This window comes from Geotrypetes seraphini, chromosome 4 (genome assembly GCF_902459505.1).
Source record: "Geotrypetes seraphini chromosome 4, aGeoSer1.1, whole genome shotgun sequence".
Classification (NCBI taxonomy): domain Eukaryota; kingdom Metazoa; phylum Chordata; class Amphibia; order Gymnophiona; family Dermophiidae; genus Geotrypetes; species Geotrypetes seraphini.
This window is the reverse complement of record NC_047087.1, coordinates 87,370,754-87,514,932: the sequence shown is the minus strand read 5'-3', so window position 1 is coordinate 87,514,932 and position 144,179 is coordinate 87,370,754. Positions and strand designations below refer to the sequence as shown.

The following is a 144,179-nucleotide window of genomic DNA, read 5'->3' as shown; positions in this document are numbered from 1 at the left end:
CAGGGCCCCCCTCTCCTGAAGGCCTGTCTTCCCTTAAAGGTCTGCATCCCACCCCTCAAGGCCTGTCCCCCCCCTTGAAGGCCTGCCTGCCTGCTCCCCTTGAAGGCCTGCCCCCGCTGAAGGCCTGTCCCCCCCTTGAAGGCCTGCACCCACCCTGAAGGCCTGCACCCCCCGAAGGCCTGTCCCCCCCTTTGAAGGCCTGCTTGCCTGTTCCCCTTGAAGGCCTGTCCCCCCCCTTGAAGGCCTGCACCCCCCCCGATGGCCTGCACCCCCCTCGAAGGCCTGTCCCCCCCTTGAAGGCCTGTCCCCCCCTTGAAGGCCTGCCTGTCCCCCCTGAAGGCCTGTCTCCCCCCCTCCACAAGGTCTGCCTGCCCGCCCCACCCTGAAGGCCTGCTGCCCCCCCCCCCACTACCTCAAAGGATCGCTCGCTCCCACCACCACCACCACGAAGCACTGCTCATTCCCCCGGCCTCCCCGCTTTATTTCCCTGGGGAAACAGCCTGCAGCAAGATCGCGCAATGTCAACGATCTTTGCTTGCTTCGGCTGTTTCCTCCGGCGCGGTCCCACCCCTACTCTGACGTCAGAGGAGGGGCGGGACCATGACGGAGGAAACAGCCGAAGCAGACAAAGATCGCTGGCATCGCGATCTTGCTGCAGGCTGTTTCCAGACGTGACACCTGGTGCAGGGGGGGGAAGAACCGGACCGGACCGGGAGCACTCTCTCAGGGCTTGGCACCCGGGGCGGACCGCCCCCCCCCCCTTGGTACGCCACTGAAACAAGCGATACATTAACACCAGCAAGTATATGTCATGCTGTCCCTGGAAAGCAGGAGTAATAAACTTATTTTAAGAGAGATAAAAATGTTATGTTTACTATCAAAGAGTGTACAGATCTGTACATGTCTCTGTGGTCAGGCATTTCAATGTGTCTGTTTTTAGTCAACCTATAATTAAGGTGGTTTTGTTTTCTTTGCAGATTCAGGCATTTCAGTTTTGATTCGGTGCAAATGGCAGCCTCCCAAATAAACCAGTATAGCAATTTCTAAGAACTCAAATTGTTGGATGAATTACTTTGCTGAGAAAAGGTTCATATGGTTAGAGAGCTCCAGTAGCAAGACTTCAGTGCAAAGAGGCAACACCAACAGCCCAGCTGGATCATGCTGCACTTTGACTCTGTGTTCTACTGCTTTCTTCTTCCTTCATTGTGGTGATAATGTCAGATTAAGTAATACCTATGTTTACCTCATAAACACTTTATCAAAGGCTGAGGAATCATACACCTGGCAAAGAATAATGAGAAGGAAGCTTAAAGAAACCCCCCCCCAACCCCCCCGAAATATGCAAAGAGTCAACTCTTTCGCTGTGATGATCAAGGTCAGGGAACAGTAGATCCTAGCATCCAAGAATTGACATCATAGTCAAGAATCAGGAACTACTAACCATAAATCAGTACCGTTTTACTCAAAATAACAACTTGTCCAATTCTCTTTCTCCTTCTGTTGGCTTTATTAATCTTCATGAAAGAATTTTGAAGAAGTTATTAAGGGAACAAAAATGGAGTTTAGGAAGTGAAAACCCGCCAATCTGTAAGGAGTGATAATAGTACAGATACACAGGCATCTAATAAATAAACTGAGTGTCCTCAGGATGGGCCCCATAGTCAGGAGTTGGTTGAGTGGAAGGCAACAGGGGGTAATGGTCAATGGAGATTGCTCTGAGGAAAGGGATGTTACCAGTGGTGTGACTCAACATTCAGTTCTTGGGCCTGTTATTTTTAACATTTTTGCAAGCGATATTGCTGAAAGGCTGTCTGGTAAGATTTGCCTCTTTGCGGATGATACTAAAATCTGCACTAGAGTAGTGTGACAAACCCGTAGCCAGCTTTGTCCCTGTAATGGATAAAAGCAGAGCACGGTCCCTGGTCAGGAGAGCTGAACAGGTTAAAAGTAAGGATTGAATTGGCAGACAGTGAGGTAGAGCAGGAAGGGTTTAAACCTAAGAATATACAGCAGAGAATGCCATATCAGAATAAGTTCATCAGAAAGCCTGAGAGGACTTTTACTGAGAAGTGGAGACCTAGTCCTGCAAGATATGCACATTATCAGCCTAGGAGAAACCAGAGTTATTTCCCTAGGATTTCCTGCCCAACTCCCCTGCTCCTAGGAGAGAGGGGTGGAGCTATGACACACATAAAAGCAGAGCCCTGAATCACAAAGAAGAGAGCAGGAACAGAGGGGAAGCTGAGGAACCAAGGCAAAGGCACGACCAGCAGCAGTGCAAACAGGCAGATGAGGAGAGAAGTCTCCCTCCTCAACCCCACAGTAGTGAGGATGTGGAGATGGCAGAGGACTTCCCAAGCTTGAGCCCAGCTGCTGGAAAAGAGAAGGCAATGGACACTGCTGAAGTGTGTCCAGAAGCTGACCATCACCCAGAGGGAATAGAAGTTAGTCCATAAGCTGAAGGGAAGCCGAGTATCTGTCTCACTAAGCTGCGTTTGAGTGCTGGCTCTCTGCAACCAGAGCCCAGGTGTCACTGATTAGGGAGAGAAGGAAAACCTCTCATTCTGGGACTGCCCAAATTTTTGTTTGCTTAAGGAACTGTATTGTTGTTAGTGTGAAGCCTCTGTGTGAAAGCCTCAGTAAAGCTCACAGCTTATCTAATACCCTGCTGTGCTCTGGAAGCTCAGCTGATGCTAATGAGCCTAGGAGTCTGCTCTGAAAACTATACACGTTACACAGCTAGGTTAGCTGAAAAGCCTGGAACTTTATTTCTAAAGTTTGCTACTTCATTTATCTGCTTTGTGATGCAGTTTGTGTTCATTGTTTGGAAGTTTATTTTCATGGCATTTCTGGGGTTTTTTTTGAACCCTGATGAAGAGGACTATCTTTAAAGCAGAGAAAGTCCAGGGAACTGCAATTGTATGCCATACTTGAACTTTAAGCCATTCTGACAATTCTGACAGCTGTAGGATATTTTTTGTTTTATGCTTAATTTTTGCATTCCATAAGGGTGGCTGAAAGTATTCAGACCCCCTGTTCAATAAAGCCTAAGTATGTGAATTTAAACAAACCTGAATCGTGTCTCCTTTTTTGGCAAAGTATCTCAATGTGGCCTGGCAGACTAGGCAGGTGCCTAGGTCTGTTTAACCTGAAAAGCCTTCCTCTTTCCTGGGGAAGCCACGCCGATAGGTCAGGATTCGGCACAGCTAAGCCGCCTGCCGGTCAGAGCAGGGGATAGCTGTGTGACAGTAGACACCCCTGATGATGTGGATAACATGAAGAAGGACCTAGTAAAGCTTGAAGAATGGTGTGAAATTTTGGTGATAAGATTTAATGTTAAGAAATGCAAAGTCATGCATTTGGGCTGCAAAATCCTGAGGGAACGGTACAGTTTAGGGGGTTAAGAACTTTCGTGAACAAAAGAGGAGCATGACCCCATTTTCTACCAATTTGTGTCTTGCAGGCACTTCGGGATCCACAAGGATCTTGAGTCCTTGAGGTGTCGGTATAGGCAGGTGTGGAGGGAGAACCATGGCCTCATCCTACATCTGGGACAGCACCTCAGAGCTCAGTGTAAGTACCCCCCACACAGTAACACTACAACTGCCCTGGTACCCCATCATGTCCTAGATATGATATTCCTACCTCTTCTCTGTACCTACAACCCCCAGGACCTCAATGAGATGAAATGGGAAGGATTATGGGAGGTTATCCATCAGTCTCTCCCACATTCATATATTGTTCATTGCTGCAGCTGGGGACAAAAAAATAAACATGAGTATCTGAAGGGACACGTATCATGTACCTTGGTAGTTTTCCTTAGGCTATGTTTTGAAGCTGTAAGAAAACCAGACCCTGTTTGTTTTTCCTTCTCTGAAATAATGCAAGGACATTTATGTTTGAAAAGATATGTTCTTATCTTGTTGTGAAGTGAATTCAATTGTTTTTATAAGCCGTATTTGCAAACAGCTTTAGATAAGAGGCTCTGCTGGCCAAGGCTCTTCTGACCCTTTGGACTCCAGTCTTGAGATAGAAAAATGCTGATTTCTTTAAAGTTTCATGTGACCTGTGTCCATATATGGTTTGTGTTTACATCACATGCTGACACATGCTGACAACACTGATTCATGTAAAATGATATAAAAGAGATGTAAAGCTGACAATAAATTGGACATGTTTCGGAGATCATTTCTTGCCTCTACAATATGTCCCCAGATGTATCTGGCTTCCAAATGACAGAGAAAGTATGGGGCAGGAATTGGGACCTAAATCCTTTTCAGTATCGAACCCCCAAACCCTGGCACTGTAACACCTTAGGCCAAACTGCTACACCACACAATCAGCTGTCAGAAGGGAAAGGGATGAAGGACAGTACAATGACAATGGGCACTCACTATATCCCTGGCCCCTCAAACTGATAACCCTTCCCCCCCAATCCACACTCATTGCATACACCACAGTTAGCTCCACAGGTTAGGATGCTGCTTTGCAAGACTTACCTAAAAGTCCAAACCCAGCAGCTTAGTACATATTCACAGCACAGGTTCTCCCCTAAAACCACTCTCTCTCTCTCTCTCTCTCCCTCTCCCATGAACCCCCACCCATATTCATATGTGTTCCTCCTCCCCCCTTGTACCCCCAAAGATTCTTTATCAGTAAGGGCCTATATTACCAACCATTAGCATGACTCCCACATAAAGACTAGATGTGACAAAGGTCACATCCCCTAACCTCAAACCACAATCATACCATCTTCGGGAGGGGGGGGACTGTTGGGGCAACACTCTACAGCCTTGTCCACATACAATGGTCCCATCCACCCTCTGTAACACATTGCCAGGCTACCCGTCAGGGTTCTAGTCATCTCATTGGTGCCACCCCTCAGACCTGACTCCCTGGTGCCAGAAAAAAACAAACATATACCTGTGCCATTCCCTGGCTCCTGATCCTCAGCAGCACTACTATGCAACCCATGTATGATGTGATCAACCTAATTCTATGTCTGTACCATACACAGGCCAACATCAGCAGGTGAAGGAAAAAGGTCAGCAGGTGGAGGAGGAAGGCCAGCAGACCTAGGGACTGAAGGACAGGGAGTAGCAGGAGGTGGTCCTAGAACAGCAGAAGGTGGGCCAGGAGGTGACCTAAGAGGCAGAGGAGGTACCCCAGAAGGTGGAGGTGGACCAGGGGGCTTGGAATGTGTCACTCCAGGGCACAGAGGTGGAAGAGGACCCCTGGAGGGGGATGAGGAGGAGGAGAAGGTAGAGAAACCTTGGGGCCCACCTGCCTAGTCCCAAGGCCCTGAAGATGTGCCAGCACCCCCACCTCCCTATATGCTGCTCCTGTAGCAAGAGCTGTAGGAGTTGCAGGAGCACAGGTTGGTCCTGGACCAAATACTAGTTTGTCCTATGGTGGCTGCTAAGAAATCAAATCGAATGTTACGAATTATCAGGAAAGGAATGGAAAACAAAGATGAAGATGTTATAATGTCCTTGTATTGCTCTATGGTACAACAGCACCTCAAATACTGTGTGCAATTCTGGCCACCATATCTCAAAAAAGATATAGTGGAATTAGAAAAGATACAGAGAAGGGTGATGAAAATGATAAAAGGGATAGGAAGACTTCCCTACGAGGAAAGGCTAAAGTGTCTAGGGCTCATCAGTTTGGAGAAGAGACACCTAACAAAAATCCACACGCAACTCAAATTGTGTTAATTCAAATAAATGGTGTAATAATTAATAGTTAATTGAAAAATATTTAAAAAAATTAATCAATTAAGAGTTCCATATGGAACTCAGAGCAGCACCTAGCAATGCCTAAGTCCAGATGCCATCTGACACCTAACTATGCCTACCTGAAAAGTAGATGTGGATAGGGGTGCAGAATAGGCGTATAGACTTAGGCATTGCTTGGAGTCCGAATTAGGCACCAATAAAACCTGGCCTAATATACTGCTACCTCACTCTAGAATACTTAGCAGCAGCTAAGTCTGCTTGGGTACCGATAGGCATGATTCTGTAAGCAGTGTCTAGTGGTTGATTGACAACTGCATGGATTGCTGCATATAATATAGGTGCACTTAGGTGCCGTTTATAGAATCTGGCCCAATATCAAGAAATTAAAAAAAAATGAACTGACAGAGGATGCGGTAAAAGCAGTTAGCAGGCATAATTTTTCCATAACGCAGCTTGCAAAATTCAATGCAAACTGCCTTATTCAGTTTTCATACTAATTAGATGCTTTGTATGTATTTGCATGCTTTAAATCTCTTTATTATGTAACATGCATTAAGGAATGTATCATGTATTATTCCTTTAATGGTATACATTAGATACTTTCTCCATATATCTCCTGAAAAGTCAACCCAATTATTTTTTTCTTGCACAACATACAGATTAACCAACATTCAAAAATAGCAAATTAAGGGGCCCTTGTACTAAAGCTCGGCATGTGCTAATGAATATTAGCGTATGCTAAGTGCCACATGGACTACAGGCATAAAATAGGACATGCAGCATTTAGAGTGCACTAACACCCATTAGCACATGCTATACTTTAGTAAAAAGGGCCCCCTAAGTACTTTGCATCATCAAGGTGTCTTCATAAGTTTCCATTAAAAAAAACTCCAGCAACACTTTGATTTGGGTGGACTAATGGCTAGAGCAGCAGGATAAGATCCAGGGAAGTCAGATTCAAATCCCACTGCTGCTCCTTGTGACCTTGGGCAAGACATTTAACCCTAAATAATCTCAGGCAGTGGTATAGCGAAAGTGGGAGGTACCCGGGGAGGTGGTATATCCGCCCCCTCCTCTCTGCCCCCATTCCTTCTGTGCCAACCCCCCGCTCCTTCTGTGCCCCCATGCCATACTTGTGACCTCCCTTCCCACCCCTGTACCTTTTTAAGTCTTTGCCAGTATGAGCAGCTTTTCTGGCCTGCTGCTCGCACTGGCATTGGTTTTCCCTCTGATTCCACTTCTTGGACCTGCAACCTGGAAGTGATTTCAGAAGGAGCCAGAGGGAGCCAGGCCGACGCAAGTAACAGGCTAGAGTAGTTGCTCGTGCTGGTGACGATTTTAAAGAGGTATGGGGGTGGGGAAGGGATGGCACAAGCATGGCATGTGTGTGTGTGGGGGGGGGGGGGGGAGACGGAGAGGTTCTAGCTCCCCCACCATGATGGCACCCAGGACAGTCTGTCCTCCCTTACTAAGCCATTGATCTTAACTACAAACTTGGATTATACACTCTCTAGGGACATGAAAATCCTGAATGTAGTTTACTTTGAGCTACTACTGAAAAGGTATGAGCTACATTTAAAATTCCTTCCCTTCCAAGACATATGGAGGAACTAACAAAGTATATATGAAATCACGCTTTGTTTGCTCTCAGGAATGACTGTGGTAAACACCCTTACATGACTCATAATTGAATCATTTTCTATTACCCTAGTCAATAAACAATCCCATTACTGTATTTCATATCAACATAAACCTCAGGAGTATATAGATGTTTTTCAAATTCTAAATGAAAAATTGGGCATTTTTCAAGGTATTTGGAAACCTTTACGAAGCTGAGAAAATTCAGCTCCAGAAGGAGATGGATGATCTACAACAATTAGTAACTAGGATAAGACACAAACAGAACCAAGATGGCAATGCAGAAAGCTACCCAGGCAGAAGCAGGTGATTAATGAGTGTTCTGTGAGCACTTACTGGCTGCATATTGCAGAAAGGAGTTCACCATTACAGTTAACTTGCATGATAGACAGAGATACAAACTATGGCCCAGATTCTCTACAGGGCGCCGATATAGGTGGCCACCAATTGAGTGTCAATTACACGACGGCGCCCTATAAAGAATTGCACCTCTATGAAAGATAGGTGCCGGAAATGTAAGCCCGGGTTTTCCGGGCCATTTCTGGCACCTATCTTTGTTGTGAATCATGCCTATATAGGCCCTAATACCACTTCCCGCGTTAGCCACGCTCATAGTGGCATTAAGCACCATAAAGCTCCTTCGGTAAGTGCTTTAATTTTACCGTATTTTGATTAACTTAGGCACCAGTAGGGTGCCTACCAGCGCCTAAGTTCACTGTTTATAGAATATCCCCCAATATTAAAATGAAAGGTAATGAGGCCATTAGGTACTCCTCTCACAATGCACAGTAGTAAACAGGGGTTTATGTCATATGCCCTGCATGAGAAACTTTTTGCCAAGTCTGGGGCAGTGTAAAAGGGCTGGTTGACAGAATTTAATGCCTTGGTTTTCTTTTTTCTGCAACCAGATCAGTTTCTGTAATTTTAAAAGACAGAACTGAAATTGCTCTATGCACATATCTGAAGAAAAATGAAAGTGCTAACACACACCTGTGCATGAACCAGAATTTTGTTCTGTGTATAAATATTATCCTTGAAAAATTTTTTTGTGCAAGCAACTTTTGCAAGGCTAATATTTATGCACAGAGCTAGAGAATGACACGGGGACAAATTTTCCCATCCTGTCCCCACGAGTTCTTTTCCTGTCCCTGTACCATTCCTGCAAGTTTCATCCTTATCTGCACAAGATTCAAACACTTTAAAATCATAAGTGCTCGAGGCTTGTGCTAAAACAGAGCTTACAGGAATGGGACAGGGACAAAACTCACAGGGACGGGACAGGGAAATTGAGCTTATTTTATTATTTATTGTAAAAATTTCTATACCGTTTAAAACTAAACGGTTTATATAATTTACATACATAATTTTAAAACATGAAATAAACATACAAACAATCCTCAGAAATCATGTCTACAAAATACCATAGCTTGCCCCCCCCCCTGAAGACGGCACCTGGGGCAATCTGCATCCCTGTCCCCCCTTACTATTCAACTGCACAGAACAACATTCCGGTTCATATACAGATGTGTGGTGGTACTTTCATTTTTGTTTATTATACAATTTGGGGGATCCACACCTAATTAGAAATATAGAAACATAGAAAATGATGGCAGAAAAGGGCCACGGCCCATCTAGTCTGCCCACACTAATGGCCCACCCCCTAACTACCTCCATGAAAAGATCCCACATGCCAATCCCATCTTTTCTTAAAATCTGGCATGCTGCTGGCCTCAGTTACCTGTTGTGGAAGATTATTCCAGCAATCAACCACCCTTTCGGTGAAGAAATATTTTATGGTGTCGCCATGAAATTTCCCACCCCTGATTTTCAACGGATGCCCTCTTGCTGCCGTGGGTCCTTTAAGGAAAGAGATCTTCTTCCACCTCGATACGGCCCGTGACATATTTGAACATCTCGATCATGTCTCTCCTCTCTCTGCGTTCCTCGAGTAAGTACAGCTGCAACTTATCCAGTCGTTCCTCATATGGGAGATTCTTGAGTCCTGAGACCATCCTGGTGGCCATTCACTGAACCGACTCAACTCTCCGCACATCTTTTTGATAAAGCGGCCTCCAGAATTGTACACAGTATTCCAGATGGGTTCTCACCATGGATCTGACCTCAGGCTTACGGCTGACGAAACTTCTGCGGATACAGCCCATGATTTGTCTAGCCCTGGATGAAGCTTTCTCCACTTGATTGGCAGTCTTCATGTCTTCGCTAATGATCACCCCCAAGTCACGTTCTGCTACAGTCCTTGCTAGGATCTCACCATTTAGGGTGTAAGTATGCATGGATTTTTGCCGCCATGGGTGCATGACCTTGCATTTTTTGGCATTGAAACTTAGTTGCCAAGTCTTTGACCAATACTCCAGCAGGAGTAGGTCCTGCGTCATACTGTCGGGCATTGAGCTTTTGTCGGGCATTGTGCTTTCATCTGTTGTATGGTTGCCTACTATGTTGCATAGTTTGGTGTCATCAGCGAATAATGTAATTTTACCTCGAAGCCCCTCAGCCAAGTCTCTTACGAAGATGTTAAATAGGATTGGGCCCAAGACCGAGCCCTGCGGCACTGCGCTGATCACCTCCATCGTATCGGAGAGGGTACCGTTTGCCACTACCCTCTGAAGTCTACCTGTAAGCCAGTCCCTAACCCATGTGGTTAATGTTTCACCCAGTCCCATCGAACCCATCTTGTTCAATAACCTGCGGTGTGGGACGCTATCAAACGCTTTGCTGAAGTCCAAGTACACGACGTCCAAGGACTCCCCTATATCCAGCTTTCTTGTTATCCAGTCAAAGAAGCTGATCAGATTTGATTGGCAGGACCTTCCCTTCGTAAAACCATGTTGATGGGGATCTCGTAGATTCTCCTCGTTCAGGATCGTATCCAATTGGCGTTTGATTAGTGTTTCCATAAGTTTACTCACTATCGATGTGAGACTCACTGGTCTATAATTCTCAGCCTCCGTCCTGCATCCCTTTTTTGTGGAGTGGAATGACATTAGCCGTTTTCCAATCCAACGGGACTCTTCCTGTACTTAGGGAAAGATTGAAGAGCGCGGATAACGGTTCCACCAGGACGTCACTCAACTCCCTGAGCACCCTGGGGTGTAGTTTGTCCGGTCCCATAGCTTTGTTCACCTTGAGTCTTGATAGCTCCTCGTAGACACTGCTGGGCGTAAACTCAAAATTTTGAAACGGGTCTTCCGAGTTTTCCCTTGTCAGCAGCTGAGGGCCGGATCCTGGCACTTCGCAAGTGAAGACTGAGCAGAAGTATTCATTTAAAAGTTTGGCTTTGTCGGAGTCCGATTCTACATAGTTCCCGTCGGGTTTCCTAAGGCGTACTATCCCATCTGTGTTTCTTTTTCTGTCACTAATATACCTGAAGAAGGATTTATCGCCCTTCTTGATGTTCTTCGCAAGGTTCTCCTCCATTCGGAGTTTGGCCTCCCTGACTGCCGTATTGACCGCTTTTGACTTGGCCAGATAGTCTTCCTTGGATTCTCGCTTCCCTGATTGTTTGTAGAGGATGAACGCTCTTTTCTTCTTTTTTATGAGGTCTGAGATCTCCGCAGAGAACCACTGTGGTCTATTGTTTCTTCGCCATTTACTTACTGATTTGACGTAGCGGTTGGTTGCTTCGTGTATGGTTGATTTCAGAGTTGACCATATTACCTCTATATTATCTGTTTCGGCATGGTTTTGCAGCGCCCGATGGACGAAATCTCCCATGCTTTCGAAGTTTGTGCCCTTAAAGTTGAGGACCTTGGTTGATGTGCTTGACTTAGTGAAACCTTTCCTGAGGTTGAACCATATCATGTTGTGGTCACTAGAGGCCAACATATCGCCTACCGAGACCTCTGTGATACTTTCTCCGTTGGTGAGTATTAGGTCTAGTATCGCCCGATCCCTAGTGGGCTATAATACCATTTGTCTGAGTCTTGCTCCCTTTATAGAGGTTAATAGCTTCCTGCTGCCGCTGGTCATAGCGGAAAGTTTGTTCCAATCCACATCAGGCATATTGAAGTCTCCTAATAATACTGGGTCTCCATGCAAAGTGATATTCTCAATGTATTTGACTAATTTTATATCCATGTCCTCCTGTTGTCTTGGAGGTCTGTATACTACACCAAGATACAGGCATTTGTCCTTCCCCCTAGCCAAATTCACCCAGAGGGATTCCCCGGTGTACTTGACATCTGCGATTTTGGTAACTTTGATGTCCTCTTTAGTGTATGGTGCTATCCCTCCTCCCATTTTGCCCTCTCTGTCCCGACGAAGTAAGTTGTATCCCGGTATAGCCATATCCCATCCATGGGAGTCCGTGAACCAAGTCTCGGATATTGCCACCACATCTAGATCGGCATTCCTCATTTCCATCTCTAATTCCAGAATCTTATTGCCCAAACTGTGGGCATTAATGTACATAGCCCTCCATACCTTATGTTTGCTATGTCTCTGTGTAGATATTCCTGCTTGAGCTAATTGGACTCCTATAATACTGTTTGCAATGTGTGCACTTACCTCTGATTTGGAAATGCCTCTGATTTGGAACCTCGGACTCAGAAACGGATTGGCAACTTACACATAAAGATTTATACCAGGTTTCAGTAGGTATAAGTCCTCATGCCCAAAGTTGGGCAAGGATCCTGAAACTACACGCATTATTTTTTAAATGGTGTCCAACTTGGAACGCCATTTATAGAGTAATGCTCAGTGTGCATTTTCTTTTGGTGCCCTATTTTCCTTTATCTGATCATGCATGCCATTCTATTTCATGTAAGTGAAAGCAGAAGTCTGAGCTCCTCCCACATGCCTGAAAAGCTGCTCCACTGGGACTTTTAAATTCAGTGCAGCAGTGACACAAACCTTCTAGTGCATGGCTAAAGGAGCACACCAGAAGCATGCCCCTTTGTGTGCTCTTTGGTGCATGCAAAGGGCATGCCAATCTACTCAAATATTAGAAGCATGGAGGCAATTCTATAATGAAGCACCCCTATTTAGGTTTCCCAATGCTGCTAAGAGAATGCCTATTCCATATTAACATCCGGGCACCCAGACTGCATGATAGAATACTAATGTAACATAGATCTAGCACATCTTACATTTAAGTGTCTGCAGTTACACTACCCATAGAGCTGACAAAACTGTGGGTGCCTAAATATGGCAGGGGGGACATGTAACTTACAGTATTCTGTAATTATGTAAATAGGAGGCATACCTATATCCTGCCCTTGTGAATGCCCCATTTGCATTTAAATGCTATTGTACTTACATATCCCCTAAACTTAGGTGCTTGACTTTCCTATTAATGCATGGGAATTGCAAAAAATGAACGAAGAAGCACTCGTACCACCTCCTATTTAGGAAGTGCTAAGTGCTCCCATGTTAAGTCCATGTTATCCAGTTAACATGCTAATATGAATGCACTAGCTGAACAATGCTTCTAAGCCTATTCACCACCTGTGACATGCCCCTCCCAAAAATATATAAAATAATAATAATAATAATAATGCTGATTAGTGCACAAACTGGCTTATTACCACAATGGCTTCAATGCATTTTGCAGGAAACTTTCTGTTGTGTACTAACTGCTTAGTAAAAGGGCCCCTAAATTAGATGAAGAAATAAAAGAATCACTAACAACAGAGGAAGTTTCCAACAGGAAAGTGGCAGAACTGGAGGGGGAGAATAGATTAAAAGAACATTTGTTGGCGTTATATTTGCACACGAAATTGAAGTGTCTCAATAAACTGAAAGGAAAAATAATCAAGAGGTGTGACAGGTATGTGATCCACAAACAATATGACTACTCCTCCACCTTTCCTCCTCCCCCTTTCTGAGAAAGCAACAATAAGGAAAGCCTGGAAGGGAGGCCTGTGCCCTGTATAAATTTAGAAACCTCTGAATCAGCAAGCCATGTGTTAGGGAGGTATAGACTATCAAGGCAATTGTCCTGGATGAGATCCTTAATATACTTATTTGGTTTTGCTATAAATAGCATGAACTTTGATAAGACCTATAAGAAGTGAAGAGTAGTGAAGTGTTTATGATAGCACAGTCAGTTGTTGAGGAGAAACAAAGATCAAATTGAATTTCCAAGGTGGTATGTTTAAACAATGTCTGCGTCGGGGATGTAGGGGGGATTTTATAAATGACATTCAAAAATAGGTGCTAGGAAAAATCCATGCCAAGTGCTATTATATAAAGGGCACTCCATGCTAAGCGCTCTTTATAGAATAGCAAATAAGATTTGATTCTATTAATGGCATTTACCCTAGGTACTGGTAGGCAGCAAGATTGGTGGCACCTAGCCAAGTTCTCCAGACTTTTCAGTCAATATCACTCATTCTTTTTGATTTTTTAAAAATGTTTTAAAGTTTGTACTGGATCCATAGTAGCCTCAGTACATGCTTTAAAATTAAGCATTGTAGTTTTGTAGATGACAGCAGATAAAAGCCTTGTGGGCCCATCCAGTCTGCCCAGTTATTCTGGTTTACACTTCTAAAGATACGTCTCAGTTGCGAACCAAACAGACTGATTGTAGGATATCATTCTTTATTCACGTCAATTTTTCTTATCTTCCAATAATTGATCAAAAGTTATGCTTAAAAGGCCCAGTTTTATCCTTAGTAGCAAAACAAAACCATGTGTAAGCAAATTTAGCATTTGCAAGCCAGGAATAAGTTGCTCTAATACATCAGGCCTTGGTTTGCTAGAAATCAGAAGAGACAAAGCACCCCCTGCTGGCAAATATAAGAATAAACTTCTATTAACATGACATTTCAACACAGCTTTTTAGAGACAGCCATTAACAAAGTATTGCCTAGAATACCATAAAATATATTCAATATTTCTGTTGCCTTTTTGGGAGATTAACTGATTGATTTTTCTGTTTTGGAGTCTACTCTTAGCATCAAACTAAAAATTGCCCCTTAATCTTAATTGAATATGAAATGCAATTAAAATGAATTTCTTATAGGACAGATATAGATGGAAATGTTCTAAATGTTTTATATGTGCAAACACGGTACAAATTTAATACATAAAACCATTTCTGAATAATGCCTGATATCTTTACAGGCAAAAGTGCATGAGTAGTGTAATGGTGCGTGCTTTTACCCACTTTGAATTGTACTAGTGATCTTGTTTCACTGTTGAGAAAAGGGAGTGAAGAAAACATAATAGAGAATTACGCTATCCACATGAATGCTTTTTATTCTCTATCATTTACCATTATACTAGCATCATATACAATACAATATGTTAGTGTGAGATGATAAAAATTGTGATTTATGTTTTATTAAAATTTGATATACCGCTCCAGTTTTCAATAGTTCTAAGCGGTTAAAAAATTATAAACAATTAAAACAAGAAAGGAACTCCATAAAATAAAAGGAAAGATTCGGACGTAGACAAAGCTGAACTACTCAACAACTACTTCAGCTCAGTCTTCACCTGCGAAGCATCGGGATCCGGTCCTCGGCTACAGATAATGGGGAATTTGGAGGACCCATTCCGGGACACAGAAACTACTGCGAGCGAAGTCTACCAAGAACTGTCAAAATTGAAAGTAAACAAAGTTATGGGCCCGGATGATCTACACCCTAGAGCACTTTGAGAACTGAGTGATGTCCTGGCAGAGCCGTTAGCTGTACTCTTCAATCTTTCCCTAAGCAAGGGAAAAGTTCCCCAAGACTGGAAAACTGCCAATATTATCCCGCTGAAAATTATAGACCAGTGAGTCTCACATCGATAGTGAGTAAACTCATGGAGAAATTGATCAAGAACAGATTGGACACATTTTTGGATGATGAAAGATTAAGGGATCCCCATCAGCATGCCAATCCAATCTGATAAGCTTCTTTGACTGGGTAACAAAAAAGCTGGATGAGGGTGAGTCCCTGGATGTCGTGTATTTAGACTTTAGCAAGGCTTTTGATAGTGTTCAAGTTTTTAAGTTTTATTAGGATTTTATATACCGCCTATCAAGGTTATCTAAGCGGTTTTACAATCAGGTACTCAAGCATTTTCCCTCTCTGTCCCGGTGGGCTCACAATCTAGCTAATGTACCTGTTCCACACCGTAGGTTATTAAACAAGATGAACTCATTAGGACTAGGAAAAACACTGACAGCATGGGTACAAGACTGGCTTAGCGGCAGACTTCAAAGAGTGATGGTGAACTGTATTCCCTCAAAATCATCAAAAGTGACCAGCGGAGTGCCACAGGGTTCGGTCTTGGGCCCGCTGCTATTTAATATCTTTGTTATGGATCTAACTCAGGAACTTCGAGGCAGAATTACATTATTTGCTGATGATGCTAAACTATGCAACATTGTGGGCACAGCAACAGAACCTAATGGCGCAACCAGGCCCAACACCATGGAGCAGGACTTGCTTTTGTTGGAACAATGGTCCAGTACTTGGCAACTAAATTTTAATGCCAAAAAAATGTAAAGTGATGCATCTTGGGAGCGGAAACCCATGCAGAACATACACCTTGAACGGTATAAACTTAGCAAGAACCACTGCAGAAAGGGACTTGGGAGTTCTCATCCAGGAAGATATGAAAGCTGCCAATCAGGTGGAGAAAGCTTCAGCAAAGGCAAGACAAATGCTGGGTTGCATCAAAAGGAGCTTTATCAGCCGAAAGCCTGAAGTCATACTACCGTTGTACAGATCCATGGTGAGACCTCACCTGAAGTACTGTGTCCAGTTTTGGAGGCCACATTATCAAAAGGATGTGAAGAGAATGGAGTCGATCCAGAGAATGGCCACTAGAATGGTCTCAGGACTTAAAGACATCCCATATGAGGAACGTCTGACCAACTACGCTTATATTCTCTCGAGGAGCATAGAGAAAGGGGGGACATGATAGAAACATTCAAATACATCACGGGTCGGATTGAGGTGGAGGAAGAAATCTTTTTTCTTACAGGTCCCACAGTGACAAGAGGGCATCCTGCTAAAACTTAAGGGGGGATTTCATAGTGACACCAGGAAATACTTCTTCACCGAACGGATGATTGATCAATGGAATAAACTTCCACGCCAGGTGGGTGAGGCCAATAGTGTACCTGACTTCAAAAGTCGATGGGACAAACATGTGGGAGTGTTTATGTTTATGTTTATTTATTCATTTGATGAATCGCTTATCCATAATTTACTAAGTGATTTACAATAAGATACATAAGCATTTTAAAAACATATTAATAATATCAAGTAAAAGATAAAAAACAGACTCATAAACAGACAAATACAAAGACACATAATGATAAAAGGGGAAAAGTTACATAATAGATGTTTCGAGAAGAAAAAAGGGAACATTCAAGGAAAAAACATAAGGAGGGATGACTTAACTACAGTAATAAAAGTATTTATTTTAAAGATTAAAAGCATCTTTAAAAAGGAAAGTTTTTAATTTATTTTTAAAAAGACTGAGTTCCTTTTCATTTCTTATGTATTGTGGCAAAGAGTTCCAAGTCTGGGGGGCCACAATTGAAAACATGTCATGACGTCTGGTACCTACCACTTTTAAAGAAGGGACTGCCAGTAATCCTTGTGCTAAAGAACGAAGAGAACGTGATAAATTGTGTGGGATAAGCATTCGATTTATAAATGATGGTTCATTTGTGGATAGAGTTTTAAATACTAGCAACAGAATTTTATATGTAATGCGATGAGTAATAGGGAGCCAATGCGACTTGATCATATAAGGAGTTACATGGTCATACTTTTTACCATTGTATAAAAGTTTAACTGCAATATTTTGAATTATTTGTAAACGTTTTTTTTCTTTTTGTGTAATATTAATTAATAATGCATTACAATAGTCAAGCTTTGTTATAATCAGTGAATGTAATAGAATATTTAAAGATTTAGGTTCAAGAAATTTAGAAATTGAACGGATCATTCGCAATCTATAGAGGCAAGATTTGACAGTGTTGCTAATATGTTCATGATAGGAAAAATTTTCATCGAAAGATGCATGAAAGAGGGGTACACCAGGGAGGGAGGGTTCTTGAGTGGGCAGACTTGTTGGGCCGTCGGCCCTCTTCTGCCGTCATACTTTATGTTTCTATGACCTAATCTACACGTGGGTATCTATAAGAACAGTTTCCAATTGTTTCTGGTGAAACTTGCTGTCTGTCAAGCTATCACAAATTAATAAATATGATCGTTGGCAGATATCTCATTGCCAAAAGCTTGGGAAAAAAATAACTTTTAAGTAATCTTTTCAATGTCATGAAGTTGGATTTTAATCACAAATAATTTGATAATTGATTCCATAAACTAGGAACTAAACAAAAAAATGCTTTAGATCTAGCATTTTCCCCACTTTACCTTTTTCGCCCTTGGTATCACTAGCCTGTTATCTTGTACCGATCTAAGTATTTGAGAAGGAAAACGTGGTATAATCAATGAATTCAAGTAGGTTGGTTCTTGATGATATAATACTTTGTGCATAAGTGTAAGTAATTTGTATTTTATTGTGTATTCAATAGGAAGCCAAAGATATTGTAAAAAAAAAAAAAAGGTCAAACATGATCAAATTTATGTTTGAGACCTAACAATTTTAAAGCTGTGTTTTTTGTATATAATATGAGGGGCGATTTTCAAACTGCCTGTGTTGGATGAATTCTGTGAATACTTTGTGTGTTTTACCCGCATAAATGACTGAATTATCCTTGTACCCTTCAAAATATGAAATATCAGTTGGTCGATATTCAGTAGGAGTTAATTGGGCAGAAGCGGCTCCTGCTTGGTTAACTCTTGCTGACTGAATTTGGGGGAGATATTCACAGCACTTAACCAGAGAGTGCCACTGAATGTCATCACAGACTGCACAGCAGAGTCTGGTTAGTATCGGGGTAAAGCAAAAGTGGAGCCCGGAGTTATCCAGGCACTTCCAATATTCAGTGTAGGTGCCTAAAAACTATGTGGGCAGGTTGGACTCAGTGCCATATTAAAAGGGGTGGTGGGGGGGGGGGGAACATCTCAAACACCATCTCCATCTTAGTGGGGGTGCTGGCACCTCTCCTCCTTTCTGCCCCCTGCTCCTTCCCACTCCTCCCCCGCTGCATGTGCGTCTTCAATTCCCCAACACCGTACCTCTAGCTCTTCCCGACGAGTAGCAGCTCCAACCTGCTGCTTGCGCCAGCCTCAGCACTCCCCTCTGGGTCCCACAACTGGGAAGTGACATCAGAGAGAGAGACAACATTGGTGTGGGCAGCAAGTTAGAGATGCTGCTTTTGCAAGGGAGCTAAACAGTTATGGAGAAAGGGAAGGGGAGTGCACGTGGCAGAGAAGAGGGCAAGGGGGAAGTACCACTGCCCAGGCACCTCCCACCCTCGATACACCTCATACATAGCAGTCCTAACCTCTCTAGATCTGACCCAGTAAGGCTATTCTTATGTTCCTATACTATGAAATGTGGGTCATTTATAAGTTGTCTGATCTGTGGACCATCGAAAATTCCTGCCTTTAGTTTTTCATGATAAGTCTAGATAACATATGCGCTATGGGGCTCATAATCAAAAGAATAAAACGTCTAAAAAGTGACCTAAATGGCTACTTGGACGATCAAAAAGCCTGATCGTCCAAGTAGCCATAATCAAAGCTGGTTTTAGACGTATCTAAAACCAGCTTAAGCCTTTCCCATGCCTCTAAACGCACAGAGAGAAAAGAGGCATTTTTAGAGGAGGGGAAAGGGCGGGCGGTGGGCCGACCTAGACCTAGGCGTGCAGCAGGTATAACCAAAACTTTAGGCAGGTTGCCTAGTCGGCACTTATACGTTTTGACTTAGACCATGTCAAAACAGGTATAAGTGCCGAAAAGGGGCCGCTGAGCTGATCATGGCTGCTGCGATCAGCTCAGCAGCCCCAGCAACCTGCCTACCCCCTACTGCAACGTTCGCTGCAGGAGAGATGGCTCATCTCTCCTGCTAGCGATGGTGATCGCCCACCCCCCTCTGAACCGTGGCACTTCAGGGTGAGCATCACGGCAGGGCATCTCCCAACCCGGCCCATGTGCTTAAGGACCCGCCCATATGAGGAGCTTAAAGCTCCCGGGCCTATTCTGGTTGGCCCAGGCGCCTCAGGCTCCACCTGTGGGCAGGGTTTGAGCCGCCTGGGCCAATCCGGCCCCATTCCGGAGCCAGCTGGCCTGCCGGACGGGCGGGCTTGGCACCTGTCCGTCCGGCCAATGTTTTGAGGTACGGGGAAGGGGGGTGGGGGAGTCATGGGGTCGGCGGGGGTCACAGGTTGGCGGGGGGGGGGTGTCGATCGGGGGTTCGGGGGGCGGTCGTTGGGGAGGTTTGTGTCGAGGGCAGGAGGGCCTGGGATCCCTCCTGCCCGTATTTTAGTGGGGGGTGGGGGTTAGAGGTGATAGCGGGCCAGGAGGGCTTGGGCTCTCTCCTGGCCTGATTTTGTGGTGGGGGTAGGGAGGGAGATCGCCAGGCCAGGAGGGCTTGGGCTCCCTCCTGGCCCCAACGGATTCGGCCTGGGGGGAGTTTGGGGATCGCGGGGCAGGAGGGCTTGGGCTCCCTCCTGCCCCGATGTCGTCGGGGAAGGTCAGGGTTCCCGGGGCAGGAGGGCTTAGGCTCCCTCCTGCCTCAATGTCATCGGGAAGGTTCGGGGTGCTGCGGGGCAAAAGGGCTTGGGCTCTCTCTTGCTCCGATCATTGTCGGCGGGGCCAGATTCTGTAACCGGTGTTGTTTTTGACAGACACCAGTTACAGAATCCAGCTTTTAGGCGAAGGACTGGCTCCTCCTTCGCCTAAAAGCCCTTGTTTTGGACGTTTGGGGCTTAGGCTTTTTTAGGCTGATTATAGGGTATAAATTTTGAGATAGTGGTGGTCTGGGCGTTTAAACAGCTGAACATAGAGGCAGGCCATTATAAAAAAAAAACCTGCTTTTGGATGTTTTTTTTGATAATGGACATTTTCCCTGCTTCTACTTTCAATGTTTAAGGCCTTAGGCCAAAAGGGGACTTAGACATTTTTTTTAATTATGCCCCTCCACATATTCAATGCACAAAACATCTTTAGTCAAAAGCTTTTACAAATTGTTTCATCAGGCCTAGCTTTATATGTGGTTGTGGCAGCGGCAGTATGATTCCCTTTCGTGTTACCAAAGGTTCATTGATTACATTTTGTCCTCCAACCACCATATATTCCTTCAGAAGCCAATCTTTTTTTTTTTTTGCCCAATGATCATGTTTGGCTCTAATATCCCAAAGGCATAAAAAGCAAGGATACTTTGTATAGGAACCATATCTAAGAAACTAGAGCTGATGTGGTCTATCCAATGCAATTTTCTGAATCAATGCCCCAAATAACCCCAGGACCAGGTCAGAAAACCTAAGGTACCAATAATTTTTTTTTTTTTTTTTTAGTTGGCCTGTGTTATCATCTGAGCAACATTGCTTTGATGCAAACCTGGCAATATGGAGTTCTCAGAGGAGACCCAATCCTTCATGTTCTTGAAACAATCAATTTCTTGTCATTTGACATGCATTAAAAAAAAAATGAGTGTACCATAGCATATGATAATCTGATGGAAATAAATATTACAACATAGTGAATAAGTCTCAAACTACACAAAGATATGTTCTTGTAAAAGAAAATAAAGACAGGTATAAAATCCTTGCTAGCTTTGAGATAAAGGTAGAGGCTCCAGCACAGAGCTCATAAAACCAGTGCATCACAGCCATGCCAGGAAATAAGATCCTGATGAGCATTTCTTCAAGTTTGGAAGTAACGGGAGTAGAGAGATGCTAGGGTCAGCATGCAAAATTTCTCTCTTACTAAGAATTTGTTGAGGATCCTGAGATCCAAAATCAGCCTCAGATCGCCCGTCTTTTTCGGAACAAAGAAGTAACGGGAGTAAAACCCCTTGTTTCATTGAGCCAGGGGAAACTGGCTCGGTGGCTCGAAGCCGAAGGAGGGCTTGGGCTTCCTGAAGAAGGAGGGCGGTCTGGGCGAGATTGGAAGGATACTCTCTTGGAGGGTGTTCCGGAGGAACGCTTTGGAAGTGAAGAGAGTATCCCTCTCTGATGATGGAGAGGACCCAGTGGTTGGAAGTGATCGACGTCCATTGTTGTAAGAAATGATGGAGACGACCCCCGATGGGAAGGGGGTTGGAGGATGGCAGAGTGACTGAGGCTATGCTCTTTTTGGGGCAGTCAAAAGGGCTGAGGAGCCTTGGGTACCGTAGAGGGTTGGGGCTTCTGCTGTTTGGAAGGAAACTGTCGCTTAGCTGGTTGACAAGTAGTGGGGGCCTGCTTCGGTTGGAAACGCCTCTGGTAGATCTGCGTGGGGCATGTAGGTTGAGCAGGAGCCTGCTTGGGCTTCAGTTGGAGGCGAAAGATTTTTCGTGCTCTGACAGCCTTTTGGTGGCGGCCTCGATGGATTCATCAAAGAGGTCATTTCCAGCGCAAGGCACATTGGCTAACCGGTCTTGGAGGTTAGGATCCATGTCTACTGTCCGAAGCCAGGCGAGGAGGCGCATGGCTACCGACATAGCAGTCGTTCGAGTCGTCACATCGAAGGCATCATAGGACGACTGGAGCAGGTAGAGGCGCAGCTGGGGAAGCGATGACCTCCTGGAATTCAAAGTGCATCTGAGTGTCCAGGTAGGGCATAAACTTGGGGAGAACGGAGAGGAAGAACTCAAAATAGGTGATGAAATGGAAGTTATAGTTGAGGATTCTGGACATCGCCATGGTGCTTTGGTAGATGCGTCATCCGAATTTATCCATAGTTCTCCTCTCTCACCCCGGGGGTACCGTGGCGTACACCTGGGAAGGATGAGACCTCTTCAGGGAGGACTCGACCAGCAGGGATTGGTGAGACAATTGAGTGTTGTCGAACCCTTTATGGTGGATGGTCTTATACCTGGAATCCAATTTGCTCAGAATGGCTGGAATGGTATAAGGGGTCTCCAGGTTTTGTATGAAGGTTTGGTCCAAAAGCTTATGGAGAGGAAGCTTGAGGGACTCAGCTGGATGTTGAGGTAGGTGCATGGTCTCGAGATATTCCTTGGAGAATTTCAAGCCCGTGTCCAACTGAATTTCCAGGTCCTCCGCCATCTGGCGGAGGAATGAGGAGGAGAGCTGGTCTGCAGTGGCCCTGCCTCAAGGAGGACTCGAGGATGACGAGGCCGCCTCCTTGTGGAAGAAAGGATCCCTCGCGGACGGGGATCTGGAGGAGGTAAAGGACATCCCCATATCCTCAAGGACCGAGTGCATCGGTCTCGACGGAGTCGGGGGAGACAGCTGAAGGAACGGCTGTTTGCAGCGAGGCGAGTCATGTATGGATGAGTGCCTCGATAGGTGATGAGAGCAATGTCTCGAGGTCGGCCTCGAGGATCGAGGCGATTTAGCCTCGGCTGCAGCTGTCGAAGCCCCCAGGGAGTGGATGGGGCTGGAGGCAGTTGAGCGAAGCTGTGAAGGCTGAGGTGAGGAACCTCGATGCACTCGTAAAGGCTGTTTCAGGCTTTGAGTGCATGGGTTCCAATGGAGGCACGGCCATCCTGGGTGCCAGACCAGACACTCGCAGAGACTCTGCTCCCTGTCAAAAGTGTCCCTCAGACTGAGGCATCGAAGGCGGCTCGACCTTGCGGGAGTCCGCTGTATGCCCAAGCTGGATTTGTGAGAGAAGCCTCTGCTCCATGCCACCAATGAGCTGAGCGAAGCGCTTCTCTAACAAGGTCTGGAGCGAAGCCGGTAAGGAGGTATCCGTGTCTGCAACGGGGCCTCCTGCATGGGCTTCGTATTCCCTTGAGGTAGTGTGAGAGTGCTTCGACTTTGGGTCCTTAGGCACTTTTATCACTACCGGGAGAATGGGCTGCTGCGCTATCTGACCTGAAGAGACAGAGGAAGGCACCGCAGCAGGCGTCGAGGCCAGAGCCGGGACATACGAAGCAGGTTTGATGAGGCTCGTGGTGGGAGTCGTCGAAGAGTTTCAGTTGAAGTCGAGGTCGAGGCGCCCTTGGAAGTCGAGGGTTCTTGCTAAGACTCCATGGCAAAATATTGGTCCCATAGGCTGCAACGCCGTCTAAACGCACGTGGCTTGAGTGTTGAGCAAGGCTGGCACGATTTCGGGAGGTGGTGAGGCCCAAGACACCAGAGGTAGCGTCGATGAGGGTCCAAGAGTGAAATCGCACGCTGGCACTCGCAACACTTCTTAAAACCGGTCGAAGACCGTGACATAGGCCTAAATATAGCCGCCGCAAGGTCGAAGTCTTGGGTCCGCGGCCACGTGGCCTGCCCGATCGAGCGGACGGAAGTAAGAATTTTTTTTTTTTTAAACTATAAAATAATAAAAACAACGATTCGGTTAAAAAGGGACCACAAAACGCGGTCAAGAAAAGGCAAAAGGTAAGATACTTGCGCAGAGAGTCAAAGATGGACTTCTCGGCTCCGCAGAAAAGTAAGAACTGAGGAGACACGCCCGGAACTGGGCGGAGAAGGCACTCGCGCACGCACCGTGTGGACGACTCGAAACTTTGTTTCTTCAAACAAGTTTGCTTGTGAGGCGTCCGCATCGGGGCTCCGTCGATGACGTCACCCACTTGTGAGAATACCTGCCTGCTTGTCCTGGGATAACTATTATTCAGTAGAAAAAATTTAGTTTGTTCAATCAAATCCTGTCTGGACATTGGACTTCTATCTATGAATGAATGCTCTGCTTGATTGAACAAACTAAATTTTTTCTACTGAATAATAGTCTAAGTACAATGAAAGTAAATAGCAAAAATGTTTGAGTAGATAATTAAGGAAATCTTTTTCATATTGCTTGCTTATGAACTGGGAAAAAAAAGACTGTTCATGCAAATGTCTCCAAACTGCTTAATGCAATTTTTTTTTTAATACTTTGTGAAATTTATTGTGTTGTTGATGCCTGCTGGCATCCTTGCAGACGAGCAGTTTGCAGTTTTTTCCAGGCACTGGGAATGTGCATCTGGTTTTTGCTTTTTGTCAGGAAATATGTATGCAAACTTGTATGAAAATGTTTTGTTTCTATTTTAGGGTACTGCTTAACTAAAAGTTGGACAAAATAACTGCTGAAAATAAAGACTCTACTTGTGCATCAAGTTCAGTTGGGCAACAACATTCCATAATATGGTCTGTATTTGATCATTTGGATAATGGAAATGGCAGATGCAAGCTTTGCAAAGTAGCTGTTAAACACAGTGGTGGCACCCGTAATCTGTGGTAGCATGTCGAAAGACATCATAAAGCAAAATATCTTGAGCTACAATCCAGCGACACCACTAGAAAATCTAGTGACACCACTAGAAAATCCAGCGACACAGCTAGAAAAGCTTCTGTACCAGTCAAAGGTTTGGTTTCATCCTTCTTCCAAAAGCCACTGCTGCCAGCAGATAAAAAAAGGATTGATAATGCACTTTGTTATGTCATTGTCAAAGACATGCAGCCATTTAGCATTGTAAAGGATGAAGGCTTTCTTCATTATTCACAATCTTTGAATGGAAGCTATACAGTACCATCAAGGCAAACTTTAGATCGAATGATTGATGCTAAATATGAAGAAGTTTCCGCCCATGTTTTGGATAAGCTTCACCATCTTAAGTATGTAAGCATCACAACAGACCTCTGGACAAGCAGAACCATGGAGGCTTATATTACCATCACAGCTACATGGCATATCTAAAGGCTTTCAACCAGTCAATGTTGTGCTGGAAACGCATCACATGCCAGAGCGACATACGGGTGACAATATTGCTGATACAGTTGAAAATGCTATGAAAACGTGGAAGCTAGAAGGCATAATTTTTGCTGTTGTCACCGATAATGCTGCCTCAATGAAAAAAAGCAGTGGGTAAACTTATTCGAAAAGGTGTCTGCATGGTCCACTTCAACTGTTTTGGACATACACTTCAGTTGTGTGTCGAAGATGGACTATGTTCTCAGCAAGCTATCACAGATGCCATTCACAAATTCCGTGATATTGTTGGCACTTTTCATCATAGTACAATACTCACAGAAAGTTTGAAGACGGCTAAAGAGACTCTGGGAATGCCTGTAAAGAAACTCGTTGGTGATGTAAAAACTAGATGGAACAGTACTTGCCTCATGTTACGAAGTGTGATTGAGTTACAGCAACCTATCAGCTTATGTTTATGTAACAGTAAAGCCACAAAGAAATCAGCACCTTTGGAATGTGACTATGATTTAGCATGCAAGCTTGTAGATATATTGGAAGCTATTGAAGAAACAACTACAATTGCATCTGGTGAGCAATATGTTACTGTGTCTGTTGTTCATCCGATGGTTGAACACCTGATAAATTCCATTGGTGAGTCTGGCAATGAATCAAGCAAATCAGATGTAAGAGCTGATGATGATGGGGATGAGGGAGAGGGATGTAGTGATGATAATGAGTCAAGAAATGTCAAGATCATGTTCTTTCACAGATGAACTGAAAAAGAGTTTATTGCAAAGATTTTGAGACATTTTATACAATAATAACTCTTACAGATTAAGCAGCTTTCTGGACCCAAGATTCAAGGCTACATATGGTGAGGTAACAGATATAACTACATTTGTTATACAAGAGATCCTGAAGATGCAAATACCAAGCATCCCACCAGCAACACTAACTGAACCAGAAAGTACTCCTGTGGTACCTGAACAACTTCACTCGCAGGATACAGATTTACCTCGTCAGAGACAGAAGCGCAGCTATTGGGAAACAGTTAAAAATACTAATGTGGCTGCCATTAAATCTAGACTTCCATCGATGTCAGACAATAGTGAAACCAGCCTCAGATGCAATGCAGAGCTTGCATGCTATAAACTTGAAGAACCCTTGGAAGCTGATGGTGATGTGTTTACATACTGGCCTGACAGACAAGAGAAGCTACCTTTACTAAGCCAGCTTGCTCAGAAGTTTCTATGTTCGCCAGCAACTTCTGTTCCTTCAGAAAGAATATTCTCTGCAGCAGGTCAAATAATTGCTGCTCGGCAAAGTTGTCTGAAGCCAGCCAAAGCTGACAAACTGATATTTCTAAATAAGAACTGGCAAATGTAATTTATTTAATTCTGTAATTTATTTAATTAATGTTTCTAACTAATTATAAAGCTATGTTATAGTTTGGATGTTCCTATTTTTGATTATGATATTGCCTTGGTTAAATAAAATATTTAAACTTAAAAAGCTGTGTCATTAACAGTGAATCGAATCGAAAAATCGATTCAACAGGGTGAATCGAATCAAATTATTTTTCTCTGAATTGGGCAGCACTAGTAGATACATGGAAAACATTACGTTATGTCAGTAATTTAACACCTATTCCAATACATAAATCAACAAATCAGACTATATGGCTAAACTCCAAGATTCAAATTGGCGGATTTAAGGTCATCTGGACGCATTGGATGAATGCAGGAATACGTATTTTAGATGATGTTATATCTAATGGTAGGCTGCTTGAATTTTCACAGTTGCAACACAAATTTGGCCTTAATAAATCACAAAAGTTTTAGATGGTTGCAACTGAAGCAGGTCATTCAGGAGGGGTTCCCTGAATGGAAAAATCTTAAAAATCAATATAGTTTAGAATTCTTATGCTTTCAGGTGGACTTCCTGGGTCATCAGGCCGCACAGTGGCATAAATTGATAGCTGGATTTATGAATAAAAAACCAAAAACTGGTCTCAGGGACATTTGGAGCATTGAGATTAAGCATCAAATTACTGCATCTCAATGGCCTCAAATTTGGTCTTGGAGGATGAGATGTACAATGTCGGCATCTATGAGACAAACGTGTTTTTTTCTTTTACATAGAGCATTATGGACCCCAGTTCATTTACAAAAGTTAGATAGCTCTAAATCTAATAGATGTTGGCATTGTAATCTCAAAGCAGGGACTTTAGATCATTTATTGTTCTATTGTCCATTTATTTTGGCCTTTTGGAAATCAATTTTGGGCCAAATAAATAGTTTATTGGAAAATCCGGTTGCCTTATCATATGATACTGTATTATTTGGCATGTCAATGAGAGCTAAGAGCCAAATATCATCTAAGAACAATAAGCTTTTACTAATCATGACAGGCGTGGCCGTACAACAAATAACAAGTAATTGGAAAAATTGGAGGAGACTTAACTATAGTTTTTGGTGGAATTCGTTGTGTCACATATATAAAATGGAAAAAACAATAGCTATACAGAAAGGGTTGTTTAAAAAATTTCAAGAGGTGTGGGGGCCATTAACAAATTATTGCAATGAATAGATTTTGTATAAGTTTAAGCTAGGGGAGTTTTTATTAAAGGGAACGAAAATAGGAAAGCATTTATTAAAGTTATAAATAATTAATATTTAAAATGAAGGGGGTGGGAGGGAAGGGGATAAAATATATAATTTGAAAAAAAAATGCAAAATAAAAGTTGAATTCTTTTTCAATTTCACTGGTTTTTCAAGTTCGACCTCAAAATCCCTCAGAGTCCCAAAGCAGTTCAAGCAAGACAGATGAGGTGAGCCAGCAACATCGAGGGGGCAATCCTCGGCACCAAAGCTGCGAATTGTGAACGCTGCCACTGCCGGAAGATCATGACGCTGGCCTTTGGAGCTCTCTCTTATGGGCTGCACCCAGGGCGGGCTGCTCCCCTTGCCCGCCCTTTGGTACATCACTGCCCCTGAATCCAATATGTAATCAGACACTGTTGAGGGAGCAGCATCTTGCAGCCAGCCAGCCTACATGCTGGTTGATTCTCTCTGCCGTTCCCCTTAGCATCTAATACTTTCACCCTCCCCAATCATCATTTTTTCAATCCCCCCGGCATCTTAACTTTAGATTTGTTGGAAAGGTTGTCCATTGGTGGCAGCAATTCACAGAGCGGCCCTGCCGTCACCCCCAACACTTCTCTCCACTGTGAATTGCCCTCTCTACTTCCTGTTTCTGCTGGGGTGGGCCGCAGTGGAGAGAAAGCACCAGGGCTGGCAGCAGGGCTGCTCTGTGAATCACTGCCACCAATAGGCAACCTTTGCGACAAATCTAAAGGTAGACGGGGTGGGTAGGGTGAAAGGATTAGATGCCAAAGGAAGCGGCAGAGACCCAACCAGCATGTAGGCTTGCCAGAAGCAAGATGCCACTCCCTCAACACTGCCACCTGAGGCCACTGCCTCAGTTGGCCTCATTATAGGGCCACCCCTGGTTGGATACTTAAATATGATCTCACTATGACTCATTATCAACATGTATCTGCTGGGCAGAAAATATTGAAATTAAATTTGAGAGCAAGAAGCAAGAATTTCCCCATCAACAAAACATATCGGCATTCAAATAATAAAGCCCACAATTTAGCAAATATTTTATTTTTAGAATCACTGTTACTTTTCCTTTTTTAGCAGCAACCCCCCCCCCCCCTACAATTCTAGGGTTTCTAGATGAGAACATGAGTAGGGGAAGACCGCAAACACTTAAGCTTCACAGACAATCTAAGGTCTGAGTTATAATAGCAAATCAGTTATTATGCGTCAAGGGATGTATTGGATCCTCCCAGACTCATGGAAAAGTTCCCAGATTGGTTGACGTTGGAATGTCAACTCATGTTTCCTCTGAGATTAAGCCATGTTCTCAGTATCAAAATGCCTAGGTTATATAAAGAAAATAGAATATTAGTAGATACATGGAAAACCTTAAGATATGTTAATAACTTAACACCTATTTCAATACTTAAATCAACGTATCAGACCCTATGGCTAAACTCCAAGATTCAAATTGGCGGATTTAAGGTCATCTGGAAATATTGGATGAAGGCAGGTAAACGCACTTTAGATGATGTTATTTCTAATGGTAAGCTGCTTGACTTTTCACAATTGCAACACAAATATGGTCTTAATAAATCACAAAATTATAAGTGGTTGCAATTGAAGCAGGCCATTCAGGTAGGGTTCCCTGAATGGAAAAATCTTAGTAATCAGTATACTTTGCCGTTCTTGTGTTTTCAGGTGGATTTTCTGGGACACCAGGCTGCTCAGTGGTACAAATTAATATCTGGATTTATGAATAAGAAACCAAAGACAGGTCTTCGGGCCACTTGGAGCATTGAGATTAAGCATCAAATTACTGCATCTCAATGGCCACGAATTTGGTCTTGGAGGATGAGATGTACAGTGTCTGCATCTATGAGACAAACTTGTTTTTTTCTGTTACATAGAGCATTTTGGACCCCAGTTCATTTACAAAAGCTAAATAGCTCTAAGTCATCTTGAAGGTGGGACATTAGATCATTTATTATTCTATTGTCCATTGATTCTTGCTTTTTGGAAATCAATATGGGGGTCAAATAAATTGTATGTTGGAAAATCCAGTGGCATTATCATATGATACTGTGCTGTTTGGCATGTCAATGAGGGCTAAGAGCCAAATATCATCTAAGAATAATAGGCTTCTACTTATTATGACAGGGGTTGCCATACAACAGATCATGAGAAATTGGAAAAATTAGGATCGATTGAATTATAGCTTTTGGTGGAACTCCCTATGTCATATATTTAAAATGGAAAGAGTAATTGCCATGCAGCAGGAGAATTTTAGGAAATTTCAGGATATTTGGGGACCATTAACAAAATATTGTTTTCCCCCTTAAATATGCACATCCAAGGTGGGGGGAGGGGGGGGGGTATTTTGGTTTTCTTATGAGTGCAAATAATGTGGAGGGGGGTTATTATATGTCTTCTTAAGTTTGATGAAAGTCATTGAATATGGGGGTGGGAGGGTTATGGGATCTGAATTCAATTTTAATAGGATATTAAGTGATGTATTTAAATATATATTGATGTTATATGTTGTTGCACTTATTGTAAGTTTTAAAAATGAATAAAGAATATTAAAAAAAAGTCTTTGCACTGTTATAGCATTTAAATTATAAAGAAAAACTCAATGGCTTCTACTACAGGCAGTCACCGCGTAACGAACATCTGATTTACGTCAGACTCAGTTACAAATAGGGGTCAGGGTACTCCCTTCTATGTCCCAACGTGCCTCTCCCTTTCTCCATTCTGTGTCCCAAGCTCATGCCTCCCTCCTGCAGGTCTTTACCTTTTCAGGCTGGCTCCCTCCTCTTCCTTCCTTCCAGTCACACTTGTTTCTCTTCACAAAGCCGCACACTGTCTATGGCCGACATCAGAGAGAAGGCTTCCAGTCAGCCATGGGCAGCGTGTAGAAACCGCTACCCGTGGCTTTGTGAAGAGAAACAAGTGTGGCTGGAAGAAGGAAGCTGGCCAGAAAACATAAAACACCCGTAGGAGGGAGGAGAGTTGGGAAAAAAGATGGAAGGAAGAGGGAGGGATACAGAATGGAGGGAGGGGGAAGGAAGGAGGGTCACAGGAGGGGAGCATCAACAACTTGGGACAGGAGGGGGTGAGGGAAGCATGAACTTGGGCCAAGAAGGAAAAATGGAGGGAGTAAGGGCAAGAGATGCTGATGTGGGGGAGTGAATAGAAAGGGAGACTTGTTGGGCTTGGGTGTCTGAGTGAGAGGGAAAGAGATGGTGCACATGGGGAAATGAAGAAAGAATTGTTAGGCAAAGGGAGGGAGAGGGAATTATTGGACACGGTGGTGGAAGAGGAGTGAGGTAGAGATGCATGGGGAAGAGAGATGGGAGGAAGAAATGTTGGGATGTGGTGGTGGAGAGGGAACTGTGGGACAGAAGGAAAGGATCCCCTTCCAGAATGCAGTATGGTGAAGAACAAAAGTAAATGTCCTATCTTTTCTATTTAAACTACAGTACTTTATTTTGAGGACTGTTTCTTTAATGTTTTTATAGAGTATGTACTGTACAGGAGAACAAATCCATACAAATTCAGCTTAAGAAAAGTTTTAAAAACGGAACTCGTTCTTAACCCGGGGACTGCCTGTACATTCCAGGATAAAATTTACAAAATGTTTATAGATTTTTATAACAAATATTCTTTTGATATTTAGACTACAAAAGACTATTTCATTTTTCAAAACTTGATATTCTAAACTCTGCATTTTGATTCATCACTACAGCAGTTTTTGTACATTGTGCATCTTTTTAGCTAATGATTAAAATAAAACTATGTTGGTTTTACTTTAGCCGTAGCTTAGCACATTCAGTGTCGTCGTCCTTGATTTCATGCTTGGCGGTGCCCTTACTATACATCGATATGAGCCGGTATCGGTTGGCTTTAACTTCAAGATCTTCATTGAAGCATCACCAGATTTGGGATCTTTAGAGGTGAAGTATGCTCGATTTTTCCATTGTCCTTGCTGATCATAAATCTGATCATCAGAAAACATAAGTATCTGAAAGAAAAACAGTAAAACAAAAAGATTTTCCCTTTATTTAGGCAACTTGTAAACTTGATACAGATGAAGCAACCTGACTGATTAACAGCCAGTTTCCATTGTACCCACTAGCAAGTATTTGCAGAATGTACTAATTAAAGCAGTCTGTCCACTTGAAACAGCCTTTTTGAAATCAATCTGGTTCATCAAGCAAAACCAATGAATTATATATTTGTATAAAATATGTAGGACTTATGACAAGTGACTGTACACTTACCAGATATTTGGGAAATAAGGTTATTCCACAAAATGCAGAGTCTTCTATATGTTTATAATTCCATATTCTGCAGTAGAGCTTTAGATGCTGCCTGCTCTATCCTGGCTCCTTCAAGCAGGATGAATAGCCTGTCTAGCTTCCACAACTCTTTAGTCTCCAAGTACCTCATGGGGGTTCAGTGAATATCCAACAAATCGTAGAATCTTAAAATCTGCTCCACAATCTTTTCTGAAAGGAGGGTAACAGGAAGAACTGGTTCACTTGAAACAGAGAAACCACCGACAGAAAGTGATGTCACTGGTGAATGGTCACAGATTTTCCACCAGAAGCTCCAAATAATTAAAAAGACCCCTCTAGAATAAGCTCTCGTAGAGTCAGAGTTGGTCTAGCAGCAAAAGCACTGCAAATCCATGCCTGTGGGCTGCCGACAAGCAGGATTGCAAGACTTCAGTTTCAAGGGAAAAAGTACCACACAGCAATCACTATGGCACCAGTAGAAAGGGAGCCAGTCCTGAGGCAGGCAGTAAATGGTATAGTGATTCTGAATTGCAGCAAGTTTTCAGAAAGTCTGACCTGCAGGTATAGGGATCGGAACAGGGGGCGGGGGGGGGGTGTTGAGAGGATGACTACCACCCCCCAATAAATTTTGTGGTAGGGCCTCAGTGCTCCCACTGGGTTCCAAAGTCTCCCTTCACCTCAAAAACTACAAAGAGGATGTTGGCACAGCAGTGATTCTCCAGCATTGCTGACATCCTCCTCTGCACTTTTCTTCTGCCGCAGTCCACCGTCTGTTATATTTACTGTCTATGTGGGATATAACCTATAGGCCTGAACTGGTCTAGCAGCATAAGGAGAAAGTGTCTTGCCTGATAATTTTCTTTCCTTCAGGCCTATCAGAGCAATCAAACCAAGTGGGTGTTGTGTTCAATGACTGCAGCCATAGAATATTCAGTATTTCGAATAGCCAAGCAGTCATGCGCATGACCATACATTCGATCAATATTGAAACCTTAAACCATCGTGTCTCATTTAACCAGTAACTTCATCAATAAAGGAGACAAAATTATGACATACAGGTATTTCATTGAGTCAGGAGATATGTGAAATAGAGTTCTAGAGAAGACTGAATAAAAAATCAAAGGGATCTGTCAAAAAAGAAACAAAAATCATAATTTTTATTATAGAGATTTATGTCAAATTTTACTTAATATATTAGATGGCGATTAAAATTTTTTCTATTAATGTCAATGGTCTAAATCACCCAGTTAAAAGGAAAAAAATGTTAGGTTTTCTTCATAAACAGAACGCGGATATTTACTTCATGCAAGAGACACATCTTACAGAGATTGAATCTAATAAACTAATTGGGGGTTGGGTATCCAAATGTTTTTTTGCTCCTGCTATAGGGAAAAAAGCGGGAGTAGCTATACTTATAAATAAGAAATGTATTGCTGATTTTAAGTTAATAAAATTTGATCCTATAGGAAGATGGGTGCATATTAAAATGGTTCTGGGAAATACAACCCTGGATTTATTTAATTTATATGCTCCTAATTCGAATCAAATGGAGTTTTTCAAACAAATTCAACAGATATTATTACCACTGGCTGCTTCTAATTTAGTAGTAGCTGGAGATTTCAGTGCTGTTATGGATCCTATTTTGGATAAGAAACCAAGTAAAATTATGAAGTCGTTAGGTTTAGATAATTTGATACAATCTTGTGATTTAGTTGATATATGGCGTATTCTTCATTTTAATGATCAAGAATATTCTTTTTGTTCTCAGGTCCATAAATCCTTTTCAAGAATTAATTATATATTTGTTTCTAATAATATAGCACAACGAGTGCTGAAAGCAGTTATTGATCCTATTATAATTTCAGATCATGCTGGTGTGTGGATTGATCTGCAGAATGATATATCAGTATATTCTAAATCAATTTGGAGATTTGATAATGCTTTGCTTGCATATGCGAACTTTATAGAAGATCTTAAAGTGAAGATGACTGAATTTTTTCAAATTAATAATTCAGGGAATATAAATATTGAAATTTTATGGGATGCTTGTAAAGCAACAATGAGAGGAAATATTATATCATATTCAGCATTTATGAAAAAACAACTTAAAAAACAATTTATGGATTTTGAGGAAGAAATTAAAATATTAGAACATAAATTAATTATTAAATGGGAACATGTTATATTGCAGAAATTATTAAAAGCAAAAGCTAAATATAATGAGATCTCTTCTCAATTTGTGAGGAAAGATATGTTCTATCGGCAAGTTCAGTATCATGGAAATTCAAATAAGGCTGGAAGATTGTTAGCAAATTTTCTTAAAGCAAAAAAAAGAAAATCTAAGATTATTGCAATTAAAGATACAAGGGGCAATACACACACTAACATTAAGGATATTTTAAAACAATTTCTTGATTTTTATAAGGGTCTATATTCTTCGGATACTTATGAAAATAAAGAACAGGAAGGATTAGAGTTTTTGAATTCATTTGTTGGACCAAATATTCCGGATCTTATAAAAAGAAGTCTAGAAGAACATATATCTTTAAAAGAAATAGAATCAGCATTGAAGGCTCTTAGAGTTGGATCCGCTCCAGGTGGAGATGGTTATACTGTTGAATTCTATAAAGCATTTCAAAATATTATATTACCATATCTATTAAATTTATATCAGTATCAGATAAACAATGGAAATATATCAGGTACTATGGCTGATTCTGTCATTATTGTCTTACCAAAACCAAACAGGGATCCGACATTGGTTTCAAATTACAGGCCCATCTCTTTGTTGAACGTAGATGGTAAATTGCTTGCTAAAGTATTAGCATTAAGATTGGCAAAAGCTCTTCCTTTTATTATTGATGTACACCAAACAGGATTTGTTGCTAAAAGACACTCTTCACATAACACCAGATTGGCATTTCATTCTTTAAATTTAGCAAAAAATATGAATGACCCACCTTTTCTAATATCGTTAGATGCAGAAAAAGCATTTGATAGAGTGGAATGGAGTTTTATGTATCAAGCTTTAGAGTGGTTTGGTATAGGACCTGGTTTTATTAAAATGATTCAAACATTGTATAGCTCTCCTGGAACAAGATTAAATATAAATAATAACTTATTAGATAGATTTAACTTGCTAAGAGGGGTTAGACAAGGATGTCCTTTATCTCCCTTACTTTTCGACATTGTTCTTGAACCCTTATTAATTGCAATCAATCAAACTAAGGGAATAAAAGGAATCACATTTTCTAATTGGGAATTTAAATTATCTGCGTATGCAGATGACATTCTATTGTATTTAAGAGAACCGGGGGATACCATTCCATGTTTACTTAATTTACTAGAGAAATTTGGAAAATTTTCTGGGTATAAAATCAATTGGGGAAAATCTGAAGTTCTTCCAATTAATGTCCATTGTACCAAAGGATTATTTGACTCATATTCATTTAAATGGAAAGAGGAAGGTTTAAAATACTTAGGTATTCTTATAAAAAATACAATTGATGACACAGTAAAAGAGAATGAAAAACTTTTATTGAGAAAAATAACAGAAATGTGCGAGCAATGGAATCCTTTACATCTTTCTTGGTGGGGAAGAGTCCAAACAATTAAAATGATGATATTGCCTGTGGTTTGTTATCAAATGAGTATGATTCCAATATTTTTTCAGGGGTCATTTTATAAAAAGTTAAACAGTGTTCTTACAAAATTTGTTTGGTTTGGGAAAAGACCCAGAATCGCTTTAACATCATTACAAAAAACAATTAAGGAGGGAGGGGTAAATTTTCCAAATTTTTATAGGTACCATCAAGCCTATATTTTAAGACAGGGTATGTATTGGATCCTCCCAGATCTCATGGAGAATGTACCTGACTGGTTATACTTAGAATGGCGGCTCCTGTTCCCATTACATCTTGAACATCTAATTAGTATAACAATGCCTAGGAGATATAAAGATAACAGAATTATACTAGATACATGGAAAACACTAAGATTTATTAGCAATATATCACCAGATCCATTGGCTAAGTCATTAAATCAATCCATTTGGGTAAATTCCAGGATCAAAATTGGTGGATTCAAAATAGTATGGAAGCAATGGATAATTGCAGGTATATGGTCTTTGAATGATGTTATAGTAAATGGATCACTGCTTAGTTTTTCACAATTGCAACAGAAATTTGGATTGAACAAGACACAATATTTTAAATGGATGCAATTGAAGCAGGCTATTCAGGAAGGGTTCCCTGAATGGAAAAATCTTAACACTCAGTATAGTTTGCAGATCCTTTGCTTTCAGGCGGATTTTTTAGGACACCAAGCCGCAAAATGGTATAAGTTTTTATATGGATTTTTAAACAAAAAAAAGAGAACAGGACTTAGGGACATTTGGAGTATTGAGATAGGACAGACAATTTCTGCATCTCAATGGCAAAAATTTTGGTCCTGGAGGATATGTACTACAAGGTCAGCATCTATGAGTCAAACATGGATGTTTTTGTTACACAGAGTTTTATGGACCCCTACACGGTTACAAAAAGTAGATAGTACTAAATCTAATAGATGCTGGAATTGTAAGATAGAAGTGGGGACATTAGATCATTTAATATTCTTTTGTCCCTGTATAAATGCTTTCTGGAAAATAATTTGGCCCCAAATTAATAATTTATTAGAAAATCATGTTGGACTCTCATACGATACAATATTATTTGGAACAGCAATGAGAACTCAAAGTCCGATTTCTGCAAACAATAATAAACTTTTATTAATATTGACAGGGGTCGCCATACAGCAAATTACTCAAAACTGGAAAGATTACACTAAGTTAAATTACACTTTTTGGTGGAACTCAATTTGTCATATCTACAAAATGGAAAAAGTGATGGCGTTACAACAGGGGTATATTCATAAGTTTAATAAAATCTGGGGACCATTGGCTAATTTCTCTAATGATCAGATATCATAGCACATGGATAGAACATATAGGGGGGTTGGGGAGGGTAAACCATTGTAAGGGTATTTTGATATAAAATTCTGTTAAAAGGGGTTTCTTTACTTTACAATATAAGAGTACTTGTTTGATATTTCAAGTGTTCTTTAAAAATTGTATGTATTACATATATTTCACTTGATGTAAGATATAAAAAAGAATAAAGAATTAAAAAAAAAAAAAAAGAAACAAAAGTCAAACAATGAGGTGGAGTTTCTGGACTGGACTGGTAGGACTAACGGAAACCAAAAATACTTACCTGTAGCAGGTGTTCTCAAAGGAAAGCAGGTATATATTCTCAAATGTCATCCATGGAACCCGGTATGGACACATGCCAAGTGTAGTCACTTTAAAAATTTTAGACAGTGCCTGTACCGTGTGCGTGTCAGTGTCTTCCCACCAGTTGGCTTACAGGACCTGCAGTTCAGTATCAAAGCTAAGAAGCCAATTAGGGGAGGCAGGCAGATTGTAAGAATATATACCTGCTGTCCTCAAAGAACACCTGCTACATGTTAAGTAAGCATCTTTGCTTTTTTCCCTGAGAACAAGCAGGTATAATCTTCCACATATGGGACTCCCAAGCTGACAGGATCATGACACTAGAGAAATAGGGATAAAATCCAAAAAGGGTTAGCAGGAAAGTTGGCACTCAGGAAATAGAAAGATTCTGCAGAACTGCTTGTCCAAACCAATTATTTCTTCTGGAGTTTTGCTCTAAACAGTAGTGTGACAATATGGCTTGAGGACCGTGACTGCTTTGCAGATGTCCTTAACAGATTTAGAGTGGAAATGGGTTACTGAAGCTGCCATAACCCTTAGATTATGAGCTATAACACAACCCTATAGTGTCAGCCCAGTCTGAGTAAATGCTTAGGAGTCCATTAGTCAAGTAGAGATGGTTCTCTTGGTAACAAGTATTCTTATAAGGTTTAGTCCAATCCAAGTAGTATGTCGGGGGGTGGGGGAGGGGGAGGAAATTGGGACTTGTATACTGCTTTTTTGTAGTTATAAAACTACACAAAGGGGTTCATAATAAAAAAAAAACCCCGTCTAAAAAGTGTCCTAAATGGCTACTTGGACGATCAAAAAGCCTGATCGTCCAAGTACCCATAACCAAAGCTGGTTTTTAGAAGTATCTAAAAACAGCTTAGGCCTTTCCCTTGCCTCTAGACGCACAGAGAGAAAAGAGGCGTGTTTAGAGGAGGGGAAAGGATGGGCAGTGGGCGAGAGGTGGGTCGACCTACACCTAGGCGTACAACAGGTATAACCAAAACATTTACAGGTTGCCTAGTCGGCACTTAGAACTTTTTGACTTAGACGAAGTCAAACCAGGTCTAAGTGCCGAAAAAGGGGCCGCTGAGCTGATGGCCGCTGGCGCCATCAGTTTAGCGGCCCGGCAACCTACCCACCGCAACCATCGTGGCAGGAGAGATGCTTCATCTCCCCTACCACGATGCCATCACTCCTCTCCCCGAACTGCCGCGATCGGTGGAGGGGAGGATGGGGGTTTGTGGTATTCACTCCATAAGATGCACTCTTATTTCCACCCACATTTTTTTGGGGGAAAAAAGTCTTATGGAGCGAAAAGTACAGTACTTTTAAAACCAATAGGAGGAAATATTTTTTTCACTCAGAATAGTTAAGCTCTGGAACGCATTGCCAGAGGCTGTGGTAACAGCAGATGGCGTAGCTGGTTTTAAGTAAGGTTTGGACAATTTCCTGGAGGAAAAGTCCATAATCTGTTATTAAGACATGGGGGAAGCCACTGCTTGCCCTGGATTGGTAGCATGGAATGTTGCTACTCTTTGGGTTTTTGGCAGGTACTAGTGACCTGGATTGGCCACCATGAGAAGAGGCTACTGGGCTTGATGGACCTAGGAAGGCAATTCTTAGTTCTTTACCTTTTCAGGCTGGCTCCCTCCTTCCTCACAGCCACACTTGTTTCTCTTCACAAAGCCGCACACTGTGAAAAACTAGAAGCAGTGCTGAAGTATGGCTGCTAGGGTAGGGCACTGATGAACTGTCCAGTTCACATCTTGCTGAGAGGCTGGATAAACTGGGGCTCTTCTCTCTGGAAAAGAGGAGACTCAGGGGGGATATGATAGAGACCTTCAAAATACTTAGGGGCATAGAGAGGGTGGACAGGGACAGGTTCTTCAGACTAAAAGGGACGACAGGTACGAACTGAAGGGAGATAGGTTCAAATCAAATGCAAGGAAGTTTTTCTTCACCCAAAGGGTCGTGGACAAATGGAATGCGCTCCCGGAGGAAGTGATCCGGCAGAGTACAGTACAAGGATTCAAACAGGGATTGGACAGATTCCTGAGGGAAAAGGGGATCGTGGGGTACTGAGGGAGGTGCTGGGGTGTTGCATAAGTATAGACAGCTCACCAGGTCGTGCAGGTGCAAGGCTGGAGGGTTAGGACATTGATGGGAAGATAGGACTTCGATGAGAAACCTAGGGGGCAAGGGGGCCCCTTCTGGTGATTAAGGCAGGTCATGACCTGTTGGGCCGCCGCGGGGGCGGACTGCTGGGCGGGATGGACCTCTGGTCTGACCCGGCAGAGGCACTGCTTATGTTCTTATGTTCCAACCAATGGAGATTTTCTTTGATCGATGATGTACTTACACACTGACAAAAAGGCTGCTTTCAAAGAGGCAGTTCATGTGGCCATGTTCAAGGTCTTGGAAATTTGGCAGCGTGTTCCCCAAGTGTTTCATATAGTAGGTTCTTTAGGTCACTGTTTCTCAACACGCGGTACAAGTACCCCTGGGGATACACAGCCTGGCTGGCGGCAGCGGGGGATCCCTGCCTGCCTCCCCGCTGAAGCCACAGGGGGATCCCCTCCCTGCCTGCCCACCGCCCCACCCTCAGCCCGAAGCCATGCCTGACACCTCACTGGAGTCAACACACTCTATCGCCCCACCCCCAAAAACTCAACGCAGGGACAGGCCAGGGCGCATGCACCAACTCACACTCACAAGCCTTCCCAACACCATCAATTCTGATGTCGGAGAGAAGGTACCAGGCCAGCCAATTACTGCCTGGCTGGCCCGGAACCTTCTCTCTGATGTGAGAATTGACGTCAGGGAGAAGGCTTGTGGGCCGGCCATCTGCAGTGTGTAAGTCGCTGAACGAGCCGTGGATCTCTCAAGACAGATGGCCAGTGAGAGAGAGAGGGAGCCATATTGCTAATAGGGGTGGAAGAGAGAGGAAGAAAAGCTGAACTCATGGAGAGAGCACAGATACAGGTGCACGTACTTCTACAACCATAATATTGCTGGGAAACACTATCTCAAAAGCTGCTGTGCAGGTTACAGCTTCTGCCTCTGTGTAGACAGAAAATGTTACAATAGGAGGCCAGCAGGTTAGGATAAATTCAGGAAGAGTTGTCAAGGCATCTCTGACCTGCTGAAATAGAGGAAATATTGAGTGTAACACTGAACACCATGGTTTAGGTCAGGGGTGCCCAACACGTCGATCGCGATCGACCAGTAGCTCAGGAAGGCAACGCGAGTCGATCGCGGAGCCCATCCCGGGCTCCGTGATAGACTCGTTTTGCCGTCCTGATCTACTGGGCCGATCAGCCTTCCTCTCCAGTGTTCTCTCTAGGGCCTATTAGCTGGGCAGTCCGCCCAGCTGTCATCTGCTGCTGCCGCCGCCGCTGAACATTAAAAAAACCAAAAAAAAAACCGGCTTGGAGATTTCAGCCCTTAGCGAACTTATGCTCCGTGGCTCTAACGTGTGCGTGCCGGCTTCCCTTCTTTTCCCTCCGAAACCGGAAGTTATGTCGGGGGGGCGGGGAGAAGGGAAGCCGGCATGCACATGTTGAGAGCCCTGAAGCAAGCGTTCGCTACAGGCTAAGGCGGGAGACAGGTTAATGAAGCATTTCCTCTTCTTGCTGCCGGGTCCTACCTACTTTCTGTTTCCGCGAAGGCAGGACCCGGCAGCATTTCCCCCAACAGCTCGATCGCGATGCTGCGTCGGCTTTCGGGCCTATTATTGGTGGGGGTTTGGGGCCTGTTATTGGTGGCGGTTTGGGTCCTGGTCCCCGATGGCTATGGCTTGGGGGAGGGCAGGGAGAAAGAAAGAAAAAGGGCAGGCAGGGAGACAGAAGGAAAGAAGAGAAACAGAAAAAAAAGAAAGGGTGGCAAAGAGAAAGAAAGGGCAGGGAGAGAGGAAGGAAAAGTTGGGGGAGGGAATGAGGTCTAGAGGAGAGGAAGCATACAGGCTAAAGAAGGGAAGAAAGATTGGATACACAGTCAGAAGAAGAAAGTGCAACCAGAGACTCATGAAATCACCAGACAAGGTAGGAAAAATGATTTTATTTTAAATTTAGTGATCAAAATGTGTCTGAATTTATATCTGCTGTCTATATTTTACATTAAGGTCCCCTTTTACTAAACCGCAATAGAGTTTTTTAAGCGCAGGGAGCCTATGAGCGTCGAGAGCAGTGCTGGGCATTCAGCGCAGATCCCTGCGCTCTAAAAACTGCTATCGTGGTTTAGTAAAAAGGGAGGGGGGTATATTTGTCTATTTTTGTATGGTTGTTACTGAGGTGCATAGAGTCATCTGCTTTGACTTCTTTGAAAAACCCTGGAATAGGAATGATAATTAACATTTTCTATGCGTACAGTGTGCGTTGTGTTTTTTTAAAATTTTATTGTTGGTGGATCATTTTGACTTGGTCATTTTAAAAGTACCTCGCAAGCCCAAAAAGTGTGGGCACCCCTGGTTTAGGTTCTCTCTCTCTACCTGTTGGTAGATGGGCAAAACCCACAATTACTAAATTGATCCATTGCTATGCTAAGGAAATTCCTATTTGGAACAAAACTTAGTATTAGCAAAACTAAATTTTGCCTTTAGGAATAAACATTACAGAAAGCTGTCATAACTTACTGATTGTTCACCACCACCAGGTAGCAAAAAGATCCAATCAATATCAATCTTATTTAGATCATCAGATGAAAGGGTGAATAGGCACCTCAAAATAATTTGCTTCATTTCAAATTTTTCAATCGTTTCATCAGCTGGTTGTAACTCTAGTGCTCCTGCTGGACCTATAAAATAAGAAACTTCTTGTGGGTTTCTTTCTTTTTTTTTTTTTAAGTAATTCAGTAATAAAAAAATCTATTCATATAACACATTATCTCAGTCTCCAAAGCAACCACATTAGAAAACCATACACTTAACTTTCCTCATCAAAAGAAACCTCTTCACCTTCCCAGAGTTCACAACATCAATACATTACTCCCCAGGGCTGGCTCAATGATATCCAACACCCTAGTAAAAACTTTCAGCCATGCCCCCCACCACAGATGGTCAGCATCTCCTGTTCCTATCCCCACATTGGTTCCTCTCTCTCATATATTTCCCCCCCTCCCCAATCCCCTAAGTTCACATCTTTCTCCTTCTGGGTCTGCAGCCCTTCTCCCTACCCAGGTAATAACTCAGCATAGTGGTAGAGAGCCTTTTAAGTAGAGACCCATACTCTAATATGGCAGAGTCCTGCCCACTCCAGACTTCCTGTCAAAATGGGATGATGGCAGCACTTGAGCTAGGGCCTGTACTGAAAGATGTACTACCACTGCCTTCTTGCTAAACTGGAGTTGGATCCCCATTCCCAAATTTTGCTGCCCTAGACAGACATTGAAGTCTGTCTAATGGCAGGGCTAGCCTCGTCTCTCATGCCTATCTGATATCTGTTCATACTGTCACAATTTATAGACAACTCTCACTAAAAGCCTCCTATACTGGGTTCCACATCTTCAAGTTTTCCTTCCCTTTGATTTTATAGGAGGAGCTCCACTTTCATTGCATATTAAATATTGGAAAAAATAGCAAGAGGCGGCACTGGAGACGTCACAACCAGCATGGGAACACAAGTCTTTTTATTGTAATAAAGCCATTAAAATGTAAACAAAATCCCAACTAGGACCCAGTTTCGGCGACAGCGTCACCTTCTTCAGGGGACAATATTTATCTTCTGGGCTCCTGATGGGCAGTAGGAAAGATTCTTTCAACTTCAAGACCCTATGTCAAAGATATACAAACTCGGTCCTCGTTTTTGAAAAGCTGACTGAAGTGCAACCCTCAAGGACTGAGGGAAGGGGAACTGAAGAGAAAGCACAGTTACTTACTGTAATGGGTGTTATCCAGGGACAGCAAGCAGATATTCTCACATGTGGGCGATGTCATCCATGGAACCCCAGTATGGACAGCTTTAAAAGTGCATCGCCATTTAAGAACTTAAGTTCGCAAACTGCCCGCACCGCACATGCGCGAGTGCCTTCCAGCCCGATGTAGGCTTGCGGTACTTCAGTTCCGTAAGCAAGCTAAGAAGCCCAGGGGAGGTGGGTGGGTTGTGAGAATATCTGCCTGCTGTCCCTGGATAACATCTGTTACGGTAAGTAACTGTGCTTTATCCCAGGACAAGCAGGCAGCATATTCTCACATTTGGCACTCACTAGCTTACTAGAATGGGATGGCGGGAGTGTTGGCCATTAAGGAAATAAATTATGTCACGTTGCAGGGGGATTGCGAAGATCTGCAATGTGACATAATCAAGCTCGAGGATTGGGCATCGACATGGCAGATGAGGTTCAACGTGGATAAGTGTAAAGTGATGCATGTCGGTAACAAAAATCTCATGCACGAATACAGAATTTCCGGGGCGGTACTTGGAGATACCTCCCAGGAAAGGGACTTGGGAGTTCTGATCGACAAGTCGATGAAGCCGTCCACACAATGTGCGGTGGCGGCAAAAAGGGCAAACAGAATGCTAGGAATGATAAAGAAGGGGATCACGAACAGATCAGAGAAGGTTATCATGCCGCTGTACCGGGCCATGGCATGCCCTCACCTGGAGTACTGCGTCCAGCACTGGTCGCCGTACATGAAGAAGGACACGGTACTACTCGAAAGGGTCTAGAGAAGAGCGACTAAGATGGTTAAGGGGCTGGAGGAGCTGCCATACAGCGAAAGATTAGAGAAACTGGGCCTCTTCTCCCTCGAACAGAGGAGATTGAGAGGGGACATGATCGAAACATTCAAGGTATTGAAGGGGATAGACTTAGTAGATAAGTACAGGTTGTTCACCCTCTCCAAGGTAGGGAGATCAAGAGGGCACTCTCTAATGTTGAAAGGGGATAGATTCCGTACAAATGTAAGGAAGTTCTTCTTCACCCAGAGAGTGATAGAAAGCTGGAACGCTCTTCCAGAGGCTGTTATAGGGGAAAACACCCTCCAAGGATTCAAGACAAAGTTAGACAAGTTTCTGATGAACAAGAACGTGCGCTGGTAGGGCTAGTCTCAGTTAGGGTGCTGGTCTTAGACCAGAGGGCCGCCGCAAGAGCGGACTGCTGGGCATGATGGACCACTGGTCTGACCCAGCAGTGGCAATTATTATGTTCTTAAATTTTGTAATACTGCTTGGCCAAAGTGATCATCCCATCTAGAATAAGATTCCAGACAGTAGTGAGATGTAAATGTATGAACTGAGGACAAAGTAGCAGCTTTATAGATTTCATCAATAGAAGTGAACATAAAAAAGCATCTGAAACTGCTATAGCTCAGACTTTGTGGGCTGTGACACGATTCCCCAGTTGAAGCCCAGCCTGAGCATAAAACAGAAGGCGATACAAGCCGTCAACCAGGTAGAAATAGTTCTTTTGGATACAGGACGTCCCAACTTATTAGGATCGAATGAGACGAAGAGTTGAGGAGATGTCCTATGAGGTTGAGTATGTTGTAAGTAGTAGGCCAAAGCTTGGTTTACAGTCCGAAGTATGAAGAGCCGTTTTTCCAAGGTGATAATGAGGCTTGGAAAAAAAAACACTGGAAGCACAATGGATTGATCGAGATGGAATTTAGTGACTACCTTTGGAAGGAATATTGGATGAGTGTGAAGCACCACTTTCTCATGATGAAACGCTGAATGGTGGATCCATCATCAGTGCCTGAAGTTCACTTACTCTTCGAGCAGATGTAAGAGATAAGAAAAACCACTTTCCAAGTGAGATATTAAGATGAGCCAAGGATATTGGCTCGTTCAAAAGGAGACTTCATTAGTCTAGCAAGGACCACATTAAGAGTCCAAACTACTGGAGGTGGTTTGAGAGGAGGTTTGACGTTGAAAAGTCCTTTCATTAATCTGGATACAAGAGGATGAGCAGTGAGAGGTTTCCCATCAACTAGTCTATGAAATGCATTGATAGCACCGAGATGAACTCTAATCGAAGTGGTCTTGAGGCCTAAATTAGATAAATGTAGAAGGTAATCCAATACTGAAGATACAGAGGTGGATTTAGCATCATCATGATGAAGAGTACACCATGAGGAAAACCACTTTCATTTCTACTGATAACATGGTGTGCTTAGACTGTTTTCTTGATGCTTCTAAACTAAGTCTGACAGGCTGGGAAAGATGAAAGTCAGCCGATGTCAGCCCGAAAGGTACCAAGCTGTCAGGTGCAACAACTGAAGATTGGGATGCAGAAAAAATCCATGACTGTGTGAGAAGAGATGGACAAATCTGAAGAGGGATTGGTTCCTTGATACTGAGTTGAAGTAGAAGAGAAAACTAGGGTTGTCTGGGCTATTGAGGAGCTATGAACATCATGGTGGCCTCCTCCTGTTTGAGCTTTACAAGCGTCTTTGAGGATGAGAGGGATTGGAGGCAACGTATAGATAAACTTGTATGTCCAATTCAGTAGAAAAGCATCTGCTTCTAGCCGTTGGGGAAGAGTTCTGCATGGAGTAAAACTGGGGCAGCTTGTGGCTGAAGGGGGATGCAAACAAGTCTGAGGAGTCCCTCACTGAGAGAAGATGTGATGCAGAACTGCAAAGTTGAGCGTCCACTCGTATGGCTGAAGAAACCTCCAAGAGAATTATTTTCTCCTTGAATGCATATTGCTTTCAGGAATATGTTGTGAGCAATCGCCCAGGTCCAAATCTTTTGGGCCTCCTGACAAAGGCAGAGAGAGCTCATGCTGCCTTACTGTTTATGTAATAAATTACAACCTGATTGTCCGTGCGGATAAGAAGGACATGGTTGGTGACAATATGCTGAAAAGCTTTGAGAGCATTGTAGATCGCTCTGAGTTCCAACAGATTGATATAGCAAAGGCGGTCTTGGGCAGATCAGTGACCTTGAGTGCGAAGATCGTCCAGATGAGTCCCACAAGCATAGGTGGATGAGTCCATTGTCAGAACCTTCTGATGTGGAGGTGTCTGGAACAATAACCCTTTGGAAAGATTAGAAGAGTTCATCCACCACTGCAGAGATTGTCAAAGTGAAGGAGTGATGGTAATGTGTTAAGATAGTGGGTCGAGAGCTTGAGATCACTGAGATGCGAGAGTCCACTGAGGCAGCATGAGTCCACTGAGGCAGCATGAAATGAAGTCTCGTAAATGGAGTAACTTGCACCGCCGAAGCCATGTGACCCAGTAGTACCATCATTTTCCTGGCCGAGAGTGATAATAATAATAATTTTATTCTTATATACCGCCAAAGCCATAGAAGTTCGAGGCGGTTTACAGCAAAAGCGCTGGACAATCAGCAAAGAGGTTACAGTCAAATTCAGCGAAGAGGTTACAATCAAAGTCAGCAATACAATCTTACATAATGAAGGAATATGAAAGCTGTGTAGTTCTTTAGGGTTACTGGTTGAGTAAGCAGAGCTGAGAAGATTCTTAGTTAACAAATTGATTGAACAAGCTCGTTTTTACCTGTTTTTTTAAATTGAAGTAGGATGATGAGAGCGCGAAAATGTTACTGGTAGGTAGGTGAGAAGTCTTAGTGCAAAGCCGAATCAAATTTTTTAGTCTTTGCTGAGGGAGAAACACTCAGAGTTGAATGGAGTCTAGCAGAGCTCTGATAAATTGCAGATTCTGAGAGGGCTGAAGTTGGGATTTGGGAAAATTGATTTCGAAACCCAACTGCTGAAGGAAGAGCATTGCTGCAATCACTCCTTGAGAGGTTTGATCTTTGATCCGCCAATCGTCCAGATGGGGTCTCGAGTCTGAAATGCCCTTGCCACTACCACCAGACACTTGGTGAATACTCTGGGAGAGGATGCAAGGCCAAAAGAGAGAACCTTGTATTGATAATGGTACTGTGTCACCTGAAATCTGAGGAATTTCCTGGAGGTCGGATTCACTGGAATGTGAGGATAAGCCTCTTTCAGATCTAGAGAGCATAGTCTATGAGAGGATGTTGCCAGAGACAACATCCAAAACTTTTCCTTCACTAGAAATCTGTTGAGGCCCCTGAGGTCTAAGATTGGACGCAGACCTCCCGTCTTCTTTGGGATGAGAAAATACTGGGAGCAAAACTCCCAGTTTCTCTGCGCAGGTGGAACCTCCTCTATAGCATTGAGAAGGAGGGATTCTATCTCCTGAAGAAGAGAAGTCTGCTGAGGGTTGAAAGAAGACTTTCTTGGCGGATGATCTGGAGGCATATTAATGGATGTGAAGAGAGTATCACTCTTGAATGACTTTTAGTACCCAGAGGTCTGTGGTTATCAGTTTCCAACGGGGATAATACAACTAGAGCTAACCTCTGATTGATTGAGGAAGAGGCTGAGAAATAGGAACAGCAGCTATGCTCTCTAGAAGCCCATCAAAAAGACTGAGCAGGCTTTTGAGGAGCTGCTGATTGAGATTTCTAAGGGTGCTGCTGTTTTTGATTTTTCTGCTGCGGTCTAGAAAGAGCAGCTGATTTTGAAGAAAAACTCTTTTGATATGAAGACTTAAGATTTAGAAGTTGAAGGCTTAGGCTTGGATTTAACCAAAGCATCCCAATATTTCTCATGATCAGTAAGCTTTTGTGTGGCATTTTCAATAGAGTCACCAAACAGCTCACCTCCCAAACAGGGAACGTTCGCTAATCTGTCCTGAAGGTTGATTTCCATATCCGAGACTTGTAGCCATGCAAGATGTCTCATTTCAAGTGACATAGCTGATGCTCTAGAACAGTGATCTCAAACTCGCAGCTTGGGGGCCACATGCGGCCTGCCAGGTATTATTTTGAAGCCCTCGGTATGTTTATCATAATCACAAAAGTAAAATACAACAGTTTCTTAATCATATGTCTCTTTAGCTATAAATTATTATTATTAAGACTTAGCCAAAAGGAAAGATTTATAAACTATAAAGAGTTTTACCTCATGCAAAATTGTCATCCGCTATAATAAAACCCTTAGCGTGCATGCGCAGTTGAAACTTCGTGCAGCCGTGATCCCTGATCTGTGGCTCCGTGTCACATGCGCAATAGGAGCCTTCGGCGGTTTGTGATGCGAGCGGCAGTTTCCCCAGCAACATTCCTGCCCTGATCTCAAATGCCAGCTGACTTCTGACGATGCCTCTCCTTCTCACCTCAGGACCAGCAGCCGCGGGGCATTTGCTAGGCCGGCCCACTTCAATAATGCGAAGTGGACCGGCCTAGGAAAAGGCCCGAGGCTGCCCAGCCTAGCGGATGCTGGACAGTGAGCAGATAAGGGAGAAGGGATACTACTGGACAGGGGGGAGGTAAAAGGAACAGAAAAGGGCTACTGCTGGACAGGGGGTGCAGGGAAGGGGTGCTGCTGGACATGGTGGAGGTAAAAGTAAGGGAGAAGGGAAGCAGACAGGGGGCAGAGAGAAAGAAAGAAAAAAAAGAAAGACAGACAGAAAGAAAGAAAGACAGAAAGCACCCGTTAATGTAACGGGCTAAAACACTAGTCTAATATCTAATATAATAAAAGCCTAAGCCGCGCATGAGCACTCCCTTCGAATGTTCCTTTTTCCGTGCGCTGTAGGGCACTGCAGATAGGAGTGCGCATGCATGCGAAACACTCTTTCCCCTCCCTCGAGGCGGATGTCGGACGCGGCGGCTGTAGGCTGTGCTGTTCTTCGGTCTGCCCTGCTCCTTGCCTTCCGATGCAGTCGGGGATCTTGAGAGGAGCCGCCGCGTCTTTCAACTTAAAAATATACTAAGGCAAGGAGCAGGGCAGACCGATCTTCAAAATGGCCGCAACTCCTGCACAGAACGCAGAACTAAAGGTCGTCGGCGTCGGCATACCCGAACCCCCATTCAGCCTCCCATCCGACCCTACCTTCGGCTCCCTTAGTCCCTTGCCATCACGCCTCTTCTCTTCCCGCCCCATGGTCCCGACAAACATCCTGACTCCAGCAGGGGCCGCAGCACTATAAACACGCTGCTTCGCGGCCTGCTACTGCCCTGATTTGCTCTGCCCGACACGGCAGAGCAAATCAGGCCAGTATAAGGCCGTGAAGCAGCGTGTTTACAGTGCTGCGGCCCCTGCTGGAGTCAGGACATTTGTCGGGACCGCGGGAAGGGGGCGGCAAGGGCTAAGGGAGCCGGCCACACCGCGGGATGGGAGGGAAAGGGGGCTGCTTTGGGGGAGCAGTGTGCTGTGAGGCAGACAGCTTTGCTTGGGGGGGAGACAGAAGGGGGGCCACGGAGACAGAGTCAGGGAGGAACTGGAGGGGGAGAGGGAAAGGTGGCTGCTTTGGGGGAGGGGTATGCTGCGAGGCAGACAGCTTTGCTTGGGGGGAAGACAGAAGGGGGGCCACGGAGACACAGTCAGGGAGGAATTGGAGGGGGAGAGGGAAAGGGGGCTGCTTTGGGGGAGGGGTATGCTGTGAGGCAGACAGCTTTGCTTGGGGGGGGAGACAGAAGGAGGGCCACGGAGACACAGTCAGGGAAGAACTGGAGGAGGAGAGGGAAAGGGGGCTGCTTTGGGGGAGGGGTATGCTGCGAGGCAGACAGCTTTGCTTGGGGGGGTGGGAAGACAGAAGGGGGGCCATGGAGACACAGTCAGGGAGGAACTGGAGGGGGAGAGAGAAAGGGGGGCTGCTTTGGGGGAGGGGTGTACTGGGAGGCAGACAGCTTTGCTTGGTGGGGAGACAGAAGGGGGGACACGGAGAGACAGACAGGGAGGAACTGGAGGGGGAGAGGGAAAGGGGGCTGCTTTGGGGGAGGGGTGTGCTGGAAGCAGACAGCTTTGCTTGTGGGGGAGACAGAAGGGGGACACGGAGAGACAGACAGGGAGGAACTGGAGGGGGAGAGGGAAAGGGGGCTGCTTTGGGGGAGGGATGTGCTGGGAGGCAGACAGCTTTTCTTGGGGGGAAGACAGAAGAGGGGCCATGGAGAGACAGTCAGGGAGGAACTGGAGGCGGAGAGGGAAAGGAGGCTGCTTGGGGGGGAGGGGTGTGTTGGGAGGCAGACAGCTTTGCTTGGGGGAGGGAAGACAGAAGGGGGCCACAGAGAGACAGTCAGGGAGGAACTGAAGGGGGAGAGGGAAAGGGGGATGTTTTCTAGCACCCGTTAATGTAACGGGCTTTAACACTAGTTTGTTTAATAAGACATTAACTATTTTTTTCTGAGGCCCTCCAAGTACCTACAAATCCAAAATGTGGTCCTGCAAAGGATTTGAGTTTGAGACCACTGCTCTGGAATATAATTTATATGCATCATAAGCAGATCTTACCATGCATCTTCTAGTTAGGGCAAGGGTGCGAGAGATATGATAAAATTCCTGCAAAGGTTGTGGAGAAATGTATCTATCAAAAGAAGGCAATTTCTTAACAAGGTGATTTATATAGCAGGAAATATAGAAATTATAATTTAGATTTCTATTCGCTAGCATGGAATTTTGGTACAGGCGACACCCAAATTTGTCCATAGTGCACCCTTCATACCCTGGTGGCACCGAGGCATAGACTTTTCATGGAGTAGATTTTTTTCAAAGTTCAAGGGGTAAATGGACAATATTCGGACTGGAAGAGCATCACCAGTGGGGTGCCGCAGGGCTTGCTTCATGGACCCGTGCTCTTTAACATCTTTATAAACGATCTGGACATTGGTACGCCGAGTGAGGTGATTAAATTTGTGGATGATACACAGAGTAGTGAAGACACAGTGGGATTGCGAAGATCTGCAACGTGACATAATCAAGCTCGAGAATTGGGCATCGACATGGCAAATGAGGTTCAACGTGGATAAGTGTAAAGTAATGCATGTCGGTAACAAAAATCTCATGCACGAATACAGGATGTCCGGGCGGTACTTGGAGAGACCTCCCAGGAAAGAGACTTGGGAGTTATGATCGACAAGTCGATGAAGCCATCTGCGCAATGTGCGGCGGCGAAAAGGGCAAACAGAATGCTAGGAATGATTAAAAGGGGGGATCATGAACAGATCGGAGAAGGTTATCATGCCGCTGTACCGGGCCATGGTGCGCCCTCACCTGCAGTACTGCATCCAGCACTGGTTGCCATACATGAAGGACACGGTACTACTCGAAAGAGTCCAGAGAAGAGCGACTAAAATGGTTAAGGGGCTGGAGGAGTTGCCGTACAGTGAAAGATTGGAAAACTGGGCCTCTTCTCCCTTGAAAAGAGGAGACAGAGAGGACATGATTGAAACATTCAAAATACTGAAGGGAACAGACTTAGCAGATAAAGACATATTGTTCACCCTCTCCAAGGTAGGGAGAACGAGAGGACACTCTCTAAAGTTGAAAAAGGAAAGATTCCATACAAACGTAAGGAAGTTCTTGTTCACCCAGAGAGTGGTAGAAAACTGGAATGCTCTTCTAGAGGCTGTTATAGGGGAAAACACCCTCCAGGGATTCAAGACAAAGTTGGACAAGTTCCTGTTAAACTGGAACGTACGCAGGTAAGGCTGGACTCATTTAGAGCACTGGTCTTTAACCTGGGGGCCACCGCTTGAGAAGACTGCTGGGCACGATGGACCACTGGTCTGACCCAGCAGCGGCAATTCTTATGTTCATGCCCAACTAGTGCTGAAGCTGTGGTTTGTCAAAACCTGGAGAAGAAATTATTTTCTATAGAGTAAAATTTTCAGGGAGCCACTGTAATGGTTAGGGGCGTTTCCCAGTTCTTGTGTAGAGTCTCTGAGTATACCATGCAAAGGTAGTCCGAGAAGTTCTTTAGGAGGCTCATCATAATCTAAGGCCTCCAAGTATTCAGCGCAGTAAGCAGACACCAGGAAATTCTTTTTCACTGAAAGAGTGGTTGATCGTTGGAATAGTCTTCCACTACAGGTGATTGAGGCCAGCAGCGTGCCTGATTTTAAGGCCAAATGGGATCGGCACATGGGATCTATTCACAGGGCAAAGGTAGGGGAGGGACATTAAGGTGGGCAGACTAGATGGGCCGTGGGCCCTTATCTGCCGTCTATTTCTATGTTTCTATGTTTCTATGTAATCAGCTTGTAGCTTGACTAGTAACTCCTTGCCCAACTGGTAAAAAAAAAAAAATCTCTCAGTTGGAGATTTAGCCCTTGGTGGAGACACTTGTGGAGACTTTTCCGAGGTAGTATTGTAAGCCTTCATTGTAGATTCAGGTAAGTCTTCAGCTAAATCAGACTAAATCAGAGTCATAAAAGGGCTTTGGTAAAGGAGTGCGTCGAGCAGATCGATGCTTGCATCGAGCTTGGTGTTGATCTGACAACGAGGATGATGTCTGCCGTGACACTCTTTTACGTTTGGAAGACTGTGAAGGAGAGTGATATTTCCTTTTGGAAGCTCCTAAAAAGGAACAATGCTTACTGGATTTCGAGCGTCGAAATGAGGAGGAAGAATGGCGATGCTTCGATGAACTGGAGCAGGGCTTCGATGGAGAACTGGGCCTTTGATGATGTGGTCTACACTTTAGGCGTGAAACACTGATGCCTCTCTGGAGAGCCAGTGACGGTACCACAGAACTGGTTGCCTTATGCTCAGGCTGGACCGGCACCAAGAGAGTCAATGTTGGCGTTAAAGAACTAAACGTATCACTCACTTGGAAAAGCGCATTGAGCTTCTTGCGGAATGAAAGCACTGGTACCTTTGGCCTTTCTGCTAGTACCATTGGCAGTGGCGTACCTAGGGTATGTGGCACCCGGGGCCCATCATTTTTTTGACACCCCCCCCCCCCCCTCATGTAAAATTTTTTTTTTTTTTTTTTTTTTGCAATAACCATGAAATGGAATAAATGGTCAGAATAGAAACAGGCAGTGAAAATTTTCTTTTATTGAACCTCATTTATGTAACCATTATTCCAAACATAACATAACATAAATTATGTCTGAATTGTCATGACATCAGAAGTACATATGGAGTAGTTGCAGGTGATGCTTGGGACAGTTCTGATTATGTTAGTTTGGTTTTATGTGTTTTTTTGAATAGAAGGGTTTTTTATTTCTTTTTTTAAGGTTTTTGTAGTTTGTGGTCGAGGTCAATAGGTTGTAGAGTTGGGGGTCAAGTGTTGCAGCTCGAATGGCTAGGAGGTTGTCGAACAGTTTTTTTTCTTTTGACGTTTTTTGGTTGGAGGGTGTGTGAATGGTGCGTGAGTTCTCCTATGTCTGTTTGAAGTGGATTGAATTATTTAGCTGAAGAAATTAGTTACCCCCCCCATTCCACACACATTAATTCTCTTCCATTTTTGTTCCCATTATAAAAAAACACTGATAGTTCCCAGGAAAAAAAATACATTAAAATAAGAAGTGAAAACAAAGGCCCCTACAGATGAGAACATAACATAAGAATAGCCTAACTGGGTCACACCAATGGTCCATCATGCCCAGTAGCCCATTCTCATGGTAGCCAATAGTGCTGCCCAATTCAGAGAAAAATATTTCATTCGATTCGATTCACCCTGTTGAATCGATTTTTCGATTAGATTCACTGTTAATGACACCGCTTTTTAAGTTTAAACAAAGTATAACAATAAATTTCACAACAACAATAATTTCACAAAGTACTTAAAAAAAAAAAAAATCACATTTTTCCATTAAAGCAGTTCTGGAGACATTTGCTTGAACAGTCTTTTTTCCCAGTCCATAAGCAAGCAATATGAAAAAGATTTCCTTAATTATCTACTCAAACATTTTTGCTATTTACTTTCATTGTACCTAGACTATTATTCAGTAGAAAAAATTTAGTTTGTTCAATCAAGCAGAACATTCACTCATAGAAGTCCAATGTCCACACAGGATTTGATTGAACAAACCAAATTTTTTCTACTGAATAATAGTTTAGGTATACTGAATAGCAAAAATGTTAAAGCCACACAGAAAAGCAGTAAAAGTCAATAGGTTCTCCAAGTGGGAACAACCTGATGTCTCAGCACTTGAGGAAAAGACCACGTAATAATGTTTATAAGATAAATCATATAAATGATTATACTGAAGCAGGGTGTCCTCAGCGTGAGAGGTAAGCGAGAGGAGAGAATTCTCCAGTGCTTTACACAATAAGGCTCCTCTGCTGCAGTGCACACCATCATAGGACACCTCAGGTGTGCTCAAATTAATCAATGTGATAAATTAAACAGTGATAAACAATTGGTCAATCACAAGAGTGCAAGATCAAACAGGTTGTTCCCACTCAGAGAACCTATTGACTTTACTGCTTTTCTGTGTGAGTAGATAATTAAGCAAATTTCTGATAGCCTACAGAACTGATTCTCACCTTCCATCCCCAGCCCCCAAGACTTACCAGACCCCCCCTGCCGATGCATTTACTTACTGCCTGAACTGGATATTAAATCGTGGGGAAGAGAGGAGAAATGCGGGGAAAGAGCCAGCCAAAACTAGTATTTGTTGCTGCTGAGTGCACCAATCCAGGGCAAGCAGACGCTTCCCCCATGTCTTAATAACAGACAATGGACTTTTCCTCCAGGAATTTGTCCAAACCTTTCTTAAAACCAGCTACGCTATCTACTTTTAACATAACTTCTGGCCACTTCATTTTTAAGCTTAGATCTTTCCTTCCAAACAGAGACCTTGCTAGATGTCAAATACAGCACAAGGTAACTTCACATGGACTTAACTGTGCAGGAAATGAATCTCCTCATACACCCACCATATAGTGCAAAAATGTGCAAAGGTCTGTTTTTTTCTTTCGATCACTACATAGCCTAATGCCACACAAGCAGCGCTGTTACAAACATATTCTGAAGGTCAATGCTAAGGTTGACAAAGTTTCCTTCCTTGGACCAGAAGGAGATACTGACAAACCACTGGAAGAGATTCTAAAACAACTACCCAGAAATAACACCCAAAGACCCACTCAGTGTGTGAACCAGTTGAGTGGGAGTGGACTAACTGGGGGTGGAAATGGGCCCAGAGTTTGCTCAGCAGAATTTCCCAGACTACCTCTTCCTCTCAACACACTGACATGCTACCACCACCACCAACACTAGGAACACCTCACCGAGTATGCCAGCAATGCTTATAAACTTTATAAAACACATTATTATATTTTCTTATAAAGCATATATTTTAACTGAACTCAGCCTTGCCATTCACAAAAATAGAAAAGTTCCCATTTCAAGCTGTCTCATGTACACTTTTCAAATCTAACATATTGTAATCACAAAACAGAAAATAAATTTATTTTTTTCTACCTTTTGTTCTCTGATCAATATTCAAATCTTGTTGGTCCCAGGCTCTTGTTGTCTTGCTTGCCAGGGTCTCCTTTCTCCGTGCTAACCATCCGTCTGCCATCTCTGTTCTCCCCTTCCGTTTCCCTTCCCTCTCCCGGAGATCTGGCATCTTTCCTTTTTTTTGTCTCCATCCACAGATTCACCTTTTCTCAACTCCCCACCACCCCAGGATCCACCATCTCTCCCTTTCTGTTCCCAACTATCCTCCTATCCAGTATCTCTATCCCCCCCTCCACACCATCTCCTGTTTCCAAGTTCTCTCCCTTTCTGTTCTTTCCCTCCCTAAATCCCATTATGCACCATCTCTCTCCCACTCCTCTGTTTTTAGACCCATTATTTCTAACCCCCAAAGTCTGGCATATGCACGTATCTTTGAACCCCCCCTTCCCTCTCTCCCTCTGTGTACTTTTACACCAGGACCCCCCTCCCCCGAAGGTCTGTCCCCCCTCCGAAGGGCTACACCCCACCCCTGAAGACCTGCACCCCCCCGAAGGACTTTACCTCCCACCCGAAGGTCTGTCCCCCTCTGAAGGCCTAAACCCCACCCCTGAAGGCCTGCACCCTCCCCGAAGGATTGTACCCCCCACCCGAAGGTCTGTCCCCCCCTGAAGGCCTGCACCCATCCCGAAGGCCTGCACCCACCCCGAATGCCTGCACCCACCCCGAAGGCCTGCACCCACCCCGAAGGCCTGCACCCCCGAAGGCTTGTCCCCCCCCTTGAAGGCCTGACCCCCCCTTGAAGGCCTGCCTGCTTGTCCCCCCTTGAAGGCCTATCCCCCCTTAAAGGTCTGCCTGTCCCACCCCCTTGTAGGCCTGTCCCCCCCTTAAAGGTCTGCCTGTCCCACCCCCTTGTAGGCCTGTCCCCCCCCTTGAAGGCCTGACCCCCCCTTGAAGGCCTGCCTGCTTGTCCCCCCTTGAAGGCCTGTCCCCCCTTAAAGGTCTGCCTGTCCCACCCCCTTGTAGGCCTGTCCCCCCTTAAAGGTCTGCCTGTCCCACCCCCTTGTAGGCCTGTCCCCGCCTTGAAGGCCTGACCCCCCCTTGAAGGCCTGCCTGCTTGTCCCCCCTTGAAGGCCTGTCCCCCCCCTTGAAGGTTGGCACCCCCCCAAAGGCCTGCACCCCCTTGAAGGCCTGTCCCACCCCCTTGTAGGCCTGTCCCCCCCTTGAAGGCCTGCCTGCTTGTCCCCCCTTGAAGGCCTGTCCCCCCCCTTGAAGGTTGGCACCCCCCCAAAGGCCTGCACCCCCTTGAAGGCCTGTCCCACCCCCTTGTAGGCCTGTCCCCCCCTTGAAGGCCTGCCTGCCTGTCCCCCCCTTGAAGGCCTGTCCCCTCCCTTGAAGGCCTGCACCCCCTTGAAGGTCTGCACCCCCCCCCCCGAAGGTCTGCACCCCCCGAAGGCCTGTCCCCCCACTTGAAGGCCTGCTGCCTGTCCCCCCCTTGAAGGCCTGCACCCCCTTGAAGGTCGGCACCCCCCCTGAAGGCATGCACCCCCCCTGAAGGCCTGTCCCCCCTTGAAGGCCCTGTCCCCCCCCCTTGTAGGCCTGCCCCCCCTTGTAGGCCTGTCCCCCCCTTGAAGGCCTGCCTGCCTGTCCCCCCCCTTGAAGGCCTGCACCCCCTTGAAGGTCTGCACCCCCCCCCGAAGACCTGCACCCCCCCTTGAAAGTCTGCCTGCCCGCACGCCCGCCCCACCCTGAAGGCCTGATGCCCCGACCCACCCCGAAGGACCATTCGCCCCCCTGGCCTCCCCGCACTACCTATGAAGCAGCCGCAGCAGGATCGCGACGTCAGCTATCTTTGCGCTGCTTAGGAGCTGCTTCCTGCGCCGCGGTCCCGCCCCCCTCCTCTGACGTCAGAGGAGGGACGGGACCGCGGCGCAGGAAGCAGCGCCCAAGCAGCTGAGGGATTGCTGACGTCGCGATCCTGCTGCGGGCTGCTTCATAGGTGTGCTGGAAGGTCAGTGGGGCGAGCGGTCCTTCGGGCGTGGGGGGGGGACTGAGCGGCAAGGCCGGGAACACCCCCTCAGGGCTGGTACCCGGGGCGGCCCGCCCCCCCCCGCCTCCCCCTAGGTACGCCACTGACCATTGGTGCCACATCTTTCCTCAGAGAGGGTGACCTCGAAGAGGATGCACACCTCGATGTAGCAGAGTTGTCGCTTAGTCGGCATCGAGGGATTCGATGCAAGAGTGACCTGCGAGACCTGTTGGGAAGCTGGCAGTTCTTAGCTGGCTTACCAGATGGAGCGATGTCTCCCGACGCCGGTGTCGATGTCTTCAAAGTCAAAGGCTGTGACATCTTCTCCATTTCCATACCAGTGCCGAACAATTTTTCTTGCTGAAGTCTCTGACTCTTGATGGAATGTTTCTGCAGGGTAGAACACCGAGCACAAGAATCTACATGGTATTCTGGGCCAAGGCATTGCAAACACCAATTATGGGAGTCAGTGATGGAATTAACTTTTGGCACCTGCAGCACTTTTTAAAACCAGATAAAGGCCGGGACATCGACGGAAAAAGTGCCTCAGCGAAATTGAACTCATTGGCTAAGGAAAATGAAACAGCCTCGCCAGCAAGGAGAAAAGAGGGGTGGGGGAAGAAAGAAGTTTCCTCGCTCTCTTTTTTTTAAAAGAAAATATAAGTACTCTTAAAGAGAATATAAAAATAGAAGAAAAGATGTGTGAGCAGAAAGGCAAACGGCAAAAAAACCCTCAACAACGTTCAGAGACATGACTTCTTAGCTCCGAAGAAAAACTAAGAACTGAGATATTGCGAGCCCACGTTGGGCAGGAAGGCATTCATGCATGCACGGTGCTGGCAGTTCACAAACTTTAAGTTCTTAAAGTGGCGATGCACTTTTAAAGCTGTCCATTCCGGGGCTTTGTGGATGACATCACCCACATGTGAGAATATGCTGCCTACTTGTCCTGGGATAAAGGGAAGATATGCACATGGATGAAGTGGAATGGAAGGAAACAGAGAGAGGAGATGCACATGGCTGGAAGGGAAAAGAAGTTGGGAAAAGATGTATGTGGATGGAGGAAGGGAGGGGCATGAACTTGGGAAACAAAAGGGAGAATTGTTGGGCATGAATGTGTGAGCGAGTGAGAGGGAAAGAGATGGTGCACATAGGAAAAGGAAGAAAGAGAGGAGTGAGGTAGAAATGCTTGGGGTAGAGAAGGATAAGAGGGATAAATGTTGAATTTGATTGTGGAGAGGGAACAGTGAGACAGATTGAAAGGGATGCAAGGGGGAAGAATGTTGGATATAGTGGTGGAGGGAATGGAGGGAGAGATGTGGCATGTGCTAGAGAAGGGGTGATAGAAGGAGAAATGTTGGGCATGGGCTGGTGGGCATTGGTGAAAAATGATGCACATGATCCGGGGAATGAGAGACAGAGAAATGTTGGATATGGCAGTAGAGGGGATGGGACAGATGCACTCTGGATCTCTCTCTCTCTCTTTCCCTACTCCCTTTGCAGCAAGGAGGGACTAAGAGAAAGATAGATGGACAGTGAGAGAGAGAGAGGGAGACATGTTGCCAATGGGGGTGGAGGAGAGAGGAAGAAAAGTTGGACTCATGGAGGGACAGAGAGATATGTTGGTTGGGGAAGGGAATGAGGTCCAGAGAAGAGGAAGTGTGCAAGAGGCAGAAAGAAAGAAATGTTGGATGCACAGTCAGAAGGAAGTGCAACCAGAGCCTCATGAAATCACCAGATAACAAAGGTAAGGAGAATTATTTTATTTTCAATGTAGTGATCAAAATCAACTTAAATGTATCAGAGCAACGTATGGCTTATATTATCCTGCAAACGTGAGGGTTACTCATGAAAACCGAACGATTAAATATGAGGACCCAAATAAACTAAAGAATTACATCTATCAATAATATGAACCAATGACTGTATAGATCCATGGTGAGACTGCACCTGGAGTACTGTGTGCAATTCTGGAGGCCGCATTACCGCAAGGATGTGCTGAGACTGGAATCGGTCCAGAGAATGGCCACCAGGATGGTCTCAGGACTCAAGGAGCTCCCATACGAGGAGCGGTTAGGGAAGTTGCAGCTCTACTCACTCGAGGAACGTAGAGAGAGGGGAGATATGATTGAGACATTCAAGTATCTCACGGGCCGCATCGAGGTAGAAGAGGTTATCTTCTTTTTCAAGGGTCCCGCGACAACAAGGGGGCATCCGTGGAAAATCAGGGGCAGGAAACTGCACGGTGACACTAGGAAGTTCTTCTTCACTGAAAGGGTAGTTGATCGCTGGAATAATCTTCCAATCCAGATTATTGAGGCCAGCAGCGTGCCAGATTTTAAGGCCAGATGGGATAGACATGTGGGATCTATCCGCAAAGATAAATAGGGAGGGAACAAATGACTTGACCAACAACTCCACACTTGCAGCACAGAAAGCTTTTTGCGAGCTTGGTGAGGGCTTGAAAACTTTTGTAAAGACTTTAGCTTTTTCTGAAATACTGCCTGCATATGGAAAGGGAGAGCAAAGAGTGAAACACACAGAGGACTTTAATAGATGGCTCAAAGCCTGGTGTCATCAAGAAGGCTTCAGCTACATAGGAGGATGGGGAAATACATGGAAGTACAAGAAGCTATATTGCACTGATGGGCTACATATTACTACAGCAGGAAAAAGAAACCTTGCAGAGAAATTTAGACAATATGTTTCTAGGCACTGAAACTAGAAGATGGGGGTGGTGTATGTAAGAAGGACAATTATAGAGACCACCCCCGGCAAAAGAAAAGATGTGATAGTAGTAAAGATTGCAACATAAACAATATCAGCAACTCATTTCTTAGCATTGCAACGGAAAGTGAAACAAAACAAAAATCTATACGAAAAAGGAGATTACCGCTGAAAAATAGCTGGAAAGCGATGACCACAAATGCTCACAGTCTAAACAACAAAGTTCATGATCTGCAAGCCCTGATGTTAGAGGCAGATCTAGATATTGTCGCTATCACAGAGACATGGTTCAATGAATCACATGGATGGGATGCAAACATACTGGGATATACCGGTAATCTTTTTAGGAAGGACAGAGATGGTCAAAAAGGTGGAGGAGTAGCTCTCTATGTAAAGATCAATATCCAAGTGACCGAAATGCAAGGGACCTGGGGAGAGGAAGAAGCGATATGGATCGCTCTGAAAAGAGAAGATGGAACTTCTATCTACGTGGGTGTAGTCTACAGACCTCTGACTCAATCGCAGCAAATTGATAAGGATCTGATTGTGGATATCCAAAAGTTTGGAAGGAAAGAGGAGGTTCTGCTGTTGGGAGATTTCAACCTGCCAGATGCGGACTGGAATGTTCCGTCTGCGGAATCGGAAAGAAGTAAGGCGATTGTGGATGCCTTTCAAGAGGCTCTGCTCAGACAAATGGTGACGGAACCCACGAGGGAAAAAGCGATATTGGATCTGGTCCTCACAAATGGAGAGAGTATCTCTAATGCTCGAGTGGGTGCTCACCTGGGAAGTAGCAATCATTAAACACATTTTTTTGCTACTTCAGCTTGTTTGCGGTATTATTTGCTCACAAGTTTAAAGACAATAGACTGTTTTCAGTCCAATTCTTTATATGACCCCTGAGGAAGGCTTGTTCGCCGAAACACGGACCGTGTGGAGTCCGGTTGGATTTTTATCACTGTATTTTTTATCATTGTACTTTTTTAATTGAATTTTCGTGGTTTTATATGTCAGTGTTCAATAAATTATCTCCAGAACATCTGTATCCACAGTTTTAGTTTTCATTGGTGGATTGTTTTCACTGTGGATCATTGGGTCTCCCCATTTTTCTTTGTTATGCCTTTAAGGCTACCAAACACCTAAATAAAGACTTTCTTATCTTAGAACAAAGTATTAAAAATTTAGAGCTACAATTGAAGTCAAATTGGGATCCAAATACTTTTCAGGCCCTTTTAAAAGAAAAATTTAGGTATAATGAAATTTCTTCTCAGTTGGCTAGAAAACAGTTGGTGTCTCATAAGGCTTTGTATTATGGAAATTCGAATAAGGCGGAAAGATTATTGGCTAAGGGGTTCATAATCAAAAGAAAAAAAAAGTCTAAAAAGTGTCCTAAATGGCTACTTGGACGATCAAAAAACCTAATCGTCCAAGTACCCATAACCAAAGCTGGTTTTAGACATGTCTAAAACCAGCTTAGGCCTTTTCCCTGCCACTAAACGCACAGAGAGAAAAGAGGCGTTTTTAGAGGTGGGGAAAGGGTGGGCGGTGGGCCGACCTACACCTAGGCGTGCAGCAGGTATAACCAAAACCTTAGGCAGGTTGCCTAGTCGGCACTTATACGTTTTTGACTTAGACCAAGTCAAAACAGGTCTAAGTGCCGAAAAAGGGGCTGCTGAGCTGATTGTGGCTGCTGTCTCATCTCCCCTACCGCAATGCCATCACTCCTCTACCCGAACTGCCATGGGTTGCGGCAGTTCAGGTAGAGGAGTGATGGCATCGCGGTAGGGGAGATAAGGCATCTCTCCTGCCGCGATCCATCACCCTCCCCCCGGCAGAAAGGGGTAATCCTTCCCCCCTCCCCTGAAACAATGAGTGAAAAAGGCACATGCAAAGAAAAAGAAAGGAGGTGTATGTATCCCTTATTCCTTTCATTCTTCTTCCCTCACACCCTCGGACGAGGAAATGAAGCACTTCCACTTCCAAAGAGCTGAAAAAATTGTAGTTTCTCCAGAAGCGTCTGATAGTGCTGCTACATATGTTTTAATACGTTTGCCCTTAAGATACTGAGCCAAGGAGCGGCCACATCTATTATTTTCAAGATAATAAGAAGCGTTTTATAAAAGTAGGTGTTTGCTTGCCATTCGGCTCATGAGCAGACTATGTTGTAATCGGAGAGATTGGAGCTGAGTTAAGATAGAGAAGTCATTGGAGATCTGGATATGATCCTATTCCAGTTTCTTAATGGTAATTTCCAGGTCATGCAGCACCTTCAATTTCTGTTTTTTAAGGTAAGCAGAGGATATAATACGGCCCCGGATGAAAGCTTTGAAAGAGTCCCATAAGGTAATCTAACCAGTATCCTCAGGTTTGTTCATCTGAAAGAATTCATCAATGGCAGAGTTTATATGTGGAATAAATTCTGGTTCTTGGAAGAGGGAACTATTAAGTCTCCAGTTCTTATGAGGCAAAGTGGCAGAGAGACCACTGAATTTCATCTCTAATGTCACATGGTCAGATATTCCAATTTCTTTAATTTGAGAAGAGGCGAGGTAAGTAGACAGTGATGCACTGATCAGGAAGTCTATGCGGGAGTATGCGGAATACGGTGCTGAAAAAAAGGAAAATTCTTGTGTGCGGGGGTGTTGTATTAGTCAAGGATCAATAAGGTCGAATTGCTGGATCAGGTCATGGAATTTATACCAGGACCTAGATTTCTTGTAAGATGCATGATATTTCCTATCCATGACGGGGTCAATTATCATATTGAAGTCTCCACCTAATATAATAGGATGATCTAGCGACAAAGCAATTTGTTCAGAGATGTCATCATAGAAGGTCGGATCGTCGATGTTAGGAGCAAATAAGTTAAGGCAGGTGATAGTTTTGCCATTAAACTTAATAGATGTGTTGATCCATCTGCCATTAACATCTGTGCAGTGTGACAGTAGTTCAATGTCAGGTCTATTTCGAATTATAGTTAATATTCCATTATGTTTGTCTGCAGCAGCTGAGAATAACACTGGGAAGGCCCAAGGAAAAGAGAGAGTAATGGAGTCAGTAGCAGAGAGGTGGGATTCCTGCAAGAATAGTACATCAGGTTGTAATCTATACACATAATCCCATATTTTTTTGTTTCTTCAGAGGGTTGTTCAGTCCCTTAACATTTAAGGAACAGAAGGTCAAAGCCATATAAAGCCTATTATCAGATCCATAGAATTATTCAAAAAATGAGTGTATACACCATATTTGAGAGTAGCATAGAGAAAATTCCAATACATATAGATGGAGCATAGTACAATAGAAGGAGAGAGGTAAAAGAGTGCAGAGAAAGAGATATATAGATTCATAGTGGTGAGAGAGATAGCATAAGCCAGTATTAAGTGTCAGCAATGGTACCTGCCTAGTCAAGTGCAAGTCAGGAAATATCAGACAAGAGGCAAATGGAGAAGAAAAGATGGGATAGAGAGCCGGCAAGGGCAGCATAGAGCTGAGCCAAAACCATCCAGCCTATTCTAGTAAGTAGTATTTGGTAGGTAATATAGTAGAAACACAGATGGAATCTGAACAGGAGTGCTGTTAAGAGGCAGCATAAAGCGTAAGAGTAAAGTCTAAGGAACTGTCATAGTAAATAATTATCAAACTGCCATAGTAAATAATTATCAAATTATCAAGGGTACTTTGAAAACATTTCCGGAAGTAAACATGGCATAAAACATAACAAGAAATACAACGAGCATATAATGTAATCAACAGTTGCACTAATACAGAAAAAAGACTGTAATGCATCTTGTATAAATGGAAACTGTAAACGGAGAGAACTCAGTCAAAGAGGTTTCACTCTAATATATAGAGATATGAAGGTATATATTAGACACTGATCGAAATCCAACACAGCAATAGTAAATCAGGTTAGACAGAGATATCAGGTTTTATCTATGTTACTTGGCGCCAGGTGCTCCAGATAATCAGCCAATTCTATGGGATTCACAAAGTTTTTTGTGCAGTTGTTATGTGTGACCGCATTGTGGCAGAGTAGAAGAGGCCGAATTTCGCTCTAATCGCTTTAAGTTTGGGTCGGTATTCAAGAAGCAATTTTCTGCGCTTGGCTGTCTGTTTGGCCAGGTCCGGAACAATCATCAAGGAGGCACTGTCAAATTTGAAAGGATGTTTAATCTTGGCTTGCCTCATAATTTCCATAACTTGAGCGTAACAGAGGAGCCTCACCACGATGGGCCTAGGATAACGAGCGCTGGAATCGACCACGTGTGTCAGCACACGGTGGGCTCGGTCTATCTCTAAATCGTGTTTGAGATTCAGTTCCAGAAGTTTAGGAAGCATTGTCATAAGGAAGGCAATAACATCGCGTCCCTCCGGTATCCCAAGGATACAAAAATTATTTTGACGGGACCTATTCTGCGCGTCCTCAAGTTCCTGTTCAAGTATCTCCATATTTTTAATCTGGCGCTGTAAGGATTTAATGTTCATTCCATTGGTTTCCACACGTTGTTCAGCAATGTCGACTCTCGATCTAAATACCGCCATTTCAGTGGACAGTGATGTGAGATCAGTTTTCAGATCTTCGGTGTTTTGTACGGCGGTTTGAATGAGGTCGCGCATGTTTTTCAGCTCCTCCATCACAGTTTGTAAGGCCTCGGTTTCACCTTCAGGTTTATTCAAAGCAGTTTTCTGCGGCAATATAGGCTCAACATTCTTTCTTTTTCCAGCTTTGCTAGTAGCCATAATGAAGTGTAGCGATTCGTAATTGATTCTTTTCAGTGGCTGGACGGCGGAGCTCAGAAACTAAGCAGCCATTGCATCAATACTATCAATCTTTGTATTCTTCAGAAATCCTTGCTTCCTCTGTGTTACCAGACTTCTTGAAGACTCTTCCCCGGATCACCCTATCTGACTCTCATATCAAGTCTCTTTCACAACATCTCTCGCAGGAGGAAGTATCTTCGGCTATCAGAGCACTTGCACATGATAAATCTCCTGGACCTGATCGTCTAACATCAGAATTCTACCAAACCTTTCTGCCTCATATCTTACCCCACATCCACTCCTTTTTCGTGGCCCTGATTGACTTTGGATGTGGTCGTGGAACTTTCACGGAAGCAACGATCATAGCCCTTCCTAAAGAAGGTAAGGAGTTTCAAGTTTATTAGGATTTTATATACCGCCTATAAAGGTTATCTAAGCGGGTTTTTACAATCAGGTACTCAAGCATTTTCCCTCTCTGTCCCGGTGGGCTCACAATCTATCTAACGTACCTGGGTCTATGGAGGATTAAGTGACTTGCCCAGGGTCACAAGGAGCAGCGTGGGGTTTGAACCCACAACCCCAGGGTGCCAAGGCTGTAGCGCCAACCACTGCGCCACACACTCCTCCTAGGACACCACTGATGTAAGGAATTACAGACCATTATCGTTGATAAATTCGGATGCCAAGATCTTTGCTAAAGCCATAGCCCTGCAACTCCAACCTGTGCTTGATACCATAGCCCCAGACCAGACGGGATTCAAGACCGGCCGTCTCTCCAGCGACAATACCAGACTTTTTGCAAATATCATCCAACAATCTCTACCTTCTTCTCTGCCTTTGGTGGCAATAGGATTGGATGCGGAAAAGGCATTTGATCGGATAGAATGGTCATACATGTTCCATGTACTACATTGATATGGATTCCCTTCATATTTTCATTCTCTCATCAGGATTTTATATTCCAATCCCTCTACTAAACTATGCATTAATGACACATACTCTGCAGCTTTCAGCCCGGCTAGAGGCACACGACAAGGCTGTCCGTTATCTCCGCTCCTATTTAATCTTGCGCTGGAACCCCTACTCACTGCTATTCGCACTGACAAGAATATTACTGGATTCAGACTGGATTCATTTGAAGTTATCTGCTTTCGCGGATGATGTTTTGATCTACATCTCACCATCTTCTCTTACCCGAGTACTTGATGTAATCCGACGATACTTTGTCATCTCAGGGTACAAACTCAACCTCTCCAAATCTGAAATTATGCCATTGAATTGCCCGGAAGTAGGTGATGACATCAAAATGCTTGGATTCAAATGGACAAACGACAAGATTAAATACCTCGGGGTCCTTATCAATACTTCAATGGATGACACCATTTCTTCTAACGTTGTATTTATCATAAACAAAATCAAACGTGCACTAGCCAGGTGGACACCATTACAGCTCTCTTGGTGGGGACGCCTCGATACCATAAAAATGATGGTAGTACCAATGATAACATATGTGATGGAAATGATCCCTTGCCTCTTTCAGAAACACTTCTATAAGAAACTTGAACCCCTACTGGCTGACTTCCTTTGGAATCATAAAACTCTGCGCATAAGCCTACAAAAGCTTAAATGCACCAGGAAACAAGGTGGAGTTTCCTTTCCTAGTTTATATGACTATCACTTGGCCAGTGGTATACCTAGCATATGTGACACCCGGGGCCCATCATTTTTTGGCACCCCCCCATCTGTATGAAAAATATGATTTTTAGTAACAAGTCACATGTCACAGGAAAAGGCAGCATCTTACACACTGCAATGAGTAGTACAACATCAATACACCCATTGTAAAACTAAACAAGCCAGACTAGTACAGATCAATCCTACATTGTCAATCCTAACAGAAAACCATGTCTTTCGAACACACAGAACACAGAAAACACCTTCGCCTAGTATGGAATATATCATCACAAACTAACCCCTCCCCCTTTTACAAAACTGTAGTGTGGATTTTAGCCATGGTGGTAACAGCTCTGACGCTCATAGAATTCTGAGCTTCAGAGCTGCTACCCCCATGGCTGGTGCTAAAAAACGCTCCACTGTTTTGTAAAAGGGGGGATAAAATAGAAATACATAGACAAAGGTTAAATTGAACCAGCAAGAAGCTGGACTCTGCATACAATGCAACACCACAGAAACAGTGATACATGTCTCCTAAAGCAGTGTTTTTTCAACCTTTTTACACTCGTAGACCGGCAGAAATAAAAGAATTATTTTGTGGACCGGCAAACTACTAGGACTAAAATTAAAAAATCCCGTTTCCGCCCCATCTCTGCGAGTTCGGTCCCCGCAAACCATCTGATCCCATCTGCACAAGCCGCAGTTATGATTTTATATTGAATGTATTTTATTAAAGTATAAAAAGAAACAATATTCTGAACAATTGTGATTTTATAAATACAAATATACAGAGCACGAACCAACAAAACCCCTGTCTCCCCTCCTCTTCACATATATCCCCTCTACTATCAAGAAAACTGAACAAGCCAAGTTATTATAGAAATATGCTAACAGAATACTGCAGTCCACAGCTATGTCTCTAGCAGGATATATATTTCAAATATGATATATTCTAATGACAAAATAGAAATAAAATTATTTTTTTCTACCTTTTGTTGTCTCTGGTTTCTGCTTTCATCTTCTTTTCACTCTTTTCCTTCCAGAGTCTGCCCTGTCTCTTCAATCCAGCATCTGCGCGTTCCATCCACTGTCTGCCCTCTCCCCCTTCCATATGTATCTGACTTCTTTCTATGCCCCTCTCTCCTGTCCATCCAGCCTGTGCCTCCTCTCTCCTTTTTACATCATTCATTCCAGCTTCACTGCTTTCTTCATTTTTATCTCTCTTACTCCAGATCTAGCATCTTTATCCCTCTCTCATTTCTCAGCTGACCCCATTTCCAGCATCAATCTCTCTCTACTTTCTCATTCCTCTCTCTCCCCTTTCCCTCATCTGATCTCTCCATTCCACCCTGACCCCCCTTCCCCTCCTGTAATCTCCCTGCCAGCTGTTTCCTTCCTTTTTTTCTTTCTCCCTTCCCTCCTTCCTTTTTTCCTTCTCCCTTCCCTCCTCCTCCTACCCAACATTAACTCTCTTCCCATCCCTTTCCCTCCTCCCCTCCCAGCAGCATCTCTCCTTCTACCTCCCTCCAAGTCCAGAAGCAGCTCTCCCTTTATCCAGCAGCTTCCCAGCCTCCTACAGTGGCTTCCAGCAGCTCTCAGTACTTGCCTGCAGGAAATTGCCGGTGAATCACTGACCTGGCAAGTAGGAGAGCTGGTGGGAGGGGAGACAACCACTGTGAAGGCTCCCCTCTGTGACCATCTCCCTCCACCTGCACCTGTATCTGCACTTCTCTCCGTTCCACTTGTACCTTCCCCGTGGCCCTCTTCAGCAACTCGGCAGGGGTGTCAATCAAGACAGACTGCCGACGTCGGGACCTTCACTCTCTGAGTCCCGCCTATTTTGTTTCAACTTCCTGTTTCCTAACAGGCGAGACTCACAGAGGGAAGGCCCTGACGTCGGCAGCCTGTCTTGATCGTCCGAGGCTGGGAGGAACAGCAGTCAGCAGGAACCGTAGTTGGGAGGAACTACAGTCGGCAGGAAATTTAACTACCGACTTGATCTCGCTGGCCCTGCGCGGACCGGCAGAAATTTTCTGCGGACCATCACCGGTCCGCGGACCGGCAGTTGAAGAACAGTGTCCTAAAGCAATAAATAAATAGAAAATTTTTGTTCTACCTTTGTCTTCTCTGGTTTCTGCTTTCCTCATCTTCTCATTCAATTCCTTCCATCCACTGTCTGTCTTCTCTCTGCATCTTCCATTTGTTCTGTTACTCTGCCTCTTCCTTTCTCCCCCCTTCCAAATTGGTCTGGCACCCATCTTCTTCCCTCCTCTCCCCCCATAGTCTGGCATCTCTGACTTCTTCTCTTCCAGCATCTTCTCCTCACTCTCTGTTCCCTATTTCTCTTCAGCGTCTTCTCCCCACTCTGTCATCCCCATTTCCCTTCAGCGTCTTTTCCCCCTGTCTTCCCCATGTGCTTTCAGCGTCCTTCTCCCACCTGTTTTCCCCATGTGCTTTCAGCGTCCTTCTCCCACCTGTCTTCCCCATGTGCATTCAGCATCCTTCTCCCCCTCTGTCTTCCCCATTTCCCTTCAGCGTCCTTCTCTCCCCCTCTGTCTTCCCCATGTGCTTTCAGCGTCCTTCTCCCCCCTCTGTCTTCCCCATGTGCTTTCAGCGTCCTTCTCCCCCATTTCCCTTCAGCGTCCTTCTCCCACCTCTGTCTTCCCCATGTGCTTTCAGCGTCCTTCTCCCCCTCTGTCTTCCCCATTTCCCTTCAGCGTCCTTCTTCCACATCTGTTTTTCCCATGTGCTTTCAGCGTCCTTCTCCCCCCCTCTGTTTTACCCATTTCCCTTCAGCGTCTTTTCCTCTCCACCCCTCTCTCTCTCCCTCCTTATTGCCGCCCTCCTTCGTGGCGCTTTCACACCCCCCTTATCTTCATGGCGCTTTTAACCCCCCCCCCAGGTCTGGTCCGGTCCAACAAACCTCCCTGGCCTGTGGCCGGTGGTCTAAATTTTCTTCTTACGGCAGCCGCAATGTTGTAGTTGCATATGGGCTGCCGTAAAGGTTGTTTCTGATGCAACTTCCGGTTGTGTCAGAGACGACCTTTACGGCAGCCCATATGCAAAGCGCCACGAAGGAGGGCGGCAGTGAGAAGGGAGAGAGCGCGATAGAGACCGAGCCAGCTGTGCACACCCCCTAAGACTGCACTTGGGGCAGACCGCTCCCCCCCCCCTTTGGTACGCCACTGCACGTGGCTTTCCTGATGCGTCAAGGAGCCAAATGGAATTACATCTCCACCTATGACCATCTTCCACCCTGGCTGATGTTGGAATCCAAACTATGTTCTGTACCATTGAATCATTTCTATATGATGACACCCCAGACTCCTATCCTATCAAATCCAATTATATCTTCTACTCTACAAGCGATACGTGAAGTGGAGTCTTTCTCTGATATCAAATGGGAGTCTTCATCGCTGGCTCCTCTATGGAATAATTCCAGAATCAAGATACAAAACAATCCGGTGTCGTGGAAGCTTTGGCAGAATTGTAATATTTGGACTGTGAACCAACTATATGATAGAAAACAATAGTTCACATATGCTGATATATGTTGGACACATAATTTACCACCATCGCAGTTTTTTCGATGGCTCCATCTTACCCACGCTGTCAGGAAGGACCTTCTATCTATGTTCTCTTGTACTGGTTACCCCATACTTCTCTCTTACTGTGATAAGATTTCCTTCAAACGACATGAAGCATCTTTTTGGTATAAAGTTATACAATTCTGCAAATATTCTCTTGACAAACATTTGAGAGAGATGTGGCAAGCAGAAACGAATTTGACTCTGGATGAAGAAAACTGGAATTCCATATGGCTTACCTGTAGCAAGGTCCTTCACTCGTCCTCTTTATTGCAAACTGTCTTTTTCACGCGTCATAAAGATTATTGGACTCCACAACGTCTGGCAAAAATTGGATCTACTTACCAAAACTCCTGTTGGTCTTGCAAGGTGGTTCACTTCGTCATATGTTTTTTGACTGCCCTCTTCTAGGGAAGTTTTGGAAGCGGGTATGGCAGACTATTTCTGAGATTTTGTCGATTAAACAACCTCTCTCATATGTTATAATTATTTTTGGATCTGAGGCAATATCTCACTCTCTTACTTATTGTGAATCACTGCTATTGCGTGGACTCTTGGTCTTGGCCCTGAAAGTTATATTATCTAACTGGAAAAATCTATCTGCTGCCACATATTCAGCATGGTGGGTTAATGTCTCTACAATTGTAAAATACCAACGAGAAGTCTGGATCCCTTAGAACATTCAATGAGGTATGGGACCCTCTCTTGTCCTATTGCTCTGACTGTTCCATATGATTTTGACCCTTGACATTACCTGGGTCATTGTATTACTGATATATATCTAGGTATATTAATTGAGTTACACCATCTAGCTTCTTCTCCTTCAGATGTACTATATGCATATAGCTCTGTATCTGTTAATTTTCATATTACCTGCCTATTTATATTGATTCTTTCTTTTTGCTATCTGGACGCTGGCTTTATATTTATTGTATATTATTGAAGTTTTCCCTGTTTTCCTTGTTCTCTTCTCTTCCGTATTGCATTCCCAAAATACCAATAAAAATATTGAACACAAAGAGCAGAAAAAAAGAGAACAGGGCCTCGCCCCACAGTGGCTCGAGGCACTTCCCATCCCCGTCCCCCACCACCACTCACTTCGGCAGAGCAGCAACGCCAGAGCCACAGAGATCCAGGTAGACGCATCCATAGCGAGCACACTCCGCGCGGACACAAAACCAACAGCTGGGAACGCAGCGCCTCGCGCACCGACGCCGATAAACACAGGCGACTACAATCACCCCCACCGCTGCCGACTCGCACAACGGTCAGTGCCTCAGCAAGCTCGTGCCAGCCAGCAGGTGAACGTCTACCGCTGCATTTGTAGTGTCCCGCTCCGCCTCTCCGTCTCTGCTTTAACCAATCACCTTATCATCTCTCTCTTGCCGAAGACGCTCCCAAAGCTAAATTAACCCCCCTTCCCCGTCTCAACATAAAGAGCTTTCATATAAAGGGAACGGGCCTGGGACTCGCACAAGGATAAAATCTGGTAATAAAAAAGGAGGTACATAAAATTTATCTCTTCCTGCGAAGTAATATTTGTAAGGTTGCCTCCTTTAAAGGAGTTATCAACTTTCTCCTCGGTAAAATTACTTAAATGCATTTGTTGCTAAAATATTAATTTTTTTCTGTTGCCTTTCCTAAAATTATCTGATTATAATGAGATATTTAAATTATTGACAATACCGATTTATCATAAACGGATCTATCTGTTCCCTTTTGAAAGGTATTAGTTCTCCTCTTTGTGCATGAAGCAAAAAGCCAAACCTTATCTTGTTGTGATGGCTTTGAAAAACAGATTTCAAGCCTTATCTTTTATTATTATTAGAAAACATTTTAACAATCCTGAAGTGATATCCTAAAATTTCTTTGAGCTCTGTAAACTGTGAAGCGGATTATTTTCCCCTGCTCTATTCTAGTTAGTCCAAATTTTTGCCACCTCTGGTAGGTTTTATGAATTATTCCTGGAAGAAAATCTTTATTGTATGGATGAGTATTAATCTTGTATATTTCCATCCTCTCAACAACTGGAACCCTAAATTCTTCTCAGATTTTCATGGATAATTTACTGAATAGGCAAAGGCCCCTTTTTATCAAGCCGCGGTAGATTGTTTTAGTGCTGACTGGCAAGGTAAATGCGTCGGTGCTTATTCAATTCTTAGGAGCATCACATCATTTGCTTCGCCAGCCAGTGCTAAAATGCTTGTCTGCGGCTTAATAAAAGTGATTATTTTCTTGCTACTAGGGGGTCCTTTTACTAAAACTGTAGCAAAGGTGGCCTTAGCACGCCACACCATTTCCCCCCACCACACTAAGGCCACTTGAGCAGTGGTCAAAAAATGGCTAATAACCTGTCTCTGGAGGCAACATGGATTCACTAGAGGCAGGTTTTGTCAGACAAATCTGATCAATTCTTTGACTGGATGACCAGAGAACTGGATAGAGGAAGCGTTAGATGTGTTGTATTTAGATTTTAGCAAAGCCTTTGACAGTGTTCCACACAGACGTCTAATAAATAAACGGAGTGCCCTTGGGATGGGTCAAGAACTAATTGAGTGGAAGGCGACAGAGGATAGTGGGCAATGGAGATTGCTCTGAGACAAGGGATGTTACCAGTGGTGTGCCTGCTCTTTTTAACATTTTTGTAATACAAAGCCCGAGAGCTAGTCTTAATGGGCAACGCTAATGCGGAGCTGGGAAGCCCACGGGTTGCCCGTCGGATAGGTGAGTGGGAGGGGGGTTAGTTAAGGAGGGTTGGGAAATTGCAGTGGGGAGGTCTTTCCTGCCGTGGGATTGCCTTCCAATTGGGCAGGTCGCAGCCAGAGGGAATGGTGGGTAGGTAAATAAAAGGGAGGGCTCTCGGAGGACCCTAATGGTTTCTGGTCCTCCGAGGCGGCTTTCGGTGGTGTCGGATTGGTGCGGGGACTTGCAGCCTACTGCGTGCCGGTGATTTTTCTTCTCCCGTGCGGTGCGTGATCGGCAGAGTGTGTCGGAGGTAAGAGTCGGGCCGGAGTATGGCGTGCGCACCCACCAGTGACCCTGCGGATCCTGCGGAGTTGTCCCTCCTGGCTGGCGATTCGCTCGACGAAGATGAGGAGGCGCCGGTGAGTGGAGCTGTGGGAGGGGAGATTGTTGCCTCCTAGGCGCTTGCGTTCGGCCGCTAAACTGCGATAGCGCTGGAGGTTGTGGGGGAGGTGCCGGCTGTGAGCTGCAGTGCGGGGTCGGCCCGCAGATGCAGACTGCCTGGAGTCCGTGGGAGGAGTCGTGGTGCGCCTGTGGCTGGAGGTAGGGCTGGGGGACTCCAGCTGTTCAGGTCTTGCCTGCAGCTGGTGTATCTATAGCTGCAAATCAGGACGAGGGGGTGGTTGGTGCTAGACTGGAGACAGGCCAGCAAGGGGTGTTGGCTTCTTCTCCTGTTGGGGGAAGTGGGTTTGGATGAGGGGTGGTAGAGGCGCAGGTCCATCCTTCGACCTCAGGGGAGAGTTGTGGGTTGCAGGCGGGTCCTGCGGGCTGGTGGTCTCGTTGGGCAGCAGGGCGGTGGGGAACCCCTTGGGGCTATGGTTCTGTCTCTGTTCCCCGGAGCTGTTCCGCCTCCCCCATGGGGTATGAGCACCAGTATGGCGAGTGGACAGGGGGGTTTTGAGGGGGCTGGGGACCACGGGGGGGGGGGGCTGTTCCACGGGACTAACTTACCCTCATGCTGTGCAGGTTGCTGGCCCCTGTCTGGATTTTTCCCACAGGACCTCGCCGCTGGACGTGAGTATGTAGCTGGGTCGTCTGCTGTTGGCGTGTCTCGTGGAGGATTGGACAGAGTCCCGCAGATCGGAGTTGAGGAGCCTGTGCGGGCGGATCACCAGCATCCTGCTATGGTGGTTGCTGCGGATGGCGCCGCTCCTGGTGTGGACGGCAGCAGACAGAGACCTGAAGGTGACCGGACTACAGGTAACATGGCCTAAGGGCTGGGGCTAGTGGCAAGGGGGAAGAGGAAGGAGAAAGGTAGAAGGGGCCGTCGGGGTAGGGATTCTTCTTCGTCCTCTTCATCTTCTTTAACATCTTCTTCCTCTTCTACGTCGTCTTCCTCTTCGGGGTCACCTCGGCGGGAGGCGGGTGAGAGGCCATTGCAAGAGGGCGATGACGGGGAGCTCCGGCGTTTGTGGCACTATCAGAGCTGTGGGAGAAGGTTCCACGGTCTCTTCGGCACTAGATTAAGAAGCGTACATGCGTCAACATTTTTAAGCTTATGGAGGGCAGGGTACGTGGGCGGAAGAAGAAGAGTAAGAAAGAGGGGGGGAAGCCTAAAGCGGGTGCGGTGTCTCACAATGTTTTAAACTGGACGTGGGCTTTTTGCAGTTAGCAAGTGTCTGGGGGCGGGGCACCCCCAGGATTACAGCCTCTTGCTAGCCTATGCTGACTCCATTCTAGATGTGTGTCAGTGGTTAGGCTCCCCGGTCATCGCCCTCCTGCAATGGCCTCTCATCCGCCTCCCGCCGAGGTGACCCCGAAGAGGAAGACGATGATGGGCGTGGCTCAGCAAGGAGGGACTCTGACGTGAATTTGCATTTCACTATTAGCTGTTTCAAGGAAAGTCCCCATTTAGATCAGACCACCACACTCTCTGTGCTGTTCTAACGTGTGGGAACTTTCCTTGAAACAGCTAATAGCGAAACGCAAATTCATGCGGAGTCCCTCCTTGCTACTAATTAAGATAAGTGCAGTTGGCATAATATCAATCCTTTAAGATACATGATTAAGTTAGACTGATGAGGAGGCTTGCTACAAAAAACTTGAATTGTACATGAAATAGATAATTAAAGTGTAGCCCTGAGGTCAATTGAAGAATGGAAGACTGTGAAAAAATCTTTAATTTATAAATGAATGATGAAGTTATTTATTGAAGCAAGTTGTAAGAAGAATAAAGGGGAAAGAAAGAATTGAATAATACGAGTTTTGATGAGTGTTGCACTATTTGGAGAATCACACCTAAGTGTAGACAGATGCTGAAAATCAACTGAAAAATCAGTAGAGCACAACCCCAAACACAAGTTTTGTGATCCCATTTGAATTCAGGACCCACAGTTTGGAAAGTTATTTAGTAAAGATTCTTGGCAAATGGTCTCATACCCAGAGTTTGAAATAGGAACACAATCTTTATAAACAAGCGATACATTAACACCAGCAGGTATATGTCATGCTGTCCCTGGAAAGCTGGAGTAATAAACTTATTTTAAGAGAGATAAAAATGTTATGTTTACTGTCAAAGAGTGCACAGATCTGTACATGTCTCTGTGGTCAGGCATTTCAATGTGTCTGTTTTTAGTCAACCTATAATTAAGGTGGTTTTGTTTTCTTTGCAGATTCATGCATTTCAGTTTTGATTCAGTGCAAATGGCAGCCTCCCAAATAAACCAGTATAGTAATTTCTTAGAACTCAAATTGTTGGATGAATTATTTTGCTGAGAAAAGGTTCATATGGTTAGAGAGCTCCAGTGGCAAGACTTCAGTGCAAAGAGGCAACACCAACAGCTGGGTCATGCTGCACTTTGACTCTGTGTTCTACTGCTTTCTTCTTCCTTCATTGTGGTGATAATGTCAGATTGAGTAATACCTATGTTTACCTCATAAACACTTTATCAAAGGCTGAGGAATCATACACCTGGCAAAGAATAATGAGAAGAAAGCTTAAAGAACCCCCCCTCCCCCCAAAATATGGAAAGAGTCAACTCTTTCGCTGTGATGATCAAGGTCAGGGAACAGTAGATCCTAGCATCCAAGAATTGACATCATAGTCAAGAATCAGGAACTACTAACCATAAATCAGTACCGTTTTCCTCAAAATATCAACTTGTCCAATTCTCTTTCTCCTTTATTAATCTTGGAATAATTTTGAAGAAGTTATTAAGGGAACAAAAATGGAGTTTAGGAAGTGTAAACCCACCAATCTGTAAGGAGTGATAATAGTGCAGATACACAGGCATCTAATAAATAAACTGAGTGTCCTCAGGATTGGCCCCATAGTAATGTACTGGGTCAGGAGTTGGTTGAGTGAAAGGCAACAGGGGGTAATGGTCAATGGAGATTGCTCTGAGGAAAGGGATGTTACCAGTGGTGTGCCTCAACATTCAGTTCTTGGGCCTGTTATTTTTAACATTTTTGCAAGCGATATTGCAAAAGGCTGTTTGGTAAGATTTGCCTCTTTGCGGATGATACCAAAATCTGCAGTAGAGTAGACATCCTTGATGATGTGGATAACATGAAGAAGGTGAAACTTGAAGAATGGTGCAGTGTTCTCCCTAGGGCCTTTTAGCCAGGCGGTCTGCCCAGGTAATTTAGATGACCGCCCAGCTATCATCTGCTCCTGAATTTTGTTGCTGCCGCCGCTGCTCAACATTGAAAAAAATCCGGCTTGGAGAACTTATGCTCCGGGGCTCTAACGTGTGCGTGCCTGCTTACCTTTTCTTCCCTCGGTGGGGAGAGAAGGGAAGCCGGCACGCACATGTTAGAGCCCCGTTCGCGGGCTAAGACGGGAGACAGGTCAGTGAAGCTTGCAATTTGCTCTTCTTGCTGCCAAGTCCTGCGTACTTTCTGTTTCCATGAAGGCAGGACCCGGCAGCATTTCTCCCAATAGGTTGATCTTGGGCCGATCAGCCTTCCTCTCACCGATGTCAATTCTGCCGTTGGAGAGGAAGTTCTGGCCAGTGGAACTTCCTCTCCGACGGCAGAATTGACGTCGGGGATAGGAATGCTTGTCGGCCCGAAGCAGGGAGAACTTGGGCGAAGGCGGCGGGCGACTTTGGGGGCCTGTTATACGATGGCAGCGGCAGTGGCAGCGGCTTGGGGGAGGGCAGCGAGGGAGAAAGAAAGAAAGAGGGCAGGCAGGGAGACAGAAGGAAAGAAGAGAAACAGAAAAAAAGAAAGGGGGCATGAAGAGAAAAAGAAAGAGAGGGGAGGGAGAGAGGAAGAAAAAGTTGGGGGGGGAATGAGGTCAGAAGGAGAGGAAGCATACAGGCTGAAAGAAGGGAAGAAAGATTGGATGCACAGTCAGAAGAAGAAAGTGTAACCAGAGACTCATGAAATCACCAGACAAGGTAGGAAAAATGATTTTATTTTAAATTTAGTGATCAAAATGTGTCTGAATTTATATCTGCTGTCTATATTTTACACTATGGTCCCCTTTTACTAAATCGCAATAGAGGTTTTTAGCACAGGGAACCTATGAGCGTCGAGAGCAACGCTGGGCATTCAGCACAGCTCCCTGCGCTAAAAACTGCTATCGTGGTTTAATAAAAGGGGAGGGGGGTATTTGTCTGTTTTTGTATGGTTGTTAGTGAGGTGACAGTGCATAGAGTCATCTGCGTTGACCTCTTTGAAAAAACCCCGGAATAGGAATGATAATTAACATTTTCTCTGCGTACAGTGTGCTTTGTGATTTTTTTAAAATTTTATTGTTGGTAGATCATTTTGACTTGGTCATTTTAAAAGTAGCTCGCAAGCCCAAAAAGTATGAGCACCCTTGCTCTAGAACATCGCTCCTTAGTTTTATCAAGTGCTGCAGTGAGGGGCCAGCACTTTACATCTTATCACCTCATTCTTTTTTCTCCTCATGTACAGCACGGTTCTTTATTCTAAGCAGCACTGGCACTAACAGTACTACGGGTGCCTTATGCTACTTTCACTACCACTTGCAGTCAGGTTTGGCATTTTATCATAGTTTTGGTTTTTTATTTAGTTTTTCACCAGTATTTTCATTTATTTATTAAAGCAGTATTTTTTTAACAGCCGATGCCCCTCCCCTATCAGTGTGCATTCAATCCACTGCTGATACTTTTTTGGCGCCTCTTTCAACGGATCAAATAACATAGCCCCACTGTCACATGTTCACATTTATTCTGCGTACGAATTATCTCATCAGTGCAGAGACCTTTTCGGTAAGTCCATTTTACTCTCCCTTTTTTACTTTCCTGAGTGCTGTGGTTTTATTCTTCGGTTTTAATAGAAGCTCATTTGAACAATAATTTAGATCTTTCCCAGGTTTCACTTTTCATCTACCCGGTCGGCTTGTCTTTGAGCTACTATCGGCTTATGTTTTCAAGATACACTCTGTATTATCAGCTGTTCATTTCCCATACGTTTACTTTTGCCCTGTTTAGGTCTATATAGTCTAGGCATACTGTTTGTAACCAGCCATCATTTTAAGTATGTATATGCCCTATTTTAGAGGGGGGGGGGTTCTTCTAGCATGTTATTTCATTAATTCTGAGTTCAGTGTTACAATATGTTGTTCTTGGTTTTTAGTTTACACATTATTTATTCTTATCCCAGGACAAGCAGGTATGATATTCTCACATGTGGGTGACGTCATCTACGGAGCCCCGACGCGGACAGCTTTTCAAGCAAACTTGATTGAAGATTCAAGTTTGCTATGCTGCACCATGCATGTGTGCCTCCTGCTCCACTAGAGGGTGCATCCCCTCCTCGTGGTCTCCAGTTCGTTTTCTTCCGCGGAGCCTAGAAGTCGTGTATTTTCTTGTAGCACCGCGATTTTCTTGTTTTTCTTGTTGGAAGTCGCTGTGCGCGTGTTATTTTTTCTTTTTTCCTGCTCGTCGCGAAGTCGACTTCGATTTAGGCAACCCGGAGGCTTCCGGGTTGTCGTGGCCTCGTGGGCCGCGGCCTGTTTTCTTTTCTATGTCCCGGCCTTTGACCGGCTTCAAAAAGTGCACCCGGTGCGATCGTCTTCTGTCTATTACAGATCCGCATTGCTGGTGCATTCTCTGCCTGGGGGCCAATCATCCGACTGAGTCCTGCCCCCGGTGTGCTACTTTCCAGAACCGGACCCTCCGTCGACGAAAAGCCCGCTGGCGGATCTGTTTGCCGCCGATCTGCCCTCAACCTCGGCCTCGAGGTCGGACTCGGCTTCGGCCCCGGCCTTGACCTCGGCCTCGGGTACCTCGGCCCCGCCTCGAGACTCGACCCCGAAGTCATTGGGCTCGCAGAAGTCCTTGGCTCCGGGTAAGTCCCCTCTTCCTTCCTCAGGTTCCGCACCGCCGAAGAAGCCAGCCTCGGTGACGCCGGCTGGGCACGGTGGGAGTTCCTTGCCTACAGCCCCGGCGAAGTCCTCTAAGTCCTCTGGTCATACCTCCAACACCCTGGAATACTCAAAATCGAGGTCGCCTTCGGTGGAGTGCACTGCGGCATCGGACATGCCCTCGATACTGTCCGTGCCACTTTTTCAGGACATGCTCCGGGCGATGATCTCGTCGAAGCTGTCTGCTGCGCTGGCCCACCTTCAACCGGCCCTGACCTCGACCTCCCGTGTGCCGAACCAGCCTGAGCCCCGCGTCGAGCCCCCTCGAGGCAAGGTGCGCCAGTCTCGCCGCATCTCATCTTCCTCGGATTCCTCGCCGAGGCGCTTGAGACTCTCTCCCCCCACGGAGCTGCACGGGGTGAAGCGTCGGTTTAAACGGGTCGAATCCTCAAGCCGCCGAACCTCCAAAAAGACCTGGAGTTCTCCTACGCTCCGGGGCTGCTCCCCGACGTCTCGTGCGGGACCGCTGAGGGTCACTGAATTATCTCTCTCTAACCCTCGGATCCTTTTGACTCGCCCTCGGTCCGGGGCTCCGGTCCGAGGTCCCAGGCTTTCGCCGAGGGAGTCCATAGTCAGGTCTCCGACTCGACGTCGGTCGGTGCCTCATTCCCCGGCGGCGTCCCCGAGGGGCTCCTCAAGGCGACGCAGGTCCTTGACCCCGGAGCACTTCCCCAGTGTCTCCCCGGTCTCGGAGCGCGGGTCTGAGCGGGAGCCTCGTTATTTGAGGGAGGCTTCCCCGTCCTTTTCCGCGAGGCGGAGGTCTCGTTCGCCGTCCTCTCATGGGGCTCCGGGAGCGTCCCGCCCCTCTTTCACTCGTTTTGTCCAGATCATGGGTCGCGCACTTGACTTAGACTTTCATATTTTAAAGACTCACTCGTTATAATTAGCGGTGATCCACACGTCTCTTCATAATGGACATGTCCGATTTTAGCATTTGGATCTTAGTACTATGTGTTTGGTCTTTTCTGGTTTCCTTTCTATAGTCTGCTTTTCGTCTGGAATCTTTTGAGTTTAGAATGACATTTTATGGCATATTTTTGTGGTTATAATTGTATGACATGTCTAAATCGGTCAAGTTATCCATTCTTTTTATTATGTTTTGTCCCCTCAAACAGTGGCAGACCGCCTCGGGTGCCAGCCCTAGGGGGGTACACAGCCGGCTGGATCCAGAACCTTCCAAGCTGCTCTAAATGGCACCTGTACCTCAGCACGGCTGCCGTACTATTCCGAAGCAGAGTCGGCAGCTGCACTGAAGTGCAAGGTCCCGCGATGACTGCATTTGCCGTCTCTGCCTCCGGAAGACGTAAGTGACGTCAGAAGGGGTGGACCGGCAGCTGCAGTCATTGCGGAACCATGCCACAACTCCCTGCGTCTGCTGGCCCACCCCCTCCAACGTCACTTACATCTTCCAGAGGCAACAGAAGCAGTCATCATGGGACCTTTCTGGTTTGGAGGGAGAGAGGAGCATAGAAGGGTGGTGGAGGGAGAAAAAGGGGGTCAGGGTAGTATGGAAGGGTGGTGGAGGGAGAGAAAGAGGGCAGATGCTGATGGAATTGGTGTACAGGGAAAGGAGAGAGAGACATAAGGGGGAAAGATACTGGATGGAATTGGGTTGGAGGGAAAGAAAGGGGGCAGATGCTGATGGAAGTGGGGGAAAGGGAGAGGAGAGAGTGTAATGCCAGACCATGGGGGTGTGGGAGAGGGAAGGGAAGAAGAGGAGAGAGATGCCAGATCATTGGAGGAGGGAAGGGAAGAAGATGGATGCCAGAATAATAGGGATGAAGGGAGAGATGGAAGGGGAATACAGAGAGAGAAGATGCCATATAGAAGGGGCAAAGAGAGGGTAGACAGTGGATGCAAGGGAGTGACAAGACTATGAGGAAAGCAGAAACCAGAGAAGACAATATAGAAAAAAATTAATTGCTCAGAATTCTATGAGAGTCTGAACTGTTACCACCATGGCTAAAAACCACATTACAGTTTTGTAAAAGGGAGAGGGGTTAGTTTGTGATTACATATTCCATACTAGGCAAAGGTGTTTTCTGTGTTCTGTGTGTTCGAAAGACATGGTTTTCAGTTAGGATTGATTGTGTAGGATTGATCTGTACTAGTCTGGCTTGTTTAGTTTTACAATGGGTGTATTGATGTACTGCTCACTGCAATATGTAAGATGCTGCCTTTTCCTAGGTACACTCTTGTGTGATGTGTGGATTGTTACTAAAAATCATGTTTTTCATACAGATGGGGAGAGGGTGTCAAAAAATGATGGGCCTCGGGTGTTACATATGCTAGGTACGCCACTGTCTTCATAGTTTATATCTAATCCACAAGTCTGCTTTTAGAACCTACAGGGTATGTATCCCTCTGATTCATGACAATTTCACTTCTCATGTTATCTTATCCATTCTTTTTATTATACAACTGGCCAGATAAGCATCATTCTTTGACGTGATTGGACCTTGAAAACTAACGGCATCAGTGTTCTCCCCAGAAATTTTTTCCAGCCATGAAAAACATTTGCTGCATTTAGTGTGCCACAAAAAACATTTGCTCTTTTTAGTGTGCCGGAGTTAAAAAAGTTTGAAAGACACTGCTCTATACCATTTGAAAGAGGGCAAATATCTAATTATTCACTTCTAGAATTGGATACTTTTTTAATTTAATAAAAATATTATGGAACAAGTGTCAAACCTTAAGAAAGGCAGTCATATTGAGCATTGGAAAATAACTAATAATAATTAACTAATACAAATAGTACACATTTAGGGCTCCTTTTACTAAGCTGCGATAGCGGTCTTACCGTGCGCTTAGCTCGTACAGAATTGCTGCACGTGCTAAAAACGCTATTGCAGCATAGTAAAAGGAGCCTTTAATTTTCCCCACCACCAAATTTCTCCATCCTGCCCCCACCCGGCTACTTTTTCATGCCACCCGGCTGGAAAAAATTTCTGAGGAGAACACTGTGGTGTGAAATTTTGGTGATAAGATTTAATGCTAAGAAATGCAAAGTCATGCATTTGGACTGCAAAATCCTGAGGGAACAGTACAGTTTAGGGGATTAAGAACTTTTGTGAACGAAAGAGGAGAGGGGTTTGGGTGTGATAGTATGTGATGAACTTAAGGTGGCCAAACAGGTTGAAAAGGTGATGGTTAAAGCAAGAATGGCCAGTAGGAAAAAGGAGGTATTGATGCCCTTGTACCCTTATATATACGTACCTATGAAGTGTATACTTATGAAGGGAAGTTTTAAAATTAAAGTAAAATTCTGGAATCTCTTGTTGCACACCCAGATTCTGCCCTAACACACAGTTTGAGACACACTGCCCTAGAGAATCTGGAACGCTTTGGGCTTATAGCATGGCTGTTGAGCGCACAGCACAGCACAAAGTGGATATTTGGATATGGTTATCATAATGCTTATGCAATCGAAGAAACCAGCAACTATAGCGGCCAATGGAAACTTTTTCAGCCATGGTGTAAGAAGCAAATACAGTGGTGCCTCACACAACGAACTTAATCCGTTCCAGGAGCAAGTTTGTTATGTGAAACGTTCGTTGTGTGAAACGCGTTTTCCCATAAGAATACATGTAAAACAAAATAATTCGTTCTGCAGCCCTGTTTTCCCATAAGAATACATGTAAAAGAAAATAATTCGTTCTGCAGCCCTACATTTCCCTCCCTCCACCTCACCTTATATGCAGTTTGCCAGCTTTCTTTTTCACCCAGCCGCACGCTTTCAAAAAGCTGTGCACGCGCAGCTGCTGAAGTTGATCAATGTTCTCTTCTCCTGCAACTTCCGGTTTCCGGTTGCGTCAGAGGAGAAGATTGAACAACAGAGCATGCGCGCATGTGCTGCTCTTTGAAAGTGTGTGGCTGGCCGAAAAAGAAAGCCGGAAAACTCGGCATCTAAGGTAAGGTGGAGGGAGATGACGGAACACTGCATTCAGACAGGAGGGTGCTGCTGTTCCCGGCTTCGGCGAGAGTAGTTCCGCCCCCCCCCCCGGGCCCCTCGGGCGACTTCGTTGTGTGAAACGAAGTTCGTTATAGGGAGCAAGACAAAAAGTTCGTTATGTGCAGCGTTCGCTGTACGAGGCGTCCGTTATGCGAGGCACCACTGTAGATCCTCTACAGGCTCCCATTTCTGAAGTTCTATCCTTTCTGCAATGAAGCATAGAGAAGGGCTTGGTGGTAGGGTCTCTCAAGGTTGAAATAACCAGGCTGTCGTGTTACAGAGCTCGAGTAGACAGAAGGTCTACTCAGATGTGTCCAGGTTCTTGAAGGGAGCTCTCAGGCTCTGTCCTCCAGTGTAGCAGCTGGTCCCTACATAGAATCTCTACATTGTGTTATGGGCCCTTGCTATAGCGCTGTATGAGCCTCTGATGGAAGTGTCTATTAAGGATCTAACCATGAAGACAGTTTTTTAGTCACAATCACTTCAGTGAGGAGGGTGTTGGAGCTGCAAGTGTTATCCTGCAAAAAGCCTTTCCTCAGATTCACGGAAGCAAGGGTGTCTTTACACACTGTGCCTTCCTAGACCTAGAGTGTTGCAGCATTTCTTAACTCTCCAGCTATAATTCATATGGAAGGGCATTTTTGACAGGATGTGTAAGCCTAATTCAAAATGTCCAGAGTGCAAAATATCGGAACCATAATTGAAAAGACATCTAGGAAGAAAGGACATTTAAAAAATGAACATTTACAAAATCATCGTATAAAAATATTCTCCTGTACATACAAGCATATTGATTATACAGTCCCTAAAACATCTAATGTCTCCTAAGTTTTCTATATATATAAAATCGGATGTATGTATGTATGTGCCGCGATCACGCAAAAACGGCTTGACCGATTTGAACAAAACTTGGTATGCAGATCCCTCACTACCCGGGATGATATGTTCTGGGGGTCTCCCGGCACACCTGCACACGTGGGCGGAGCTACAAACAGATAATCGGATTTCACCCATTCATGTCAATGGAAAAAATGTAAAGAGCTGCCAACGCAAAAACGGTTTGCCCGATTTGAACGAAACTTGGTATGCCGATCCCTCACTACCTGGGGTGATATGTTCTGGGGGTCTCACGGCCCACCTGCACATGTGGGCGGAGCTACAAACAGAAAATCAGATTTCACCCATTCATGTCAATGGAAAAAAAGTAAAAAGCTGCCATTCTCACAGTACTTCAAAAACGGCTTGACCGATTTGAACGAAACTTGGTATGCTGATCCCTCACTACCTGGGGTGATATGTTCTGGGGGTCTCGCGGCCCACCTGCACACATGGGCGGAGCTACAAACAGATAATCAGATTTCACCCATTCATGTCAATGGAAAAAATGTAAAAAGCTGCCATTCTCACAGTAATTCCAACTACCTGGGGTGATATGTTCTGGGGGTCTCTCGGCCCACCTGCACATGTGGGCGGAGCTACAAACAGAACATCAGATTTCACCCATTCATGTCAATGGAAAAAAAGTAAAAAGCTGCCATTCTCACAGTACTTCAAAAACGGCTTGACCGATTTGAACGAAACTTGGTATGCAGATCCCTCACTACCTGGGGTGATATGTTCTGGGGGTCTCGCGGCCCACCTGCACACGTGGGTGGAGCTACAAACAGAAATTCAGATTTCACCCATTCATGTCAATGGAAATAATGTAAAAAGCTGCCATTCTCAAAGTAATTCAAAAACGGCTTGACCGATTTTAACGAAACTTGGTATGCAGATCCCTGACTACCTGGGGTGATATGTTCTGGGGGTATCGCGGCCAACCTGCACACCTGGGCGGAGCTACAAAGAGAAAATCAGATTTCACCCATTCATGTCAATGGAAAAAATGTAAAAACTGCCTCCGCAAAACCAGCTTGCCCGATTTGAATGAAACTTGGTATGCGGATCCCTCACTACCTGGGGTGATATGTTCTGGGGGTCTCACGGCCCACCTGCACATGTGGGCGGAGCTACAAACATAAAATCAGATTTCACCCATTCATGTCAATGGAAAAAATGTAAAACAGCTGCCAACGCAAAAACGGCTTGCCCGATTTGAACGAAACTTGGTATACAGATCCCTCACTACCTGGGGTGATATGTTCTGGGGGTATCGCGGCCAACCTGCACACCTGGGCGGAGCTACAAACAGAAAATCAGATTTCACCCATTCATGTCAATGGAAAAAATGTAAAAACTGCCTCCGCAAAACCGGCTTGCCGATTTGAACGAAACTTGGTATGCGGATCCCTTACTACCCGGGATGATATGTTCTGGGGGTCTCGCGGCCCAACTGCACACGTGGGCGGAGATACAAACATAACTTCAGATTTTACCCATTCAGGTCAATGGGAAAAATGTAAAAAGCTGTGGGACCGATTTGAACTAAACTTGGTATGCTGATCCCTCACTACCTGGGGTGATATGTTCTGGGGGTCTCGTGGCCCACCTGCACACATGGGCGGAGCTACAAACAGAACATCAGATTTCACCCATTCATGTCAATGGAAAAAATGTAAAAAACTGCCATTCTCACAGTAATTCCAACTACCTGGGGTGATATGTTCTGGGGGTCTCGCGGCCCACCTGCACACGTGGGCGGAGCTACAAACAGAACATCAGATTTCACCCATTCATGTCAATGGAAAAAATGTAAAAAGCTGCCATTCTCACTGTGACCAATTTGGACGAAACTTGGTATGCAGATCCCTCACTACCTGGGGTGATATGTTCTGGGGTTCTCGCGGCCCACCTGCACACGTGGGCGGAGCTACAAACAGAACATCAGATTTCACCCATTCATGTCAATGGAAAAAATGTAAAAAGCTGCCATTCTCACAGTAATTCACAAACGGCTTGACCGATTTGAACGAAACTTGGTATACAGATCCCTCACTACCTGGGGTGATATGTTCTGGGGGTCTCGCGGCCCTCCTGCACATGTGGGCGGAGCTACAAACAGAAAATCACATTTCACCCATTCATGTCAATGGAAAAAATGTAAAAAGCTGCCATTCTCACAGTATTTCCAACTACCTGGGGTGATATGTTCTGGGGGTCTCTCGGCCCACCTGCACACGTGGGCGGAGCTACAAACAGAACATCAGATTTCACCCATTCCTGTCAATGAAAAAAAAGTAAAAAGCTGCCATTCTCACAGTACTTCAAAAACGGCTTGACCGATTTGAACGAAACTTGGTATGCTGATCCCTCACTACCTGGGGTGATATGTTCTGGGGGTCTCGCGGCCCACCTGCACACATGGGCGGAGCTACAAACAGATAATCAGATTTCACCCATTCATGTCAATGGAAAAAATGTAAAAAGCTGCCATTCTCACAGTAATTCCAACTACCTGGGGTGATATGTTCTGGGGGTCTCTCGGCCCACCTGCACATGTGGGCGGAGCTACAAACAGAACATCAGATTTCACCCATTCATGTCAATGGAAAAAAAGTAAAAAGCTGCCATTCTCACAGTACTTCAAAAATGGCTTGACCGATTTGAACGAAACTTGGTATGCAGATCCCTCACTACCTGGGGTGATATGTTCTGGGGGTCTCGCAGCCCACCTGCACACGTGGGCGGAGCTACAAACAGAAATTCAGATTTCACCCATTCATGTCAATGGAAATAATGTAAAAAGCTGCCATTCTCACAGTAATTCCAACTACCTGGGGTGATATGTTCTGGGGGTCTCTCGGCCCACCTGCACACATGGGCGGAGCTACAAACAGAACATCAGATTTCACCCATTCATTTCAATGGAAAAAAAGTAAAAAGCTGTGGGACCGATTTGAACTAAACTTGGTATGCTGATCCCTCACTACCTGGGGTGATATGTTCTGGGGGTCTCGCGGCTCACCTGCACATGTGGGCGGAGCTACAAACATAACTTCAGATTTCACCCATTCAAGTCAATGGGAAAAATGTAAAAAGCTGTGGGACCGATTTGAACTAAACTTGGTATGCTGATCCCTCACTACCTGGGGTGATATGTTCTGGGGGTCTCGTGGCCCACCTGCACACATGGGCGGAGCTACAAACAGAAAATCAGATTTCACCCATTCATGTCAATGAAAAAAATGTAAAAAAATGCCATTCTCACAGTAATTCCAACTACCTGGGGTGATATGTTCTGGGAGTCTCGCGGCCCACCTGCACACGTGGGCGGAGCTACAAACAGAACATCAGATTTCACCCATTCATGTCAATGGAAAAAATGTAAAAAGCTGCCATTCTCACTGTGACCAATTTGGACGAAACTTGGTATGCAGGTCCCTCACTACCTGGGGTGATATGTTCTGGGGGTCTCGCGGCCCACCTGCACACGTGGGCGGAGCTACAAACAGAAAATCAGATTTCACCCATTCATGTCAATGGAAAAAATGTAAAAAGCTGCCATTCTCACAGTAATTCACAAACGGCTTGACCGATTTGAACGAAACTTGGTATACAGATCCCTCACTACCTGGGGTGATATGTTCTGGGGGTCTCGCGGCCCTCCTGCACATGTGGGCGGAGCTACAAACAGAAAATCACATTTCACCCATTCATGTCAATGGAAAAAATGTAAAAAGCTGCCATTCTCACAGTAATTCAAAAACGTCTTGACCAATTTGAACGAAACTTGGTATGCAGATCCCTCACTACCTGGGGTGATATGTTCTTGGGGTCTCGCGACCCCCCTGCACACGTGGGCGGAGCTACAAACATAACTTCAGATTTCATCCATTCAAGCCAATGGGAAAAATGTAAAAAGCTGTGGGACCGATTTGAACTAAACTTGGTATGCAGATCCCTCACTACCTGGGGTGATATGTTCTGGGGGTCTCGCGGCCCACCTGCACACATGGGCGGAGCTACAAACAGAAAATCAGATTTCACCCATTCATGTCAATGGAAAAAATGTAAAAAGCTGCCATTCTCACAGTATTTCCAACTACCTGGGGTGATATGTTCTGGGGGTCTCTCGGCCCACCTGCACATGTGGGCGGAGCTACAAACAGAACATCAGATTTCACCCATTCCTGTCAATGAAAAAAAAGTAAAAAGCTGCCATTCTCACAGTACTTCAAAAACGGCTTGACCGATTTGAACGAAACTTGGTATGCTGATCCCTCACTACCTGGGGTGATATGTTCTGGGGGTCTCGCGGCCCACCTGCACACATGGGCGGAGCTACAAACAGATAATCAGATTTCACCCATTCATGTCAATGGAAAAAAATGTAAAAAGCTGCCATTCTCACAGTAATTCCAACTACCTGGGGTGATATGTTCTGGGGGTCTCTCGGCCCACCTGCACACGTGGGCGGAGCTACAAACAGAACATCAGATTTCACCCATTCATGTCAATGGAAAAAAAGTAAAAAGCTGCCATTCTCACAGTACTTCAACAACTGCTTGACCGATTTGAACGAAACTTGGTATGCAGATCCCTCACTACCTGGGGTGATATGTTCTGGGGGTCTCGCAGCTCACCTGCACACGTGGGCGGAGCTACAAACAGAAAATCAGATTTCACCCATTCATGTCAATGGAAAAAATGTAAACAGCTGCCATTCTCACAGTAAATCAAAAACGGCTTGACCGATTTGAACGAAACTTGGTATGCAGATCCCTCACTACCTTGGGTGATATGTTCTGGGGGTCTCTTCACCCAAGAATTTATATGTTCTTGCTCCTGGAGGTGAAACTAAAAATGTTGTTTATAATCAAGTTTTGTGTTTGTTGTATTGTATTCATTTTGTCAAATATTTCACATTATAATTTGAATATTGTACTTTTTATAAAGCTGTAAAAAAATAATTTCATTCACCACTATAAAGTATCTTCATTTGAATCCATTTACAGTGTTATTGCTATAATTAAATACCCGTGCAATGCCGGGGCATCAGCTAGTCTATTATAAAGCTTGCAAGACGTTCAAAGTAGAAGTACCTTTAAAATGTACCTGATGATGTCAAAATGATACCACGGTAGTAATAGTACGTTCCCAATATCTTACATGTGGAATGACGATTCTTTGTGGGTATAGTGAGTTGTGTTGGACAGAGAAGAGGTGGTTAGCTAATGAAAAAGAGAGAGAGAGAGAGACTGAGAGAGTGCTAGTGTGACTGAGAGAGAGACAGAGTGAGAGTGACAGCTAGTGAGACTGGAGAGTAATGGACAGAGGGTGAGAATGGGGGTCACTCTCTCTATCACACCCTGAGAGAGCAAGAGAGTGTGTGAATGAAAGAGGGTGTGATGGGGAAAGGCGAGAGCCCAATTACTACCCATGGGTATCAGAGGCTCTAGTAGAGCTATGCCTCCATTACAGGAGGCACTTGTTTCAATATCAGCAATGGAGGTCCCCCTCTCCTCGCAGTGTCTGCTTGAGGGTCCTGGTGCTTAATCAGGAGCACCCTCCAAAGATGTGTGTCAGCCAAAGGCCTCCACTATCTAAGCCCTAGACACAGACAGCCTGTGCTCCTTAGGAAGCTGTCAGGGGGCCCACATAACACCTATGACCTCCTAATATGAGGGGCCCCAATGATGTCAACCCCCAATAGCCCCTCCCCCAATCCTCCCTGCAAGCAGCCTGTCGCTATTTGTCTATGGCTATGTGTAGAGCATTGCACAGCATGTCACAAGTAACAATCATGCATGTTAAACCAAGAAGGCCTATCACATGACCCCATTCTCTACCAATTTGTGTCTTGCAGGCACTTCGGAATCCACATGGATCTTGAGTCCTTGAGGTGTCGGTAAAGGCAGGTATGGAGGGAAAACCAGGGCCTCATCCTACATCTGGGACAGCGCCTCAGAGCTCAGTGTAAGTACCCCCCACACAGTAACACTACAACTTCCCTGGTCCCCCATCATATCCTAGATGTGATGTACCTACCTCTTCTCTGCACCTATAACCCCCAGAACCTCCATGAGATGAAATGAGAAGGATTATGGGAGGTTATCCATCAGTTCCAAAGGATACAGTCTCTCACACACTCATATATTGTTCATTGCTGCAGTTGGGGACAAAAAAATAAACATGGGTATCGAACCCCCAAACCCTGGCACTGTAACACCTTAGGCCAAACTGCTACACCACACAATCAGCTGTCAGAAGGGAAGGGGATGAAGAAACATAGAAACATAGAAGATGACGGCAGAAAAGGGCTATAGCCCATCAAGTCTGCCCATCCTACTGTCCCTTCCTCTTAAGTCTATACCTAGTGACTATTTATTCAGATTGGCTCTCTTAGGGATCCCCTATAGGCATCCCATTTATTTTTAAAGTCCCATTTATTCTTAAAGTCCAACACGATGCAGGTCTCGATCATCCCATCAAGTCTGCTGACCCATCCTCTTAAGTCTATACATAGCGACTGATGTTCCCATTCGACCCTCGTAGGGATCCCACATAGGTATCCCATTTATTCTTAAAGTCCAGCACGCTGCTGGCCTCGATCACCTGCGCTGGAAGCTCATTCCAACGCAGGTGATCGAGGCCAGCAGCGTTGTAGAGCATTGCACAGCATGTCACAAGTAACAATCATGCATGTGAAACCAAGAAGGCCTATCACATGACCCCATTCTCTACCAATTTGTGTCTTGCAGGCACTTCGGAATCCACATCCAGAAGGACAGTACAATGACAATGGGCACTCACTATATCCCTGGCTCCTCAAACTGATAACCCCTCATACACCCCCAATCCACACTCATTGCATATACCACAGTTAGCTCCACAGGTTAGGATGCTGCTTTGCAAGACTTACCTAAAAGTCAAAAACCAGCAGCCCAGTACATGTTCACAGCACAGGTCCTCCCCTAAAACCTCTCTCTCTTTCTCCCTCTCCCACAAAACCCCACCTATATTCATATGTGTTCCTCCCCTCCCCATGTACCCCTAAAGATTCTTTATCAGTAAAGGCCTATATTACCAACCATTGGCATGACTCACACATACAGACTTGAACCCAAAGGTCACATCCCATAACCTCAAACCACAATCATACTATCTTCAGGAAGGGGGGGACACAGTTGGGGGCAACTGTAGGGGTGTTTCCTTCTCTACACCTGAAGGTTAGGCCTCTATGATGTCACTAAGCCTGAACTATATTTCCAGCATGAACCATTGTCTGCAAGAAGAAAAAGAAGAAATCATCTTTGCTGTTTATGCCTGCCTGATGCATTCTGGGTATGTACCAGAATTGTATTCTAGTCATGGACATTCGACTATGCCCACATGCTCAGCCTGTGTGAATCTTGGGGGAGGCATTGCTTTTGTGCTGTTCTTATCTCCGAAGGCACCTCTGTTTCACAGCCTGTGCAAGACTCTATACAGAAAGACTTTTCATTCAAATTCTGTTTCTGGATTGGTCCTGAGAGGTCATCTGACGATAACCAAGAAGAAGGTACCTAATTAATTGATTAGTCTGTGCTAAGGTGTGAGGAAGCTTGCATCTTAACATAGTTTTTCTCTGCACATCTCCTATAATAATTAAGACCTGAAAAGTACCTTTTGTGACTTAGCTTTCTGAGGAGAGTGAAAATAAAGAACTGCTTTTGAAACAGATTTGGTTTTAACATCACATAAGGAAACTGTTACTGACAACCTAATTTACAGCTGTTCCAGTGACCGGACTTTTATTCCTAATCAAGAGAATTCATATCCCCCGAGCTGAGAAGACGACTTCCATCTCCCTGAGTTTGCTAAGGCCTAATCTGATGGTGAGGAAAAGGAAATTATCTATATTTTCAGCTGGGGTTAGATAAAAGAATTCTATTGTTGTATGGGATAAGGAAGTGGTTTTCCCTTGAAAAAGATGTTTATCCCAGGACAAGCAGGCAGTCTATTCTCACATATGGGTGACGTCATCGACAGAGCCCGGATGCGGAAACCTCACAAGCAGACTTGCTTGTAGAAACTAGAAATTTTGAGTCAGCCACACCGCACATGCACGAGTGCCTTCCCGCCCAGCTTAGGGCACATCTCCTCAGTTCTCAGTTTTCTGCGGAGCCGAGAAGTCCGTCTTTGACTCTCTGCATTTAGCTTTCTCACTTTGTGCCTTCTCTCACCGCGGTTTGTGTTATTTTTCTTCACGAATCGCTGTACTTTATTCTTTTATTTCTAGTTTAGAAAAAAAAAATTTGATTTCTTTCATTCGGCTGCCGGGGCAGGCTGCTCGGCCGCAGCCCAGGGGCTTCAACCTTGCAGCAGCTGTTTTTCCTTCTATGTCCCAGCCAGCGACAGACTTCAAGAAAATGAAGCCAGTGTCAACGTGCGATTTCTCTCACGGACCAACACACTAGGTGCCTCAAGTGCCTTGGGCCACAACATCATCCAAAGTCGTGCGAACGCTGTGCTACTCTTCAACCTCGAGCCCTTAAACGTTGTCTACTTTCAGTGAAGAAGCTCTTCCAGATGGATTCGACCACTTCTTCGACTCCGAAGCCGACCTCGGTCTCGCCTCCGACCGAGGGCCCTTCTGCCTCCACTGCTCCGACCTTGAGCCTCATCAGACCTTCTTCATTTGCAGCGGCTCTTTCATCGACGACGTCTGCTGTATCTTCTCCTGTTTCCTCAGATCATATAGCTCAGCAGACAGTTCCACTGGTGGTGCTTAAGGTGCCTAAGACTTCTAAGTTGAAGCACATTTCCATTGCCTTGGTGGAACCTCCAGCCAAGGCAGGTGGTACGGTTTCAGACGCGGATCCATCCTTGCAGGTTTCTTTCCAGACCATGTTAGAGCAGCAATTTGTTCAGTTCCTCACCAAAATGGGACCGAAGCTAGCTATTCTAATCCAGCCTGGGCATTCTGCAGACTCCCGCGAGGTCAAGCCTCTTCCTATGCCTCAGTCTTAGTCTACACACTCTATGCAGGGAGCAGAGTCTCTGCGAGTGTCTGGTCTGGAATCTAAGCACGTGAAGCAAGGAGCAGATTCTTTGCAAGTGCCTCGGCAGGAATCCTCACACTCCATACAAGGAGTAGAGTCTTTGGGAGTGCATCAAGGTTCCTCCATCAAGCCTCTGGAGCTTCTATCCACAGCTTCCAGTCCTATCCATTCTTTGGTGGCATCGGCTGCTTCCCTCTCCGGGGCGAAGTCTCCTCGATCTTCAAGATCTGCTTCCAAGCACCATTCTCACCGACGATCGAGACCTTCATCGAGGCATCCTTCCAGGCATAGTTCTTCTTCTAAGGAGCGTCCTTCTTCAACTAAGCCTCGCTCTACACCTACTTCTACTAGACCGCCGACTCCTCGTTCGAGGTCTCCTCTTCCACACCTCGAAGACTCAGTGGTTTCGATTGCGTCGTCCAAGTCTCCCTATTCTTTTGATGCCTTTTTTCCAGCCGAAGCTTCATCTTCGACCCAGGCTGCCTCGACGACCTCGAGTCCTTCTCAAGGCAAGGCATTACCGGATCAGCTATCTTTCTCCTCTTTTCTTCGTCAGATGGCTGTGGACTTGGACCTTCAATTGGATGTTGATTCCAAATACTCTAAGGAGTATCTCGAAGTCATGCATCTTTCTCAACTTCCAGCAGAGTCACTTAAGCTTCCTATTCACAAGCTTTTGTCTCAAACTTTTATCAAATGCCTGGAGACTCCGTATCCAATTCCAGCTGTTCCAGGCAAATTAGACTCCAGATATAAAACTCTCCATTGTAAAGGATTTGAGAATTCAGTTATCTCACCAATCCCTACTTGTGGAGTCTTCCTTGAAAAGATCCCATCCTTCCAAGGTTTATGCTACCATGCCTCCTGGAAGAGAAGGGAAAACTATGGACAAATTTGGACATCGCATCTATCAAAATGCCATGATGTCTTCTAAAGTCCTCAATTACATTTTCCATTTTGTCACTTATTTTGAGTTCCTTATTGCTCTTTTGCCTAAATTTCTTACTTATTTAGACACTCAAAAGCACTTTGAATTTCAAGAAGTCATCAGTTCTCTATCACAACTCAGATTACATCTACTTCAGTCTTCTTATGATGCCTTTGAGTTGTCTGCCCAGGCGACTGCTTGTTCTGTAGCAATGCGTCGCCTTGGCTGGCTTCGTACCATTGTCATGGATCCTAATCTTCAGAACCGCTTGGCTAATATTCCTTGTGCAGGCAATAACCTCTTCGATGAATCTATTGAGGCAGCCACCAAGAAATTGCCTGAACATGAAAAATCCTTTGCTTCTATTGTCAGACCTAAGCCAAAGCCAGCTCCTGCCAAACCTACATGCCCTCCTCCCATTTACCAGAGGCGTTTTGCTCCGAGGACGGCTGCTTATACTCGCCCTCCTCCTAACAAACAGCAGCTTCAGAAGCAACAAAAATCTCAACCTTCTGCTGCACCTAAGGCTACTTAACCTTTTTGACTGTTTAAAACAGAGCATAACCTCCACCATTCTGTCTCTGACTTCTCTTCCCCCTATAGGAGGTTGTCTCCATCATTTTTACCACGAATGGAAGACAATTACATTACATTACATTACATTACATTCGGGATTTCTATTCCGCCATTACCTTGCGGTTCAAGGCGGATTACAAAAGGTTAGTTTAAGGACAGGATTACAATGAATTAAAGAATTACAGAATTACAGAGTTAGAGAATTACAGAATTACAGAATTACAGAATTGCATGAATTATAATGAATAGCTAGATAGGTAAGGTGTAGATCTTGAGGGCTTTTAGAGGTCGTGTTGTTATTGCTGTTTTAGGAATTTCTTGAAAAGTGTGGTTTTTATTTCTTTTCTGAACGTCTTATAGTCTGGGGTTGTCATCAGAAGGTTGGATTACATCTGACCTCTGGGTGCTGTCCTCCAAGAGTATCCTTCCAGTGCATCCCAGACCTTCCGTCTTCTTCAGGAAGCTCAAGCTCTGCTTCATCTCCATGCCATCGAACCAGTTCCTTTGGACCAGCAAAACAGGGTTTTTTACTCCCGTTACTTCCTTGCTCCGAAGAAGACGGGCGATCTGTGACCCATTCTGGATCTCAGGGCTCTCAACAAATTTTTAATCAAAGAAAAATTTTGAATGTTGTCCCTGGCATCTCTTTATCCCTTCTAGATCAGAATGACTGGTTATGCTCTCAGGATCTCAAGGAGGCCTACACTCATATTCCCATTCATCCTGCCTCCCGTCAATACCTCAGATTTCGGGTGGGGAATCTGCATTATCAATACAGAGTGCTGCCCTTTGGCCTGGCTTCCTCTCCCAGAGTGTTCACCAAGTGCCTGGTAGTGGTAGCAGCAGCTCTAAGGAACCATGGTCTTCAGGTATTTTCCTACCTAGACAACTGGCTCATCAAAGATTCAACATCTCAGGGGGTTATTGTAGCGATCCAACGGACTACGTGGTTCCTACAAAGTTTGGGATTCGAAATCAACTTTCCCAAATCCCAACTTCAACCCTCACAGAATCTACAATTCATCGGAGCTGTTCTGGATACTATCCTACTCAGAGCATTCCTTCCACAATAACGTCTGGAAGCTCTCCTTCAACTCTGTCATATAGTGTCTTCCCGCTCTTCCATCTCAGCGAGACACATGATGGTACTACTAGGCCACATGGCCTCCACAGTACACGTGGACTCCTTTTGCTAGACTTCACCTCAGAATTCCTCAATGGACCCTGGCATCTCAATGGACACAGGTTTGCGACCCACTTTCTCGACACATAACAGTCACTCCTTCATTGAAGCAGTCTCTCCGTTGGTGGATGCTCTCTTCCAATCTCTCCAGAGGCTTGCTTTTTCAAACGCCCCCCATCAGAAGGTCTTCACAACAGATTCTTCGACTTACGTTTGGGGCGCTCATCTTGATGGTCTCCGTACACAAAGCCACTGGACTAGTACGGATCGTCAATGTCACATCAATCTGTTGGAACTCAGAACAATTTTCAAGGCTCTCAATGCTTTTCAGCATCTTCTTCACGGCCAGGTAGTCCTCATTCGGATGGACAACCAAGTCGCCATGTATTATGTCAACAAACAGGGAGGAACAGGATCTTCCTCCCTTTATCAAGAAGCTCTGAAGGTTTGGGACTGGGCAATCCGCCACAACACCTTCCTCAAAGCTGTCTACATCCAAGGGGTGAAAAATTGTTTGGCGGACAACTTGAGTCGTCTTCTGCAACCTCACGAATGGACACTCCATTCCTCGCCTCTTCATCACTTTTTTTCACAGTGGGGAATGCCTCAGATAGACCTCTTTGCAGCTACGCATAACCACAAACTGCCTCAGTTCTGCTCCAGGATATATTCTCCTCATCGCCTCGAGGCAGATGCTTTTCTTCTGGAATGGACGAATCTCTTCCTCTATGCATTCCCTCCATTTCGTCTCATTCTCAAGACTCTGGTCAAGTTGAATGATCATGCCACCATGATTCTGATTGCTCCTTGGTGGCCGAGACAACCTTGGTACTACCTTCTACTTCAACTCAGCAGCAGGGAGCCATACCTTCTACCAGTTTTTCCATCTCTGCTTACACAGAGTCGGGGATCTCTGCTTCATACCAACTTGCTGCAGTCCCTACACCTGACAGCTGTCAACATGACTCCTCTTCATTTTTGTCAACCAGTAAGAGACATCTTAGAGGCTTCAAGGAAGCCTACCACTAGACAATGCTATCATAAAAAATGGACTAGATTTTCTACGTGGTGTTTTTCTCATGATAAGGAGCCTCAACATTCCTCCTTATCTTCTGCTTTGGATTACCTTTTCCACTTATCCTCTTCTGGCCTCAAGTCTACATCGATCTGAGTCCATCTCAGTGCAATTGCGGGTTTCCATCAGCCTATTAAAGGGAAACCCCTCTGCTCATCCGGTGGTTTCCAGATTCATGAAAGGACTTTTCAATGTCAAACCTCTTCTATAATAATTAAGACCTGAAAAGTACGTTTTGTGACTTAGCTCTCTGAAGAGAGTGAAAATAAAGAACTGCTTTTGAAACAGATCTGGTTTAACATCACATAAGGAAACTGTTGCTGACAACCTAATTTACAGCTGTTCCAGTGACCGATGGAATTTTATTCCTAATCAAGAGAATTCATATCCTCCGTGCTGAAAAGAAGACGACTTCCATCTCCATGAGTTTGCCAAGGCCTAATCTGATGGTGAGGAAAAGGAAATTATCTATATTTTCAGCTGGGGTTAGATAAAAGAATTATATTGTTGTATGGGATAAGGAAGTGAAGTTCCTGGGGTGATAAGCTATTTTAGATTCCTGCTAATCAGGAATTATTATTATAAGGAATTATCTAGTGTGTAAGAATTAGTTACTCATTTATCTAGCAAAAGTTGTGTGATAATTATGTACTGAGTTTCATATATGTATTCGGATATGTTGTGAACAATAATTAGTTATTATGTACTGCTGGCTTATGAATTATATTTTTCTATTTCTATAATAAAATATTTCATACAGCCTGGTCTGTTTCGTATAAGTAGGCAAGGATTGCTGAATCCGGAAAGGTGTTTATGGTGAATCCTACATACGAGATATGTGCATAGTAACATAGTAGATGACGGCAGATAAAGACCTGCATGGTCCATCTAGTCTACCCAACCTGATTCAATTTAAAAAAATTTTTTTAAATTTTTCTTCTTAGCTATTTCTGGGCAAGAATCCAAAGCTCTACCCGGTACTGTGCTTGGGTTCCAACTGCCGAAATCTCTGTTAAAACCTACTCCATCCCATCTAAACCCTCCCAGCCATTGAAGCCCTCTCCAGCCATCCTCCCCCAAACGGCCATATACAGACACAGACCGTGCAAGTCTACCCAGTACTGTCCTTAGTTCAATATTTAATATTATTTTCTGATTCTAGATCCTCTGTATTCATCTCACGCTTCTTTGAATTCAGTCACCATTTTCCTCTCCACCACCTCTCTCGGGAGCGCATTCCAGGCATCCACCACCCTGTCCGTAAAGTAGAATTTCCTAACATTGCTCTTGAATCTACCACCCCTCAACCTCAAATTATGTCCTCTGGTTTTACCATTTTCGTTTCTCTGGAAAAGATTTTGTTCTACGTTAATACCCTTAAGTATTTGAACATCTGAATCATATCTTCCCTGTCCCTCCTTTCCTCTAGGGTATACATATTCAGGGCTTCCAATCTCTCTTCATATGTCTTCTGGCGTCTTCTGGACCGTTTCAAGTCTTCTTACGTACTTCACCAGATATGGTCTCCAAAACTGAACACAATACTCCAAGTGGGGCCTTACCAATGACTTGTACAGGGGCATCAATACCTTCTTTATCTACTGGCTATGCCTCTCTTTATATAGCCCAGCATCCTTCTGGCAGCAGCCACTGCCTTGTCACACTGTTTTTTCACCTTTAGATCTTCGGACACTATCACCCCAAGGTCCCTCTCCCCGTCCGTGCATATCAGCTTCTCACCTCCCAGCATATATGGTTCCTTCCAATTATTAATCCCCAAATGCATTACTCTGCATTGAATTTTAGTTGCCAGGCATTAGACCATTTCTCTAACTTTTGCAGATCTTTTTTCATATTTTCCACTCCCTCTTCGGTGTCTACTCTGTTACAAATCTTGGTATCATCTGCAAAAAGGCACACTTTTCCTTCTAACCCTTCAGCAATGTCACTCACAAACATATTGAACAGGATCGGCCCCTGCACCGAACCCTGAGGGACTCCACTACTCACCTTTCCTTCCTCTGAGCTACTTCCATTAACCACCACCCTCTGGCGTCTGTCCGACAGCCAGTTTCTAACCCAGTTCACCACTTTGGGTCCTAACTTCAGGCCATCAAGTTTGTTCAACAGCCTCCTATGAGGAACCGTATCAAAGGCTTTGCTGAAATCTAAGTAAATTACATCTAGCATATGTCCTCGATCCAGCTCTCTGGTCACCCATTCAAAAAATTCAATCAGGTTCATTTGGCATGATTTATCTTTTGTAAAATCACAAAGTTAGATCCAAATCTCAGAATCCAGCTCACTAGAATGCTATATTGATCCTCAGATGCACCATTCCACGTTCAAACTTTATCACAACGTTAAGCTTGATGTGCAAAATCTTCCCTGGATCACTCTCATCTAAGTATACATCTATATATTTTTTAATTTTTGATTTTATAGCATTTTTATTTTTACCTTTTGTAAAGCCATGTTGCCTCGGATTCTTTAACCCATTAGATTCAAGGAAGTACACTATCCTTTCTTTCATCAACACTTCCATTATTTTTCCAACAACTGAAGTGAGGCTCACCGGCCTGTAGTTTCCTGCTTCATCCCTGTGACCACTTTTGTGAAAAGGGACCACATCCGCTCTCCTGCAATCCCCAAGAACCACTCCCGTCTCCAGAGATTTGTTGAACAAATCTTTAGTAGGATTTGCCAGAACCTCTCTGAGCTCCCTTAGTATCCTGGGATGGATCCCGTCTGGTCCCATCGCTTTGTCCACCTTCAGTTTTTCAAGTTGCTCATAAACACTCTCCTCCGTGAACGGCGCAGAATCTACTCTATTTTCTTGTGTAACTTTGCCAGACAATCTCGGTCCTTCTCCAGGATTTTCTTCTGTGAACACAGAACAGAAGTATTTGTTTAGCACATTTGCTTTTTCCTCATCACTCTCCACATATCGGTTCCCAGCATCTTTTAGTTTAGCAATTCCATTTTTCATCTTCCTCCTTTCACTAATATATCTGAAAAAATTTTTGTCTCCCTTTTTTACATTTTTAGCCATTTGTTCTTCCGCTTGTGCTTTCGCCAGATGTATCTCTCTCTTGGTTTCTTTCAGTTTCACCCTGTTGTGCTTTCTGCACTCCTCTTCTTGTTTTTTTTCTATATATCACGAACGCCAACTCTTTCGCCTTTATTTTTTCCGCCACTAGTTTGGAGAACCATGTCAGCTTCCTTTTTCTCTTTTTTTAATTTATTTTCTTCACAATTTTTATCACTCCTTTCAGCTTAGACCACTGTCTTTCTACTTCTCTTATGTCCTCCCATCCTAACAGCTCTTTCTTCAGGTACTCTCCCATTGCATTAAAGTCCGTACGTTTGAAATCTAGGATTTTAAGTATCGTGCGGCAGCTCTCCACTTTAGCCGTTATATCAAACCAAACCGTTTGATGATCGCTACTTCCCAGGTGAGCACCCACTTGAACATTAGAGATACTCTCTCCATTTGTGAGGACCAGATCCAATATCGCTTTTACCCTTGTGGGTTCCGTCACCATTTGTCTGAGCAGAGCCTCTTGAAAGGCATCCACAATCTCCCTACTTCTTTCTGATTCCACAGACGGAACATTCCAGTCCGCATCTGGCAGGTTGAAATCTCCCAACAGCAGCACCTCCTCTTTCCTTCCAAACTTTTGGATATACACTAGAGAATGACACGGGGAAAAAATCTGTCCCCGTCACTGCACCGTCCCCGGCCCACCATCCTCTGCACCGCCCCGTCACCGCCGTTCCTTTCACCGCCCCGTCACCGTCACCACCATCCCTTTCACCGCCCCGTCACCGCCACTGCCATCCCATTCACCACCCCGTCACCGTCCCCGTCTAGCACCCATTTTCTTCCCTCCGCTCCCCCATAGTCTGGCATCTGTCTTCTTCCCTTCCAGCGTCTTCTCCCCACTCTGCCTTCCACATTTCCTTTCAGGGTCTGTTCCTCTCTACCCTCTTTCAATGTCTGTTCTATTCCTTTCCACCACCACCCTTCCCTCCCTCCTTTACCATCTGTTCCTTTCTATCACCCTTCTTTCATATCTTCTATCAGTCCCCCCACTATCACTAGCAGTCTCTCTTCTCCCTTACCATGAGCAAATAGAACTTCTGAAAATTGTATTGCTGAGGCATTATTTCTAGTACACCTTTTTTTCCAGATGGATAATGACATCAATTTTATAATTCTTACTGTCTGCTCTGATTTCATTCACAATTTGGTTTGTGTTTTGTACCTGAGGATTCCATGAGGCATTTAACCTTTTCCTGTCTCTTCTGTGATTTCAAGTTGATTCCTTCAATAATGGAGTCTCAAGGCAGTAGCAGTTTTCTATTTTGGGCTCTTTTGACATTGTTTAAGGGATTTCTTGTACATTTAGTGCTGGTCTTCTTTGATGAGGTCACTTCAGAATCTATTTCCAAGGAAGAGAAACTTTTTCCCTTTCACCCCCTCCTTCCTTGTGTGAGCCGGAACACGCGGTCCCCGCAAGCAAGTAATTTTATATCATTTTCATTCTATTCATTCATAGAAATTAAAGTCTAGATAATGCAAGTCACATAACAAAACATGATTTTACAAAAATAATTCCCTGCACAGTCAAGCCTGCAAGGATTACTAGATGTCTTTCAGCAGCTCCCCTCCCTCCCTCCCCCTTACCTTTGTGGCCAAGTCAAAATGATCTACCAACAATAAAATTTTAAAAACACAAAGCACGCTGTACGCAGAGAAAATGTTAATTATCATTTATATTCCGCGGGTTTTCAAAGAGGTCAAGGCAGATGACTTTATGCAATGTCACCTCAGTAACAACTATACAAAAATAGACAAATATTCCCCCTCCCTTTTTACTAAACTGCAATAGCGGTTTTTAGCGCAGGGAGCTGCGCTGAATGCCCCACGCTGCTCTCGACGCTCATAGGCTCCCTGCGCTAAAAACCGCTATTGCGTTTTAGTAAAAGGGGGCCATAGTGCAAAATATAGACAGCAGATATAAATTCTCAAAACGGACACATTTTGATCACTAAGTTGAAAATAAAATCATTTTTCCTACCTTTTTGTCTGGTGATTTCATGAGTCTCTGGTCCTTCTTCTGATCCTTCTTCTTTCTTCTCCTGCCCCCCCCCCCTTTCTTTCTCTCTCCCCCTGGCTCCCCTCTTTCTTTCTGCCTTTCTTTCTCTCCCTCTTGACCCCCTTTATTTCTGCCTTTCTTTCTCTCTCCCCTTGGTCCCCCTCTTTCTTTCTGCCTTTCTTTCTCTCTCCCCCTGACCCCTCTTTATTTCTGCCTTTCTTTCTCTCTTCCCCTGCCCCCTCTTTATTTTTTCCTTTCTTTCTCTCTACCCCTAGCCCCCACAAAGCCATCGTGCCAATTTCTCCACTTCCACGATTCTTTCCCTACCCTCACCCCCAAGCCAGCAGCCGATTTCACCCTGCTCCTTCCTCGATGTCCTGATGTCCTGAACTTCATCGGGCAGCAGCAGCATTCACAATTCACTGATGTTGCCCGCTTCAGGCCTTCCTCTCTGTCGGGTCTTGTCTTCATGAAAACAGGAAGTAGGCAGGACCCGGCAGAGAACAAGGCCTGAAGCCGGCAACAGCAGCGAATTGTAAACGCTGCTGCTGCCCGAAGAAGGTAATGGAGCACCGAGGCAGACCGCTTCTCCCCCCTCCCAGCCGAATCCCCGCTGACCCTCCTATCTCCCCCCCCCCCCGTGAACCTTTCCGACCCTCCCAGCGAGAGCAGCAAACCTCCTTCGCGGCTTTCTCCTCCCTCTGCCGCGTCACTGATGACGTCATCAGTAATGCGGCAGAGGGAGGAGAAAGTCGACGCTACTGGAGGGAGGTTTGCTGCTTTCGCTGGGAGGGTCGGAAAGGTTCACTTGGGGGGGGAGATAGGAGGGTCAGCGGGGGTTCGGCTGGGAGGGGGGAGAAGCGGTCTGCCTCGGTGCTCCAAGGCCAGGCGCCATTACCTTTTTCGCCCCTCCCGCCCCCCCCTTGGTACGCTACTGCTCTCCAGCTTTCCTTAGTTTGCCGGTTTTCTTTTTCGGCGACCGGCACGCTTTCAAAGAGCCGCGCATGCGCGGCAGCTCAAAGTTCAATCTTCTGCTCTGCTGCAACTTCCTGTTTCTGGTTGGGTCAGAGCAGAAGATTGAATACTGAGCAGCCGCGCGTGCGCGGCTCTTTTGAAAGCGTTCCAGTCGCCGAAAAAGAAAGCCGGCAAACTAAGGTGAGGTGGAGAGAGGAAGCTGGTTAAACGATCGAGCCGGCGTGCGGGTGGGCGGATGGGGGTGCGGGGACCGCACGATCCTTTATGCCTCACTGCGGTGACAAGACCATTCACCGCTCCACGGGGCGGTGATGGCCTTGTCCCCATCCCCGCAGAGGCTGCTAATTTTCATTCCCCGTTTTTGGCGGGTTACCCGTGGCTAAACGCAGTAGCCGCGGGTAAACCGCCACCGTGTCATTCTCTAATATACACAATCAGATCCTTATCAATTTGCTGCGATTGAGTCGGAGGTCTGTAGACTACACCCACATAGATAGAAGTTCCATCTTCTCTTTTCAGAGTGATCTATATTGCTTCTTCCTCTCCCCAGGTCCCTTGCATTTCGGTCGCTTGAATATTGATCTTTACATAGAGAGCTACTCCTCCACCTTTTTGACCATCTCTGTCCTTCCTAAAAAGATTATATCCCGGTATGTTTGCATCCCATCCATGTGATTCACTGAACCATGTCTCTGTGATAGCGACAATATCTAGATCTGCCTCTAACATCAGGGCTTGCAGATCATGAACTTTGTTGTTTAGACTGCAAGCATTTGTGGTCATCGCTTTCCAGCTATTTTTCAGCGGTAATCTCCTATTTCGTATAGATTTTTGTTTCGTTTTTCTTTCCATTGCAGTGATAAGAAATGAATTTCTGATATTGTTTATGTTGCAATCTTTACTACTATCACATCTTTTGTTTTGCCGGGGGTGGTCTCTATAATTGTCCTTCATACATACACCACCCCCACCTTCTAGTTTAAATGCCTAGAAACATATTGTCTAAATTTCTCTGCAAGGTTTCTTTTTCCTGCTGTAGTAATATAGCTTCTTTTCCTTCCATGTATTTCCCCATCCTCCTATGTATCTGAAGCCTTCTTGAAGACACCAGGCTTTGAGACATCTTTTAAAGTCCTCTGTGTTTTTCACTCTTTGCTCTCCCTTTCCATATGCAGGCAGTATTTCAGAAAAAGCTAAAGTCTTTACAAAAGGTTTCAAGCCCTTACCAAGCTCACAAAAAGCTTTCTGTGCTGCAAGTATGGAGTTGTTGGCCAGATCATTTGTTCCCAGATGGATAACAACATTAGTGTTAAAATCCTTAGTTTCTTCCTTAATTATAGTCAGTATTTGCCTGGAACTCCTGGTAGCTGAGGATCCTGGAAGACATTTCACTATTTTGGTTTCCTTGCCTTGTGTTCCAAAGTTAATGCCTCTGATGATGGAATCCCCCAACAGTAATAGTTTTCTGTTTTTGGCTTTTTTATTTGTGCTTAGGGTGCGCTTGTTCTCTTGAGTTAACTTCATTGTTTCCAGTCCCACCTCCCTTCTGTTTTCTTGAGTACCGCAATGCACTAGTTGAGCGAAGGAATTTTGTAGAGGTAATATTAGTGAAGATGGATGTTTCTGTGTTACATGTCGCAGTCTTCCTGAGCCTACTGTGACCCATTTATTCCTGGGCTGTTTTATTCTTTGAGGTAGAGGTGGCAAGTTGGTATGATTTTGTGGAGTGATGGAAGCTGCTTTAATTGTTTTCAATTCCTGTTTAAGTTTGCAGAGCTCCTCTTAATACTAGCAAGTTGAAGACAGATGGGGCAAGCCTTAAGCCTCCAAATAGTGTGTCTTGGAATTAAAGCACCATAGTGATTGCATAGAATAAAGGTCATCTTGATTGGTTGTGAAGTGACTTGATTTGAGTAGTCCTGATTATTTGGGTCTCTATATATGAACAGAGGTCTCTGGGGTGGATAGGACTATAAGTCTTACCTTAGTCCTATGAAGAGGAAATAAGATTTAACAAAGGAAAGAGAAGGGTTTATTGGGAAGGGGTAAAACGTGGACCTGACGGACCTTGCGGATCTAAAACCGCACGTCCTTAAAAATCTGAGGTCCGTGTCCATGCCGCTCGTAGTTTCTGTCTCATACAGACCTCTATGAGATTTTAGCGCTGATGGATCCGTCTCAGCATAGGGAGGGAAAAGTATTAGGATCCATCAGCGCTAAAATCTCATAGAGGTCTGTCAGAGCCAAATTCTATGTTGGGCTTAAAGGATAAGCAGAGCGCAAAATGGTTAAACAGCCCTGTTAAGCCCCGGGTTTTCTGGATCTCCTGAAAGAGACCTCCAATTTGCGATCCAGGAAGCCTGATTCACTATAGTGTACCCTTACTTTAAACTATAATAAGATCCGGCAGACTTAAGAAGGCTTCTGCCCTGCCGCTCCAGCACTAGTCTCTGGCTCTGACAGACCTCGATGAGATTTTAGCGCTGACAGATCCTAATACTTTTCCCTCCCTATGCTGAGACGGATCTGTCAGCGTTAAAATCTCATAGAGGTCTGTAAGAGACAGAAACAACAAGCGGCACGGACACGGGCCTCAGATTTTTAAGGACGTGCGGTTTTAGATCCACAAGGTCCGCGTTTTACCCCTTCCCGGGTTTATTTTTTTGTGGGGTTTTTTGGTTTTTTTTAAAGTAAGAAACAAGGAGGAGGAGAAGAGAAATTAAGCAGATATAATGCTGAAAAATAGTGAAAAGAGAAGAATATGAAATGTTGAGTAACTTAGCTTTTAGAAGTTCACAGGGCAGACTTGTTTACAGCACTGTCCCAAAGATAATGCAGTTAACCTTAAGTAAATCAGAGCCCCTCCCTTCTATACCTAATCAGTAGACACAAAGGCTGAAAACTAGTAGGTCAGAAATACAGGCTCTGTACCAGATCAGTGGCTACCCCAAAACACAGTATTTTAAACAGAAATGCAGGCTCTGTACCAGATCAGTGGCTACCCTAAAACACAGGATTTATAACAGGATTTTCCCTACTTTAGTCACCCTGTGCCACAGGCACCAGGATTTAATTAGTTAATATAAGTCTTACCCTTATTCCTATGAAGAGGAAGAGGAAATAAGATTTAACAGAGGAAAGAGAAGGGTTTATTTTTTGTTTTATTTTGTTTTTTTAAATTAAGAAACAGGGAGGAGGAGAAGAGAAATTAAGCAGATATAATGCTGAAAAACAGTGAAAAGAGCAGAATATGAAATGCTGAGTATCTTAGCTTTTAGAAGTTCACAGGGCAGACTTGTTCACAGCACATGTGCATGTGACTTCTTTACGTTACACTAATTTGTCACACCCATAAATCTGCCTACAGAATTGGGTGCTCTAGTCTGGGGATTTTTGTCCCTGCTTTGCGTCTCTGCGACAATGTCCGATGTTTTACAGAAGCTAGCTGGTACGTCATTGAAACAGTCTGACCCTGACACGTATTTTGCTAAGCTCGTACGCTTACTGCCTGCTGAGTTAGAAGAGACTAATCAGGCATACTGTTCAGTGTTAGAACGACTATTGCAATCTAAATCTAAGCCCACAGGGAAACAATCTGCTGAGCTTATCTGTTCGCTATAGCATTTAAAAGCGCTGTATTCTCAGCTTGTCTCAATCTCGTCAGTTTCACAGCACTTGATGTGTCCAATACGATTCTTGTAAAGCTGATTTACAATCTGAGCATGCACGTAATGAGGCTTTGGAGCTTCTCGCTTCTGCTTGCAAGGTTAAGCATTTTGATTTCGATGCCACTTTGTCGGCTTTGAAGCAACATTGCTCTGATTTACAGTCTGACCTAGACCGCCATAAATCTCTGTTGGCCGAACGCCCAGTGCCGGTGTCTACTGAATGTAAACATTGTGCTTCTTTGGTTTCCCAGCTTACCCATCTCCGTGCACAGAAGGCTGATTTAGATCAGACTTTACTTTCTATGCATGAGAAACTGCAGGTTAATTCTAAACGTCATGCTGATGCATAAGAACATAACATAAGAACATAAGCAGTGCTTCTGCTGGGTCGGACCAGAGGTCCATCACGCCCAGCAGTCTGCTCACACGGCGGCCCATCAGGTCCAGGACCTGTATAGTAATCCTCTATCTATACCCTTCTATCCCCTTTTCCTTTCTAATCCTTTCTTGAACCCCAATGCTTGCTGCTCATAAGGAGCTGGATGACATGAAAGCTTCTTATGTACGGATTAGTGAGGACTTGTTCTCTGCCGAGCGCTTGTTTAACGAGAAGACTGAACAGGCGGATAAAAATTTATGTGCTGTACATGCTGATTTTATTGTTTCCCAAAACAAACTGCCAGCTTCTGAGCTAACTGTTCAAAATCTTACTGCCTCCCTTACTCATGCGGACGTAGATTATCAGGCTTTAAGCCAAGATTTTAAGTCTGTGTCAACCTCCCGTGATGCGTTATTTGCTGATTTACATAGTGAGATGGATAGTTTTACATCGGCTTCCGTCTATCCGCCTGCTACTCCCCTGCTATTACCTATGCCTGTGCCTAGAGTTGTCTCCCGTTCGTCCTTCAGCTCTCGGGGGGGGGGGGGGGGAGATGAGGTGAGGGGTTTGCAGGATTCTTTTGATTCTACTATTGATGATTTGATACCCATTGACATTCTCTGCATTGAGAAATCTTTGCCTTTAACATCACATGAGGGGGGGGGGGGGCTCGCCCAGGGCTCCAACTACGCACAGGCAGGTCAGAAGATGACAGGAGACCTCCTGATTCCCAGTCACGCCCTGTAAGGTCTACCTCCACTTTCTGTGATGTCACTGAACCCACTGATTCTCAGACATGCCCAGTAAAGTCAGTTTCTATTGAGCCTAAACAGCCACCAGATGGCACCAGAGAACAAAAAACGTCTCAACCTGCTCCGCAGAAGTCACATCACAACACTGAGTCTGTGAAGAATAATCAAACATGAGAAAATGGTTATTTTATACCTCCTTATCACGCTCAGGTGATGAAGGTGTTTAGACAGATGATAGAACCCTTTTGAGAGGGAACCAGGCTGACGACTGAAGCACATCTGTCCACAATACATGAGTTTTTTGAGACTTATACCGTCAAGGAGGAGGTTGACAAACTGCATTTGCTCCGCTGGTCCTTTGCTTCTGAGTGTCATGACACGTTACGGTCCATAATCGCTGGCACCTCTGACTTGGCTTCGTTGGAACAGCAACTAAAGAAACGTTATGGCAGGTACGCTGATTCCTATGAAGCCCGCAAAGCCGCCTTCAACTTGTGCTGTGGAACTAAGGAAAATCCACGAGAATTTGCTTTCCAGCTGAAGCAAATCTATTTCCCAGAGAGAACTCCTTCAGAGGAAGAACTGGAGTATGGAGAATTCCGAACTGTCTTTGCAAAAACCTTACCTAACTATATGAGTGTGACTATAGCTGGTATGAAGAACAACTCTTACTCAGCGATACTGGCAAAAGCCGAAGATATCTATGATTACTATGTCAGGGCTCCTGACGAAACACCTGCAAAGCCTGTGCCCAAAGCCCGATCTAAGGAAACGAAGCAAAGTGTATGCACCGTTCAGGCATCACTTGCTTTGGAACTCATCAGCCCTGCACCTTCTTCACCAGGAAATTCCACACAACGTCAAGCTGCCCAGCCTTCACCTTCTCCAGAACCACCCAAAGGGGATGGACACCAGCAACAAAAGAAGAAACAGCCAAACAAACGAAAGACATTTGAGGATAAATTCCGAGCGATGGAGGAACTAATGGCTCAGATGGTAACCCTTTACTCCACCTTGGCTAATTCTTCCAAGCAACCTGCAGTACCTGCACAATCTGGAAGGGATCAGCCACTGAAGAGAAAGGATAAAAATGCCGGTTACAAGCCTTCTGGCACTCAAGTGGTCAAGTCAGTGGCGACTGACACCCAGGTTCCCTCAGAAGAAGACCTGGACAGTCCACTCGAATTTTCTGAGGAAGAACAAGCATGACTAGTACCACAACTATTACCTCCACCTGCTATTGTATCTTCTGTCCAAACATCATCTTCTGCTGCCACAAAAGATATTGACCTGGTTTTCTCCGGTGAATTGTCTGAGGACACAGAGTGGCTTCCTTCATGGGATTCCATTAAGTCACACAAGTATTTCTTGGGAAGGCTCACGCCTATGGGTCAACGGTATACCATACCAGTGCTTCTCCAACAGGTGCTGTCCTGTCCTGGTTTGCTTGACACGGCTTCCGAGGTGACTTTGATCACTCAGGAACTGTTCCACCGTTTGAAGGTTACCCTGGGTACCCAGACTTCACATAAGATTAGTCCCTGTGATTTGTCTTTGGTTGCATATGGCCATCAGAACATTGAGACAGTTGGTCAAACCTGGCTTACATTGCAGCTAGGTAAATTGATGGTTGAACATCCAGTGATTATTACCACTAGTCCAGGAGAGGAGTTTTTGATTGGAAACGATCTTTTGAAGAGATTGAGGCCTATTTTGGATTATGTCCAAGAAGTGGTCTGAGCCCAGGCTATGCGTCTTCTTCCTTACGGGAAGGTGCAGACTGCACGCAGTTCCCAGGTCACCAGCATTGTGGAGCGAAAAGATTCTTCAATTCGAATCAATTTCCTGTGTTCAGCGGATCCACACATTTTGGAGCTACGGTACGCTAATGCTGCAGAGGGGGGTCCCACAGGCCGTGAGATTGTCAGCGTTCCCAAGGAACAGATATCTGACAATGTTCTCCAGGCTGACCATTTGGAGATTGTTCTGAAGTCTACGTCCCCGTGCCGGAACCACTTCAAGGGACCGTCCAAGAACCTTATCTGTTGATGTCCATCTGCACGGTTCTGTCCCGGTTCAAGCTCAAGTGTTACTACGTAGTGACACCTCCATGATACGTGAATATTTTTTTCTGTCAACTTCAGCGAACCACACCTGTTCTGTATATTAGGCGCCACTCTACTTACCTACCTATACCAGGTCAGGGTGTCAAGCCTCTTGTTGGGGTTTGTAGCCTTCCACTGACTCTGGGTTTTAAGACTTTCACTCATCACTTTTCTGTGGTGAGAGGTCTACACACCTCCTTGTGTTTGGGATCAGATTGTCTTGTTTGCCTAGGAGTCTATGTTGATTTGGTGAACTGTGTGCTTTGGAGCAGATTGCAAGGCACCCCAGTAGAAGGCATGGACCTGATGGATGGTCTGAAGGCTGGACAACCTCTTCTTCAAGTTTCTGAAGTGGTCTGTGCTGAAGACGTCAAGATTCCTGGTCTTGTGCAGAATTTTGCTCTGCCCCTTCGTTTGGCCTATGGTCAACACATGCTCGATGATATTGGCTTTTTCAACCCAAATCCCTCTTTTCTCGAGCATGGTTTGTCTTTAGGTGCTTTACTTTGTCTTGAAGTACCTACCTCTTCTTTCCATTTGCTGATTGTGAATGCTCAACCTAATGAGGTTATCCTTTCTGCTGGAGAACCTTTGGGTTTTCTTGTGGGTGAATCTTTTCCTGATGTTGAGGTAACTTTGCCTATTCTTGGCAATTTATCTTCATTTGTCTACCCCTTCCAGGGGGGCTACATGGTGGACTGTATACTTACCTCACCAAGAGGACTCATTTCACTGGACTTCCTCTGCATCAACATCCCATGTAACAGTGGAGAATGACTGTTTTATTTTATCCAGGAAGTTAGCTCTGTCTGACCAATCCAGAATTGTGCATGCCATTGAATCTTCATCAAGAATAGATTGAAGATCAAGTGGAAATTTCCTCCAACCAACCTTTTTCTGAGTTTGATGCCATGGTAAAGTAACAAGTGGACCTAGCTGATGCGTGCTCTTCCACAGAAGAAAAGACTCAGCACAGTTGTTGTACAAGTACCAGGACCTGTTTGCAGTGCATTCTTATTACACTGGCCTGATTGACCTACATGTGACAAAGATTCCTATGGATCAACACAGTAAGCCCGTCTTCGTGCGTCAGTATAAGATTCCTTTGGCCTCCTACGAGTCCATACAAGAGATACTCGATACCCTGGAAGCTAGGGGTATCATTAGGCCTTGTAAAAGTACATACAACTCTCCCTTTTGGCCAATCCTGAAGAAGAATAACAGTTGGAGAATTGCCTTGGACTACCGACAGCTAAACAAGTGGGTACCCTTGTCCAGGTGGCCTATGGCCCATCTTGACCAGAACTTGACTACCGTCAAAGGAGCTAAGTATTTTACCAGCTTAGATTTAGCGTCTGGATTTTGGACAGTCTCTGTTCATCCTCCGGATCAATACAAACTAGCATTTACCTTTGGGAAGAAACAGTACACTTGGAATAGAACACCTTTTGGTGGGCGCTAGAGGGCGTGATAAGGAATGGTGGCGTAGTCCTTGTGCTCCGACATCTATTGATAAGAATCGACAATAATCATCAGTGTTTGGTCTTTAGATTTCAACAATTTTGTCTGGGCACCTTTCTAATATCTTATACTACCTGATGGCAAACTCTAAGGTGGGTAAACGCCATAAACCATAGCCTGTTTCCCCGCAGAAATTGGCGGAAGATAAAGGGGAGTCAGACTCCATTCAGACTCTCAACGCGAAGATTAGCACCATGCGTGATACCATCAATGAAAGTAAAGATGACATGTCAGAGATCAGGAATGAGCTAGCTTCCCTAAAATTAGAACTTACCCAACTGACTGGCCGGGTAGATGGTATGGAAGTCAAGCAGGCTGCTTCGCAAACCGCCATTGTGACTCTACAAAAACAATACAAGAAAGTGGCCCAATTGGAGAAGGATCTTGAAGATTCAAATCTTTGTTCCCGCCGTAACAATTTACGTATACTTGGTGTTCCTGAGGGACGGGAGGGATCGGATGCCATTAAATACATGGAATCCCTCATCCCGGAGCTTTTGGATTTACATTTCACCCGGGACTTCAAGTTGGAGAGGGCTCATAGAGTCCCGTCGTTCAAACTGGCCAACGCGAGATATCCTAGGCCCATCATAGTTCGCTTCCTCCGATACACCCAACTAGCAGAAGTAATGCAGAAGGTGAAAGCTAAAGCTCCGATCAAATTGGACACTCACACTATACTATTCGTACCAGATCTCAGCAAAAACGCGGCGCAACAGAGGAAGCAGCTTCTCGCTTTTCGCCGTAAGCTTCACGAGCTTAGAGCGCAATTCGGAATGAATAACCAGACCAAAACTTCACCGATCCCAAGTAGCTTTCCGACTATTTAGAAGAGATACAACCAACCAGTATTGACAGAATTGATCGTCTAAATCTTACTGCGATGTGCTGTTGCTTCGTTATTCAAAGTTCCTGCTCCGAGAGAAAGTGTGATGGCCATGTTTTTCATTCCACGTGGCGGCATGGCTTCTACTACCAGCAAGTTGTCCTACTTCAGCTGTACATCTCCCACGGAGGGCACAACCGTCTATCTGTGTAATAGTATTTTATATTACTTTTGGCATAGTTTGTGCTCTTACCCATTTTACCTGTATGAAACAGTTGGCCCTGTCTCCCTTGTCCATGATGAAGTGCTTAAATGTTAATATTATTTTTAGTATTTTATCGATTGGTTTGTGGCTATTAATTCATTTATATATTGCAGTCTGCTTTTCTTAGTAGCACGTATTCTTTAATCGACTGTAACTTTTAAACTGCTACTCTGTTGACTATTTGCAGGTCGATTTATTATATGAATTCATGCCTGCTAGTAGTGATTTCTTGAAATGTCTATGCACATGTCTTAATTGATTACCTTTTACAGAGCTGGTCTCATCCTTTTGAATGATTCATTCTGTCCTTTCTTGATTAAATATTCCTATGTCTAGATATCCAGCTATTATTAATTACATTTGTTAAATGATTCCCGATGAATTTATCTCTTCATTTGTTTATTAGTCATGTCATATTTGTAGTCGTCATTAACCTCTGTATAATCCTATTGTATGCTTTCTTCTCTATTTCCTTTCATTGCTCTTTATTGGAGTGCTACAGATTTCATTTTGTTTATGATGCGGCACTTAGATGTTAATATTATTTTTTAGTACTTTATCGATTAGTATATGTCTATAAATCAATTTATGTATTGCAGATTGTTTTTATCAGTAGCATGCATTAACTCACGCCTATGCTCATCATTCCTTAAATGAACATAACTTATGAACTGCTAACAATTTGATTGCATGCTTGTTGAACTTTTATATGACTTTATGTCTACTAGTAGAGACTACATGAATTGTTCACACACACTAGATTGTCTTTTACTACGCTGGTTGCATCCCTCTGTATGATTTATTATGTTTTTTCTTGATTAATTGTTTCATATGTCTGGGTAACCAGATATTATTAATTGCAACTGATGAAATGATGCCCGTTGAAACTATTTCCTCATATATTTATTAGTTATATAATTATTTGTAGATGTCAATGAATTTTGTATAATTCCGTTTCCGTGCTTCCTTCGCTATTCTTTTTTACTGCTATTTATTGGTTTGCCACAGAGTATGTGACAATGTGGGTAATTGCTTAGGATAGCAGATAGATCTTCTTCATATTCTGTCCATGATGCAGTGTTTAGATGTTAATATTATCTTTAATACTTTATCGATTACTATGTGACTATAAATCAATTTATGTATTAAGGATTGCTTTTATTGGTAGCATGTATTAACTCACATCTGTGCTTGTCATTCTTTACTCGATCGTAATTTAAGGGATGTTTCCATTTTGTTTGCTTGCTGGATGAATTATTTCATGATTTTATATCTCTTAATAGTGATTTCATGAACCGGCTATACACATGTATTATTAACTTGTCTTTTATAGCGCTGGACGCTTCCCTATGTATGATCTACTCTTTTCTTCCTTGATTAATTGTTCCCATGTATGGGTAACCAGTTATTTTTAATTGCACCCAATGTGAAGTTGCCCGATGAATTTATTTCTTCATATATTTATTTATTACTCGTATAATTAGATGTTGATGTCACTGTCTCCTGTGTACTTCCTTTGAGTGCTTTCTTTGCTTTTCCTTTTCATTGTTACTTGTTGGTTTTGCTGCAGATTAAATGACAATGTGAGTGATTGTTTGGGATAGCAAATAGATTTTCTTTACATATTGTGGTTTAGACTTGGGAACATCTACTTAATGACTCATTTCAGATCGCATAAATGGAACTAGCTCAATTAATGTATTAATTGAGTAGGATTCCCGTCATTCCATCCTTCAGTGCTAGACATTCATATGTTTATCTCTACAGGCAGAAAATTGATTTTGCATCAATCACCTTAATTTCAGACCGTTATTATGATTTTCCAAGCTATGCTCCCGTTAAGTTTGATATCTGGGCAGTATAGATACAATGAAAAGACAGACACTATTTACCTCTCCAATGCTGCAGTTGTGAGCCTTGATTTTGGTAGTAATTTACTTCTTATCAGTAAATAGTTTAACACACATGCACATCGGATGCTTGTTCAGTTTCTGTGTTTAACCACTACACTTGATGTCAATAGGATATAAGCTACATTATGCCGAACATGTGACTATGCTACCCTTATGCACCCTCTTCCCATGGAGCTTATCTGTTCTCAGTCTTTGTTAAGACGGAACAGTTTAGTGGTTCATTTATATGCTATGATACTTTATCAGGGTACTTTTTGTTCCTCCCTGTTGCTTTGTGATTAGGCGCTGGCTATTATTATGTTAATCAATAGTCTAATCTATTTTCACAACTATTACAGATGGTGAAAATAATCTCTTCAAATGTCAAGGGGTTTAATAATCCTATAAAAAGGAAAAAAATATTGGATTATATTTCAAAAAAATCCCCTGACATAGTGTGTTTGCAAGAAACCCATTTAAACATGTTGGAATTTGCCAAATTAAAGACTAAGTGGTCCTTACCAGTCCTTGCATCACCCACATTTCAGAAGAAAAATGGTACTGCCATCCTCATTAGAAATTGTGATAATATCAAACTACTTTCCCAATTCACTGATACTGATGGGAGATGGATCAAAACTAAATTGAAGATCAACCAGATGACACTGACACTGGTTAATATTTATGCTCCCAATCAGGACAAACCTGAGTTCTTCAGTGATTTGCTGGCTTCCTTGCTGGAAGATGACTCACAAGCTCATATACTGGTGGGTGATTTTAATCTAGTACTGGATCCAATTGCAGATAGAAAATCAAAGGTTTAACACAAGCCTACTAACTCATGGAGAAGTTTACATAATCTAATCACACAATTAAAATTGGTGGATGCCTGGAGACTCATGCATAGTGCTGATAAACAATATTCTTTCTACTCCGCTCCTCGTAACTCCTACTCTAGAATTGATTTTTCCTGGTGAGCAACAATCTTATTAATAATTTGACACAATCTATAATAAATGAAATATCAGTCTCAGATCATGCTTCTATTGAATTAACCTTGGATGGTTCCACGCTCACTAAAAAGGGTTCGGCTTGGCGTTTCAACAATTCCCTACTGCAAGACATGACTTTTGTGGAGATCACTCTCAAGGCAATAGTTGAATATTTCGAATTTAATAAAATTGAGGATACAGGATGGCCGACATTATGAGATGCTTTCAAGGCCTATATTAGAGGGGTTGTCATCTCCTATCAAGCCTGGAAACAGAAGGAGTTGAGCAAACAACTTACAGAATGTATGGCATGTTTAAGCTGGAGCCACTGATATTGTTTAGAAGTGGACAACTGAAACCTTGAAGTATCGATTGGGTGCTAAAACCAACCAATATGCGGAGATTGTAGCAGCCTTGGTTGCTGTACAGTCTGCGGTACAGAAGGGGATCCCAGAACTTATCTGTACAGATTCTGATTATGTGCGTCAGAACTTTGTGTCTCACTTATCCGTGTGGAAAAAGAAGGACATGTTAGATTTCAAAGGAAAGCTTGTTCATCATGGAGATTTATTTCTAGCCTTAGATCAATTGGACGAGACAATGACATAACCATCTATTGGAAGAAAGTGAAAGGTCACGCCAAGGTTAATAGTCCTGACACGATCGGAAATGACCTTGCGGATCAACTGGCCAAAGAAGGTGCTTTGTCAGGTGAACTATGGCAATGCCCTGAAGAGTTGTTCTCGACGGTGCATGCTGTTACTTGATGCCAAGCGAAACAAGTAGCTGAAACATCTGTATTGCAGTGGGGCAATGATGTCCCTTCTTTTGATCTTGTAACTGCTCAGAGAAAAGATCCTATCCTGGTAAAGTTCTATAACTTCATACAGAATCCACAGGAACATCCATTGTCCGAAGACGACCGGAAGGATGAAGAACTGAGGATACTGTACACCTCCAGAGATAAATTCTCGATTCACCAGGACCTGCTCACTTGGACGAGTAAGCATGGTATTGTGCAGTGGGTTGTACCCCTTGCATATCGGGGAGTCATGTTGCAACATGCCCATGATGAACCTTGTGCTAGACATTGTCACCACCTATGCTTTGGCCGAGCGGTTTTAGGTAGCCAGACAGTAACATACGCTTAAATACTGGCATGAGCCCCCTTTGAAGTAAGGGAAACCTTTCAACTAGGATACCTGAATTTGCTCCTTAGCACAGCCCCTGTGCGGGCTCTTAGAGAAATCCACCAGTCAGGAGGGTTCCAGTGTGTAATACTGAGCTTTATTAAAGCCTCGCTCACAGCAATCCCATGCACAGGTACTCCCGGTGGCAGGAATTTTACAGTCAAAAGAATACAGAAGAACTTCCTCAAACAAAATATAAATCACTTTGCTCTGGACTTTATCATACATGAAACACAGTCTCAATAGTCCTCTTCACCAGAGTTGTATATTGGTTCAAGTAATCTGCTATCAGAGCAATAGTTCTTTAGTTTTATTACTGTCCAGTAAAGCTGGCTAACTGAACATATTCAATAAGGCTGACCAGCAAAACGGAGCAGTTCTCAGTTCAGCGTTTTCCCCAAGACTGCATAGACAGGCAGACCTAATTGCATTTCACATATTGCAGCTGTGAACACCCACGGAGGTTCGGTAACCTGATACCATAGTTCTTCAGCTGTCTTCCTGCCCAGCGTTTGTTAGCTAAGCTAAGGATCATACAGGCATTAGTACAGGCACTTGTGCTTTACCCCAGACAGGGGTTTAAGATTAAACTTTGCCCTCATACCCTAGTGAAACCACAGAAAAACAACCAGGTAAGACAAAATCCTTTCCATTGAACTCACAGGTTTTTTATGCTGTCTCCATTGGTTCAGGCTGGTATTCAACTGGTGCATTACTTCCCTCAACCATCATAGGCTCAGTCTCACTGGGCTCCAGCAAAGAGTTCACTACTGGCTCCTCTGTCATCTCCCAATGAGACTCCAAACACTGTCCAGGCTATTTCCCAGGGAAGATAGCCTCACGCTGGACTCTCTGCTTCTGTACTGCTTGTCTCTCCGGGACTCTCCAGCCTAACTCCTCCTCCGTCCTCCCCAGCTCTATACAGAGCCTCATTTTAAGCTGAGGGAAGAAATTACTCCCCTCCTGACTGGGTGGGGGAAGGGCTTTCCTTCCCTCTGCTTGTAACGTTTCTCTCAGGGAAAACTGCTTGCCTGCCTTCTGCCTCCCAGGCACTGGATAATGAGAGAGCAGAGATTTCTGCTTTTGCTTAGCCACTACCTTAGGTAAAGTAAAGCTTTTTTGTTCTGTCTCCATATCTTCCTCACTGCTTACAGAGTAGTCGGCTGAATTACTCTCTTGGGCACTGAGCTGGTCAGCCCTTCTGCACCGGGGTTTGTATGATTTACTATATTTCCCTGTGATAAACCTTGGGGGTGCAGTAGGTTTGTCATAACATAGAGGTGAAGAAGTTACCTATGAGACACTGAAGCAAGTGGCCTATTGGCCTCATATGCGGAAGATGTGCAGTTATATACAAGAGGTTGTTTGACTTGTCAATTTCAACCCTCCACACCAACTCACCGAGCACCCTTGAGAACGAAGGGTTTAGTCATGCCCTGGTCCGACATCCAGATTGATTGGATTGGCCCAGTGATCCGTTCCTCCTGAGGCAATAAGTACATGCTGCCTGTCACCTGATTGTTACCAAGTGGACTGAGTGCTTGCCTGCACCCAATTGTACTGCGGAGAGTATAGCTACCTTGCTCCTGAATCATGTGTTCAATAGATGGGGGTTGCCCATGCAAGTGGACTCAGACCAAGGATCCCATTTCACTGTTGATGTGATGCGACATATGTGGAAGATGCTCGGAGTGAAAAGTAAATTGCACATAGCTTACCACCCTCAATCATCGGGACAAGTGGAAAGAGCGAATCGTACCATCATCACCATCCTGAAGAAGTACGTGTCTACCTCTGGTAAGGATTGGGACATGAAGTTACATTTGGTACTGATGGCTATTCGTGCCACACCTCACCGTTCTACGGGGGTGACGCCTTTTGAAATGATGACAGGTAGAGAAATGATATTGCCAATTCATATATTGTATAGAACTAATGATGTGAATCTTTCTAGTGCTGCTACTGTCCATGAATATGTCACCCACTTACGTCATCATCTACAGGGTGCATTTTCTTTTGCCCAGAAAATTCTGGAAACTGCTGCTAAAGGTAGAAAAGCCTACTATGATCATAGGACTACCACAAAGGAATACCAAATTGGTGACAAGGTATTCTATTACAATTGTGGCAAAACTAAGACCAAAGAAAGTAAATTTTTGCCAAGCTGGCATGGTCCATTCCTTATAAGTTTCACCTGTGGCCTAACAAATTTGCACCAAGTCAAATTCTCAAGGTGAAGATGTCCTTAAATGGGTCCACATTAATCAACTGAGACCATGTCATCCTAGTAAATTTGCCCAGGATGAAACCATTGTTGTGCTGCCCAATTCTAACCCAACAACAGCATAGTCTGTTTCTGTTATGTTTTTCAGATGGCGAAACAAAGTCTGATGCTGCTGTTCCTGTTTCCCCTGCTGATTGGAGTTGGTCCCAAATTAATCGAACCTGGTCCCCAGTCCGGAGTTGTCCTCCAAGATTCTCCTGGTTTCCTGATTACTCAGTTTCAGATCGTTACAAAGAAAATCTTCATTTCCTTGTCTCCTCACAATGTTTTCCGGAAGCACTTCAATGTGACCGTTCCCTGCACTGCCCGGTATTTGGACCATCTGCGTTATGCTACTACCAATGTGAAGAATATCCTGAATCAACTTGAGAAAGTGATGGTACCACAGGTCCAACCTCAGCGTGACAGACCCAAACGTTTTATTGGTTTTGTCTCTGGAGCTCTTTTAATTACTGCTCTTGGTTCACTTTTTGGCTCATCTATGTCCATTGCCAATGCTGACTCCTTCAATAAATTACGTGATACTGTTGATCAGTTCCAAACTAATTTGAATGAAATTCAGTCTAAAGTGTTTCCAACAAAAAAGACTCATTGCCCAAGGCAAAACTCTCCATGACACTGTGACTCTGGTTAACCTGCATACTCATAAGATTGAATTTAATGCTGCTGAACTATCTGTAATAAAAGGCATGATGAATGATGAATGTACATTTATGCATCCCATGAGATAAATTAATTATAACCTTTTCCGTAAACATGACACCAGTATTAATCATCTTCTGCTGGGTCATATTCCACTGTATTTGGCTTCCTCTGATGTAATTAGAGAAATTTTTTCTAAAGTTACTCTTATACCTCTCGAACCCTTCCAAATTCAAACTGCTTTCCACCTGGGTTCTGCAGTTCCTTTATATGTAGATGTAGAATGAATGGGACTTGCCTTTGTCTTACACATCCCTTATATTGTCCCTGAGAATGTCTACCAGTTAAAACATGTCATCAATGTGGGTACTTGGAAAGATAACCTACATTTGAAGGTAGATACTCCTGAGTATGTAGCTTACCATACTGATGATCCCAACCATTATTTGGTCCCTAATTTGGCTCTTTGTCAAAATACCAAAGATATTCATTGGCTCTGCCCTGGTAAACCCTTTCTGAAAGATACATCAGAAACTCTTTGTGAACATAAGAACATAAGAAGTGCCATCTCCGGAACAGACCCTAGGTCCATCAAGTCCGGCAGTCCGCACACGCGGAGGCCCCGCCATATGAACCCTGGCATAGTATTAGTCCCCATACTCTAAGCTTCTCAGAAGAGATGCGCATCTAGCTTAACCTTACCTATGTTCTATGTTACCTTAAGCCACTCATAAGGAGATGTACATCTAACTTACCTTTAAACCCTGAAACGGTGGATTCTGCAATTATCTCCTCCGGGAGAGCATTCCAGGTTTGTCTGTTGCTATTCCTGAGAAATGCCATGTGTCCATGACTAAGTATGAAGATTTTTCAGACACCACTGTGGCCATTGTGAATAATGCTTGGTTAATCAGTACTCCTAGTACTGAACTTACAGTCACCTAAACCAAACATGATGTGATCAATCGTTTTACCTTACCTTGCAATGTCTGTATGATTACTGTACCACTTTATGCTTTTGTTTCTGTTGGAGGTGTTTGTTCTATCTGGACACTGCCACTACTGAGACGGAATTGGAAATCCTGGATGTTTTCTATGGACATCCCATCAACTTTATCCTTGAAATGGAACAGTTTCTATTGGCTAAACCTTCCCATACTATTGAACTGAAAGTTATTAATGATAACCTTCATATCGCGGACTATTATGTTGGTTCCTCCAATGTATATGAAGTTGTTGGTACCTACAGTGTTGACCTTCTTATCACTGGTGTCATTCCACTATTTTCCATCTTGTGGATTATCCTGTTTTGGACCTCTGTTTTTGCAATCTATGAGACCATCCAGATCCGATGTCGTATTCGTCATAGACCATCTCCTTTGAACTTCAGAATGCATGATTACATTGCGGCTATGAATGAGTAACTTTGCTAGCCATATTTTTGATTTTGATTTTTCTGTCTTAACTTTTGCTTTGGCATACCTTTTGTGCCTTGCTTTTAGTTATGATTTTTGATTTTACCATGTATTGCCATTTATCAGTGATTTAGTTATCATTTATTTGGCTTGGATTTTCTTATACTTTAGCCCTAGCCTTTATGTTCTTTTACATTGATTATTGATATCCTTGATTTATTGCTGATTTTTATGGTATTGCTTATGTTTATGCATTTATAGTATCACCTTGGGTCTTGATGATCCTTTCCTATTAGGTTGAAGGTGAAATAGACTCCATTGAAGTTATTTATCCTTCAAGAGGGGGGGACTGTAGGGGTGTTTCCTTCTCTACACCTGAAGGTTAGGCCTCTGTGACGTCACTAAGCCTAAACTATATTTCCAGAATGAACCATTGTCTGCAAGAAGAGAAACAAGAAATCATCTTTGCTGTTTATACCTGCTTGATGCCTGATGCATTTTGAGTATGTACCAGAATTGTATTCTAGTCAGGGACATTCAACTATGCCTACATGCTCAGCCTGTGTGAATCTTGGGGGAGGCATTGCTTTGGTGCTGTTCTTATCTCCGAAGGCGCCTCTGTTTCACAGCCTGTGCAAGATTCTATACAGAAAGACTATCCATCCAAGTTCTATTTCTGGATTGGTCCTGAGAGGTCATCTGACGATAACCAAGAAGAAGGTGCCAAATTAATTGATTAGTCTGTGCTAAGGTGTGAGGAAGCTTGCATCTTAACATAGTTTTTCTCTGCACATCTATAATAATTAAGACCTGAAAAGTACGTTTTGTGACTTAGTTCTCTGAAGAGAGTGAAAATAAAGAACTGCTTTTGAAACAGATATGGTTTAACATCACATAAGGAAACTGTTGCTGACAACCTAATTTACAGCTGTTCCAGTGACCAACGGACTTTTATTCCTAATCAAGAGAATTCATATCCTCCGCGCTGAGAAGAAGACGACTTCCATCTCCCTGAGTTTGCTACGGCCTAATCTGATGGTGAGGAAAAGGAAATTATCTATATTTTCAACTGGGGTTAGATAAAAGAATTCTATTGTTGTATGGGATAAGGAAGTGAAGTTCCTGGGGTGATAAGCTATTTTAGATTCCTGCTAATCAGGAATTATTATTATAAGGAATTATCTGGTGTGTAAGAATTAGTTATTCATTTATCTAGCAAAAGTTGTGTGATAATTATGTACTGAGTTTCATATATGTATTTGGATATGTTGTTAACAATAATTAGTTATTATGTACTGCTGGCTTATGAATTATATTTTTCTATTTCAATAATAAAATATTTCATATAGCCTTGGCCTGTTTCGTATAAGTAGGCAAAGATTGCTGAATCCGGAAAGGTGTTTATGGTGTATCCTAGATACGAGATATGTGCACGTGACTTCTTTACATTACACTAATTTGTCACACCCATAAATCTACCTACAGAATTGGGGGCTCTAGTCTGGGGATTTTTGTCCCTGCTTTGCGACTCTGTGACAATGTCCGATGATAATGAAACACAAATTTCTTGGTTTTCCCTTTAAAAAGATGTTTTTCCGAAGCTAGCTGGTACGTCATTGAAACAGTCTGACCCTGACACATGTTTTGCTAACCTTGTACGCTTACTGCCTGCTCAGTTAGAAGAGACTAATCAGGCGTACTGTTCAGTGTTACAACGACTTTTGCAATCTAAATCTAAGCCCACAGTGAAACAATCTGCTGAGCTTATCTGTTCGCTATAGCATTTAAAAGCGCTGTATTCTCAGCTTGTCTCAATCTCGTCAGTTTCACAGCACTCTATGTGTCCAATACGATTCTTGTAAAGCTGATTTGCAATCTGAGCATGCACGTAATGAGGCTTTGGAGCTTCTCGCTTCTGCTTGTAAGGTTAAGCATTCTGATTTCGATGCCACTTTGTCGGCTTTGAAGCAACATTGCTCTGATTTACAATCTGACCTAGACTGCCATAAATCTCTGTTGGCTGAACGCCCAATACCGATGTCTACTGCATGTAAGCATTGTGCTTCTTTGGTTTCCCAGCTTATCCATCTTGTGCACAGAAGGCTGACTTAGATCAGACTTTACTTTCTATGCATGAGAAACTGATGCATAAGAAGATTACATAAGAACATAAGCAGTGCCTCTGCTGGGTCAGACCTGAGGTCCATCACGCCCAGCAGTCCGCTCACGCGGCAGCCCATCAGGTCCAGGACCTGTATACTAATTCTCTATCTATACCCTTCTATCCCCTTTTCCTTCAGGAAATTATCTAATCCTTTCTTGAACCCCAATGCTTGCTGCTCATAAGGAGCTGGATGACATGAAAGCTTCTTATGTACGGATTAGTGAGAACTTGTTCTCTACCGAGCGCTTGTTTAACGAGAAGACTGAACAGGCGGATAAAGATTTATGTGCTGTACACGCTGATTTTATAGTTTCCCAAAACAAACTATCCGCTTCTGAGCTAACTGTTCAAAATCTTACTGTCTCCCTTACTCGTGTGGACGCAGATTATCAGGCTTTAAGCCACGATTTTAAGTCTATGTCAACCTCCTGTGATGCGTTATTTGCTTATTTCCAAACTCTTCAGGGCACGGTAACTGCTTTACATAGTGGAATGGATAGTTTTACACCGGCTTCCGTCTATCCCCCTGCTACTCCCCTGCTATTACCTATGCCTGTGCCTAGAGCTGTCTCCCGTTCGTCCTTCAGCTCTCGGGGGGGGGGGGGGGGAAATGGGGTGAGGGGTTTGCAGGATTCTTTTGATTCTACTGTTGATGATTTGTTACCCATTGACAATCCCTGCATTGAGAAATCTTTGCCTTTAACATCACATGAGGGGGGGCATCGCCCAGGACTCCAACTTCGCCCAGGCAGGTCAGAAGATGACAGGAGACCTCCTGATTCCCAATCACGCCCTACCTCCACCTCCTGTGATGTCACTGGACCCACTGATTCTCAGACAAGCTCAGTAAAGTCAGTTTCTATTGAGCCTAAACAACCACCATATGGCACCAGAGAGCCAAAAACATCTCAACCTACTCCGCAGAAGTCACATCACAACACTGAGTCTGTGAAGAGTAATCAAACATGAGAAGATGGTCATTTTATACCTCCTTATAACGCTCAGGTGATGAAGGTGTTTAGACAGATGATAGAATCCTTTTGAGAGGGAACCAGGCTGATGTTTGATGCACATCTGTCCACAATACATGAGTTCTTTGAGACTTATGCCAAGGAGGAGGTTGACAGACTGCATTTGCTCTGCTGGTTCTTTGCTTCTGAGTGTCATGACACATTACGGTCCATAATCACAGGCCTCTGACTTAGCATCGGTGGAATAGCAACTAAAGAAATATTATGGTAGGTACGCTGATTCCTATGAAGCCTGCAAAGCCGCCTTCAATTTGTGCTGCGGAACTAAGGAAAATCCACAAGATTTTGCTTTCCGGCTGAAGCAAATCTATTTCCCAGAGAGAACTCCTTCAGAGGAAGAACTGGAGTATGGAGAATTACGAACTGTCTTTGCAAAAGCCTTACCTGACTATATGAGTGTGACTATAGCTGGTATAAAGAACGATTCTTACTCAGCGATACTGGCAAAAGCCAAACATAGCTATGATTACTATGTCAGGGCTCCTGCGAATTTCCTGCAAAGCCTGTGCCCAAAGCCCGATCTAAGGAAACGAAGCAAAGTGTATGCACCGTTCAGGCATCACTTGCTTTGGAACTCATCAGCCCTGCACCTTCTTCACCAGGAAATTCCACACAACGTCAAGCTGCCCAGCCTTAACCTTCTCCTGAACCACCCAAAGGGGGTTGACACCAGCAACAGAAGAAGAAATGGCCAAACAAACGAAAGACGTTTGAGGATAAATTCCGCACGATGAAGGAACTAATGGCTCAGATGGTAACCCTTTACTCCACCCTGGCTCCTTCTTCCAAGCAACCTGCAGTACCTGCACAATCTGGAAGGGATCAGCCACTGAAGAGAATGGATAAAAATGCCGGTTACAAGCCTTCTGGCACTCGAGTGGTCAAGTCAGTGGCGACTGACACCCAGGTTCCCTCAGAAGAAGACCTGGACGGTCCACCCAAATTTTCTGAGGAAGAACAAGCATGACTAGTACCACAACCATTACCTCCACCCGCTATTGTTTCTGCTGTCCAAACATCATCTTCTGCTACCACAAAAGATATTGACCTGGTTTTCTCCAGTGAATTGTCTGAGGACACAGAGTGGCTTCCTTGTGGGATTCCATTAAGTCACACAAGTATTTCTTGGGTAGGCTCACGCCTATGGGTCAATGGTATACCATACCTTTGCTTCTCCAACAGGTGCTGTCCTGTCCCGGTTTGCTTGACATGGCTTCCGAGGTGACTTTGATCACTCAGGGACTGTTCCACTGTTTGAAGGCTACCCTGGGTATCCAGACTTCACTGAAGATTAGTCCCTGTGATTTGTCTTTGGTTGCATATGGACATCAGAACATTGAGATAGTTGGTCAAACCTGGCTTACATTGCAGTTAGGCAAATTGACGGTCAAACATCCAGTGATTATTTCCACTAGTCCAGGAGATGAGTTTTTGATTGGAAACGATCTTTTGAAGAGATTGAGGCCTATTTTGGATTATGTCCAAGAAGTGGTCTGGGCCCAGGCTACGCGTCCTCTTCCTTACGGGAAGGTGCAGACTGAACGCAGTTCCCAGGTCACCAGCATTGTGGAGCGAAAAGATACTTCAATTTGAATCAATTTCCTGTGTTCAGCGGATCCACACATTTTGGAGCTACGGTACGCCAATGCTGCAGAGGGGGGTCCCACAGGCCGTGAGATTGTCAGCGTTCCCAAGGAACAGATATCTGACATTGTTCTCCGGGCTGACCATTTGGAGATTGTTCTGAAGTCTATGTCCCCGTGCCGGAACCACTTCAAGGGACCGTCCAAGAACCTTATCTGTTGATGTCCACCTGCATGGTTCAAGCTCAAGTGTTACTATGTAGTGACACCTCTATTATCAGTGAATCCTTTTTCTGTCAACTTCAGCGAACCATACCTGTTCCGTTTGTTAGGCGCCACTCTACTTACCTACCTATACCAGGTCAGGGTGTCAAGCCTCTTGGGGTTTGTAGCCGTCCGCTGACTCTGGGTTCTAAGACTCTCACTCATCACTTTTCTGTGGTGAGAGGCCTACACACCTCCTTGTGTTTGGGATCAGATTGTCTTGTTCTCCTAGGAGTCTACGTTAATTTGGTGAAATGTGTGCTTTAGAGCAGATTGCAAGGCACCCCAGTAGAAGGCGTGGACCTGATGGATGGTCTGAAGGCTGGACAACCTCTTCTTCAAGTTTGTGAAGTGGTCTGTGCTGAAGACGTCAAGATTCCTGGTCTTGTGCAGAATTTTGCTCTGCCCCTTCGTTTGGCCTATGGTCAACGCATGTTCGATGATGTTGGCTTTTTCAACCCAAATCCCTCTTTTCTTGAGCATGGTTTGTCTTTAGGTGCTTTACCTTGTCTTGAAGTGCCTACCTCTTCTTTCCATTTGATGATTTTCAAAGCTCAACCTAATGAGGTTATCCTTTCTGCTGGAGAACCTTTAGGTTTTCTTGTGAGTGAATCTTTTCCTGATGTTGAGGTAACTTTGCCTATTCTTGGCAGTTTGTCTTTGTTTGTCGACCCCTGCCAGGGGGGAACATGCTGGACCATATACTTACCTCACAAAGAGGACTTATTTCACTGGACTTCCTCTGGCCATATGATGCATCGACATCCCATGTAACAGTGGAGAATGACTGTTTTATTTTATCCAGGAAGTTAGCTCTGTCTGACCAATCCAGAATTGTGCATGCCATTGAATCTTCATCACTTCAAGAACAGATTGAAGACCAAGTGGAAATATCCTCCAACCAACCTTTTTCTGAGTTTGATACCATGGTAAAGGGACAAGTGGACCTAGCTGATGCATGCTCTTCCACAGAAGAAAAGACTCATTTAGCACGTTTGTTGTACAAGTACCAGGACCTGTTTGCAGTGGATTCTTATGACACTGGCCTAACTGACCTACATGTGACAAAGATTCCTACGGATCAACACAGTAAACCCGTCTTTGTGCGTCAGTATAAGATTCCTTTGGCCTCCTATGGGTTCATGCAAGAGATACTCAATACCCTGGAAGCTAGGGGTATCATTAGGCCTTGTAATAGTACATACAACTCTCCCTTGTGGCCAATCCTGAAGAAGAATAACAGTTGGAGAATTGCCTTGAACTACCAACAGCTAAACAAGCGGGTACCCTTGTCCAGGTGGCCTATGGCCCATCTTGACCAGAACTTGACTACCATCAAAGGAGCTAAGTATTTTGCCAGCTTAGATTTAGCGTTTGAATTTTGGACAGTAGCTGTATATCCTCTGGATCAATACAAACTAGCATTTACATTTGGGAAGAAACAGTACACTTGGAATAGAACACCTTTTGGTTTTCTGAACTCTCCTGTAGAGTTCAATATATTTCTCCATAAAGACCTTCCAGATGCCGAAGCCCGAGGAACTCTGGTCTATGTGGATGACATCTTGATCAAGAGTCCCACCTTTCAGAAACACCTGGAAGAGGTAGAACACGTGTTCCAACAATTACAGGATGCAGTAGCTAAATTGACCCTTGCCAAAGCTCAATGGTGCTGAACATCTCTGAACTACCTAGGATATTAAATTTCCTCTGAAGGTCTTCGACCACAGAAGAAAAGGATACAGGCCCTACAACAGTTGAGGAGACCTACCAATCTGACGGAACTTCGTTCCTTTTTGGGGATATGTAACTATTATTGACAGTTCGTAGATCAGTATGCGGAGAACTCTAGACCTTTGGTCACCTTACTGAAGAAGGATGCACCTTGGACTTGGGGTCCCGAACAGGAAGATGCTATGGAAGAGATGAAAGATCAGCTTAGTCGCATTCCTTGCTTGGCCTATCCCGAGAATGGTTTTGAATTCTTCATTGACCTGAGATTCTCCAAACATTCTATGAGTGCTGTCTTGTACCAGAAATACGACTCTGACAAGCGTGTGGTTACCTATGCAAGCAAAGGCTTCACAGATGTAGAGAAGAAGTATTCCGACTGTGAGAAAGCTCTACTGTCATTTGTTTGGGCTCTTCAACATTTTCGGAGTTACATCCAAGGAGAAAAACTCATTGTAGAGACTTGTCATCAACCCATTAGTTTATTGGGTAGTGACAGGATCAAGTCTGGTCGTGTCTCCAATAGCCGAATAGTCTCATGGACTTTGGCTCTCCAAAGATGGTCTTTACAGGTAAAGTATGCTCTGAAACATCGTAACATAGTAGCCCAATGGATAGCAGAATTGCATGATTGTACAGAACAAGATTCTTTTACAGGTATACTTAACCTGATGTTCCTCTAGAAGAGTAGGAACTCTATTGTCATCATCTTTATGATAAACAACTCTGTGCCAATATACCTCAAGTTTACATGGACGGCTGTGCCTTCCACCAGGCCTCAGACCATGATTTGGTTGCAGGAGTAGGCGTGGTATGGAATGCAGACACACCTATTGAAACCTTTGTGCCAAAAGCAACCAATATGCGGAGATTGTAGCAGCCTTGGTTGCTGTACAGTCTGCGGTACAGAAGGGGATCCCAGAACTGATTATCTGTACAGATTCTGATTATGTACGTCAGAACTTTGTGTCTCACTTACCCGTGTGGAAAAAGAAGGACATGTTAAATTCCAAAGGAAAGCCTGTCCATCATGGAGATTTGATTCTAGCCTTAGATCAATTGGTATGAGACAATGACATGATCATCTATTGGAAGAAAATGAAAGGTCACGCCAAGGTTAATACTCCTGACAGGTTCGGAAATGACCTTGCGGATCAACTGGCCTAAAAAGGTGCTTTGTCAGGTGAACTATGGCAATGCGACAAGTGAAATAGGTAGCTGAAACACCTGTATTGTAGTGGGGCAATGATGTCCCTTCTTTTGATCATGTAACTGCTCAGAGAAAAGATCCTATCCTGGGAATGTTCTATAACTTCATACAGAATCCACAGGAACATCCATTGTCCGAAGACGACCGGAAGGATGAAGAACTGTGGATACTCTACACCTCCAGAGATAAATTCTCGATTCACCAGGACCTGCTCACTCGGATGAGTAAGCATGGTATTGTGCAGTGGGTTGTACCCCTTGCATATTGGTGAATCATGTTGCAACATGCCCATGATGAACCTTGTGTTGGACATAGAGGTGAAGAAGTTACCTATGAGACACTGAAGCAAGTGGCCTACTGGCCTCATATGCGGCAAGATGTGCAGTTATATACGAGAGGTTGTTTGACTTGTCAGTTTCAACCCTCCACACCAACTCACCGAGCACCCTTGAGAACGAAGGTGTTGGTCATGCCCTGGTCCGACATCCAGATTGATTGGATTGGCCCAGTGGTCCGTTCCTCCTGAGGCAATAAGTGCATGCAGACTGTCACCTGTTTGTTTACCAAGTGGATTGAGTGCTTGCTTACACCCAATTGTACTGTGGAGACTACAGCTATCTTGCTCCTGAAACACATGTTCAGTAGATGGGGGTTGCCCATGCGAGTGGACTCAGACCAAGGATCCCATTTCACTGCTGATGTGATGCGACACATGTGGAAGATGTTCGGAGTGAAAAGTAAATTGCACATAACTTACCACCCTCAATCATCACGATAAGTGGAAAGAGTGAATCGTACCATCATCACCATCCTGAAGAAGTACATGTCTACCTCTGGTAAGGATTGGGACATGAAGTTACCATTTGTACTGATGGCTATTCGTGCCACACCTCACCGTTCTACGGGAGTGACGCCTTTTCAAATGATGACAGGTAGAGAAATGATATTACCAATTCATTTGTTGTGTAGATCTAATGATGTGAATCTTTCTAGTGCTGCTACTGCCCATGAATATGTCACCCACTTATGTCAACATCTACAGGATGCATTTTCTTTTGCCCAGAAAAATCTGGAAACTGCTGCTAAAGGTAGAAAAGCCTACTATGATCATAGGACTACCACAAAGGAATACCAAATTGGTGACAAGGTATTCTATTATAATTTTGGCAAAACTAAGACCAAAGAAAGTAAATTTTTGCCAAGCTGGCATGGTCCATTCCCTATAGTGGAAAAAGCTTCACCTGTGGCATAACAAATTTGCACCAAGTCAAATTCTCAAGATGAAGATGTCCTTAAATGGGTCCACATTAATCAACTGAGACCATGTCATCCTAGTAAATTTGCCCAGGATGAAACCATTGTTGTGATACCCAATGCTAACCCAACAACAGCATAGTCTGTTTCTGTTATGTTTTTCAGATGGCGAAACAAAGTCTGATGCTGCTGTTCCTGTTTCCCCTGCTGATTGGAGTTGGTATCAAATTAATCGAACCTGATTCCCAGTCCGGAGTTGTCCTCCAGGATTCTCCTGGTTTCCTGATTACCCAGTCTCAGAACGTTACACAGAAAATCTTCATTTCCTTGTCTCCTCACGATGTTTTCTGGAAGCACTTCAATGTGACCGTTCTCCGCACTGCCTGGAGTACCCAACTATGGTATTTGGACCATCTGCGTTATGCTTCCACCAATGTGCAGAATATCCTTAGTCAACTTGAGAAAGTGATGGTACTACAGGTCCAACCTCAGCGTGACAGACCCAAACGTTTTGTTGGTTTTGTCTCTGGAGCTCTTTTAATTACTGCTCTTGGTTCACTTTTTGGCTCATCTATGTCCATTGCCAATGCTGTCTCCATCAATAAATTGTGTCCTACTGTTGATCAGATCCAAACTAATTTGAATGAAATTCAGTCTCAAGTGAGTTTCCAACAACAAAGACTCATTGCCCAAGGCAAAACTCTCCATGACAGACAAACCACAAAGAGTTTCTGATGTATCTTTCAGAAAGATACATGACTCTTGTTAACCTGCATACTCATAAGATTGAATTTTATGCTGCTGAAGTATCTGTAATAAAAGGCATGATGAATGATGAACGTACATTTATGCATCCCATGAGAGAAATTACTTATATCTTTTTCAATGAACTTGACATCAGTATTAATCATCTTCTGTTGTGTCATATTCCACTGTATTTGGTTTCCTCTGATGTAATTAGAGAAGCTTTTTCTAAAGTTACTCATATACCTCTTGAACCCTTCCAAATTCAAAATGCTTTCCAACTGAGTTCTGCAGTTCCTTTATATGTAGATGTAGAACGAATGTAACTTGCCTTTGTCTTACACATCCCTTTTATTCTCCCTGAGAATGTCTACCAATTAAAACATGTCATCAATGTGGGTACTTGGAAAGATAACCTACATTTGAAGGTAGATACTCCTGAGTATGTAGCTTACCATACTGATGATCCCAACCATTATTTGGTCCCTAATTTGGCTCTTTGTCAAAATACCAAAGATATTCATTGGCTCTGCCCTGGTAAACCCTTTCTGAAAGATACATCAGAAACTCTTTGTGGTTTGTCTGTTGCTATTCCTAAGAAATGCCATGTGACCATGACTAAGTATGAAGATTTTTCAGACACCACTGTGGCCATTGTGAATAATGCTTGTACTGAACTTACTGTCACCTATACCAAACATGATGTGACCAATCGTTTTACCTTACCCTGCAATGTCTGTATGATTACTGTACTACCTTATGCTTTTGTTTCTGTTGGAAGTGTTTCTCTGTTCTATTTGGACACTGCCACTACTGAGACGGAATTGGAAATCCTGGATGTTTTCCGGGAACATCCTATCAACTTTACCCTTGAAATAGAACAGTTCCTATTGGTTAAACCTTCCCATACTATTGAACTGAAAGTTGATAATGATAACATTCATGTCGTGGACTATTATGTTGGTTCCTCCAATGTACATGAAGTTGTTGGTACCTACAGTGTTGACCTTGTTATCACTGTTGTCATTCCACTATTTTCCATCTTGTGGATTATCCTGTTTTGGACCTCTGTTTTTGCAATCTATGAGACCATCCAGATCCGACGTCTTATTCATCGTAGACCATCTCCTCTGGACTTCAGAATGCATGATTACATTGCGGCTATGAATGAGTAATTTTGATAGCCGTATTTTTTATTTTGATTTTTCTGTCTTAACTTTTGGTTTGGCATACCTTTTGTGCCTTGCTTTTAGTTATGATTTTTGAATTTACATACATAATTTTAAAACAAAAACAAAATGAAATAAACATACAAACAATCCTCAGAAATCATGTCTACAAAATAATACCATAGCTTCTCCCCCCCCCTCCCATGAAGACGGCACCAGGGGCAGTCTGCATCTCCGTCCCGCCTTACTATTCAACTTCACAGAACATTCCGGTTCATATACAGATGTGTGGTGGTACTTTCATTTTTGTTCATTATACAATTTTGGGGGGTCCACACCTAATTTACGCATAAAGATTTATACCAGGTTTCAATAGGCATAAATCCTCATGCCCAAAGTTGGGCAAGGATCCTGGCACCATGCATAATTCTTTAAATGGTATCCAACTTGGAACGCCATTTATAGAGTAGTGCTCAGTGTGCATTTTCTTTTGGTGCCCTATTTTCCTTTATCTGATCATGCATGCCATTCTACTTCATGTAAGTGAAAGCAGAAGTCTGAGCTCCTCCCACATGCCTGAAAAGCTGCTCCACTGGGACTTTTAAATTTAGTGCAGCAGTGACACAAAGCTTCTAGTGCATGGCTAAAGGAGCACACCAGAAGCATGCCCCTTTGTGTGCTCTTTGGTGCATGCAAAGGGCATGCCAATCTACTCAAATATTAGAAGCATGGAGGCAATTCTATAATGAAGCACCCCTATTTAGGTTTCCCAATGCTGCTAAGAGAACGCCTATTCCATATTAAGATCCGGGCACCCAGACTGCATGATAGAATACTAATGTAACATAGATCTAGCACATCTTACATTTAAGTGTCTGCAGTTACACTACCCATAGAGCTGACAAACTGTGGGTGCCTAAATATGGCAGGGGGGACATGTAACTTACAGTATTCTGTAAGTTATGTAAATAGGAGGCAAACCTATATCCTGCCCTTGTGAATTCCCCATTTGCATTTAAATGCTATTGTACTTACATATCCCTTTACAGTACTTAGGTGCTTGACTTTCCTATTAATGCATGAGAGTTGCAAAAAAAAAAAAAAAAAAAAAGAACGAAGCAGCACTCGTACCACCTCCTATTTAGGAAGTGGTAAGTTCTCCCATGTTAAGTCCTTGTTATCCAGTTAACATACTAATACGAATGCACTAGCTCAGTGGTCTCAAACTCGCGGCCCGGGGGCCACATGCGGCCCGCCAGGTACTATTTTGAGGCCCTCAGTATGTTTATCATAATCACAAAAGTAAAATAAAACAGTTTCTTGATCATATGTCTCTTTATCTATAAATTACAATATTATTATTAAGACTTAGCCAAAAGGAAAGATTTATAAACTATAGAGTTTTACCTCATGCAAAATTGTCATTTCTTTAATAAGACATTAACTATTTTTTTCTGCGGCCCTCCAAGTACCTACAAATCCAAAATGTGGGTTTGAGTTTGAGACCACTGCACTAGCTGAACAATGCTTCCAAGCCTATTCACCACCTGTGACATGCCCCTCCCAAAAATATTTTTTTAAAATAAAATAATAACAATACTGATTAGTGCACAAACTGGCTTATTACCACAATGGCTTCAATGCATTTGACAGGAAACTTTCTGTTGTGTACTTACTGCTTAGTAAAAGGGCCCCTAAATTAGGTGAAGAAATACAAGAATCACTAATAACAGCGGAAGTTTCCAACAGGGAAGTGGCAGAACTGGAGGGGGGAGAATAGATTAAAAGAACATTTGTTGGCATTATATTTGCACACGAAATTAAAGTGTCTCAATAAACTGAAAGGAAAAATAATCAAGAGGTGAGAGAGGTATGTGATCCACAAACAATATGACTACTCCTCCACCTTTCCTCCCCCTCCTTTCTGAGAAAGCAACAATAAGGAAAGCCTGGAAGGGAGGCCTGTGCCCTGTATAAATTTAGAAACCTCTGAATCAGCAAGCCAAGTGTTAGGGAGGTATAGACTATCAAGATAATTGTCCTGAATGAGATCCTTAATATACTTATTTGGTTTTGCTATAAATAGCATGAACTTTGATAAGACCTATAAGAAGTGAAGAGTAGTGAAGTGTTTTTGATAGCACAGTCAGTTGAGGAGAAACAAAGACCAAGGTGGTATGTTTAAACAATGTCTGCATCTGGCGGGGGGAGGGTGGGGAGGGATAGGTGCTAGGAAAAATCCATGCCAAGTGCAATTCTATAAAGGGCGCTACATGATGAGAGCTCTTTATAGAATAGCAAATAAGATCAGATTCTATAAATGGCATCTACCCTATACCTGGTAGGCGGCAAGATCGGTGGCAACTAGCCAAGTTCCACACACAACTCAAAACAAATTGACCTAATTAGTATGGTAATTGAAAACACCATTAAAAACTAATTTTAAAAATGAAAAATGATTAATTTGAGTTCCCGCCAGAACTCGAGACACCTATTGACAAATATATACTTACCTGAAAAGTCGGCATGGTTGGGGCGGAGAATGGGTATGGAATAACTTAGGTGTTGGTAGGCGTTTGTGTTAGTCGCTGGTAAATTAAACCAGGAAAACCCTGGCCGAATATACCGGCACATATCATTGTTATGTCTACCAACACCTAAGCTGAGTTAGACACTATTAGGCGCAGTTCTATAAAAGACATCTAGTGGTTGACAATCATACCAACCAGTGCGTAGCCATAGAATCAGGAGTGCCCCAGGCTTCTATAACACTGTGCCTAAATATTTGGAATGTCTCTGACCCTTCCATGCCCCTCCCATGGCCACACCCCCTTTGAGTTGTGCATGCAGTATTATAGAATAGTTTGTAGGCAAATGCGTGCATAAATCCAAATTACTGCCAATCAAGTGTCAATTAACTCAAATACCAATAATTGGTTAACACTCATTAACTAATTGGTTTACTTGCCCATCTGGGCTCCATACCCAAATTTGGACACCCAACTATGAGTGACCTATTTAGAATCCAAGGGCTGGTATAAACTTTCAACATACCATATATACTTGAATATAAACCCATCCGAATATAAACTGAGGTATCATTTTTGCCCCCCTTTTTAGCGTAAAAATGGTAACTAGAATATAAACTGTGCTGTCTTTCATTCTCACCACTCTCTCAGTAGTATCCCTCCCCCATTACCTCCCCCTCCCCGCTGGCAGACCTTTCCAGCCATCAGTGCCCCCCATGAACAGGCAACCTTCTCCCTCAAATGCATGCCCGGCTGAAGCAGCAGTGTTCCCTCTCTCTTCCCCCAGACCAGGGATGACTAACCCCCACCCTCCTGGAACCCAGCAAAAAAAATCATCAGGCATACCGTGCTTCTCTGGTCCTCTCTCTGTGGTGAAAATGGCTGCCTTCTGAGACTGCTGCTGGAAGTCTCTGCAGCAGTTCTCACTATGGAGAGAACACGGCAGGAGTAAGTGGGAATTGCTTTTGCCCCAAAGTACCCCTAGACCAGGGGTGTCAAAGTCCCTCCTCGAGGGCTGCAATCCAGTTTGGTTTTCAGGATTTCCCCAATGAATATGTGTGAGATCTATTAGCATACAATGAAAGCAGTGCATGCAAATAGATCTCATTCATATTCATTGGGGAAATCCTGAAAACCCAACTGGATTGCAGCCCTCGAGAAGGGACTTTGACACCCCTGCCCTAGACCATCAGAGAACCACAGAGGGTCAGAGAGTCTTTTCGATGAGTTCCGGGAGGGAAGTTAGTTGTCCTTGGTTGAGGGGGAAGAGGGAGGGAGGGAAAGGAATGCTGCTGGTTTGGTGGGGGAGGGGGGGAGGCGCTGACAGCAGGGGAAGGCTGCCAGCTACAGAGGAGAAGAAGAAGGGACACTCGAATATAAACCGAGACTCCCCCCCCTTTCTGGGACCATTTTTTTGGTTCAAAAATCTTAGTTTATATTCAAGTATATATGGTATGCAGCTATCCCTTTGTTTTTTCTAAACATTTTCCTTTTGAAAGTTAATGCTAATACAATAGATTTCCTTAGTGTCCTCCTTCCATTTAAATCAGATTTTATCATGTTATGATCATTAGTGCAAAGTGGCCCCAACATTATTACCTCTCTCACTAAATCCTGTTTCACTATGGACTAGGTCTAAAATAGCTCTCTCTCTTTCTCAGTTTCTGAATTAGCTGCTCCATGAAGCAGTCATTTATTTCAGCTAAAGACTGCCTTAATCCTTTTGATGTCTGGTTATATGCAGATAATCATATACTGAACCTTTCTATACTCTACATGTAATCAAAGTTCTCATCTAAATATTTATAATAGAAACATAGAGTATGACGGCAGAAAAGGGCCATCAGCCCAAGTCTGCCCACTCGAATAACCCTCCCCCTAAACACTCCCTCGAAGTGACCCCACATGTTTGTCCCATTTTTTCTTAAAATCGAGCACGTTGGCCTCAACTACCTGAAGTGGAAGATCATTCCAACGATCAACTACCCTTTTGGTGAAGAAATACTTCCTGATGTCACCATGAAATCTCCCACCCTTGATTTTTAATGGATGCCCCCTTGTAGTCGTAGGTCCTGTGAGGAAAAAGATGTCTTCTTCCACCTCAATACGGCCAGTAACATATTTGAATGTCTCTATCATGTCTCCCCTCTCTCTGTGTTCCTCAACAGTGTATAGCTGCAACTTACCTAGGCATCCTTCATATAGGAGATCCTTGAGTCCTGAGACTATCCTAGTGGCCATTTGCTGAACTGTTTCCATTCTCAGCACATCCTTTTGATAGTATGGCCTCCAAAATTGAACACAATATTCCAGATGGGGTCTCACCATAGACCTGTACAACGGCATTATAACTTCAGGCTTTCGGCTGGCAAAACTTCTTTGGATGCAACCCAGCATTTGTCTAGCCTTGGATGAAGCTTTCTCCACTTGATTGGAGTCTTCATATCTTCACTAATAATTACTCCCAGGTCCCGTTCTGCAACAGTTCTTGTTAAGGTCTCACCATTAAGGGTGTAAGTTCTGCATGGGGGTTCCACTACCAAGGTGCATAACCTTGCACTTTTTGGCATTAAAACTCAGTTGCCAAATATTAGACCATTTTTCCAGTAAAAGTAGGTCTTGCGTCATAGTGTCGGGCATGGTTACTCTGCCCACTACGTTGCACAGTTTAGCATCATCTGCAAATAATGCAATTTTACCTCAAAGTCTCTGAGGCAGATCCTGTACAAAGATATTAAATAGGATTGGAGCCAAGACCGAGCCCTGCAGCACTCTACTAATCACTTCCGACGTTTCGGAGGGAGTACCATTTACCACCACCCTTTGAAGTCTGCTACTGAGCCAGTCTTTAACCCATGCAGTCAATGTTTCTCCTAATCCCAACGAGCTCATCTTGTTCAATAACCTACAGTGTGGGACACTATCAAAAGCCTTACTGAAGTCCAAATACACGACATCCAGGGACTCTCCTTTATCTAGCTTTTTCGTTACTCACTCAAAGAAGCTGATTAGATTGGATTGGCAGGACCGTCCCTTCATAAATCTGTTCTGGTGGGGATCCCTCAGCCTCCTGTCGTTTAGAATCGTATCTAATATGTGTTTAATCAACGTTTCCATAAGTTTACACACTATTGATGTGAGACTTACCGGTCTGTAATTTGCAGTCTCTGACCTGCAACCCTTTTTGTGGAGCGGAATGACGTCAGCTGTTTTCCAGTCCAATGGGACTTTTCCCGTGCTTAGGGAAAGACTGAAGAGCGCAGCTAACGGCTCCGCCAGGACATCTCTCAATTCCCTAAGCACTCTGGGGTGTAGTATATCCGGTCCCATGGCTTTGTTCACCTTGAGCCTTGATAGTTCTTGGTAGACGCTGCTGGCGGTAAATTCAAAATTCCAGAACGGGTCTTCTGAGCTTTCCCTTGTCTGCAGCTGTGGACCGGAACCTTACGCCTCACAGGTAAAGCTGAGCAGAAGTATTCATTGAGTAGTTCGGCTTTATCGGAGTCCGATTCTACATAGTTACCGTCGGGTTTCCTTAGGCGCACTATTCCGTCTGTGTTCTTTTTTCTGTCGCTAACATACCTGAAGAAGGATTTATCCCCTTTTTTAATATTCTTAGCCAAATTTTCTTCCATCCTGAGTTTGGCATATCTGACTGCTGCTTTAACAATCCTAGATTTCACCAGATAGGTTTCCTTAGCTTCCAGTCATTGTGATTGTTTGTAGGATACAAATGCTCTTTTCTTCTGTTTTATGAGTTCCGAGATCTCCGCAGAGAACCACCGGGGTTTATTATTTGTACTCCGTTTACTCACGGTCTTTATATAGAGCAGTGGTTCCCAAACCTGTCCTGGGGGACCCCCAGCCAGTCAGGTTTTCAAGATATCCCTAATGAATATGCATGCGAAAGATTTGCATATAATGGAAGTGACAGGTATGCAAATCTCTCTCATGCATATTCATTAGGGATATCTTGAAAACCTTACTGGCTGGGGGTCCCCCAGGACAGGTTTGGGAACCACTGATATAGAGGTTGGTTGCTTCCTGTAGGGTAGATTTCAGAGCTGACCACAGTACCTCCACACTATCTGTTTTGTCCTGGTTATGTAGCGCCTCATAGACAAAATCTCCCATGCTCTTGAAGTTAGTACCCTTAAAGTTGAGGACCTTCATTAATGCACTTGATATAAATGCATAATTATTATAGATGTATTAATTATGTTTGAAAAGATTTTAATTATATATTCAACTCATAATGTACTTGCACCCTTGGAATGTATCCAGAAAAATAATATCCTGCAAATTCTGCTAGGTGGAATCTGATAGAGATGATGTATTTACAAAAAAAGTTGATAATCTGAAATGTAGATGCTGAATTACAGAGGAATAACTGTTTTTGGCGATCAGCATAAAACTCACTTCAGAGTTTCTCCAGACTTTTCAGTTACTATCACTCATTATTCTTTTTCATTTAAAAAAAATTTTTTTTAATGTGTACTAGATCCATAGTAGCCTCAGTACATGCTTTAAAATTAAGCATTGTAGTATTGTAGATGACAGCAGATAAAAGCCTAGTGGGCCCATCCAGTCTGCCCAGTTACTCTGATTTACACTTCTAAAGATACATCTCAGTTGCCAACCAAACAGACTGATTGTAGGATATCATTATTTATTCACGTCAATTTTTCTTATCTTCCAATAATTGATCATAAGTCCTGCTTAAAAGGCCCAGTTTTATCCTTAGAAGCAAAACAAATCCATGTGTATGCAAATTTTGCATTTGCAAGCCAGGAATAAGTTGCTCTAATACATCAGGCCTTGGTTTGCTAGAAATCAGAAGAGACAAAGCACCCCCTAGTGTCTGCTGGCAAATATAAGAATAAACTTCTATTAACATGACATTTCAACACAGCTTTTTAGAGACAGCCATTAACAAAGTATTGCCCAGAATACCATAAAATATATTCAATATATTTGCCTTTGCCTTTTTGGGAGATTTACTGGTTGATTTTGTTGTTTTGGAGTCTACTCTTAGCATCAAACCAAAAATTGCCCCTTAATCTTAACTGAATATGAAATGCAATTAAAATGTATTTCTTATAGGACAGATATAGATGGAAATGTTCTACATGTTTTATATGTGCAAACACGGTACAAATATAATACATAAAACCATTTCTGAATAATGCCTGATATCTATACAGGCAAAAGTGCATGTGCAGTGTAATGGTGCGTGCTTTTACCCACTTTGAATTGTACTAGTGATCTTGTTTCACTGTTGAGAAAAGGGAGTGAAGAAAACATAATAGAGAATTACGCTATCCACATGAATGCTTTTTATTCTCTATCATTTACCATTACACTAGCATAATATACAATACAATATGTTAGTGTGAGATGTTAAAAATTGTGATTTATGTTTTATTAAAATTTGATATACCGCTCCAGCTTTCAATAGTTCTAAGCGGTTAAAAAATTATAAACAATTAAAACAAGAAAGTAACTCCATAAAATAAAAGGAAAGACCTAATCTACACATAGAGTATCTATTAGAACAGTTTTCAATTGTTTCTGGTGAAACTTGCTGTCTGTCAAGCTATCACAAATTAATAAATATGATCGTTGGCAGATATCTCATTGCCAAAAGCTTGGGAAAAAAATAACTTTTAAGTAATCTTTTCAATGTCATGAAGTTGGATTTTAATCACAAATAATTTGATAATTGATTCCATAAACTAGGAACTAAACAAAAAAATGCTTTAGATCTAGCATTTTCCCCACTTTACCTTTTTCGCCCTTGGTATCACTAGCCTGTTATCTTGTACCGATCTAAGTATTTGAGAAGGAAAACGTGGTATAATCAATGAATTCAAGTAGGTTGGTTCTTGATGATATAATACTTTGTGCATAAGTGTAAGTAATTTGTATTTTATTGTGTATTCAATAGGAAGCCAAAGATATTGTAAAAAAAAAAAAAAAAGGTCAAACATGATCAAATTTATGTTTGAGACCTAACAATTTTAAAGCTGTGTTTTTTGTATATAATATGAGGGGCAATTTTCAAACTGCCTGTGTTGGATGAATTCTGTGAATACTTTGTGTGTTTTACCCGCATAAATGACTGAATTATCCTTGTACCCTTCAAAATATGAAATATCAGTTGGTCGATATTCAGTAGGAGTTAATTGGGCAGGAGCGGCTCCTGCTTGGTTAACTCTTGCTGACTGAATTTGGGGGAGATATTCACAGCACTTAACCAGAGAGTGCCACTGAATGTCATCACAGACTGCACAGCAGAGTCTGGTTAGTATCGGGGTAAAGCAAAAGTGGAGCCCGGAGTTATCCAGGCACTTCCAATATTCAGTGTAGGTGCCTAAAAAACTATGTGGGCAGGTTGGATTCAGTGCCATATTAAAAGGGGGGAGGGGTGCGGAACATCTCAAACACCATCTTAGTGGGGGTGCTGGCACCTCTCCTCCTTTCTGCCTCTGCTCCTTCCCACTCCTCCCCCGCTGCATGTGCGTCTTCAATTCCCCAACACTGTACCTCTAGCTCTTCCCGATGAGTAGCAGCTCCAACCTGCTGCTTGTGCCAGCCTTAGCGCTCCCCTCTGGGTCCCACAACTAGGAAGTGACATCAGAGAGAGAGCCAACATTGGTGTGGGCAGCAAGTTCAAGATGCTGCTCGTGCCAGGGAGCTAAACAGTTATGGAGAAAGGGAAGGGGAGTGCACGTGGAAGAGAAAAGGGGAAAGTGCCACTGCCCAGGCACCTCCCACCCTCGATACACCTCATACATAGCAGTCCTAACCTCTCTAGATAGCCATCTGGATATCAGTACTGAATATCGGTGGTACAGTACTCCCCCGAGATTCATGGGGGTTCCGTACCAGGAACCCCCACGAATCTTGAAAAACCGCAAATACGGTTTTTACCGGGGGAGACAGGAGAGGGCAGCCGGAGAGGCAGGAGAGAGCAGCCGGAGTGCCGGCGAGTGAAGGAAATCACTCGCAGTATGCTCCGACCACCTCTTCCTGCACTAAACTCGGGTCTCACCAATCAGGAGCTGCGTGTTAAAGAACAACATTTATATTTAAGAGCAACATTTGATCTGATAGATCTGTGGTTCTCAAACCTGTCCTGGAGGACCCCCAGCCAGTCAGGTTTTCAGGTTATTCCTAGTGAATATGCATGAGACAGATTTGCATATAATGGAAGTGACAGGTGTGCAAATCTGTCTCATGCATATTCACTATCCACCAAAAAACACAAGTCCAGTTTGAAATGTCAACTCCTCATTCAAAATAATTTTGAAAAAATATATTTTAAAAAAATATTATGTGCTCAGACCCATAACCAAAATGCCACACAGGACCATTATAGCCACATTAATGCCCCAACCACCTATGCCTTATCACCCATGCCTATCCTGTGGCATTTTGGTTATGGATTTGAGCACATCTTATTTAAAAAAAAAAAAAAATTCAAAATTATTTTGAATGAGGAGTTCACTTATTTCAAAGAGGACTTGTGTTTTTTGGTGGAAAGCTTTTATAGACAAGAAGTGATTTTCAAGTGTACGCCTAGTATGAATGATAATGCATATTCACCCAACTGGCTGAGAATCTACCAGGACAGGTTTGAGAACTACTGTGATAGATCAATTTTTGTTGCTAAGACATTTGGGCCTTGATTCTATAAAGGACACCTAAGTCATGCCTAAAGTTAAGCGTGCTTTAGGTGTCCCATCTACGTAGTTAATGAGCCACTTAAGGGGCTTAACAAGCGATAATTGGTACTTAGGTGTCCAAAGGACATAAACGCCCCTTTGTAGACGCAGCCACAATTTCACGAACACCCATGTTTAAAACTTGTGCCTAACACAATAGCCGTGGGCGTGGACTGGATGTGGTTTGGAAAATGACTCAATTTAGGCATCCTTTGATTCATTTACATAACACTGAGCAACCTAGGCCATCCATATGATACCTGTATTGTAGGTGAATGAAAATCAGGTCTACTTGTGAGCTTAGTTTGGGCTTCAAATAGACCTGAGTTCTATGGATGGAACTTAGGCACTCTTTGGACGTTCTTCTGGAACTTAGGCACAGTTTGGATGTCCTTAAAGCGATCTGCTAAATAGCTCTTTGGGTTTTTATTTTTGCTTTATTAAGCTCAAAATATATTTAATAAGGCATCACATAAACAGGGCACATCCAAACAGATATATTGCATGCAAAACCTTCTATTTTTGTGGACAAACAGCAATGCTATTTGCTTATTAGAGGAAAAGCACAACACATGAAAAACATAGCTTTAGTTTTCTTGCTAATAAGCTACCCTTTTTTCTGACTAAACAGTGCTCCAATCAGTTCATTCTTGAAAGCAAAGAAAGCACATAACAAAAATATATAGATTGCATACATAACTTCATTTGAAAAGCTTAAAACAAGAAAAAAAACAGATATAGACCTTAGCATGGCTTCTACTTCATTGCAAATGGAGGTTTGCAGCAGAACAATGGTGACCTCATTATGAGATCATCAAGGTGCACCTGCAAGGTAGAATGCCACAAATAAAATATTTGCTGGGGAGCAGCTGATCTTATGACCTCGGGAAGAGGAGCACAGTGCTTTTGCTTATGGAGCTATAGCAGCTTCCAGGCATGTAGCTCTGCTAAGCTATCATATCATAGGGCAGTCAGAGACACCTGCCTGGAAGCTGCTATAGCTCAATAAGTAAATGCCCTGTGCTCTTCTTTCAGAGGTCATAAGTTCAAATCCCAACCAGCTCCCCAGCACATATTTTAATTGTGGCATTCTACCTTTCAGGTGCACCTTGATGATCTCACAATGAGGTCACCATTGTGCAGCTGCCAACCTCCATTTGCAATAAAGTAGAAGCCATGCTAAGGTCTGTACGCTAAGCAGAATGTAAATTTCTATATAGACTGAAGAGGCATGGAAAATGTCAAACACACTTCATTTAAATCTTTGAAACAAAAACACAAAAGATTATTGCTATTAAAAACTTGGTCAAGAGATTAATATTTCCTTTCCTCTGGTCCAAACAGAATGATGGCCCTGCAGAAAAATCCGGTGAAGTGGGATTTGAACAATGGACTTCCAAAGAGCAGCCAGGATAATGAACAAATAAATGAATATATTGTATTAATACACAAGAGATGCAGACCAGACAGAGCACCGCATTTTAGTGTGCGATATACCTGCATCATGGGTCAAAAAAACACACAAGTTGATCTCATTATAAAATCAACACAAACAGGACAATAAACAGGAGTGTTTTAAAAAGGGGCGGTGGCGGGGAGGGGGGTGTTTTAAAAGTACCAGGGGGGTACGAGGGGATGATTTAAAAAGGTACTGGGGGGATGATTTAAAAGTACTTGGGGGGGGGGGGGGTACGAGGCAATGATTTAAAAAGGGACTGGGTGGGGGTGTAAAATTGTTAGTCGGCAGGGACAGATCCCTCTTGTCCCGGCCTACTACTAGACCAGAGGGGGGACAGGATAAAGAGCCTGGCAGGGAGGGGTGACAGGGTGCAGAGCTTTGCAAGGAGTGAGGGGTTGGGTGTAGAACCTGGCAGGGAGAATTTGGTTCAGAATGTTTTTTTTCTTGTTTTCCGCCTATAAATCTTAT

At 44.0% G+C, this 144,179-nt stretch overlaps 1 protein-coding gene and 1 long non-coding RNA gene across 2 annotated transcripts; one reads left to right on the top strand and one right to left on the bottom strand.

The window, feature by feature from the left end:
* Window positions 1–30,603: 30,603 nt before the first annotated feature.
* Window positions 30,604–71,398, bottom strand: LOC117359349 (coxsackievirus and adenovirus receptor homolog). The gene is made up of 3 exons (XM_033941957.1): window positions 71,219–71,398; window positions 41,852–42,012; window positions 30,604–31,681 (listed from the first exon to the last, which is right to left on the bottom strand). The coding sequence occupies exons 1-3, from the start codon at window positions 71,268–71,270 to the stop codon at window positions 31,469–31,471; spliced, it is 426 nt and encodes a 141-aa protein (XP_033797848.1). The 5' UTR covers window positions 71,271–71,398; the 3' UTR covers window positions 30,604–31,468.
* A 2,416-nt stretch (window positions 71,399–73,814) lies between these two features.
* Window positions 73,815–122,150, top strand: LOC117358804. Its single transcript, XR_004539095.1, has 3 exons — window positions 73,815–74,062; window positions 89,900–90,009; window positions 118,879–122,150. It is a non-coding gene; the product is annotated as an uncharacterized LOC117358804 (long non-coding RNA).
* The last annotated feature ends 22,029 nt before the right edge of the window (window positions 122,151–144,179 follow it).

Coding starts and splice junctions, on each gene's coding strand:
- LOC117359349 (XM_033941957.1), bottom strand. CDS start 71,270: ATGGATGCGTCTACCTGGATCTCTGTGGCTCTGGCGTTGCTGCTCTGC. Junction 42,013..71,218: donor GGCGTTGCTGCTCTGCCGAA/GTGAGTGGTGGT, acceptor CTTATTTTATAG/GTCCAGCAGGAGCACTAGAG. Junction 31,682..41,851: donor CTGGTGGTGGTGAACAATCA/GTAAGTTATGAC, acceptor TTTTTCTTTCAG/ATACTTATGTTTTCTGATGA.